Source organism: Pygocentrus nattereri, chromosome 2, assembly GCF_015220715.1.
Source record: "Pygocentrus nattereri isolate fPygNat1 chromosome 2, fPygNat1.pri, whole genome shotgun sequence".
Classification (NCBI taxonomy): Eukaryota; Metazoa; Chordata; class Actinopteri; order Characiformes; family Serrasalmidae; genus Pygocentrus; species Pygocentrus nattereri.
This window is the reverse complement of record NC_051212.1, coordinates 56144717-56257216: the sequence shown is the minus strand read 5'-3', so window position 1 is coordinate 56257216 and position 112500 is coordinate 56144717. Positions and strand designations below refer to the sequence as shown.

Here is a 112500-nt window from a genome sequence, read left to right as displayed (position 1 = left end):
TTTGTGGGTGTTTATCTGAGTGTCTGGGGGTCCGAGGGGTCCGAGTGTCTCTGCATGCTGTCACTGAGCTGTGATTCGTGCTCTCAGTCTCTGCTTCTCTTCCTCTCTGACTGAACGTCTTTAACCTGCTAACTTTCCTCACTCACTTGATCAGAGCATGCAGGAGAACATCTCAGCATCTCCAGATACCACCCTCTGTTCCTCTCTCTTCTCCTGGGCGCGCTGAGGAAGAGCTGGACGGTTTTGTAGTGTTGGTGAAGCAGTTACTGCAGCATGAGCAGTGGTTAAAGACGCTGAGGCGGACGAGGAGGACCGTGCGGTGTTCGTTAGCGCGTGTGCTGGTGTGCATGTGTGACTGTTTGGTTTGGATCACTGCTGCTGGTACATTTGCAGTTCTGAATAGCAGCTCGACCCAAAAAATAATGACTCGTCATGCGTTTATTAATACAGTTTTACAAAGTCACAGTAAATTATTCTTCTTCTGTTTCTGTCCATTTATTTATGTAAGGAGTGTTTGTCATGAATGACTTGTTAGCCCCGCCCGTTCAGCCCACTGCACGTTAGCCCCGCCCGTTCAGCCCACTGCACGTTAGCCCCGCCCGTTCAGCCCACTGCACGTTAGCCCCGCCCGTTCAGCCCACTGCACGTTAGCCCCGCCCGTTCAGCCCACTGCACGTTAGCCCCGCCCGTTCGGCCCACAGCAGGTTAGCCCCGCCCGTTCGGCCCACTGCAGGTTAGCCCCGCCCGTTCGGCCCACAGCAGGTTAGCCCCGCCCGTTCGGCCCACAGCAGGTTAGCCCCGCCCGTTCGGCCTACAGCAGGTTAGCCCCGCCCGTTCGGCCTACAGCAGGTTAGCCCCGCCCGTTCGGCCCACAGCAGGTTAGCCCCGCCCGTTCGGCCCACAGTACGTTAGCCCCGCCCGTTCGGCCCACAGCACGTTAGCCCCGCCCGTTCGGCCTACAGCACGTTAGCCCCGCCCGTTCGGCCCACGGCGGGTTTGGCCCCGCCCGTTCGGCCCACGGCGGGTTTGGCCCCGCCCGTTCGGCCCACGGCGGGTTTGGCCCCGCCCGTTCGGCCCACGGCGGGTTTGGCCCCGCCCGTTCGGCCCACGGCGGGTTTGGCCCCGCCCGTTCGGCCCACGGCGGGTTTGGCCCCGCCCGTTTAACAAAAGTGGTCTGTTAGAGCAGAATAAACGCTGTACTTATTACAGTTCCGGTTGCTCCAAATTTCCAGTACTACGTACATTAGATTGTCAAAGTGCCTGTTTAATGAAATTATGACATTATTAAAAATGCGCTTGCGCTGATTTTCATTCACAGAATTAATGAGCAGGTCTGTCATATTAATGCACTGTTAATGTACTAAATGCATGACTCACCCCATTAATATCCCTACATCTATAACCATGTAAACGCATGCATGTGCTAATCCTCGCTCTCTAGTCCCGCCCAGCGTCCCACCAGAGCACATTTTGCCCCTCCACCACTCCATCGGCCCACCAAAACCACCCCCCCCTCGCTTCAGCTTGGTCTCATCGCCCCAACGGAAACATCCACTCCTGCACTTCAGCTCAGCTTCCGGCTCTGTTGGGCTTTTATTCACACAGCAGATACTTTCAGTGCTGAGATCAACCACAACTCTCCCTCTCTGTCTCCCTCTCTGTCTCCCTCTCTCTCTGTCTCCCTCTCTCTCTGTCTCCCTCTCTCTCTGTCTCCCTCCCTCTCTGTCTCCCTCCCTCTCTGTCTCCCTCCCTCTCTGTCTCCCTCCCTCTCTGTCTCCCTCCCTCTCTGTCTCCCTCCCTCTCTGTCTCCCTCTCTCTCTGTCTCCCTCTCTCTCTGTCTCCCTCTCTCTCTGTCTCCCTCTCTCTCTGTCTCCCTCTCTCTCTGTCTCCCTCCCTCTCTGTCTCCCTCCCTCTCTGTCTCCCTCCCTCTCTGTCTCCCTCCCTCTCTGTCTCCCTCCCTCTCTGTCTCATTCTGGGAGGAAGCTCTGAGGAACGCTGCTTTTTGATCTTCTAATTAATTGTGGTCTCCACGTGATTCTGAGTGCAGTTTAAAACACGACAGCACGGCAGCAGCAGTGGTTAAATAATCTGAACTATTCTTAAAAATGGTGTTTTTTTTATTAGTTATTTTTAGCTATTTTTAATGTATGAACTGTTTTAAAATTAGTGTTAAATAATCGTAGCTCTTCTTACTTGGTGGAAGCTTTTTTTACCCCCTTTTTTGCCCGTTTCTGTCTGTTTCTGTTGGGGCAAAAATTTGCATCTCAAAATTATAAGACCACAAAGCTCTGAGCTCAGCAGTGTTCCTCTGAACTTCCTGAAAGGGTGTGGAGAACGTTCCATCATTGTGTTCCTCTCTTTACCCAGTCAGACCTTTAGAACCTCTGTAGTGAGCACCAGCTCTTACCCAATCATCTGCGCAGATCTGGAGCTGAAATCAGACGGTTTATGATGCTGAACTTTTGATGTGTTTTTGATGAAACAATGCTGTTCCTGCTTTTCCTCAATCATGTGTTACCAGCTTTAATGAGCTGGACGATGATGAGAGAATGGTGACGTTCCAAGATTGATTTAGGAGAGGATGATGAGGTTCTTGGTTCGAGATTGGGAGAGGGTGGAGAGGAGGTACTTGAGTCGCGATTAGGCGAGGATTGTGGGGTTCTGGAGTCGGGATTTAGGAGACGATTGGGAAGAGGTTCTCAGTTTGAGATAAGGAGAGGAGCTTCTCAGTTCAAGATTAGGAGAGGATGAGCAGGAGGTTCTTGAGTTGAGATTAGGAGAGGATTATGACGTTCTTCAGTCGAGGTTAGGAGAGGTTGGGGAGGAGATTCTCGGTTCAAGATTAGGAGAGGATGGGAAGGAGGTTCTCCGGTCAAGATGAGGAGAGGATGGGAAGGAGGTTTTCAGGTTGAGATTAGGAGAGGACGGGAAGGAGGTTCTCTGGTCGAGATTAGGAGAGGATGGGAAGGAGGTTCTCGGGTCGAGATGAGGAGAGGATGGGAAGGAGGTTCTCGGGTCGAGATGAGGAGAGGACGGGAAGGAGGTTCTGTGGTTGTCAGTACCTGTGTGTTTAACAGCCCAACAGATACACTGTGTGTCTATGTGAATGTGGATTACTCTGATGTTCTGATTGCTCTGATGTTGTTTACGGATGTGTAACAGTTATAACGTTCCTCCTTTCTGTTCCCTCCTCCTGTCGTGGGTTCTCCTGTGTATCTTGTAAATGGGTTCCCCGTGTGCGCCGGACTGTAAATGTTCGTTCCAGGTTTGAGGAAGAAGAACCTGTCTCCGGGCGCCGTGGAGACGGAGGTTCGCGGCATCACTGGAGTGGATCTGTTCGGGGCGTCAGACGCTGTGGTCAAACACGTGTTGGAGGTGAGGAGCTCTGTCCGAATATTAAAGGCTCCACCTGAGAGTTTTAATGTGCTCTTACCATGTGCAAAATATTGGGCACCCCAGTCAAATTCCACTTCCATTACAGCCTGCGCTGCGGAAGTTCAGACATTCTTTCACTCGGCACTTAGCGAGAACTCTCTCTTATATCCAGGCTTTAAACGCATGATTTAGGAATTTATTTTCCTTTTTTTTTTTTAATACATGATGAACAATTGAGGTACAGTTGATAAAATGCTGCCGATCTGTTCCTCAGTTCCATATCAACAGCAAGGGCTTGAGCAGTTGTTACTTTAGCCCAGGTGGCGCTGTGTGCCAGTTATTCTCCTGAATAGAGCTTTAGCTTTTTAGCTTTGTTGCGGTTATGAGTCGGCCCGGCGTTGCGGTTATGAGTCGGCCCGGCGTTGCGGTTATGAGTCGGCCCGCTTTAGCAGTTTTGTTAGCAGAGCTGGCTGACTTTATCCATTTTCAGTTAGCTAGCGTTAGCTGTTTTTAGTTAGCCGTGATTGCTAACGTTAGCTATGTTCATTTAGTAGAGTTGGTCAGCGTTAGCGGTGGGTTAACTTTTGTGGGTGGTCAGCGTTGGCGGGCTGTCTCGGGATGGAAAGCTGCGGTGAAGCTGGAAGCTTGTGAGAGAAGCTCTGCTGTAACGTACAGAGTCAGTGAACTGAATGAGTGAATAAAGTTCCTTCCTTCCTCAGGGTCACGATCGAGGGGTTAACTGGGCCGCGTTCCACCCCAGCATGCCCCTCATAGTGTCGGGAGCTGATGACCGGCAGGTGAAGATCTGGAGGATGAACGGTGAGCAGGACTCCTTTAGAACTGATAGGACTTTCAGAACGTGAAAGTGACGAGCAAGAATGTTTAAGTCAAAAATCATCAGGAAGATCAAGAATGATCTAAAACAGTGTCTCGGTCATCAGGCAAGGAATTCATAACCATTTCATGTAGGAACTTCCTATGAGGAGCTTTTAGAGGGGGATGTTTGGTGAACTGTTCTGACTCTAAGTTTCTCTAGAACAGAGCGTTTCACCCCAAACCGCTCTGAGCGACTCTTACGTCTTAACTGTTGAATCATGCAGGGATTTTAGTAACCCCCCTATAGAGGATATGCATTGATGTCACTTTCCTGCTGGAACAGCCCGCGAGTTGTGGCATCACGTGCATACCTTCTATATGTTCCTTAAAGCGTAGTTTTGACTTAACGATGTTTGACCTGTGTGTACTTCACTGACTCTGCTCCTGTTCCTGTGTCCTATGTACACAGAGTCGAAGGCATGGGAGTTGGACACCTGCAGGGGGCACTACAACAACGTTTCTTGTGCCGTCTTCCATCCTCGTCAGGAGCTGATCCTGTCCAACTCCGAGGATAAGAGCATCCGTGTATGGGACATGTCCAAACGCACCGGAGTGCAGACCTTCCGCAGAGACCATGACCGCTTCTGGGTGCTCGGAGCTCACCCCAACCTCAACCTGTTCGCTGCAGGTAAAGCGCACTGCACGCTGTGGGGGAGGGGGCTCACGTTTGGACAGGTGTAAATCATATCTGGCGCAGCTGGTGACAGCAGCCACGTTTACATGCAGTCTGATAATCCGTCAATCCAACTATTGGCTCAATAGGAATTTACATGGACAGTTTGAGGCAATTCCGATTACAGTTTCTATCCAATTGTTCGAGGTGGGTAATCCTGTAAATAATTTGTTAAATAGAAGAATAATATCCGTGTAAACTCCTGAATCCGATTACATTCCCTATCGGAAAGTTTCAGTCCGTTCTGCATGAGCGTCGCGTCACGTGAGAGTTTATACCGTTCAACACGGCGGAGCAGAAACTGGTCTGCAGAGGAGACGAAGTTCATGCTCTGATCTTTAAAAGACGGCGGTGGGACGGACGTCCAGCTTATGCGTCTCAGAGCACGACGTCTTCCTCTCGGCCTTCTTTAATAAGGACGTGTGAAGGACGTTTTCCTGAGTCTGACGTCATTTTAAAGCAGTTAAAAACACAATCACTGCTCACTGCTGCTCATCTCACGCTGACTGGACTCTCTGGACTGGATGCTGGTTGTCATGGTAACGTCTACACTAAGCAGTTCTCCATGCATGCGGGTGCTTTTGATTTGGATTACTTGTAGAGAGCATGTAAACAGATATTTCCATCAGATTGTTGAGTAAAGTGAGACAAACATCTCCGCCTTAATCTAATCCGAATGTAATCAATCAGATTGGCGAAAGTCTTTACATGTAAACACAGCCGGTGTTATGAAAATAACGGAAGCATATCAGTTTTGTCGCCAGCTACTGGATACATTGTGAACCTCGATAAAAATGAATAATAACGGAACCTTCATTTATTCTGGTACTCATTTGGAAATACTAGTACAAACTTGAAATATAAAATAAATATTAAGAAAGCTCTTTAGACGTTCCGTAGTGTCTGGAAACGTAAGACTGTGTGGCCGAGTCTCTCACGGAAAGCACCGGTAGTGACTCTGACTCGCCCGGCAGAGGCTCGAGGCTCGACTCTGACTCGCCCGGCAGAGGCTCGAGGCTCGACTCGGACTCGCCCGGCAGAGGCTCGAGGCTCATCTGGGATCAGGGTCTCTGATTTGGTGTTTTCTCGGTGTTGGCTCTGTTTCTCAGGTCATGACAGCGGGATGCTGGTGTTTAAGCTGGAGCGTGAGCGTCCTGCGTACGCCGTCTACGGGAACATGCTTTACTACGTGAAAGATCGCTTTCTGCGCCAGCTCGACTTCAACAGCAGCAAAGACACCGCCGTCATGCAGCTGCGCAGGTACCAGCCTGGTTCCCTTACTGTATTTAAGCCAGGGTTCCCCAGCCCTGCACCTGGAGCGACACCGTCCTGCACGTTTTAGTGTTTTCTCTGCTCACAGCTCACCTGATCCAGCTCAGCGGCTCATCACTGAGCCGCAGTGTGTTTAGTCGGGGAAAGCCGCGAGATGTGCAGGACTGTGGGCCTCCGGCACTGGTTTAAACAGCTCGGCTGTCTGTTTTAGAGCCGTTTCTCCGACTGATCCGTCTCCTCTGTTCTCTCCACAGCGGCTCCAAGTTCCCCGTGTTCAGCATGTCCTACAACCCTGCGGAGAACGCCGTCCTGCTCTGCACTGTGAGTATTAAAGGCACGCGCTCGGTGTTGATTTATATCCATCCATATTAAAGTCCGACAGCGTGCTAACAGCGCCCCCTTTAGGGTAAGTCTAAATTATAATGGAGAAAGTTGGTTATCTGTGTATTTCACAACATGAACATTAAAATGAGAACATTTTACAGCATCTGATTTTTCCTCACAATGTTTTGATGGGACAGTTTGTCACACTTGTTGATTTATATCGTTTAGAATCATCATTTTTATCTCTACGCTGAAAAATATTCTACTACACTCGCAGCTTTTATAGCACCAGCGCTAAATGCTCACAAAGTTTTGTACCGAGCTTAACAGACTTGCTTGTGTGGTTTAGCAACATTCTGATCAGTGGGGTTTAAGCTTCTGTTGCTTGTTAGCTACATTAACCTCGTAGATCTGGCGCTGAAAACTAAAGAAGCAAGCTTCAGACGTCTTGGCTGATCAGCTGCCTTTGGAGTGATTGAGGGAATTCTTAGTAAATTAAATCTGATTTCCTGAATGATCATTTTAATATTAGCTGCAGTTTGATGTGAATGAGTCCTGTGAGTGTGTGAGTGTGTGTGAGTGTGTGTGTGTGTGTGTGTGTGTGTGTGTGTGAGTGTGTGTGTGTGTGTGTGTGTGTGTGAGTGTGTGAGTGTGTGTGTAATCAGTGTTCTGTCTCCTACAGAGAGCCACTAATCTGGAGAACAGCACGTATGACCTGTACTCCATCCCCCGTGACAGCGACTCTCAGAACCCTGATGGTGAGAACGAAGTCTTCATGCTGTTCTGGGAATCTCTCGGCACCTCACTGCTTGATTCAGAGCGCCGCGATTATTAAACGGTTCTCGATAAATCTCGCTGCATCTCCACTTAAAGACTTCTGTCTTATGTAGATGTTTATGTGTCCTAGATTGTGTTTCCGGTGTCATTTAGTGGTGTTTATTATTCACCGTAGTTGTTGAAGGATTTTCAGTAAAAGGATTAGTTCTCTTTAGAGTTTGAGTTCTCTATAGAACCATTTCATGCTTGGATGGTTCTCTGCATGGTGACATCGTTCTTCAGATTGATGGATATGTGGTTCTATACGACACCAAAAAGGGTTCTGCTGTTGTGATGAAATTATACCTGTTCTAGCAGAACCCTGGGGCAGTCGTGGGCTGGAGATCAGGGAACCGGCCCTGTGACCGGAAGGTCGCCGGTTCGATCCCCAGGGCCGACAGTCCATGACTGAGGTGTCCTTGAGCAAGACACCTAACCCCCAACTGCTCCCCGGGTGCTGTGGATAGGGCTGCCCACCGCTCCGGGCAAGTGTGCTCACTGCCCCCTAGTGTGTGTTCTAGGTGAAATTTCCCCGTTGTGGGACTAATAAGTGTCTCTTAATCTTAATCAGCCCCTCTTCTTCTCCTCCACTGCTTTTAGCTGAAATGATTAATATCCATTTTTATTTATTCTGTTTTCCTGCGTAGCTCCGGAGGGGAAGCGCTCCTCGGGACTGACCGCGGTTTGGGTGGCCAGGAACCGCTTTGCCGTTCTGGACCGCATGCACTCGGTGAGGCTGATTTACTGTGAACCCCCATGCAGACCTTTAGCTTATAGGACTCATAGAAATGTTTAATGTAAACACTCTTGGTGTTAACTCAATATTTGCTCCTCACACACGGATACGGACCCTGAACTGCAGCATTGGCCGGTTTGGAGTTGGTTGCAGTTTTAATGTCACAAATACCGTATATCCCCCTATTCAGGCCACAGCAGTTTAGCCCCAGTTACACAGGTAGGAGAAGGGAGTGTTAGGAGTCTTGCCCAAGGACTCTTATTGGTATAGTGCAGGGTATTAATCCAGGTGGGGACTGAACCCCAGTCTACAGCTGACCGAACTGGACTTTATTTGATATTCAGCTGTCGACTGTTTAAGATGCTGATATTCCTACTCGGCTACTTCAGTAAACAGTAGATGGCGCTGAGTCACATTTTCTCTAACTGGACCTTACGGACTTTAATTAAATGCTTCTGCTAAGTAATGCACCACTGCGCGTGCTCGGAGCTCGTCAATGAGGGGGTCTTTACCCCAATTCACCGTAAATATGATTGGCTCTTTTTTATTGAGGGGTGGGACTTTCTCCAAAATCAGACACCATGTTGAGTGTTATGAGCTTTCCCATCCGTATTTCAGCCACTGACCGTCTTCATCTGTGGAATAAAATTCGAGACAGATTGTAGGATACAGGCTAAGAGTTTGGGTTGAATGGCTTATTTACAGTTCCAGAAATGTTTGTAATCTGAGCTCTTATCTATCTGTGTGTGTGTGTGTGTGTGTGTGTGTGTGTGTGTGTATATATATATATATAAAAAAGCAAGCACTTATTTTGTTGAACATAATCATAATCGGTCACCACCTGCTCTTCTCAGCTGCTGATAAAGAACCTGAAGAACGAGATCGTGAAGAAGGTGCAGGTTCCGAGCTGTGAGGAGATCTTCTACGCTGGAACGGGTTCTCTGTTGCTGCGGGACGCTGATGGAGTCACGCTGTTCGACGTCCAGCAGAAGCGATCGCTCGCCACCGTTAAGATCGCCAAAGTCAAATACGTGGTGTGGAGCGCAGACACCAGCCACGTCGCCCTGCTGGCCAAACACGGTACTGCAGCTACTGCACTGCACTGTGGATGTGTTACATAGAACGGTGGTGTTTTTCTCCCGTATGACTTTCCAGATCTTTATCAACATGCATTACCTATTTATACATCTGAGTAGTGTTTTAAATACAAGCTGAAATAAAGGATAGTCAAAAACAGCCAACTGTACATAAATAATAATGTTATGTCGTATTTAAGGTGGTTTCAGAAAATGTTTAATGTAATGCTTTCGAGTAAAATAATGGAAACTGTTCTGCTGGTTTGTGCTAAGTGAATAGCTAGACTTCTCACCTAGAGAGTAAAAAAACCACACAGCGCCACCTAGTGTACTGAAGTAGCATCTGCTCACAGCTGTAGCCTTTCCTGCTGATGCTGATTGAGAAACGGAATAACGTCAGTTTCCCTCAAATGTGTGTCATCAATATCAAATAAGGTTATATTTTGGTAATAATGTTGCTTTGGCCTATTTCAGCTTTTATAACGGTAATTATGACGGTAATAATTATAATCATGATAATGGCTGTTGATATTTGTCCAACTCGGCTTGTTTGTCCTCCACAGCCATCATGATCTGTAACAGGAAGCTGGAGAGTCTGTGTAACATCCATGAGAACATCCGTGTGAAGAGCGGGGCGTGGGATGAGAGCGGAGTGTTCATCTACACCACCTCCAACCACATCAAATACGCTCTGACCTCTGGGTAAGACGGCCAGCGTCGCTCACACGCCACTGACCACAGCAGCTCTGAGACAGGGTGTTCGATTAAAGGGCTCATGTCATGGAAAACTGAGTTTTCCTTAGTTTTTCTCTTTAAGCTGCAAGTTCAGCCCAATTTTTAGTACATGATGGTGTGTGATGTCACATCCATGAACAAGTTTGCATATGACTACCGATTTAGCCTACAGCCATTTAGCCCTGCCCATTTGTCTATGCAAATTGGGCAGCCAGTCAGGAAAGGGTTCATTTGCATACGTCTTAAAGGCACAGTAACAAAAACAGCAAAGACAATGGTTCTGTATAGAACCATGAACACTCAGAGAACCATTTACATGATTACAGGGTTCTTTGCATCATGAAATGGTTCTTAAGAATGTACAGTCGATGGTTCTGTGTAGAATCTTTTCGTAATGCAGGCAGACTTCAAGAAATAAGTCATGCGAGGAAATCTTGAAGATCTTGGCTGGAGCCTCTTCAGACGGAACAGCCCCGTGAATGAATAGGTTCTCTGTTCCCTCCTGCAGTGATCACGGTATAATCCGCACGCTGGACCTGCCCATCTATGTGACGCGTGTGAGGGGGAACAGCGTGTACTGTCTGGACCGCGAGTGCCGACCCCGCGTCCTCAACATTGACCCCACGGAGTACCGCTTTAAACTGGCCCTCGTCAACCGCAAGTACGAGGAGGTCAGTGACGCCTGCGTCGGTCAAATCCATCCCCTCAAGTCTGGGCTTAAGACGGTTGCTTTAACTGTAATATGGGAAATGTTGGTGTTACCAGTTACATGGATACGTAATAATGTTACATCACCTCATGAACTTTTAGTCTGTTTTAGCATCAGTAAATGCTATAATGTAGTATAAATGCTCTTAACTGCACCGTTGGTGACCTCTCCGTTACCCATAATCCCTCAGGTGCTGCACATGGTGCGTAACGCTAAGCTGGTGGGCCAGTCCATCATCGCGTACCTGCAGAAGAAGGGCTACCCAGAGGTGGCGCTGCACTTCGTGAAGGACGAGAAGACTCGCTTCAGCCTGGCTCTGGAGTGCGGCAACATCGAGGTGAGTCACAGCCAGTCAGTTCACGTAGTGGCCCCCAAAAGTACTTGGACATTTGAGTCACGCTTAAAGCTGTGCTGAGGATTCTCGTTGGTTGTCGGGTTGAACACGAGTTCGGCGACAGCCTCAGACGTTTTCACACGTTGGAAAGAAACTCAAACAAGTTTGAGTTTTTCTTAATATCTACACTAAAAAGATGCTTCTTGCTAAAGACGAAAGGTGTAGATCCGTGGACACTGCGTGATTAGTGTTCTTTGCATCTTGAGAGGGTTCTTCACAGCGGTGGACAGTCTGCTGTGTATTATACTGTGTTTGAAAAGGGTTCTGTGTAGCACCAAAAAGTGTTCTGCTGTTTTTACAATGTCAAGCTTGTCATAATAGAGGAGCCCTTTCTGGTGTTGTATAGAACAGTTTCAGAAACGTTCCGTGTAGAACCGTACACAGTAGGTTCTCCATTGATGTGTAATCAGGCAAAGGTCCATGGTTCTATACAGAAGCATTTTCTTTGCTAAAGAACGCCTCTTGGTTTTTGGGGGGTTTTTTTTTTGGTTTTTTTTTTATAGATTTTGTTTTGTTTTACTTTGTAAATTTGACACTTCTTGTAAACTGTATAACTATATACTCTCTTTCTTTATTAATTTTTTTTTTTACTATTATTAGTACTATTACCCCACCCTGCACCTTCTAGCAGACCCCGGCAGTGTACATGGTTCTGTAATGTTTATTGCAGGTTAATTAAAACTATTGGTGAAAAACATCTGCCAGTGTTTAGAGTGTCAAAACGCTTTTGGGGCTTCTGTATCATGAGTTTAGATCAGTGAGTGCTGTTCAGGTCTGCATATTGATAAAAATTAAAGTGCATTACTGACTGCCCTTTATTAACATTTAATAATAATAATTATAAATATAATTATAATAACTTCAGAAAGTTTTGAAGTCGTGAAGAAGACTTTATTTTGTAGGTAAAACCCGGTAAACAGGCGCAGAAACGTGGAGCTTGTTTTTGTGAGACTGTTTGTTTATTTTTGTGAAATGTGTGTCGTCTTGTGCTGCAGGTGGCGCTGGAAGCTGCGAAGGCCCTGGATGAGCGGAGCTGCTGGGAGCGTCTGGGCGAGGCTGCGCTGCTGCAGGGTCACCACCAGGTGGTGGAGATGTGCTACCAGAGAACCAAGAACTTTGACAAGCTCACCTTCCTGTACCTGATCACTGGGAACCTGGCCAAGCTGAGGAAGATGATGAAGATCGGTGAGTGAAGGGCGGAGCCTCATAGAGCGCTTCCTATAGTGAATTACAGTCCGTCCTAAAGCGCAGTTCTCTTATTCAGTCTGTGTGGGTTAATGAGCGATGTAGCGCCCCCTTTCTGCGGAGGTTAGATTGCAGCTTGCGCCGTCGCCGTGGCTGTGTAAAGCTGATTTTGCGTCTCTGGCTGTCTCAGTTGTGTGAGTTGTAACCCGTGTGCTGTGCTCTGTGTTGTAGCTGAGATCAGGAAGGATATGAGTGGTCACTATCAGGCCGCTCTGTACCTGGGAGACGTCAGTGAGAGAGTGCGCATCCTCAAAAACTGCGGGCAGAGTGAGTAACACGCACTCTACACACTATGTACACACTATGTACACACTACACCAGGGGTCAGACTTGGATTACCTGGGGGCCACTGGATAGGTGGTCGTCTCCAACAGGGGAATCTGTTTAAACGTCCCAAAGCATCTCGTTTTCATATCGCTCATAAAAAGGGTTCTTTAGTAAATGATTCTGTGTAGAACCATGAACGCTGAAAGAACCCTTTGCATGATTAAAGTGTTTTTTGGATTGTGAAAGGGTTCTTCAGATTGATGAATGCGCTAAAGATGGTTCTATGTAGAGTCTTTTTAACGGGTTTCTCTATTGCTACAAACATAGAACTCTCTTCAGAAAGGTTCTGTATAGAACCATTTTCTTTATCAAAGCACCCTTGAAGAACGTTTTGTTTTTTATGTGTATAGTTTTAAGCAGATCTTTAGTCAGTGTTTATTCTTCTGTCACGACGAACCTCAACTACTACTACTAATAATACTATAGGACTTTTATTATGAAAGCATCATCACTCCTGCTGAATGTGAGTGAAGTCACTCTGACTAAGGTGGAGCGGGAAATTCTTCCTTCTCCATGGATCAGTTTGGTAAATGTTTGATCATTGTTCTGTGCTGAATCTCCCACTGAGTCCTGAATGAATCCACAGGGGCAGATTTAAATAACTTTCGCTCTAAATTGGAGTAATAGCTGAGTTAGCTGTTCGCCAGCTTACAGTCCAGTGCCAAAGCATGTCTTGACTGACTGGTGTGTAATGAATTGTGCACTAAGGGAAGAAAAATAGGACAAATAAAGACATAAATAGGACATAAAATAAGACAAAACCAAATCAAGAAATAACTTAAGTGATACTTTATTGATCCCACAACCGGGGAAATTCCACCTCCGCATTTAACCCATCCGTGAAGTGAAACACCACATACACACTAGTGAATACACACACGCACTAGGGGGCAGTGGGCACACTTGCCCAGAGCGGTGGGCAGCCCTATCCACGGCGCCCGGGGAGCAGTTGGGGGTTAGGTGTCTTGCTCAAGGACACCTCAGTCATGGACTGTCGGCACTGGGGATCAAACCAGCAACCTTCCGGTCACAGGGCCAGTTCCCTAACCTCCAGCCCACAACTGCCCCAAAAGCTTTATTGCCCCGAACTCACGACCTTCAGATTATAAACGACCTACTGCCGCTAATGAGGCTATTAAGCAAAACTACGTGCCAACGTAGTGAGAAAAGGTTGCTAAATAAGGTCTGTCAAGATCTCAAGAGCAGAAATGCCCTTAAAACCGTCTTCAGTCAGCACTGTAATGTTTAAAGCAGGACAATTCCAGAAAATGCTCCTCAAAATGAGGCTGAAGTGCTGCTAATATGGCATTTGGCATGATGTTGGTGTTTGTGCTGATGGTGGGTTTGTAACCGCTTGTGTGTTCAGAGTCTCTGGCGTATCTGACCGCTGCCACTCACGGCATGGACGAGGAGGCCGAGGCTCTGAAGGAGACCTTTGACCTGGAGAAGGAGATGGTAAGATCTGATTACCGGTGTGTTTACTTCCACGCACACTCTTAAACACCCAGAACACTGACCGCTCTGCGTATTATGATGTAGATCCCAGAGGTGGACACGAACGCCCAGCTGCTGCAGCCTCCTCCCCCCATCAACCCGCTGGACACTAACTGGCCCCTGCTGACCGTCTCCAAGGGCTTCTTCGAGGGAGCCATCGCGGCCAAGGGTCAGTGTGGAGATTTGCTTTGATGGAGCCTTCTAAGTTAGCTTGTTGCTTAGCGGCCGTCACAACCACCTTCTAATCTTTGATTAACATAAATACGATATAGATACTGGAGCTCGACCCATGTATCAGTTAGCTTTGAGCTCCGCCCCTCAGCCACAGTGTTTACATTCATTAAGACTCTTCATTTATGAAGTGGGATCATTTGAGAACGGACAGTCGGATCATTCAGTAAAGCACTGTTTAAATTTACTGGAGTATAAATTAAAATAACAATATTTTCATCATTTATTAGAGATTTAAAATCGGTAAAGAGCTCAAATCAAAGCCTATACCAATAAACTTATGTTTGATCTAACAGGAAGGGCCGGTCAGATGGCAGCTGATCTGGACATGGACACTCCTGGAGGAGAAGGTTGGGGAGAGGATGCTGAACTTCACCTGGATGATGGTCAGTCTCTCAACGCTCACGCTGCAGATTCCTACCGGATTAAAATCTCTCCACAATTTTTCCCGTCAGACCGTAAAACTACGCGCTGCAGATTCATACTGGATTAGGATTGTGTTTCTGCTGCTGTGTGATAGTAACTCGTCTCTCTTACTGTGCAGATGGTTTTATGGATGCTCAGGAGGGTCTGGGTGATGAAGGCGGTGTGGGGAAGGAAGAGGGAGGAGGCTGGGAGGTGGAGGAGGACCTGGACCTGCCCCCAGAACTGGTACGACAGCTTCATTCACAATTACACTTTTCCACTGTGTTCAGAAGTTTGGAGACACCTGGGTTTTCAGTGTTGTTAATGAGTGTGTTTTCTTTGGAGTTCTGGGAAAACTTAACATATTAAAGATAAATGCAGATTCGTATGGAAATTTGTCGCGTTGCCACCAGGTTGGACGTGTTATTTAATAATATGCATATTGTGCTTTGTGGGCTAATAGGACGTGCCTGCTGGTGCCGGGGGAGGAGCTGAAGGAGAAGGCTTCTTTGTCCCGCCCACTAAAGGTGTTAGCCCCGCCCAGATGTGGTGTAATAACTCCCAGCTGCCTGTTGACCACCTGCTCGCCGGATCCTTCGAGACTTCCATGAGGGTAAAGATCTAACAAACCCATGAGGATAAAGTGATGATGATCGATCAAAGCCAGACCTTTTAATATCCTGGTGTCTTTGTTTGTGTCTCGCTCTCTCTCTTCTTTCTTTCTTTCTTTCTTTCTTTCTTTCTGCCTTTCTGCCTTTCTTTCTTTCTGCCTTTCTGCCTTTCTCCTGCAGTTACTCCATGATCAGGTGGGTGTGGTCCAGTTTGGTCCATATAAGCAGCTGTTCCTGCAGACTTTCTCCCGTGGCAGGACGTGTTACCTGGGGCTGCCGTCGCTGCCCTGCCTGCAGGGTCACCCTCAGAGGAACTGGAAGGACAGCGGGCTGAAGGCCGGTCTGCCCGCGGTGGGCCTGCGCCTCGCTGACCTTATCGCCCGCCTGCAGCAGTGCTACCAGATGACCACAGCTGGACGCTTTGAGGAGGCTGTGGAGCGCTTCAGAGTGATTCTCCTGTCAGTGCCTCTGCTGGTGGTGGACAACAAACAGGAGATCGCAGAGGTCAGTTTTTATACAGTCATTAGTTCATAAGAGTTTAAATATGAAAACAATGTTAATGAGGATTTTTATTGATGAAACATAATTTACTTACTCTAATAATAATATACTCTACAGGGTGTGATAGTGTTCCACTGTATTCAAGTAGAAACATTTTGTTTATTTGATCTGTGTTTGCTGCTCTTCAGGCTCAGCAGTTGATCACTATCTGCAGAGAGTACATAGTGGGTCTCACGATGGAAACAGAGCGGAAGAAGCTGCCCAAAGACACTCTGGAGCAGCAGAAGAGGCTGTGTGAGGTACTGAGTGCCGCAGTGGGAGGCTGTCAGTGTCTGTTCAGTACTTTACTGAGATCTGAGCTGTAAAGATGTGTGCCTGTTGTAGGTGGTTACTTAACACTGTTCTTCTCCGTGTGTCCTGTAGATGGCGGCGTACTTCACCCACTGTAACCTACAGCCTGTGCACATGGTGCTGGTGTTGCGCACGGCGCTCAATCTGTTCTTCAAACTCAAAAACTTTAAAACAGCCGCAGGATTCGCGCGACGCCTCCTCGAGCTCGGACCCAAACCCGAAGTAGCACAGCAGGTGAGAGAGTTACAGTTCAGTCACGCCGGCCGGGACATCTTCTTCATTACACGCATATTTTATACGGATTAATATTTCATAAAACCGTTCAGAATGTTTTTCCCGCTGTGTGAGCTTCCTTTAGCAGCGCTCGTGCAGCATGGAGCCATCATCACCTTTATTAATGACACTTTATTAAAGGTGCAGTGTGTAAGACTTGGTGCCATCTAGTGGTAAGGTTGCAGACTGAACCCACCTGAGTTCCCCACCTCCCTCACCCGTCCCTTTCCAAGCGCGTAGTAGATCCGCCGGTGGCCGTCAGGGTTTCTGCCGTCGTCTGTCCTGATTTTGTTTTACTTCTTCACGTTTTCTCTTCTGTGACGGTGAAGATTCACCCTCTCTCGTTTTTCTTGTGTAAATAATAAGTTTGATCCTCCATTTGTCAAAATTTGGGTCCTCAAGCTTCTCACAACACAACGTGGTCAGCAGCACCGACAGATTCTTCTTCTACACTCTTAAAAAAAAAAAAGATGGTTCTTCATGATTCTTTAGTAACGGAAAAGCTTTTCTATAGAACATTTCAGTATAGCACCCAGAAAGGTTCTTCTATTGTAACAGTGTCAAGGTTGTAACAATAGAACTCTTTTCGGTGCTAAATGGAACCTTTGTCAAACAGCCATGTTGCGTTCACTTTTTTCAAATTTATTTGTTTTTGTTCCTACTTCATGCAGTTGGTCGTCACCCTGGAAACATTGACATGTTCCTTCTCTTCCACAGACGCGTAAGATCTTGGCAGCGTGTGAGAAGACGCTGACCGACGCCCACCAGCTGAACTACGACCCCCATAACCCCTTTGACCTCTGCGCAGCCTCTTTCACCCCCCTGTACCGCGGTCGGCCCGTGGAGAAGTGCCCGCTGTCCGGCGCCTGCTACTGCCCCACCTACAAAGGCCAGGTCTGCAGGGTCACACAGGTCAGTAACCACCAGGAGGGCGGGGCTTATCTTAAGTTTAAGCCTATGAAAGTTGCCCAGCCCATCGTCGCACTTCACCTGCCCCAGATGTAGTCGATCGGATTAGCTTTAGCACTAGCTACAAGGCTAATCTAGCTAAGAAATAAGATTAGCTTGTGTTAGCAAGTAGCATGATGCTAAGTGCTTGCATAAATTATGTGGTGGCAGGACACGATGGCTGCCGGACTGTAGGGAAATATTTCTCCAGCTCTCGCTGCCATAATCCGTGTTCTCCCCCAGATTCATCCCCAGTTCAGCTGTGTGTCCTGTGGTCTGAGGAATTCTGGGAGTTTGAGTTCTTATTCGTAGCTCAGACTCGGTCTGCGTGTTATTCTCTCTCTTTGCCCCGTCATCGTTCAGTTTGTGGTGCTGTCTGTTTATAAATCTGTCACCCCTGAAACCCCCAGGCCTGTTAGACTCTAAGGCTGCAGGGACTCCACTCAGACTGGCTGAGTCACGCTCTTTGGATGTTTAAAGGCTCTTTAGGGCGGGCGGCGGCGTTGTGGAGGAGGAGGAGGAGGGCGGGCGGCGGCGTTGTGGAGGAGGAGGAGGAGGGCGGGTGGAGGAGGAGGAGGGCGGGCGGCGGCGTTGTGGAGGAGGAGGGCGGGCGGCGGCGTTGTGGAGGAGGAGGAGGAGGGCGGGCGGCGGCGTTGTGGGCGATATTAAGTCGTGTAGTGATGCCCAGCTTTAATGTTCTTCTCTGAAATGTTGAAGCCCTTTAAACTTTGTTTTTATCCGTCTCCCAGGTAACAGAGATCGGTAAGGAGGTGATCGGTCTGCGGATCAGCCCCCTGCAGTTCCGCTGAAGAGCCGAGGATCTCCAGCTGCATCACATCGCTTTCCTACACGGAGAACTACAGCTTATAAGCGAAAAGTGAATAGAAATAACCTGGTCTGTGTTTCTGTTATTGTTCTTGTGCTGAATCACTGGCGCCCTGCGCTCCTCTGTGTAATATTCACACAGTGCTTTATATTTCATAGTCTGTCCTGTTTAACTCCTGAAATCCTGAAATAAAGCTCCTGAAATCCTGAAATAAAGCTCCTGAAACGATGTGGACTGGTTCAGTGTTTTATAGTACGGCTGTTTATTTTAAACTCTGAATTACTTAAAATTCTCTCGTTCAGTTCTGAGGCTCAGTCCGTAAACTAATGACACTGTTCGAGTTAACACGACCTCAGACACTCTACTGCACACTTACCGCACTATTACTGTGTTTGTGTTTTACATACTGGGGGGTGTTTATATGGCCTGTGTGGATGTGGCACATTCTTGGTTTATTATTTTTCAGTGTTGATTTTTTCCACTTCTACTCAAACAATTGGACCAGGAACGTTTGTGCACCACTGTGCGCTTATATGTTCATCTGTAGTCCCAGTTTCAGCTCGTAGAGTAAAAGTGCAGATCATCTGGTCTGAAGTTGGAGAATTTATGCCTCCTGTTCTCTTCAGATTTACTAACGTCTTCATCCTTGACCTCAGGTTCACCCCAGAAATTTAAACCGTTAAAGTTATTACCAAACTTCATGTGGCAGGTGGTTCTGTTTCTTTGCGATGAAAATGGTCAGTTATTAATTTGCAGACATTAAACACTGAATGGGATCAGACTGTTAAAGCTGGATTAAGCCGTGTGAAGATATTTTAAAGTGATTTGAGGACCCAAGGCGCTGGATCACTAGGCAGCCTGCAGTCCTCAGTGCGGCCACATGGTGGTGCTGTACAGCAGTGAGTGAGTGATCAGGCCTGCACACACTCAGACTCACATGAGGGCGGTTAGTGATTCTAATCTCACGAGCTCCTGATTTGAGTTTAGTCAATGAGCTGATGATGAGATAATAAACAGCATCCTGTCTGTCTGTCTGTCTGTCTGTCTGTCTGTCTGTCTGTCTGTGAGAATATCTGCACAGTGAGTGTGTTTAACAGTAAAAACACCAGAACTTCAGAATAAATTCTTACATCGTCTCCGTCCAAAGAAAAACAAGTGTCTCCAAAATGAGGAGGGTGAAAACCTCCTTCACTGTCAGTGGAAGTTAATGAAGAGGTTTTATTCGCATTTCTTTCATTCCATCCATCATGAAATGCTCACACAGTGTAGAGGACAGTAGCTGCGCTTCAAATAACAGTAAAAACGGGAGTACTTGTGTTTTAAGGACGGCGATGACCTGTAGGTTTAAAGAACATGGGTTCCTGGCCTTCACGCGGGGTTATTCAGTTCCATCTGATGTGATTTATTAGGAAAGTATTGATTATATAAGGAGGGTGTTTGATGGTAACTGTAAATACTGGACAGTCCATTCTTCCCAAATCCCTTTCTCCTCAGAACCCACACACTTCATACATGTGAAAAAATCTCACAATGTTCACGTGTTTGCAACGGAGTTTTGACATTCCTGGTCGGAACCGAAGGCGGAGCTCTGACGATCACGATTCGCCGTTTCTTCTGGTGTGGGTTCGTTCATTCACGTTCGGCGTTAATTCTTTAGGAAACGATCCAGGGAATCACAGAATTCTCTGCAGTAGAGATTTGGGAAAGCCGGGGTTAAGACAACACACTCACACAAAACGCTCCTAGCGGGTTGTTTGTTTATGTTTATTGTGATGTTAGTGTTTTTATCAGCAAATAACTGTTTACTGCCCAAACAAACAGCATCAATCATTTTCTCAGAGGGACTAAGACTTTTTCACAGCGCTGTATTTACACACTCTTATTAATAAAGGTGCTAGAAAGGGTCGTTTGGCGCACTGCCAACCTCATAATACACACAGCCAATGTCTGTGAAAAAGTCTTGGCGCCCCCGTCTTATTTCAGGCTGTTCGTTTTCTGTGTGTGAATAAGTTAGCACACCCCTGCAGAGACTCGCTGAAATGACATTTTTCTGCAGATTGTAGAGCAACGATTTCTGCTCATTTGCATATTTAGGTAAAAAATAAAGTACAAACTTTTGCACAGGCCACATGTGTTTTTTCCCCAGTTTCCTGTTAAACTCAGGAAATAACCAGTAATTCTGTATTAAAATAAGCAGGTGTCTCTGCAGAGAACAGAACAGGGGGCGTGTCACAAAGCAGGATTTCTCACTTAACCTGATAACTTAAGTCCAAAGTCAAGCCTGTCCAATCAGAAAAGAGCTGAGAGACATTCATGTTGGACACTCTTCGTCTCTGACCTTATCTGGCTAACTGAGATATCCTGCTTGGAGAGACACCCCCGGGGTGTTCAAACTTTTGCACAATCAGAAGCAAGATGTGTTTCGCCGTCTAGAGTAAATGTGTGTGACCCTGTGGGAGATATAAGGCGTATAGTCCGCAGAGTGCTAGCTGGTGGGCTATAGGGGTCCATTGTTAGCTGCATTAGTCTCAGATCTCAAACTGTTCATCAAATCTAGATTATGTATAAATATTTCTCTGTGAAATGTTTGGACTGATCTTTTTGCTTGTGCAGAATGGAGAGTGGGACATGCTGTAGTTCTCAGCGTCGCTGGGGTCCGAGTGGGGGCCCCATCAGCTCCTGAGTGGAGTTCTGAAGGAAGATGTCAGATGAACTTCCTGAGGGGCTTTACGGTGCATCTCGAGTCTCAGGGGAGTTTGTCGCAGCCCTGCTGCCTGCTGGCCACCATCCGACTCACGTCGATGTTGTTTTTGGTGAAAACCTCTTTGCCGTGGTTGATGGTGGACTCCGGCAGGGAGCGGCTGCGGCCCAGGATCCAGGCGAAATCCACATGGAAGAGCCTCAGGACGTCAGTGCAGGAGTAGACCAGCGCGGAGTTGATGTAGTCGGTGGAGATGATCCAGTACGGCGTGTACGGCAGAACTGAAACACAGAGAACAGCGTCAGTACGGCAAGGAAGCTGGAAGACTTGGGGATTTGGATAGTAGACAGTATAAACTCAGTGTAAACTCAGTGTAAACAGTATAAACTCAGTGTAAACTCAGTGTAAACAGTATAAACTCAATGCAAACTCAGTGTAAACAGTATAAACTCAGTGTAAACTCAGTGTAAACAGTATAAACTCAATGCAAACTCAGTGTAAACAGTATAAACTTGGTGTAAACTCAGTGTAAACTCGGTGCAAACTCAGTGTAAACAGTATAAACTCTGTGTAAACTCAGAGTAAACAGTATAAACTCGGTGTAAACTCAGTGTAAACTCGGTGCAAACTCAGTGTAAACAGTATAAACTCTGTGTAAACTCAGAGTAAACAGTATAAACTCGGTGTAAACTCAGTGTAAACTCGGTGCAAACTCAGTGTAAACAGTATAAACTCGGTGTAAACTCAGAGTAAACAGTATAAACTCGGTGTAAACTCAGTGTACACAGTATAAACTTGGTGTAAACTCAGTGTACACAGTATAAACTCAGTGTAAACAGTATAAACTCAGTGTAAACTTGGTGTAAACAGTATAAACTCAGTGTAAACTCGGTGTAAACAGTATAAACTCTGTAAACTCGTAAACTCAGAGTAAACAGTATAAACTCGGTGTAAACTCAGTGTACACAGTATAAACTCAGTGTAAACAGTATAAACTCAGTGTAAACTTGGTGTAAACAGTATAAACTCAGTGTAAACTTGGTGTAAACAGTATAAACTCAGTGTAAACTCAGTGTAAACAGTATAACCTCTGTGTAAACTTGGTGCAAACTCGGTGAAGGAGCGTCTTCTGAGGATGTGAGTGAATGATTTACTACTGTCATCACATCTTCATCAGCATAATAAAGCAATTGCAGAGCCCTTTCTGATGCTATATAGACTGACCGCTGTTTGGACCGACCGCTGTTTGGGCGAACCACTGTGTGGACTGACCGCTGTTTAGATCAGCTGCTGTGTGGACTCACTGCTGTTTGGACCGACCGCCATGTGCGCTGACTGCTGTTTGGACTGAACACTATGTGGACTGAACGCTGTGTTGACTGACTGCTGTTTGGATCGACCACTGTTTGGACTGAACGCTGTGTGGACTGAACACTGTGTAGACTGACTGCTGTTTGGATTGACCGCTGTTTGGACTGAACGCTGTGTGGACTGAACACTGTGTAGACTGACTGCTGTTTGGATTGACCACTGTTTGGACTGAACGCTGTGTGGACTGAACACTGTGTAGACTGACTGCTGTTTGGATTGACCACTGTTTGGACTGAACGCTGTGTGGACTGAACACTGTGTAGACTGACTGCTGTTTGGATTGACCACTGTTTGGACTGAACGCTGTGTAGACTGACTGCTGTTTGGATCGAGCGCTGTTTGGACTGAACGCTGTGTGGACTGAACACTGTGTAGACTGACTGCTGTTTGGATTGACCACTGTTTGGACTGAACGCTGTGTGGACTGAACACTGTGTAGACTGACTGCTGTTTGGATTGACCACTGTTTGGACTGAACGCTGTGTGGACTGAACACTGTGTAGACTGACTGCTGTTTGGATTGACCACTGTTTGGACTGAACGCTGTGTGGACTGAACACTGTGTAGACTGACTGCTGTTTGGATTGACCACTGTTTGGACTGAACGCTGTGTGGACTGAACGCTGTGTAGACTGACTGCTGTTTGGATCGACCGCTGTTTGGACTGAACGCTGTGTGGACTGAACACTGTGTAGACTGACTGCTGTTTGGATCGACCACTGTTTGGACTGAACGCTGTGTGGACTGACCGCTGTGTGGACTGACCGCTGTGTGGACTGAACGCTGTGTAGACTGACTACTGTTTGTATCGACCGCTGTGTAGACTGACCGCTGTGTGGACTGAACGCTGTGTAGACTGACCGCTGTGTAGACTGACCGCTGTGTGGACTGACCGCTGTGTGGACTGAACGCTGTGTGCACTGGCCGCTGCCACTAATCAATAATTTCATTACTGTGAATCAGATTAGCTGCATGTGACGACGGGGTTGAGCACAGAGCTCCTGTGTTCCTGAGGTTCCGTGTGGTTCTCACCGTATGAAAAGCTGATGCCGAGTTTAGCCGGGTTCTTTTTGTCCTCCACCACTGCCGTCCCCTCCATCGTCCTCAGCTCCCCTTTACTGCAGCGATAGAGAGGAAGCAGCTTTAGTCACTCAGACTGATAAAGCAGTGGACACTTTACTGGCTTCCTCAGTTTCAGCTCTGGAGCTGCTGTCTGATCCACTCACACCAGCGCAGCATTATTGCGAATGCTAATTAGCTTCCATTACTTGTTAGCTACATTAGCCTCATAGCTGCACTGTAAAAACTAAAGAAGCCAGACTTGGTCTGATGGTCCACATGGGGGTCAGGGTGAAGGGAAACTGGCTGAATCTGGGTTCTCTCTGTTCTCTAACACTCACAGGATCTCAGAGCTCAGGACGCGAGCGGTTCCATCAAACTGTAAAGTGAAGTTGGTCTCAATGCAGCGTCCTTTCTCAAACTGGGCCGGCAGTTTAGCGATCTCAAACCACCGACCCATAAACTGTAAACACACAGATCACAACGATATACACTTCAGTACATCAACACACAACTTACACTTTAGTTTCACACCAGTTACTGAATAATGCATAAAACATACTGAATCACTCACAGTAGATACTGAATAATTCACAGTAGATACTGAATAATTCACAGTCAATAAGGAATTAATGCAGTTGTGGTTTAAAGGGTTAAAGGCTGTTAAACTGTACCAGTTTGAAGTTGAAGGCCGGTTGGGTGACGGGTTCAGGACAGGGACCCCAGTGGGGCACCTGAGCATTAATCAGGGGCCACAGGAGGGGCAAAATGACCACCAAACACACCTGCATTTTTGCCACACCTGGAACAATCAGATCACCACAACAACAGTCAGTTACAAATTATTATTATTATTATTATTATTAGTAGTAGTAGTAGTAGTAGTAGTATTAGTATTAGTATGATTAAAATCTCACTCATGTTTTCCTTCTAAATTAAATAAACAATTTTTTTTATCTCATTGAGGTTTTTTTCCCTTCTAAAATATACATTTTACAAAAAAAAAAATTTAAAATGATGAAATAAAAAGCAAAAGCATAAGTAAATAAATAAATACAAATAAAAATTAAATACAAATTTCAATATTTCAGCGAAGGTTTCCTACTTAAATTAGAAATAAGTTAAAACTGGCTTTCCCAGTTAAGAAATGTGTCAGATGAATGACGAATAAGGAACTAATAAATACTAAACAAAGAAATTCAGTTTTAATGCCTGGCTTGAATAATTAAATAATGAATGAATAAAATAAAGTATCATTTTTATTCCAAAGCCAAGATAAAAGATATATACAGTATAACTGTACTGATACAGTGATGATGGCAGAGACTGACGTTAAAAGTCTGTTTACCTGCAGTGCCGATGTCTGTAGTCGGAGGGTTCCAGGCTGTGTGAGTCGTTCTCCTCCGGCGGTCAGCAGAACAGCCGGACGTCCTGAACGGGACACTTTGTCTGGACTGAGTTTATTCCTGACCTGATGTTGGAAATTAGACTGATTAAAAGTCACGAGGGGAGGAGAAGATTCCAGACGTCACTGTGCTCTGCTCCTCCGCTCTGCTTCCCACTGCATCACCATAGCAACCACATTAATTAGGTTAGACTGGAATACTGAATTATTATCAACAACACAAGTCTAGAAAAACACCTTAAACAGCATTTAGACTTCAGTGTGAATGGGCGGAGCTAAACTGCTGTAGGCTGAATGGGCGGGGCTAAACTGCTGTAGGCTGAATGGGCGGGGCTAAACTGCTGTAGGCTGAATGGGCTGGGCTAAACTGCTGTAGGCTGAATGGGTGGGGCTAAACTACTGTAGGCTGAATGGGTGGGGCTAAACTGCTGTAGGCTGAATAGGCGGGGCTAAACTGCTGTAGGCTGAATAGGCGGGGCTAAACTGCTGTATGCTGAATGGGCGGGGCTAAACTGCTGTAGGCTGAATAGGCGGGGCTAAGCTGCTGTATGCTGAATGGGCGGGGCTAAACTGCTGAAGGCTGAATGCTCTAATCCTGATCCAGCTCACCTGACGCAGGTAATGAAGGTCTTCAGGGACGTCTGAGTATCAGAGCCAGGTGTGCTCACCTGAGCTGTCAAGGGTGGAGATCTCCAGCTCCAGGACGGAGCAGCTCTGCTCTGAACTGATCCTCAGTGGGTAGACTTTACACTCATGTTCACATGGCAACAAGCAGGAAGTGATGTGGGTGCTGCAGGATCAGATACGGGAGCTGAGAGCTGATGGGCTGGAATCTGTGTCCTGACGCTGTGTGGCCTTTAGAGGGCAGCAGTGAGTAGTGTTTGTTTATTGATGCCATCTTTGAGGAGTTGCAGTGTCAACAGTATCAGCCATTCTGCCCCCTACAGGCTGCACACAGTCAACGCAAAGACAGTCCAGTTATTAATCACAAGTATTAATCTGGTTAATTCTCAGATAAAGTCTCTGATTGTGATGGACCTGCCAGCTGCAGGAGTGTGGTTTGTCCATCCTCGGTCCACTGTGGGCACTGACCACTGCTTTTTTGATTGTGATTGTGTTTATTGTCTTTTTTATTTATTATTTTTAATGAGATTGTGTTTATTGTGATTATACTGATTGTGATTGGTTTTATTGTGATTAGGCTGATTGTGATTGGGTTTATTGTGATTATATTGATTGTAACGCAAACCAATCAGCTTTCAGTAGCAGTAACACTAACCAATCAGCTCTCAGTAGCAGTAACTCTAACCAATCAGCTCTCAGTAGCAGTAACTCTAACCAATCAGCTCTCAGTAGCAGTAACACTAACCAATCAGCTCTCAGTAGCAGTAACACTAACCAATCAGCTCTCAGTAGCAGTAACTCTAACCAATCAGCTCTCAGTAGCAGTAACACTAACCAATCAGCTCTCAGTAGCAGTAACTCTAACCAATCAGCTCTCAGTAGCAGTAACACTAACCAATCAGCTCTCAGTAGCAGTAACACTAACCAATCAGCTCTCAGTAGCAGTAACACTAACCAATCAGCTCTCAGTAGCAGTAACACTAACCAATCAGCTCTCAGCAGCAGTAACGCTAACCAATCAGCTCTCAGTAGCAGTAACACTAACCAATCAGCTCTCAGTAGCAGTAGCACTAACCAATCAGCTCTCAGTAGCAGTAACTCTAACCAATCAGCTCTCAGTAGCAGTAACGCTAACCAATCAGCTCTCAGTAGCAGTAACGCTAACCAATCAGCTCTCAGTAGCAGTAACGCTAACCAATCAGCTCTCAGTAGCAGTAACACTAACCAATCAGCTCTCAGTAGCAGTAACTCTAACCAATCAGCTCTCAGTAGCAGTAACTCTAACCAATCAGCTCTCAGTAGCAGGAACTCTAACCAATCAGCTCTCAGTAGCAGTAACTCTAACCAATCAGCTCTCAGTAGCAGTAACACTAACCAATCAGCTCTCAGTAGCAGTAACTCTAACCAATCAGCTCTCAGTAGCAGTAACACTAACCAATCAGCTCTCAGTAGCAGTAACTCTAACCAATCAGCTCTCAGTAGCAGTAACACTAACCAATCAGCTCTCAGTATCAGTAACTCTAACCAATCAGCTCTCAGTAGCAGTAACGCTAACCAATCAGCTCTCAGTAGCAGTAACACTAACCAATCAGCTCTCAGTAGCAGTAACTCTAACCAATCAGCTCTCAGTAGCAGTAACTCTAACCAATCAGCTCTCAGTAGCAGTAACTCTAACCAATCAGCTCTCAGTAGCAGTAACGCTAACCAATCAGCTCTCAGTAGCAGTAACGCTAACCAATCAGCTCTCAGTAGCAGTAACGCTAACCAATCAGCTCTCAGTAGCAGTAACTCTAACCAATCAGCTCTCAGTAGCAGTAACACTAACCAATCAGCTCTCAGTAGCAGTAACACTAACCAATCAGCTCTCAGTAGCAGTAACACTGACCAATCAGCTCTCAGTAGCAGTAACTCTAACCAACCAGCTCTCAGTAGCAGTAACGCTAACCAATCAGCTCTCAGTAGCAGTAACTCTAACCAATCAGCTCTCAGTAGCAGTAACACTGACCAATCAGCTCTCAGTAGCAGTAACTCTAACCAACCAGCTCTCAGTAGCAGTAACACTAACCAATCAGCTCTCAGTAGCAGTAACACTAACCAATCAGCTCTCAGTAGCAGTAACACTAACCAATCAGCTCTCAGTAGCAGTAACTCTAACCAATCAGCTCTCAGTAGCAGTAACTCTAACCACTCAGCTCTCAGTAGCAGTAACACTAACCAATCAGCTCTCAGTAGCAGTAACACTAACCAATCAGCTCTCAGTAGCAGTAACGCTGACCAATCAGCTCTCAGTAGCAGTAACGCTAACCAATCAGCTCTCAGTAGCAGTAACACTAACCAATCAGCTCTCAGTAGCAGTAACGCTAACCAATCAGCTCTCAGTAGCAGTAACTCTAACCAATCAGCTCTCAGTAGCAGTAACTCTAACCAATCAGCTCTCAGTAGCAGTAACTCTAACCAATCAGCTCTCAGTAGCAGTAACACTAACCAATCAGCTCTCAGTAGCAGTAAATCTAACCAATCAGCTCTCAGTAGCAGTAACACTAACCAATCAGCTCTCAGTAGCAGTAACACTGACCAATCAGCTCTCAGTAGCAGTAACACTAACCAATCAGCTCTCAGTAGCAGTAACGCTAACCAATCAGCTCTCAGTAGCAGTAACTCTAACCAATCAGCTCTCAGTAGCAGTAACGCCGACCAATCAGTCGTAAGCTAGTAGTACCTGTTATACTAATAGTAAAGTTAAGCTGTCGTTACCTGCTTTAGATCAGTGTCTGTGTTACACCACGTTCATCATAATGAAATGATTAAAGGCATTAAATGATCTTTAATGATCTGCTATAAATCAACATAATACGGTCAATCAATGTTACACAATTAAAATAAAATGAAAATGAAAAGATTTAATTAAATCCTTCATTTGCACCAGGTAGTATCAGCTGTGGGCTGTGGGTCCTGCAGGCAGTGTTTATGTTGGTCATCGTTAAATCGGGGGCTTGTGTGTTTGAGACAGATGAGTTTAAGGTTAAACCCGCGGTGATCCCCTCGCCTCAGAGCGCTGGCCACACACACGGCACACGCGCCGCACTCAAATCCCTCTTTAAGGGCTTACAGTGGGGAGACTGATCAACCAGCACCTCCTCACACCTCCTCAGGGTCTGCCCACGGTCAGTCCTGACCGCTTTATTAGCCTCTTCCTCCTTTTTTTGACTGGCTCTGCGTCCGGCGCTGCTGCTGACCGCATGACAGCACTGCAGCATTAATCCTGGACCTAACACTGTACAGGATCAGCACTGGGTTTGAACTCTTAGTCCAGAATAGGCCAGGTTGACCATAATGATCACACAGTAGTGCTGAAGTCCTCTGGTCAGCCAGGGAGGTTCAATTAACTGTTGATCTGAAAGTGCGCTGAACCCGGAATGTTTCAATGCGTCTGTTTTTGGCCAAAGCAAAATTCCCTGGCCATTTATAAACACAGTGATACTAGAAAATGGGGAAAAACAGCTTGATGTATTGTTTATTATATGGTCTACTGTGTAAAGAGTAAATAAAAAACACAAATATCACACGTGAATAAACAGACACAATATTTATCGTGAAAAGAATTGCAGTAAAATGTAATTACGTCAAAAAAATGAAATATAAAACATAAGATAAAATATCTGAGAAATGTTTGATCATGCAGAACAAGAGATGTAAAACACGGTTCTATGAAAGAAAATATGAAAAACATGAGATCACAAAAAAAAACGTGATTAAAAAATGGATCCCATTAAAATGGAGTGGAACGCGTGGTCACGTGAAAACCATTTGTGTGATCACACGCGAATAATGAGCCACAGGAAGCAGCGTTTTGCATGTGACCAGTAACGTGAAGGGAAAATTATCTGAAAGCTGTTTATCTGAACAAAGACGAGGCCAAAATCACAATAAACACAAACACAAAATCTCCAATACTCTGTTTATCTATTCCAGGCGTGTCCAAAGTCCGGCCCCAGGGCCAAACGGGCCCTCAGACAGATTTCCTCGGCCCCTGTCTTCTGTTTTACAGGGTGTTATTAGTGGCCCTCCAGCCAGTGCGCTGCAGTTCCTCCTCTCACCTGATGGGGGCAGCAGTGCTGTAAGATTATGCTGATTAATGTGATCTTCTCCTCTAACGCAGTGATTTCTGAATAAGGTCGCTGTGTTTATTTGATATGTAAACGTCAGGATCTAACAAAGCCACAGATGTAAAGATTTTTAATGTTTGTTGTTCCTCGTAAACAGTTTAATGATTTGCTATCGGTGCTCACTGATCCAAACTGCTCTGATCAATTCAGCAGTAAAGAAGCCTCGTGCATCTTTGACTCAGTGATAGGAAACACAGCAGGAAAGCTCCCCAGACAACAGACGTACACTGCGCCTGATTAAGCCCAAATGTAGCACTGCACCCGGTCCGGATCCGCAAAGCAGAGCTAGCCCAATACCGGAACGGATCTGTTTTATGGATCAGCTCCAAAACAGATTAAAACTGGCCCAGATGAGCAAAGACCAGCGTTACATCTGGCCCTGAATTGGCGCAGGTCTGAATATGATCATCATGTCTGGCCCAAATGGGACAATGGACCCAGTCGAGAAGAGGTTCAAGCTCAAGTTGATATTCTGTGAGCTGATATTTTGAAAACTCAGTGTTTTGAATCATTTGTAAAATAATATTCCAGCCCTTGTAGTTATTGGCATGATACGATCGGGCCCCCATCGAAAGTCCTGATCTAATCAATACTTCCTTAAATTAAATCAGAATTGAATTGAACATGTCGATGTTGTCAGAAGAAAACCTCGTATCTCCTAAACAGGAACTTTACAGGAGAAGGAAAAAACCTACTTTACTTTTAATGGTAGTCAATGGAACCAGAATTTTTTCCAAGTCACTCTGGGTCGTTTATTTTAGTCCATTCATTATGAGACTAGCAGACAATGTAAAGGGCAACCGGCATTTTCACATGACGTCAAAAACTGAAACATGTTGAAAATGGAGATACAAGGTTTTGTTCCGACAGCGGCCACATGCAGCGAGAACTCTGCTCTTCTAACCTACAGATTCATAACATAACTGACCAACAGGCCATTCTGACCACTACAGTCATGCTTTATGAGCAGTTAAAGCCGTGAATCTGATGCACATCTGCAGTTTCTGCCAGCGGTGGATGCTAACTGCCGCTAGCTCGCAGAGCTAAAGTAGCTTGTGCTAGCAATTAGCACATTGCTAACTGCATAAGCCTCTCCTCAAAGCATGTGGAGGTGTTCAGCATCTCTAATGTCGCTGTTGTCAGAAGAAAACCTCGTATCTCCTAAATGGGAACTACAGGAGAGGGAAAAAACTCACTTTACTTTTAACGGAAGTCAGTGGAACCGGAATTTTTTCCAAGTCATTTTGGGCCGTTTATTTTGGTCCATTCGTTCTAAACTGTACATACAATTTAAACAGCAACGGGCATTTTCACATGACGTCAAAAACTGGAAAACGTCAAAAATGGAGGTACGAGGTTTTGTTCCGACAGCGGCCACATGCTTGTTTACGTGGTTTCGGACACTGTATGAATCTTTTGTGAATGATAATTTGGCCCTCAGGTATTTCGCCACAGTACAGTCTGGCCTGTTTGGACAACCCTGATCCAATCAATACTCCGTTAAATGAAATCAGATGGAATTGATCAAACTCGTAAGACTGAGTGAGTTACACATACGTAGCAGAACCGATTCATAGCTAGCAGCCCGTTCTGAGCCCGGCGCCTCTGTTTATTTCGCTGTTCTGATGTTATGTAATGTTTTATGGGCTGAAACAGACTCTTTGTCCTGAAGAACAGCTGTGAACCGTTCTCTCGGCTGCTGAGGACGTCTGCGCCGCAATCACCGATTCTGACAAACGTCTGCGCGTTCCGCTAATGCTGGATGCTAACTGTGTGTTAGCTCGCAGCTGTAAGTCAGTCGGAGCTGTTCGCTTTTTCCAAAGCCACCGTTTTCACGGTTTTCCCTCTGCACCCCAAACGTAATAGACTATTAACTACTGAAACAATTTCTGGTGTCTGAGCTTCACTTCTGTTGTTTTAGCACTGGAGCCATGAGGCTACTAACACGTAGCTTGTGTTAGCGATTAGCATGTTGCTAACTGCGTGCCTCTCCTCAGGGCACGTGCCGCGGTTCAGCATCTCTAACTGACTTGTTTGTGCGGTTTCTGACGCGGTGTGATACGCTTTAATCCACAAACATGGACTGAAGTACGTTAGCGAACATAAAAACAGCAGCAGCGGCCGCCCGCCTGCCTGTTTGTGCGGGAAACTTGTGCACGTTTGATTTCTATCCGTGGAATATGCTTGTGTAGCGGCGCTGTGGTGGCTTAACGCGGTGCTAATCAGTAAAATAGCTGTTTAAACAGCAAAACAGGCCCCAAAACTGACCCCCAGCCTGCTTATCCCTGCAGGGGACGGATGCTCAGCGCCAGCCTGGTCACAAGTGTCTGATTTTGAGGGGAAAACCTCTAAAAAAAACACCCCAAACCCCAAATCCACCTGCCCGTGTCCACACTTACCCCTTAGACTAATTCCCCTTATCCCCTCAGTATTAAAAATATAAGTCTAGGTGGTGCAGATTGGGCAGTAAGCGGGTGGTGAGCGCTAACTGTCAGATTAACCCGTCTGAGCAGATCATCCCGCAGCAGCCGTGTGTTTTAAAAGGGGAACTCCAGGCGCGGAATAGCTGTAATAACTTTAAAAGTGCCTGATCTGAAATTTTAGGGTGAGTTCTTGGCCCAGAAGGAAGCTGGAAAGGCTTGAAGAGTTTAAAAGCGGTGGTTGGGGAAGGGAGTCCGAGCATTTAGGTGTCTTACCCGCGGCCTTAGGGCGCTAACAGGGGATTAGTGAGGTAGATGTTGAAAGAGGTTTATCCTGCATGCTTAGGCAGTGCTCTTAATTACATTTCAGAGCAGCGTCCCGCGCGCAGTTGGACTCAGTATCGCTGATCGTGATGTCAGTGCAGGGAGGGCTTAGGCAGCGAGATAAGGCCAGCTAATGGAGATAAAAGCAATCTGTATTTAAAGGTCTTTTTTAGTTAAGGCAGGTATCTGGCACCGAGCGCACCACAGCTCCTCACACAAGAAGAAGAAGAAGGCCCGAAGAAGGCCCGAAGTCTAGAGCAAGCTGCTTCCAGAGGGGTTCTGCTGGCGTCCGGTCGAGAGCGGACGGGCTTTACTGGTTTTGTTTGTTTGCTGTTTGTGCAGAGGCCTCATCCGTCCGGCTGAGGAGGTCCAGAGAGATCTCGCTGACCTGGCGCTGGACCAGAGGTGAGTGTGTGGTGACCCCTCTGCTTTATCCTTCACTCAGACTCTCTGGAAAACACTGCACTGCTCTCTGCAGTAATCTGCCTCCTCAGATTACACACACACACACACACACACACACACACACATATATATATATATATATATATAAAACTTCATATCCCTAAAACGGGAACTTTACAGGAGAAGGAAGAAATCTACTTTACTTTTAATGGAAGTCAATGGAGCCAGAATTTTTTAAAGGGTCATTTTGGGCCGTTTCTTTGGGCCCATTCCTCATGAAATTTACATACAATGTAAAGGACAACAGGCCTTTTCAGATTATGTCAAAAACTGAAAAACGCTGAAATACATATGGTGATATATAGTAGATACATGTATGATATGATGGTAATGTTCTACAGGTTCCAAACAGTTTGCACACTCAAACAGACGGTTCTTCAGACTGATGAAGAATGTGGTTGTAGAGGTTTTATATAGACGCTTTTTGTAGCACCAAAAGGGGTTCTTCTATAGTCGAGCATGTAACAACAGAAGAACCCTTTTTGGTCCTATATAGAACCCTTTTGAAAAATTGTTGTATAACAAACAATTTCTTTGCCGAAGAACCCTTGAGGAACCATCCTCTTAGGCGTGTAGGACGGGGTGACGTGCTCGATGATGAGCAGAGCTGCAGTGGCGAAAGCTGAACAGCACTGATAATGCACTAGTGATACATGGAATAAAGGTATAAATTATAAATAATACATTTGGTGATCAAATCTTGTTGATGGTGACTGTAAATAGATCATTACAGTTTGCTTGATTGAGTGATTGAAGTGTGATAAGCCATCGGTTTATGTTTTGGTGGATTGTTTTAATTCACCGTACAACAGTTATTAATAAGACTACTGATCCCAAATCTCTGAATAGTTTGTTTATGTATTTATTTATTCTTATTTAGTTTTAAAATTATAATTACATTTGCTTAAAGGTAACAAACCATTTACAGAAAGCACACTCCACATTTTAGCACACAATGATTCTTTATTTTCACACTGGGGGAAAAAATAAAGCATAAAATACAGCCTGTGCAGAAGATCTGGCACATTTTATAATTTATGTAAAAAATTTTTCATTATGACTCAGGAAATAAACAAGAAAAATGTGGACTAAATATATATATATATATATATATCGCTGCTGTCGGAAGAAAACCTTGTATCTCTAAAACGGGAACTTTACAGGAGAAGAAAAAACCTACTCTACTGTCAATGTAAGTCAATGGAACCAGGCGTCTTCCCAACACAGTTTGGCCCATTTGTTTTGATCCATTCATCATGAAATTTACACACAATGTAAAGGGCAACAGGCATTTTCACATTATGTCAAAAACTGAAAAACAGCAAAAATGGAGATATAAGGTTTTCTTCCTACAGCGACGATATATATATTTAATGCTATACATGGATTTGTGACACTTTTGGCTACAACAAGGTTTTTTTTTAAGAATAACAGCTGGTGTGTGATGAAAAATGCATTTTTATTTCTCTAATAAAGGTGATATTTAGTACTTTTTCCTAACCGATAAAAATATTCCTATTATTTATGGATTCTCTTGTGTATTTTTGTATTGTTATTGTCCTGTACTGATGTGTCCCGAAGTAATATTAGATTTTCTACATTTAGTCTTGTTCAGACACCTCGGCTTAGGGGGCATAACTGTAAACAGTCTATGAGATCATAAAGAGCACAGCACACTAATCGCACACGCGACTGAGCTCCACAGAGCTCCGCGTAAACCAGCGAGCTTCTCCGAATCATATAAACCTTCAAAGGTTCAACTCAGGGCTGAATATGATTCAGCTGGATCTGTCATTGTGATGAGCGGTGCGGCGCGTACGGAGGATGATACTCTATTACTGTCTGCTCATAAAGGAGCTCCGTACAGAATGTATACAGTTCTGTACGTTGTTATTCTTCATACATCAAATATTCACAGCTGCAGAAAAGTGACCGTGGCTGAGGAACGTGTGTTTTTACGGCTGTGCTTGAAAGGTTTTCATACTTTATAAAGGTATAATATAAAAAATCATATTTGAGGCAAATCACATACATCTCAATGGCATTTTAGACTCAACTTTATGTATTGATGACTCAATTGCCACTACTTATGATAATAATTATAATAATAATCATCATCATTATCATAATAATAAACATTTTATTTATGTTGCCACTTTAGTACATATACATTGCAGCTTCACTCTCAGAATTGAAGGTACTAGACTGTCTCTGGGTCAGTTCCCCTGTTATCACTGGGGTGGGACCCTCAGGGGTCCATCTCAGTCCCTTCAGTCAGGGAACATAACTGAACCATAATCCACTGAAATGATGTGTTCTAAGCTGGACTGACTCCACACACCCGCCTCGCCTCGCCTCCAGGCTTTTACTCTACTGCTCTGTTTTAAAACATTCGGTTATGAAAAGGAACAAATACCAACTTTTCACCTGGAGAACCTGATTTAAGCTCCACAATCAGACCTTAAACCCACTGCTGGAGCTTTGAGGAACATTTACACTTATTGTACCTTGATGATGAAAAATGTTCCTGCACAGAACCTTCGGTTCTAATGGTTTCACAATGTATTTAAAAGCCCACATCCTGCATTCTCCTTGCATTAAGGTCCACTTATGATGTGCGTGTGCTTTTATGTATCAATTGATAAATTGATCAATTGATGTAATTGAATTTTACACGACTCTCTTTATCCCTTACAAATAAGCAGGCTGTGTATGTTACTGTGCCTTTAAGACTGATGTATGTAAATGGACTCTGTGCTAAACACTCCTTATAACTTCAGAGTGAAGGGGCGGGGCTAAACTGCTCTCAGCAGCCCTCTCTAGATGGATCGATGGGTTTGTTTTTGTGACATCACACGAGCAAAGGTTGGTTTGCAGCTTGATTTTCATATGCAGGCTGTACTGGATACAACTCACCCCTCTATTTCACGCTGTCACCACACGGCAACAATTACTTTATCTCATTTTTACTAAAATGCAGTGACATAAAATCTGTATTTTACTATTTATTTAAGTAATAATTAAAAAGGGTTAGTGTTGTGTAGTGGGTATATAGCGGTCGGTGTAGTGTAGTGGGTATATAGTGGTTGGTTAGTGTAGTGGGTATATAGCGGTCGGTGTAGTGTAGTGGGTATATAGCGGTCGGTGTAGTGTAGTGGGTATATAGTGGTCGGTGTAGTGTAGTGGGTATATAGTGGCCGGTGTAGTGTAGTGGGTATGTAGCGGTCGGTGTAGTGTAGTGGGTATATAGCGGTCGGTGTAGTGTAGTGGGTATATAGTGGTTGGTATAGTGTAGTGGGTATATAACGGTTGGTGTTGTGTAGTGGGTATATAGCGGTCAGTGTAGTGTAGTGGGTATATAGCGGTTGGTGTAGTGTAGTGGGTATATAGTGGTTGGTGTAGTGTAGTGGGTATATAGCGGTTGGTGTAGTGTAGTGGGTATATAGCGGTCGGTGAAGTGTAGAGGGTATATAGTGGTCGGTGTAGTGTAGTGGGTATATAGTGGTCGGTGTAGTGTAGAGGGTATATAGTGGTCGGTGTAGTGTAGTGGGTATATAGCAGTTGGTGTAGTGTAATGGGTATGTAGTGGTTGGTGTAGTGTAGTGGGTATATAGCGGTCGGTGTAGTGTAGTGGGTATACAGCGGTCGGTGTAGTGTAGTGGGTATATAGTGGTCGGGTAGTGTAGTGGGTATACAGCGGCCGGTGTAATGTAGTGGGTATACAGCAGTCGGTGTGGTGTAGTGGGTATATAGCGTTCAGTGTAGTGTAGTGGGTATGTTGTGGTTGGTGTAGTGTAGTGGGTATATAGTGGTTGGTGTAGTGTAGTGGGTATATAGTGGTTGGTATAGTGTAGTGGGTATATAGCGGTTGTGTAGTGTAGTGGGTATATAGCGGTCGGTGTAGTGTAGTGGGTATATAGCGGTCGTGTAGTGTAGTGGGTATATAGCGGTTGGTGTAGTGTAGTGGGTATATAGTAGTTGGTATAGTGTAGTGGGTATATAGCAGTCGGTGTAGTGTAGTGGGTATATAGCGGTCGTGTAGTGTAGTTGGTATATAGTGGTTGGTGTAGTGTAGTGGGTATATAACGGTCGGTGTAGTGTAGTGGGTATATAGCGGTCGGTGTAGTGTAGTGGGTATGTAGCGGTCGGTGTAGTGTAGTGGGTATGTAGTGGTTGGTGTAGTGTAGTGGGTATATAGTGGTTGGTATAGTGTAGTGGGTATATAGCGGTTGGTGTAGTGTAGTGGGTATATAGCGGTCAGTGTAGTGTAGTGGGTATATAGTAGTTGGTGTAGTGCAGTGGGTATGTAGTGGTTGGTGTAGTGTAGTGGGTATATAGCGGTTGGTTGGTGTAGTGGGTAATACCTCCACCTTCTATGCTGTAAACTGGGGTTCAGTGCTCCGCCTGGGTAACTGCCCTACACTATACCAATAAGAGTCTGTGGGCAAGACTCCTAACACCACCTTCACCTCCCTGTGTAAACTGATCAAACTGTAAGTGGCTCTGGATGAGAACATCAGCCGAATGCCATAAATGTAAATGTAAAATGTGGTTAATGCTTTAAGTTTGATTCTATAAAAGCGAGGTGGTTTTCCTGATATGGGCCCTTCAAATCAAACAAGAAAACAGCAGCATGAAACTAAAAGGACGGAATGATTAGTAAGAGTGAACCAGAGTAAACAAAAGCCGTTAATAAGAGAGAAAGTGGTATAAAAATGAAAAATCACATGAATTATAACAGCCACGCACTAAGACGCCTGTGTCAGCGTTGCTGTTAAACTAGCGGCCGGGCGGCTCCAGCACGTGAGCCGGAGTCTGTCATGTGTGTCCATCACCTGAATAAAGAGACGTTCTTATGGGATTATCGCTGTGAGGGAATACAGTGGAGCAGACGATGATTATCATCTTCCCTAATTATGACCTGCTCTGATGTACGGCCCAATGGAAGTCGTCAGCAGTTTTCCTTTAATTCATTCCTTTAATGAGATTAGCAGCAGGCAAATCCTGAGACTTGGATATGGCTTCAGTTCTGGCACTGCCACGCACTGCACTTTCCAATGTGTGCAGATCAGCGTCTGCCTGCAGCACTGCACTGTGGGATACGCTCATTAAAGGGACCATATCGCCAAAAATGGATTTTCCATGAGTTTGACGTAGTATGTAAACATTGCAAAAGTATCCAAGCACTCCACGCACTCCGCAACACATACAGTCCATAGATAAACTGCCCAAACAGCACCTTCTGAATCCACTGTGCATGTGATGTCACAAAAACCAGCACATCTAAATACAGTACAAAGACATATATATATATATGTAGGCCTATTCAGACCTACAGCAGTGTAGCCCCGTCCACTCCCACTGAGGTTGTGAGCGATTCAACCAGGACTGCTTTTTGAACATGGTGCAATACAGAGCGGCCAATCAAAACAGAGCTCATTTACATATCACTCAGCAGTAAAAACAGTTTGGTTAATTAAAGTTAAAGGATAAATGGAGATAGAAAGATGAATTATGACTGTTCACGTCCTACACAAACCTCATATATGGCTACGGGCTCTTTAATACAGCAACTCTAGGCTTGCGTTAAAGGAGAATTCCACCAATTTTTCTGAATTTCTGCATAGTTGAGTGTGTGAGATGTTATCAGAGGTTCAGAGGGTTTGGTGTGAAACGGTTCAGACGTCTTTCCAGTGGTGGTGATGGGAACCAGGCGTCGCCATGACTACAACACAGATATAGACACTTTATTTACCATCCAGAACCACCAGAGAACCTACACGAGTCTTCTGAGTTTATATGGAATGTTGATGATGGAAAACAGTGGAAAATCTGGAATAATGAGTTTTCTTTGGGGACTATTTTGCCGCACAGCGCCCTGCATGTCTCCCTCCACCATGAATGGAGTTGAAGTTCTCTAAACTCTCATAAAACAGCGTCTCAGTCATCAGGCAGTGAATTCAGAACCAGCTCATGTAGGAACTTTCTGTAGGAGCTTTTAGAGGGACGTCTGGTTCCCATCATCACCACTGTGAGGAGCTTTTAGAGGGACGTCTGGTTCCCATCATCACCACTGTGAGGAGCTTTTAGAGGGACATCTGGTTCCCATCACCACCACTGTGAGCGGTTCTGACTCGGTCAGTTTATCTAGAACAGAGAACCCGCTGTGACTGACTCTGTTTAATTGATTGTCTCTTAACCATCAAATTAGGCAAAATTGAAAGAAAAATGGTTAATTTCCCCTTTAATTATGGCAGTAAAGCAGAGTCAGCAAGGTGTCTTCAGGCCGTGCGGTGGACACAGGCCCCCCCCTCCCCTCCATAAAGCTTGTGCGACCCCTGAGGTGTTTTGGGGACATCCCTGAGGCTAATGGAGGCTAATGAGCTTATCGCTCAGGCTGTATTGTGTGCTGTGCTTACAGGCCAGGTTTGCTGAGGGTAAAACGCTAAACTGAGGGATTACCACCAACACATCCCGTTAAAGTGCTGTATAGTCAGGACTTAGCTAATAGGATCCTGGGGGGGCTGGGGGGGCTGGACGTTAACCTGGGGGGTTAGCCGGGATAGCCGGGTTAGCGGACAGCAGGCCGGACGCAAACAGGCAGGTCAGCAGATGCTGCGGGCAGACTGCTGCTGGACTAACAGGAGGATTAAAGCAGCCCAGATTAGACGGGACGAGCTGGAGGAACCTGAGGGGGAACATGCATGCACAATGTGGGGGGCTGTGTGTGTGTGGGGGGGGCTTCTTTCACACTCAGAATGGTGTACAGCACTGGTGGAGTTATCAGAGTGGCACGACCCAGACTGTGAAAAAGTTTGTGCACCCCTGAAAACACAGTATGTCACACCTCCCCCACAGAGAACACCCTCAAACGTGGGGGGTGGACGATATTGCGAAACGATAATATCGTGATGTTTCAAGAAATTTGACGGCACCTCACATTTTTATTGATATTTATATTCATTTGTCTGTTTCTCCTTGTAAAACCTACTATCAAGAACAACGCATACAAACCTTCTTTAGACTTTTATTCAGCTCTAAAAGCGCCGACGACCTCAGAAAAGCATAAAGTGACGTAATTTATCATGATAGTTATAAATGCTCGCAGCCTTCCTCACGCCTGGTATTTATTCTGCTCATTTTAGAGCACAGTTTGATCTTTTGCTGAGTTTAACATGCTGGAGACACATTGTGCACAGGATACACCTTTTTGGGTTTTTAGTGGGAATAGTGTAGTAAAGTGTGCAGTAGTGAGTCTCTGTAGCGTGTAGCTTCAGAAAATCACGCTCAGAAAATCAGCAACAACACCAACTTTCACACACGGCTGTTTATCAGCTCAGCAGAGTGAACATCCAGCCAGCAAGTGTTTACAGTACAAACACTTCAAAATGAGCCTGTGTGTTTAAAAAAGTCCATTTTCCTCCCTTTTATGTAAATAAAAAAGTTTAATGTGGTTTGTGACGTCACAGAAACCAACAATATACTTATAGGTGCCTATTCAGCCTACAGCAGTTTAGCCACGCCCACCTATGCTGATTTCAGCCAGACTGCTTGGTAGAATGAGGCACAGCCAATCAGAGCAGAGCTCATTTACATAATACACATTAAAGGCGCAGCCTGTTTGACTATAAGTGCAAAACAGAGAGTCTCAAAATGAAACTGGAAGCCAAAATGTGACGATTTCTATTTTTCTATTTTCAGGCTGTCGACTGTATTACTGACCGATAAGTGACCAGAGAGCAGCTGCACCAGGTATCAGTAAACCTTCCCTTCAGTGAATACGCTAATCATTTAACTCGATTAAATTTTTCTGTTTTAATTTTGGTTCTAAATTTAGAAACGTAAGGAAGCCAGTTAGCTTTGTTTGCTGTCTCGGTTTCCGGCAGCAGCTTATCGCAGTTTTTCGACTTAGTATGTCAAATGTTTGACTTTTATTTAAGAATAATCATTTTATTACTCGCAGTTTTTATTTATTTAAAAAATGTGACTGATGTCAGAATTTGGAGATAATAACGATATTAAAATCTCCATCATGTGACTTAGTGAGAACAAGTCAATGTGAGTCATTCATTTGAGAAAGTCCAGATTTTGAGATGTCGAGATATAAATTTTAGAAAATGTCAGAATTTTGATAGAATAAGTCAGGATGAAAAGTCACTAAGTCAAAATTTCAAAGTTCTGCTGCCATAAATGAAGAGGAAAAAACAGGTGATTATCTTTTCTCATCTTTTCATCGAAAATGACTGCTTATGCTTAAATAAGCAAATAATCCCGTAATATACTATTAGACTACGTCACTAACACGTAAAGCCTGTTTACAGACTGTGTGAAAGTCCCTCAGAGTCACAGTGATCTGCAGTGACCACTGGTGCACAGTACCTGAGTACCTGAGTAACTGAGTAAATGTAATTGGTTTCTGTACTTTAGTATTTTTGGTGTATCTGTACTGAAGTTTCTCCGTTCTGGGCGTCTTTTTCCTTTCACTCCACTACATTTCAGAGTCTAATATCCGACTTTTTCCTCCTACATTTTGAGAAATCTGTCGTTCCTTTTGGTTTCTGTGTGTATAAAAACGTAACATGTCAAAACGAAAGAAGCGCAAAGCCAGAGCACCAATCAGGGCCCAGCGGTCACTTTGTTTAGAGCTGGTTTTGACCTGTTGGTCATACCGACCCAGTGCAGCACGCGGTTCAACGTCAGCGCAGCAGCGTAAAACTTTGGGAGAGTCTGTTCAACATAAATGATGAACTAACCTAACTTTGTGTAAATAGAGCTCAATATAGAAATATGTCCACATATGCAGTCGAGACTGACGCGGCTTTTTTCTGAATTTCTACAAACACCATTTCATTTTATAGTAAATGAGTTTGGGCTGGTTTATGTTTATGAACAGACGCCTACAGATCAACATAGTAAAGGAGCTCATCTGTGATCCTGAGTTTAAAGCCAGTTTTTATTCAACTTAAACTTGGAACTAAGTTGTAAATAAATCTGAAACTGAAACTTTGCTTGTGTGTAAAAAGTGATTTCAGAGCCACTCGGTTCTCCCTGATGGAAACTGTTTACCTTCAGTGTTTTGTGCTTCTGATCATTTTAATAGACGTCAGCGTCACTAATTAATGACGTTCTATTAAAAGACTGGTTTACCAAGAGAGACGCTGGAGGACTTTCACCTGAAATGAGTTCATGAAGCCAGTCTGGTTATAAAAATGATAACAGGACATCAGAGCCAGAATTACTCTCTTAGTACTTTTACTTTATACTTAAGTACATTTGAAGGGAAATACTTTAGTACTTTTACTCCAGTGGAGGTCTAAAGGGAGGAACTTCTACTTTTACTGGAGGAATATTTTACCCTGGGGGTCTCAAACTCAGTAGAACACTGGTCTGTGTTCTTGTTTAATGAAAGTGAAAATTCAATGTGTACTAAAACGACATATTACACACCTTGCTGTGTGTGTGTGTGTGTGTGTGTGTGTGTGTGTGTGTGTGTGTGTGTGTGTGTGTGTGTGTGTGTGTGTGTGTGTCAGAGGTCAGGCTGTGATGACTCCGCGGGAGCAGCTGAGGAAGATGACGGCTCTGGGGGAGCAGAGCGCTCTGGATGAGAAACACTGGTACCGGCTGGTGAACGGCATGTCGGCTGGAGGTACCGGAACCTTCTGGTCTGATTCTGGAACATAACGGCGCTGTGCAAAAATCTGAGACCCCCTTTATTTATTGAATTTAAGAACGAGCTCGTCATGCAGCGTCAGGACGAAAGCGCGGCTCAGTCGAGTATCAGGGCCTGATTCACTAAAGCTCACGCAGGATCTTAAGACTAAGACTAAGAACTAAGTTCGTAAGAAAACTCTTTTACAAATTTTATTAAAAGTTTAGGAATTTAAAAAAAAGTTAAAGTCGTGGGCTAAAGCGTCTGGTCACATTTCACCTCTATTAATCAGTGGAAATGATCTCTCCACACTTAATTATGACTTTTTTCTGCCTATTTTGATGCCCAGTTAGTGGCTATTTTCCAAATTTAACATATTGAGAAAAAAATGAAACAAAAAATGTCAAATTTGGCAAGTTTTATATTTTTATTTACATTTATATTTAATAAATGCTCATATAAAGCAAATAAATAGAAACTGTGCTCTAATATTGGCAGGGAAAACCACAATTCAGTGTTCACTTAGAAAATCAACACAACGTGGCGTTTAACCCCTCAAACAATCGATTTATCTAAAGACATGAAAGCCAGAGCAGCCCAGCAGACTCGGAGGTATTTATGTGTTCAGTATTAACACTTTAAAATAAGCCTTATTATGACACATTAAAGCAGAGGTGACGTACGACGCTGCGTAAAGAAACACAGACTTAATGCCAAAAGTACTCAGCGGCTCTTTTTAACCTCCTTCTGCAAACCAGAGACGGTAGAACCGTGTAAGAGAACCGTTTTGTGTGTTCTGTGTGCAGAGCTGAGGCAGAGGCAGGAGCTGATGATGAGGAACCAGATGGCGATGACCCCTCAGATCCTGGCTCAGGGGCAGCAGAGGCTGCAGGCCGTTCCCGCTCAGTTTGAGCCGCGGTTCATGGACAGGTTCTCCGTTTACTGTCTTTACAGAACGCCGTGACGTGCTTTGTGTCTGATGTAAACTGACTTTTGTTTCTGGCTCAGAACATCAGCAGAACTGGAAGTCGAATAATGGAATAAAATGATGTTTTGGCTTCACAAACTAAAACAGGAACTTTGGAGCTCCTACTCTAAAGGTTCTGTGTAGAGACATCTGCATGCTTGGTTTCTCTGTGTGGTAAATGGTTCTCAAGCCGTACTTACTGCGAGGACAGGAGAACTGATTGTCATAGTCTGAAGTTTGTCCTGAATTTAGTCCGTGTTTATAGCTGCCAGTGAGTCATACAGTGTCAGAAACCACAGAATCAACACTGCCAGAGATTCTGATCCCCTCCTCACAGTTTGAGGCCTGTGTGTAATGATTTATGAAAGCATGAATTACATTATACATTACACTGTTTCTTTAACGTTTGTGTGTAGAGAGCTGGTGCCTCCTGCTGAGATGGTTTCGTCTGAAGCTCGGCAGATGCATATGGGAGCCCATCTGGGGCCACAGCTGCCCTCACACTCTAATGTCATTCCAGGCAGAGGATATCCTGGAGCAGGTATGTGACCATAAACACAAATACAAAATAAGAGTCATTAGAGATGAACAACTGACTCTAAATGTAGGTATTGTGATACTAGATTACTGAACCTGGTAACGCTCTGCTGAGTTGAACCAGGAGTATTTCTGATTATAGGAAAGTACAGTGGTTGTGCACCAAAGCGTGCTGGACTAAAGCCAGTGCACCAGTACAGTAAAACATCACTATTACTCTAATTCTACATGCAATGTTCTATTTTGAAGCAGGAGGTTACGGGTTTCTTCCCACTGAATCCATGGAAACTGTTGCTAGACGACAAGAACTTATTCACAAACAGAACATCGCCAGGTAAACTTAACTGCACTTTTCAAGCATATGCTGAAAATGTAGAGCAATATATCTAATTTCCATGTTAACACATTATACACTCACTGGCCACTTTATCAGAAACACCTAACTTGTGTTCCTATTAACTGTCCACTTTATTGGAAACACATACTTCGTGTTCACGCTCATTGGCCACTTTATTAGAAACACCTTGTGGTATTAGTCACTGGCCACTTTATTAGACGCACTTACCTGGTGGTTCCTCTAACTGTCTGACATTCGTCCTGTGTTCAGGATGGAGATGAACGCGATCCTCCACCAGAAGGAGCTGGAGAACGCCCACCAGAAAGGCCTGATCGGAATGGAGAACTCCATGGTGTACCAGGGCCTGCCGCCCAACCCCATGGCCTTTAGGGGGCGCCAGCGGCTCCCAGACGGCCATGACGTGTTTGTGCATCGCCCCACGCTAGAAGACCTGCAGGCCAACAGCCTGCTCATGTCCAGCAGCCCATATCCACCAATAGGCACGCTGCAGAGGGAGAGGGGGCGGAGAGCTGGCCGGAGAACCACCAATCACAAGGGGGCAGAGGTCAACACGGCCTGTCCCAAAAGCCAGTCGGAGGAGAAGAGCGTAGAGCAGAGTCCAGGAGGAGCTTCGGGAGAAGAGAAGGAGCCAGACGTCAAAGGTGAACTGACCGGTGAAGCCACCGCTAGCCAGAGGTGAGAAGATTATCCTGAACCTGGACAAACAACTAATAGCACCCACCAACTAAATGCAGTTTTACTCACAATCGGAATTTGATTCTCCATCATTCTGCTTGGCTTGTGTTCCAGCAAAATACAACAGATTTTTCTGAATTACCCCATAATCCAGTGTGTGAGGCGTAATCAGAGAGATCCAGAGGGTTTGGTGTGAACTGGTTTAGACGTCTTTACAGTGGTGGTGATGGGAACCAGGCGTCGCCATGACTACAACACAGATATAGACACTTTATTTACCATCCAGAACCACCAGAGAACCCACACGAGTCTTCTGAGCTTATATGGAATGTTGATGATAGGAATTCTTTTGGGGTCTATTTTGCTTCATAACACCTTGCACATTATGTATCCCTCCGCTATGGATGGAGTTTAAGGCCAAATTCTTCTAAAAACTGGCATAAAACAACCACCCATTTTACACCTGGCCACTTCTTGCGTCTTGAGCTTCAGGCTTATATCTGGATGAGGCCACATAAAAATGTGATGGAAACGCAGCCGAGATGATTTAAATCAGATACAGACCTGATCACTCAGAGCACTTTAGGAGGTGGACTGTGACGCATTGGAGCCACGTTATTGCAGTAAACACATCCATCTCTCCACGACACACTGAACACCCGAAATCCCTCCCAGTACAACCGAAACCCCTGCCCATGCAGTACATCCCGTCTGGTTCCTGTCACCACCATGGTGAACTCGGTATGTTTCTTTAGAACGGACCATTTCACACCAAGCCACACTGAAGAAAATGAAAAACTGGTGGAAATTTTGGTGGAAAAAACTGGTGGAAGAAATCTTTAAATTTAACCAATTCAGAGACGAACACTTCTAAGTTAATTACAGAGTAACTTCTAGAACTGCAGTGGAACTTCTGAGTGCCTGTAGCAGCTTTTAGCATAGGAGCTGAACCAGCGCAGCAGAGCCAAAATAAACCCAGAAAAGATGATCAGGAACGTGATGTTAATGACTAAAATGGACTCTATTCACTGATATACTTGAGTAGAAGTGAAAACACTCACATCAAATATGATGTGAGTACATTTAACTGAGTACATGACACTTTCTGCCTCCAGCAAAGCCCACCAGACTAAGCTGGACCCCGATCTGTCCGCCAGCTCAGCCAGGAAGAGCTACAAAGACGGAGAGCAGGGTCTCCGGAAGCCGTGCATCAGTGGGCCGGAGGTGTGCGCCGAAGGCCCGAACTGTAACTCCAGCAGCGGCGAGAAGGACATTTCCAACCCCTGCTCAGCTTTCCAGGAGAAGTTCCTGTACCCATCTGTCGCCGGGCCGCTCTCAGGCTTCCCGTACATGTTCCCGTTGCCAGGCAACGGACTCCTGCCTCCTGGTGTGCATTCTGTGTTATTTTCATTTATTTATTAGTAGTTTATTGTCTCTTAAAGTGATAGCTCTGTGGACAACACCCTAGCCACATGTGATACCATAGCAACCACCTAGCAACCACTTGGCATCCTATAGCAAGCGTCTAACTCTTAGGAACCGATAGCAACCACTTAGCACCACCCTGACAACCACTTGGGAATCCATACCAACTGGCTAGCATCACCCTATCAACCATGTGGGATAGCATAGCAATTGCCAAGCAAAACCCTAGCAACCAAGGGATAACATAGCAACCACCTAGCAACCACTTGGGATCCCATTGCAACCATCTAACAACACCCTGGCAACTACGTGGGATAACATAGCAACCACCAAGCAACACCCTAGCAACCATGTGGGATACCATAGCAACTGCCTAGCAACACGCTAGCAACCGATTGGGATACATATCAAAGACCTATGAACATTCTTGAAACCACTTTGGATCCCATAGCAACCATTTGGGATACCATGGCAAATGCCAAGCAACACCCTAGCAACCACTTGGGATCCCATAGCAACCACCTAACAACACCCTGGCAAGCCCTTGGGATACCATAGCATCATCAAGGAACACCCTAGCAACCACTTGGGATAGCATAGCGATTGCCAAGCAGCTGCTAAGCTAACACTGATATCTGTTAATGTGGACTGAATTCAGGCTTCATGGAGCTGCTAATGTTTTAGCTCTATTAGCCGCACAGCTCACCAGACTGTCTGTGTCCTTTTAAAGAATAACAGTTTCTCTCAATCTGCCTCAATCAGGACCTCCGAACCTGTTCCTGAACGGTGAGGAGATGTCGTCGCTGGAAGATCTCCGCAAGTGGACGGTGGACGACGTCTACAACTTCATCAACGACATACCGAGCTGCTCTGAATACGCTCAGGTCAGCATCACGACACAGACACACACATTCCTCACTGAACGCTTTCAGCCTGAAACAGGGCTGAGAGCTTCATTCATCGTTTTCACCTTGAAATCTCAGTTTTAATAAAAGTCTTATTTTCAACAGCGTCGATTTTACTAGTGAAATTTTACTGAATAACATGGAGCTTGTGAACTGCTTTCAGATTAATTCGACAGCTGTGACATCACAGCCACGAATTACTGGCACACCATCCCATCCAGCAGGGAACGCCTAGAAGCTCTAATTATGATCTAAGGAAAATCTTTCAATCTAATGTTCAAAGAACGTCTCAAATACGTTCCTATAAGGTTTTGACTAAGATACAACGTTTTAACTGCAGTGTTCAGGATGTTCTGAGGGCCACAGATTAAAATACACGACTTCCCGCTGTAAACGCTGATAGAACCTGTGTGCAATGTTCTCACAATGTTTTTACAACAGAAAACGTCTGGCTGGGGTGTTAAGCTGTCAAAAGCTTCGCCAAAAAAGGGCCTTCATTTAATTAAGTCTAAGACTAAGATTACGATTTTAATGAAGGCCCTAAAGGACATTATAAACACTGAAAACGTCTTAATCAAGCACTTCTGAGTGCAGCTTTAATTCACTTTTTCAAAACCGTCTCCTCCTTTTCTTTGGCTGCTGTTCACTGTAGACGTTTAAGGACCACATGATCGATGGAGAGACGTTACCGCTGCTGACTGAAGACCACCTGCTGGACACTCTCGGACTCAAACTCGGCCCAGCGCTCAAGATACGATCTCAGGTACTCCAGCGTTTACTGACTGTTCACCTGCAGTGACGTCACTGTACAGATCAGAATCAGGTGAACAGCTCCTTCAGCCCAAGCACTGAACTCCCTCCTTTAAAATGGAGCTGACTGTGTGAGTAACCCTGGCAACCACTTGGGATCCCATATAAGTCACCTAGCAACACCCTAGCAACCAAATGTGATATCATAGCATCCGTCTAGATACACCTTAGCAACCAGTTGGGACACCATAGCAACCACCTAGGAACACCCTAGCAACCACAAGGGATGCCATAGCAGCTGCCAAGCAGCACCCTTTATAATGGAGCTGACTGTGTGGGCTTCTAACACTCAGCTTGTTCAGGACCCTGAACTCATTTGCTCACTGAGGCCTCCTGCAGGCTGAACAGGTGGATTTATGGACTTTTTCTGACATCACAGAAACAGCGAATTCAGAACAGATTGTTTTCAACAATAAGAGTACTTTATGCTCAGAAGGAAGGTGCTGGTTACTGATGACTGAAAAATAATATGATATAATATAATATAATCAGAATTTGAGCTGTTGTTGTCATTATTATTTTTATTTATTTTTTTTAATTTCTTTTATTTTTTATAAAACAAGTAAAATTTCATGTTTAGGCACTAACATTTTGTATATTTTAAGAAACATTTGAAGATCAATCTTGCTTATTTAACTTTTATTTAAAATTACATTCAACGCCAACTGTATTAACTTTTCTGCTTTTTAAATATGATATCATGTACCTGCATTTTATTTTTAGTAATGTTTTTATGCTATATTTTCTATTATTAAATTAAACATGCTATTTTATTTTTAAGCACTTAAAACTCTACATACATGCAGCTATATGCTCAAAACTACTCACTGATAAATCAAACAAAGCAGCAAAAATGTTGTTTTATTGGTTGATGATGTATGATCATTATTAGTAGTAGTATTGAAACGGTGTAACTGAGTATTGATTTTATGGTAAAGTAGCCGAATGTTTCTTGCACTAATGTTGTCTTGTTGTTTGTTTGTTTGTTGTTGTTGTGGCTGCAGGTCTCTCGCAGGCTGGGTAATATGCTGTGCATGCTGAACCTGCCGCTGGCGCCTCCCTTACAGCCCCAACCCGAGAAGGCTGTGGATCGATCCTCAGATATCAGCTCTCCGCTCAACTGCCACAGTGTGGAGCTGCTGGGGAGCCCTCGAGACCCCGAGGGTCTCAAACCCACCGAGCCTGGGGCCGATGCCGGGGGTCAGTCACCAACAGCCATGAGCGAGTCCGCCTGAGGGGGGCGCTGGAGCTCATCCTGCTTTCATTAGAGTTAAAGTTGCAAAATGGAAAAATTTGGGCGTACCTCGTTCTGAGGGTCCGCCGCAGATTCTCTCACTGACTTTAAAAGGCCCATGTCCTGCATTTACATCCATCTCCTCGCCTGAAGGCCATCTGTGACATTTGTGTGGATTTATGTACCAAAAAGAGTAGGAATTCAAAAAATGTGAGATACTGGCTCTTTAATTTCAACCCAAAGTCTCTTTGATTTCAGCCCAAAGTCTCTTTGATTTCAGCCCAAAGTCTCTTTAATTTCAGCCCAAACTCTCTTTGATTTCAGCCCAAACTCTCTTTGATTTCAGCCCAAACTCTCTTTGATTTCAGCCCAAAGTCTCTTTGATTTCAGCCCAAAGTCTCTTTGATTTCAGCCCAAACTCTCTTTGATTTCAGCCCAAAGTCTCTTTAATTTCAGCCCAAAGTCTCTTTGATTTCAGCCCAAAGTCTCTTTGATTTCAGCCCAAACTCTCTTTGATTTCAGCCCAAAGTCTCTTTGATTTCAGCCCAAACTCTCTTTGATTTCAGCCCAAAGTCTCTTTAATTTCAACCCAAAGTCTCTTTGATTTCAGCCCAAAGTCTCTTTAATTTCAACCCAAAGTCTCTTTGATTTCAACCCAAAGTCTCTTTGATTTCAGCCCAAAGTCTCTTTAATTTCAACCCAAAGTCTCTTTGATTTCAGCCCAAAGTCTCTTTGATTTCAGCCCAAAGTCTCTTTAATTTTAGCCCAAAGTCTCTTTAATTTCAACCCAAAGTCTCTTTAATTTCAGCCCAAAGTCTCTTTGATTTCAGCCCAAAGTCTCTTTAATTTTAGCCCAAAGTCTCTTTGATTTCAGCCCAAAGTCTCTTTAATTTTAGCCCAAAGTCTCTTTAATTTCAACCCAAAGTCTCTTTGATTTCAGCCCAAAGTCTCTTTAATTTTAGCCCAAAGTCTCTTGGGTTGGGATAGTGTAGTCGTTAACCCCTCTGCCTTCTACACTGTAAACAGGGGTTCAGTCCCCACCTGGGCAGCACCCTACACCTTGGGCAAGACTCCTAACACCACCTTGGCCTACTTGTGTAAAATGATCAAATTGTAACTCGCTCTGGAGAACAGCGTCTGCCAAATACCATAAATGTAAATAAATTTCAGCCCAATGTCTCTTGGATTTCAGCCCAAACTCTAATCTTAACTCAAACCTAATCCTGATTCTGGTACCGAGTGTCACTGTGCTGTTTATCACCAGTGTAAGGATCTGTAGTTGGGCCATCAGAAAAAATGTTCATATTCCTCCAATTATTGCAGAACTAATGATGTAGGTCCATTTTAACAGCATGCTGGATGACAGTCCATGCAGAAAGCTTAATATAATTAGGAAAAGGTTCTAGATTTGCTTCCGCACTCTTAAAAAGATGGTTCTTCAAGGTTTCTTTGGTAAAGTGGTTATCTGTAGAACCAGGAATGCTCAAAGAGCTGTTTGCATGATTAAATGGTTCCCCAGAGTGATGGAGAATGTGTTGTATAGCACCAAAAAGGGTTCTGCTACTGTTACAGTGTCAGGCTTGTAACCCTGTTTGGTGGCATGTAGAACCATTTAATCATACAGATGGTTCTTCAAGGGTGCTTTAGTAAATGGAACGGTTCTATTTAGAACTACGAGCATTTGCATGCTTAAATGGTTCTCTGCTTGGTGAAATTGTTCTTTAGATTGGTGTAGAATATGTTTGTAGTTCTAGACAGCACATAGTAAAAATAGCAGAACTCTTTTTGGTGCTGTATAGATCCATATATAACACATTCTCCATCAGTCTGAAGAACCATTTCACCATGCAGAGAACCACATATGCATGCAAGTGTTCATGGTTTTACATAGAACCGTTGTTTTTACTGAAGAACCCTTGAAGAACCAGCTCAGATTGTAGACGTCTGTAAACATTTGGCTGAATGAACAGGTTTTTCAGGGCAGAGAACATTATTAGAGAACAACGTGTGAGCATGCAGGTTCTAGACATGCAGAACCTCGACTGAGCTGAGAACCCAGCCAGCTGTGCAGGTGTGGAAAAGGAGTTTTAGTAGAATTAAATCCACTAAAGTTCTAATTTAGTCAATCTCGTGTGGATATTTACTGAATATTTTTATATCTACTGTAAATATGTGAAAAAATTAGCTTTTATTTTTCTCCGCAAGCGTTTCTATTGGAAGGTTCTATCACTGTTTTTACGATATTTGTGCATCTTTCCTTTGTTGTTGTTGTTGTTGTTGTTGTTGTTTTCCACAGAAAAATTAAATAAAGAGGTCCAGACGTTGTTTTGGCGTTGTTTTAATTCATGTATTAATGGGAAAGAACCTCAGAGACTTTAGGCCTCATTTTCAGGCCTTTCAATGTCACACAATATACACCAGAGAAAGGAGGGGAAAATAATCATAATAATAAAGCAATCAAATCGCAGTTCTACTCACTAATGAATACAATGTAAATGAAAGCATGTGAAGCAGATTAAGGTGATTAATTCAAACTATCAATGCGCATAAATACAAATATTATAACATAGATAAATAAAACCTACACATCAGAGTCACTTTGCTTCCTCCGGTGCAGAAACTCTTTGACCATAATCTGTTTCCATCTCTCTGCTGTCAGATCAAAACCTCGCACCCCTGAAGCTGCACCGTTACAGGAGGAGGATAAAAACACTCCACCTTTAATGTACGTCAATAGAACCAGACCGGTTTTGTTGTTTTGACTCGTTTTTTTTTGCTTGTTTGTTTTTTTGTTCATTCATCATGAAATTTCCACACAAGAGCCACAGGTCTTTCCAAATAATGTCAAAAACTGAAAATGGGGGAAAAAATAGAGATATTCAGTTGTTTCAACAGCTTAGACATAATAGAATAAAGTAAAACAATAATAAAAAATATCATATATAGGTATCATATATAAATAAACTTCAAAGCGTCATATTTGTATGTATTAATATGCATGATGTAATATATATATATATAAACTAGTAATAAAATTCTCAGAATGTAGAGACCTCCCCAGACCCAGGATTTTTGTTATTATTAGTAGTAGTATCAGTAATAATAACGATAATAATAATAGTAGTAGTACTAGTAGCAGCAGCAGTAATGTTTGCATTAATTATTAGTAATGTTATTATTATTAATAATAATTAATTAATAAACAAAGTAAATAAACACGTATTTATTAGTGTTTCTACATTATTCGGCATTTTAATTTCGATCGTCCAATCAGGCACCAGAGTCTGTCGAGCGCACGTCACGTCGTCCAATCACGGAGCGCGTCGTGACGTCTGCGCTCTACGCGAGATTTGGGGTGGCCTCTCGCGGTCACGTGACCTGCTGAGTTGCGTCATGGCGGAGCGCAGGAGACACAAGAAGCGGATCCAGGTGCGTTAGCGGCCGAATAAACGCCGCGTTCCGGGCAGAGCGCGGCTCGTTTGCGGCCGGACTCCCGGCCGGTTGTGCTGCTCGGGTGCTTGCATGTGTGTTCGGGCGCCGGGCCGCGCAGAGCGCCGCGGAGCTCGTCTGTTTTCAGGCGGCGTCTCTCCGTTAGCTGGAAGGCTAACTAGCGCTCGCGGTTTCTGCGCTCGCGAGTTGGAATTCTGGCCACGTAACAGGCGCTTCACCGCGCGAGCCGCACCGCGAGCGGTAGAATTTTCGCGCTTTCTCTTGGCGGGCTTTGGGAGTTCTAACGCGCGAGCTCACCGCCAAAGCGCGAAGGTTAGCCTGGCGGCTAACGACATTTACCTCAGAAAAAGATTTTCCGAGATTTTTCCCCAATTTATCGTTGATTTCCATGTTCACGTGTTATTTGTCGCTGTTATTGTGCAGCTCTCTGACTCGGACTCGTTAAAAGTCCTCTCAGATTTTGTCGTTAAGTTTTCCCCTCAGTGCATGCGAGTAACGTTAACGGTAAGCCTGTCCCGCTGTTCCCAAGCTAAATCGTGTTTAACGCACACAATAACAAATTATTCCCAAATGATGATTATTCTAAGTCGTCTTTAAGCCTTTGGAGCTTTAATCGTCGATAAAATGCTTCCAGACTGCGCAGCTGTTGGCTAACCGTTATGCAAACATTCCCAACTACAGCTGGGCGATACGGAAAACATGTCTATCACGATACCTTCGCAAAATACCCAACGTTTTTTACGATACGCGTGATATAATTTATCACGGTAACGGTTAAATATCGCCATATAGCCCAGCTCTGTTTTTTGTGTAATGTATTTTGAAGTTCTCTCTTTACAGTAACTGAGCATAATCTCCATTTGCTGTTGTGTATACCTCATAACTCCTAACCTTGTTGCCCGGCTTCACTTCAGATCCTAAAATCTCCTCAAACTGTATTTTGTAGAATTGACACATAATATTATAATATAAAGCTTTAAAAGTTCAGTCTTGGTGGAAAACAGTAAACGCATAACGGTATTCCTAAATGAAATTGGTTTAACACGCGTAATGACATGAATCTTTCACAAATTATGAGTATTCTGTAGTCTTCTAAAACATATACAGTTGTGATTGTAGCTAAAGTAATATAAAGTGTTTAAAGCGCATTTGAAAGAGCTGCTGTTCGTAGTTGAGGGAAGTTGAAGTAAATTGGCCGTAATGATTTGTTTTTACTGCTGCTGTTAACGTTAAGGTGTCTGTTACCGCCCTGCAGGGCCAAAAAATCACACTGCAGTGCTTTGTTAATGATACTGTGTCACGGTTTGGCCCCGTAGCACCGTGTACTCTGTGATGAGAGCGGTCAGAGTTCGCTGTCCGCTCCAGCTGGACGTTAGACATGAAACACACCAACTTGTGACACAACAGGCTGAAATTCAGGGTCACCAGCGCTGAGCAAGCGCTGAGCTACGTGTCTGCGGCCGCTTGGCACTGGCGCAGTTTTCCTCGTCGTGTAATCACTGGGAATTCCAGCTGAGGTGTGGAGTTAGGATAATAAGGTCATAGTGCTTCGGAGTGCTGACTAAATCAAAACAAGCAGTGGACACGTATAAGGAGAGATATCAGCCCCTGGCAGGCCAGCTGGGTGAGCAGTGCCAGTCCGGCTGTTTGGACAGGACACGCGTTTCCCTGTTGTGCAGCGATGCGTTGCTGCGTTTCGGATCAGAGCCGTAACCGTGCCAGTTTGAGCGTCTGGATAGGGCACGTTCCGCTCTCTGAAGCGTGTGTGCTGATGTTTTGTTGTGCAAACCCTCGGGGTGGGTGATACGACAAAATGTGATATCACGATACTTCATGAGCAGCTTTGGTACACCGGTGATTCTTCTGATGTCTAATATTTGTAATATAATAACAGGTAGAGGTCGGCGATACAGCATAAATATTGTGATACGTGAAGACGTTTTCATCATACAGTGATTTTTATTCAGGGGTTCTCACTAATTCTAGTTAAATTGACTAATTTTACTCTGATTATAATGAAACATGCAGTTTGTCAGTGTCTATAAGCGCCGTCTCTATAGCTCGACCTGGTTTGTGATTTTCTTTATTTGTATGTATTCAGTCCTTCTTTACCTTCTTTCAGATCTGAGCTGTACTCAGATCTTCTCCTGGCTCTTCTGAGCAGCCTGTGTGGATGATGAATGGGACTCGGCTGCCTAAAACAGGCCGCAGAGGACGGCTCGAGCCCGGAGTGGAGCGAGTTCAGACCGTTTTTAATAAAGCTGACCAAGCATGGGAATAATTTCAGAGGCTGAGGAGGATGATTGATGGAGAATGTGCTGTAGATGGTTCTTTATAGAACCTGTTTGAAAAGGGCTCTTCTATTTAGAGATGGGTCCAGTCCTATATCAGTATCGGGCCCGATGTTGACGTCACTTCACTCTGCGGATATCGGCGGAACAGGTTAGGGGCAGTTGTGGACTGGAGGTCAGGGAACCAGCTCTGTGACTGGAAGGTCGTCGGTTCGATCCCCTGAGCCGACAGTACGTGGCACCTAACCCCCAACTGCTCCCTGGGCGCTGTGGATAGGGCTGCCCACCGCTCTGGGCAAGTGTACTCACTGCCCCCTAGTGTGTGTGTGTGTGTGGATGTGTTCACTAGTGTATATGTGGTGTTTCACTGCATGGATGGGTTAAGGTGGAACCGCAGAAGTTGAATGAGAACCTGGCGAACGAGAAACCGACGTCAGCCTTGCGATTTTTTTGTGTTTCAGTTTCTCGCTGCAGACTGGAGTGACTATAAACACTAATAAGCCCATTCATCTCCAAATTATCGATGTCCGTCTTAAATCTCTCTCTTTGCCGTTTCATAGCTACTAGCTGGGTGAGACTGTTGTCTGTGTTGCTATGGTGACCAGCCGTCTGCGCTGGTCTTCAGGGTTAAAGGGTGAATCAGCAGTTCTACATTAACTCCAGCGTTTAAGACCATTTACTGTTAAACTGTGTTGAAGGATCAGCAGAGCTTTATTTTACTGTAGAGGAGGATTATTTTATTATTACCTACTGATCTTATTCAGCTGTGGAGCCGCAAGGGGGCAGTAAACGAGCCGTGTGCTTTGTTGGAGACCCCTGCCTTAAATATTACATACACCACCTTTAATGTTTTAACGTAAGGCGCAACTTCAGACTGTTCTGATTTTTCTGTTTAGGAAAGATTTGATTTGAGCCACCACTGAATAATAGAATTAAATCAGGCCTTTTATGAATCATTACACCCGCCTGTCTGCTGACTCCACCTCCTGTTTAAGTCTTTAGATCACGATGTCTGAGGTTATGAAACGTACATTGTCGTGCACTGATACTCTAACAGTGTCTCTCAGCGATGCCTGTACAGCCTCTGTTCTGCACTAGTTCCTCCTGTTGTTTACTGTCACGTTCCCGTCTGTTCCACACTGCCACGGCAGTGAAGCTTGAAGGACTTGAAGGGGAGCTCCACCAACTGTTCAGAAATTCTAAGTGGTTGGTTCAGATGTAATCAGAGCGGATTGATGTGAAACATTCCGTTCTAGATAAACTTACCGAGGCAGATCTGTTCACAGTGGTGGTGATAGGAACCAGACGTCCACCTCCTAAAAGCTCCTCACAGAAAGTTTTACGTTTTGAGAAATGGGTGGAATTAAGATAATCCTTTATTACTCCCACAGTGGGGAGGTTCACAGCGCTGGAGAGGGAGAGCAGGAAACGCAAGAAAAGAAATAACAAGAAGAGACTTAAAGCAATTAAGCTTGTTAATTAATTAACAAGGTTAGCTTGTTATTTCTAACTGTATAAATAATACAACATATATAGACAAAAAATGTAAATATAAGACAGAAGATAAAATCCACCCTTCATTCCAACTCTCCACAAAAAAATAACAAAAACTATTATAAACAATTTGTTTATCTTTATAAAGGTGATGATGGGACTTGGCAAAGCTGGTCTTGGAGACTTTTTAACCTGGCTGTTATTTTACTTACAGGAGGTCAGCGAACCTACCAAGGAGGAGAAGGCGGTGGCCAAGTACCTGCGGTTTAACTGCCCCACCAAGTCCACCAACATGATGGGGCATCGGGTCGACTACTTTGTGGGTGAGTAGTCTGGTTCTGCACCTCTGTTGTTCCAAACGGAATAATCCACCTTATCCTATATTGAAGCGAGGAAAACCGTTCTTCCCACAAGGAAAACTCATTTTATTTTATTGGCGGACTGTGAAGGGCGTCCTGTTTTCATTATTTTATATGCAGCGACTGACGGCCAGCCAATCAGAACACAGGTCCAGAAATCAGTAGTTAAGTCATACCTCTGCTGTCTGAAGAAAACCTCGTATCTCCATTTGTCGTAATTTGAAAATGCCTGTTGTTCTTTACATTACGCGTAAATTTCATGATGATTAGACCAAAAGAAACGGCCCAGAATTACTTAGAAAAAAGCCTGGTTCCATTGACTTACATTAGAAGTGGAGTAGGTTTTTTCCCTTCTCCTGTATAGTCAACATTTAGGAGATACAGGGTTTTGTTCCGACAGCAGCAACAACCTGTGGACCCAACTCAACTGTCTAAAATGAAATAAACTCTTGCGCGAGCTGAAAGAACAGTCAGGCTTTATCAGCGTTCCAGGTCTAAACAGGTACACAGTGAAAAGATACCAACGTCCCTCCAGGACCAGTACAGTACAATACAGTATAATACAGTATAGTACAGTACAATACAGTACACAGTGCAGACGATACAGCCCAGTAAATAAACATAACAGACTAAAGACAGAACGCAGCACAGGCAGCACACGGTACTGAGAGTGTGTGGAGCTGTGCGAAGGAGGATGGAACACACCACGACACTATAACAGACGGCCTGGCATATATGAGCGTTTCAGACGCTGAGGCGGCAGCCAGAGCAGCGGTATACGGTATATACAGTATTTGATTGATACAGTAATTCTAACAGCTGATGGCGGTAGATGGACCTCACGCATAAGGAGATTAAGCCCGACACTCGACTGTTCTTTCTCCTCCTTATTAGGCTTCTGCCCGTTTGAGTAGAGGGTCATTTGATTTCAGTGCTTCTTTGCTTTGATACCGAGTTCACGGACTGTCTGTTATTCAGGGCTTTTCCCCTCTAGCTCTGTAAATGAAAAGCAAGTAAAGAGAAGGTTGTCTTTCGTATCTCACGCCAGCTTGAGCGCCGTTCTTATTTATTTGAACACTTTTATTGACTGAAGTATTTTTCTCTGTGGATCAGCCTCCAAAGCTGTGGACTGTCTCCTCGACTCGAAGTGGGCCAAAGCGAAGAAGGGTGAGGAGGCCTTATTCACCACCAGAGAATCGGTCGTGGATTACTGCAACAGGTGCTTCCTGCAGCTCTGTTTACCACACACACACACACACACACACACACACACATGCCCAGACACACACACACACACGCACATGCCCAGACGCCCAGACACACACACACGCACATGCCCAGACACACACACACGCACATGCCCAGACGCCCAGACACACACACACACACACGCACATGCCCAGACGCCCAGACACACACACACACACACACACACGCACATGCCCAGACGCCCAGACACTCACACACACTCGCTCAACAGCAGCCCAGATCCCTTCCAGAACTGTTTTTCATACAAATTTACAATTTTTCATGCCAACTTGTCACCTTTGGGCATTTTCAATGAAGAATATGCACAAAGAAATTGGTTTACTGGTCATTCAGAGTTAATTTGTTATGTAAGCTGAAAAGAGCAACGTTATTTTGAAGCTGTGGACGGTTTCATTCTTGCAGCGTCAGACGGTGAACAGTGCCTGTTGGACTGCAAACTAGCAGATAGGGCTGAAGGTTTTGGGGAAAAATATCTACTTGCAATTTTTCGGACCAGTATTGTGATTTAAACTGTAATTCTTTTCTATAGTACAAATTGCAGCTTTGGGCTCATGAGCGTTGGTCCCATCATCAGGAGATCCCTGGTGATGCTGTGGACCGGGAGTCGGAGAGAGCTCAATTGGCCTCGCTCTCTCTGGGTGGGCAGGACGGTCAGCGTTCTCCTCAGAGCTCGTTCAGCTGTCTAGTTCGTTAGCAGCAGTTTGAAAAGATGCTGTGAAGCTCCACAGGACTTGGAGGAAGCCTGTGCTTGCCTTCACCTCCTAGAGCTGGTGGTATCGTGTGACTGGGGGAATCAGAACTAGTGGGTGGAACCGGAAACGGCTAAACTGGAGAGAAAATTGGGAGAAAATCCAAAAACAAAAATGCAGCTTTTCTCATTAGAAAATTGGACTTGTTTAAATTGGGATTTTGAAATAAAAACAAACTTTCGGTGCTGCTAGCAGAATAAAATAAAGGTGTTTTATCAGCGTCGTGTGTAACAGCAGGAGTGGTCTGTCTGCTGAAGCCCATTTTGAGCATTGCAAATCGAGTGCTATGGTTTTGAGGTGGTAAAAACATTTAAGTATCTTATTTATTTAGCTTTTGAAAAGGGAATCGCATCAGATGGCAGTGATTTCTAGGCAGGTTCTGCTGCTGAACTCTTATTGCCTTTTTTAACAGCCTCCAGTTGTTAAAAACTGTGACGTGTGGCATTGAAGGTCCCATGAGAGGAGGTGGCAGCAGTATTGAATAGGGTGGCAGGTTTACTGCGTGTCACGCTGTGTGAGATGATGGGGAAGTCTGTACTGGGATGTACATGGTTGCTTGTGTTGTGCTGCAGACAGACTGCATAATGAATACTCTCCCAGCAGCCTACACAGCAGGGAAATGACCACGTTCATCCTGAGTCGTCCATCAGCTCCACCCACTCGTGGTTCTGCTCGGAGTCAGAATTGATCAGAGGCGAGGTCAGAAAATCTCCTACGTCCAGTCAGGTTGCAGCGTTGTCTCTCCATGCTGAGGCATGAAAACTGATGGTTGTAACACGATGCACATTTGCTTATTATGGCATTGGGAAAAATGCAAATGTGACCAAACGCGTGTGCTTATCTCCTCAACCGCCTGTTGGACTCGGCAGCTGGCACCACACTCACACTCTCACACACACACACTCACACACACACACACACACACACACACTCTCTCTCACACACACACAGGCAGTGGACGAAATGGCAGACAGAAGCCAGAGTGAAAAAGTAATGAAACTGAGGGGTCGTCCTCAGTTTACAATAAAATGTGCACACAAAATAGCCACTAAAGGAGGAAACCCGTCAAACATGTTTGCCCAGCGATATGAGGTTCTCACGGCTGTCATACCATTAAAATCTCCACTGCGGCCCTAATGTTCAGCATCTGCTGCTCCTTGAACGGCACAGATCAGAGTTTGTGTCCCGTTTATAGCTTTAATCCCGCCGGTGTAAACGCTTAAACGTTGATGTTAAAATGCGCTGAAATAATTTCTCACGTCCAGGCTACGTCTGCGCTGTCTGTCCGCTGGGTAACCCCTGATGGAACAACTGCAGTCCAGCCAATGTGAACGCTTAACGTGAGCTCAGCAGCTCAGAAACTGAGCCTAAGAATGAATGAACTAAGGAAGGAAGCCAGTTGTCCAGTTCAGGCAAACAGGTAGGTTTAAAAGGCCGAAGCGCCCAGGGTCATTTTAATTAGGAATACTTCAAGTGTTCATGTGATATTTAAACGTTTACTATAAGTGCTTGTATTTTACTGCTGAAGTAAGCAGTGGTCAGTCCAGTTTATAGCAACATTTTAATTAAAAATGCCCTGGTGTTTGAGTATCACACCCCTGATGTAGATCATTTAGAGCGCTTGTGATGGCATTTCTCACTTATTTCAGACTTTTTAGAAACCAGTCAATTGATTAGTGGAGAAAATAATCGGCAGGTTAAACCGTAATGAAACTAATTATTATTATTATTATTCAAAAGAGCTCCACTGTTGTGAGGCTGTGTTTACTGTGATCTTTTCTGAGACTTACTGTACCATGAAAATCTCATACCGTTGCAGTCCTACTTGTCCTGACCTACTTTTTGTGTTATTGATAATTTATTGTTTTTTGACAGACACTATTTAAAGTGTAGCACTGAAAGCACAAACCAATATGAGGGGGGTTGTTATGATAGTATCTGCATCACACCCAGAGACCAGCAGTCAAAGCCACAAACGTTAAGAGGAACATTAAATTACTCTGGCCATTTGCTGCTTCTTAAAACATTCCCTCAAAAAAGCACGAATATAATGTTGTTTCTGATCAGTGAGCAGTGTCACATTAAACATTCTAAGCCCAGCGATTGTAACCGAATGTGTTGGGTTTTTGTTTTTGGTCTCAGCATCATTAGCATGAAAAATGACACTCGTAAATCGCGTCATCTTCGTATCACCGCGTGTCTTCAGCTCGTCACTAAGTGTTTGTTTGGAAACATGTGCTTTCTTCGTTTAGGCTCTTGAAGAAGCAGTTCTTCCACCGAGCTCTGAAAGTGATGAAGAAGAAGCCAGAGAAGGACCTGAAGAAGGAGAAAGAGAAGGAGAAGGCCAGAAGTGACAGCGGCAAAGAGGAGGAGAAAAAGGGAAAGAAAGAGAAGGAGAAGAAGAAGGATTCTGAGGCCTTGGACACGAAGAAAGAAAAGGAAAAGAACGTAAGCCTCGTTTGTTTCTCCTCAAATCACGTTTGTCACATCACACTTACAGGTGTGAAGATGAGTGAAAACCTTAGCTGCGCTGCCCATATGTAGTACTTACACATACAAAAAACAGTTTTATATATATATAATATATTTTTTACTAAATTTTGTACAGAAATATACGTTATGAAATAAAAGCTATATACACAGTTTTACCACTGTCCATATATGCAATTAGTGAGTCTGGGGTAGATAAATATAAATATATATATATAATATTCCAGATTATGCAAGATATGGTTAGATGTCAGTCTATATGAGTAAGTGTAGATTTGCTGGACTGAAGATGCAGTAAGATCAGAGTGAGTCTATTGGTGTGGATGAGGTGTGGATGAGGTGTGGATGAGGTGTGGATGAGGTGTGGATTGTCCATGGAGATCATCATGATGACTCGGGTGCAGTGACAGGCCTATAGGCCGATCGACAGCTGTGAGAGCAGACAGTGGCTTGGGTGGGCAGAGTCCTTTAGAATCCTGCTGGTCTTCTTATACGAGAGAATCGCTGGAGTTCCCATCTCTGACTTCTTCTTTTGTAGGACGACAGCCCCGGATCCCCGAAGAAGAAGAAGGACGTGAAGAAGAAGTTTAAACTGGAACCTCACGAGGACCAGCTGTTTCTGGACGGAAACGAGGTAAAGAGGAGAAGCCGTCAGGGTTGAGTATTGTCCCTTGTTTCTTTTGTGGCTTAGACTTTGAAGTAAACATCACAAAAGCCAGGAAAATGGGCGTATTTTAATGAATGCATTGTAGCGCTGAATATGAAATTATTATAGACATTATTACTGTGTAACAGTCTAAGGGTGGGCTGCACCGACAAGGATTAGGCTTAAACGTGTATTAAATCAGGGTTTATCTGTGAATCATAGGTAAAATTTGTCAGGGTTACGTTTAATCCGTCATTTTAATCCTGCATTAATTTTATACTAACTCTAGATTAAATTTAATCCTGTTGCACCGTTACTGTAAGATCAGATCTTCTTTCAGGGATTTGATTTAAACTTCAAATTTGGGTGTAAAAATGGGTGCCGCACGAAATCTTTCCCTCTTTGAGTAAAACTACATATAAACTTGCTTGTAACGCACTCTGATTGATGATTCCCCCACAAGGGGGCACTATTAGCACTCGTGCCTTTTTGCCTCACTGAAATAGAGTAAACCCACACCAGCAGGATCTCACTGGCACACACTTTATTGTCGCATGACCGACTGAATATACAGCAGGTAAGAACAGTTTTTGGGCAGATACCTACACTCTTAAAAATTATGGTTCTTCTTTGATAAAGAAAACGGTTCTATATAGGTTCTATTGTTACCATGTCAAGCTTGTAATAATAGAAGAACCCTTTTTGGTGCTTTAGAGAACCATTTCCAAAAAGATGCTGTATACTGTAGAACCATATACAATGCATTCTCCATCTGTCTGAAGGACTCTGTCATGATGCAGAGAACCCTTTAATCATGCAAAGAGTTCTTTGTGTGTTCATGGTTCTGTATAGAATCTGTATAGAACCATGTTCTTTAGTAAAGAACCCTTGTGAGAAGCATCTTAAGTGTAGGTAACAGGCTACTCTAATAATAATCTCTGTGATGGACTTTAGCTTGAGATTATTGAGCTAGTCCACAGCTCTGATTAGTCCATGTTCAGAATGAAGTGGTGCAGCACGACTGGATTTAAAATAAACCCAGACTAAGAAATCCTGGATTAGCTCTGAACACTAGTTTAGTCCGTGTTGGTGTGACCCACCCTTACGGTCAGGCTTTTGTGGGCTGAAAATCAGATTGATCACGGTTTGTTTAACCCTTATTCGTGCTCTGATCTCTGTAGGTTTACGTTTGGATTTATGACCCGGTGCATTTCAAAACCTTCGCTATGGGACTGATACTGGGTAGGTGAACACAGGTCCACTCACTCAGGAAGGTGATGGGTTCCATGTTCAGTACATGTTCAGGCTGCACTAGTATCATCATTTGTATTGATCTTTATCCAGTGTAACGTGTGTTAGAATGTTTGTTTTGGGTAATGACTGTACGCTGCCTTGGAGGTGGGCTCAGTTACAGGTGAGCTCAGGTGGAGGTGGGCTCAGTTACAGGTGAGCTCAGGTGGAGGTGGGCTCAGTTACAGGTGAGCTCAGGTGGAGGTGGGCTCACAATCGGCGCAGCCCTTCCCAAAATGTTGGAGATGTGACGCCCCTCCCAAAATGTTGATTATACAATAATTAATATAACCTGAAGTCATTTTTATGGCTCATTTTATGGAAGGTTCCAGAATTTTTGCTGAAGCCGGAGCACAGAGTCGGTAAAAATGACTGATGTGTCGCATCCGGATGGGAATAAAATCACTGAGATACCAATAATTACATCACCTACCTCCTCATGGAAAACTGATCCATCAGAATAGCACATCCTGTCAAGACGTGTCTGTCTCTGTGTGTCTCTGTGTGTCTCTGTGTGTCTCTGTGTGTCTCTGTGTGTCTCTGTGTGTCTCTGTGTGTGTCTCTGTCCGTGTGTCTGTCCGTGTGTCTGTCCGTGTGTCTGTCCGTGTGTCTGTCCGTGTGTCTGTCCGTGTGTCTGTCCGTGTCTGTCCGTGTCTGTCTGTGTCTGTGTCTGTGTCTGTGTGTGTGTGTGTGTGTGTGTGTGTTTGTGGCCATATGTGTGATCATATGTGGTGTGTGTTTCAGTGATTGCGGTGATCGCTGCGACGCTGTTCCCCCTGTGGCCGGCGGAGATGAGGGTGGGCGTGTATTACCTGAGTGTGGCGGCCGGCTGCTTCGTCGCCAGCATCCTGCTTCTCGCCGTCGGTGAGGATGACGCTCTGATCCTCAGCCTGGAGAAGCTGCAGTACAGCCTTAGCCTTCAGCTGCTTTTGTCCACCGTTAATTACGGTGGCGCTTCAGTGTAAAATCCAGCAGCTTCCCCTTTAAGGCTGATTTACACTGCGTGTGTGTGACTGCTGACATGCAGACGGCGTTTTTCAGTTTCACAGCGACGTTTGGCTGCTTCAGTGTGTGACCTGTATCTGTATTAATGATCAACAGATGAATATTTCGTGAGCTTGTTTTGTACCTTATTTCTGCATTGGGGGCAGGAATTGAGTGCATTTTGTTTCTAGAGGGAAGATGTTAAAAGTTCTGTTGCAGAGCTGTTAAAATTCTTTACCGCTTGAAAATATTTAATTTCACTGTTTTATTTCTGCACACTCGTTTACTCGTTAACGTACCTGTTTTTACCGTTCCCTGTCCCGTCCAGCACGCTGCATCCTGTTCCTGATCATCTGGCTGGTGACGGGCGGGCGTCATCACTTCTGGTTCCTGCCGAACCTGACGGCAGACGTGGGCTTCATCGACTCGTTCCGGCCTCTTTACACGCACGAGTATAAGGGCCCTCGCAGCAGCGGCAAGAAGAGCTCCGGCGACAAGGCTGACGGCAAATCTTTGGAAAGCAGCAAAGCGCAGAAATCCGACAGCGAGGATAAATCGGACAGCGAGAAAAAGGAGGAAGAGGAGGAGGACGACGAGGAGGTGGTGAAGGAGACGGAGCGGCAGAATTCGGACACGGAGGACAGCGAGCGGCGGGAGGACGAGGGGTCACAGCACAGCAACGGGAACGACTTCGAGATGATCACCCGCGAGGAGCTGGAGCAGCACACGCAGGACGAGGAGGAGGAGGAGGAGGAAGAGGAGGAGGAGGAAGAGGAGGAGACGAAGTCTTTGACTGTCGAGACGTAAAGCGTCTCCACGCGGACTCGGGTTAACGTCAGGTTTTGGAGAGGCTCCCCATCACTTTCGCGCTCAGACTGAGATCTTCCACTACAAATATACAAACAGGGTCAAAGGTTAGAAATGGAGAGCAGGAACGCCTTCGGTGACGATGCAGATGTTTCCGCCGCTTCTTTTTGTTTTGCTCTCACTGCTCAGTTTTACTTTCAAAGCCCCGTTAAAAGGAAAGATGCTGTTTGCGTAGCGTAGCATCCCGTCTGTCTGTATCTGTGTTGTTTTTCTGGGTCTGCAGAGGTTCTGGAGATGTTCTGAAGCCTCACTGTGGGCGTCTGCTGTTCGGAGAGGATGCAGAAATGCGAAGTGCTTAAGCTGCCACAGTAAAATGTTCTGATAAACCCAGCATGATTCTCTTAGGCTGTCGCCGTCGTTTGAGCTAAATCGGTGCTAGTATTCACTCGAGTTGGACCAACGTTTTCTTCTTCTACCTTCGTTGCTTTTTTGCAGACGCGTGAACGAACAGACGGCGCTCTGGAGCGAGCAGGTGTGTTTTTTTTAGTGTGCATTGTAAGTTTGTGATGTCCGTCTCTCATTTCGAGCTCTCGTGACCGTACAGACGTATAGTATTCAACACTAGTTCGGATCAGTTCGGTTGAAATGTTTAGGAAGCTGGTCTTGACGGTTCAGACGAACGAGGAAACTTCATTAGTGCCAAAATCCTCCACAGTACGTGTTTTATTTCTAGCTGGTTCTCTGAGAGATGCTCTGTCTTGGCTCTAAAATTCAGATGTTTACATGCGGTTTTCTTTCTAGAGCCCCATCTGAATATTCCAAACGGCCGGATGTGGGGTTTAGACTAAGCGCGCTGCGGAGGAGCTTTTCCGTGCGGTCGAGGACGTCTTTAATGCTGAATTGTTCCGTCTGCTCTGCATCTGCGCTTTTTACCTACCGATTAAATTAGCTTTCCGCCAACATCTGAACTGGAGCGCCAAAGTTTGAGCAGTGTGGTGCGATGTGGGACGTTCACTCGCTCCCTAAAGACATTATTTCAGCTCCTGTGTGTCTAAACGGGGCCAAGGTCCAATATCAATAACAATAATTAGAGCGGAGTTCTTTTCTTTTTTACTTTAGTGCTCCTTTTACTCTGAGACGATGTTTAAAGAGATTATTTCTCCATATTGACTATAAATATATCTTGTATCCACGCTGGGAGTTCACGGGTGATGAAACGTGCCCTTTGTTTATTTTGTCTTCTTTTTTCTAAAGGAAACTATTACACTGATGCAGCTTTTCATTTCTCTGGCATATTTCTTACCTACGTAGCGCGCCAGCTGACGCACAGGCGTCTGAAAGATTGCCCGATGGCGGTTTAGTTGTGTTTTTTGCCGCTGGTCCTCAGATCCTGCCCTGTAGGTTCAGGTCTTCTAATCTAATTTCTGTGTTTTCTGTTTCATCACACAAAGCAAACATACGGTCAGTTCGGGCTGAACAATTTGGGGAAAATGTATGATTTCCTGACCAATCCTGCGTTTTAAAGCCAGCTCTTGTTTATGAATCAGTTTCTAGGCCTGTTTTTTTGGGCCCAGAAGACCTGGACGTCTACGTTTTCCGTCAGACTACTGGATTGTTGTGACAGAGCTGGGCGTTCAATGTCTCGATGCTTCGGGGAGGTTTTTACGATATGCCGTGCGTCACAGTGTTGCTTTTTCTTGCAGCTTATAAGTTGGAACAGAGTGAGAACATTTCAACACGAATAGCAAAAACAATTTCTATTCATTTTACACCGCACTGCTAACTAGACCCGCTCGTCAGATTGCAGCTGAGTTTTTTTAAAGTTGCACACTCAGATAAGCGTATTGTGGTGGTGTGGTTGTTGGAGGTGGACGATCTGGTGGAAATGTAATGCGATGCTTTGACATTTTCACGATACAGAAACAAAGCCAGATCTACAGCTTTAAAAACAGGATAAACTGATTTTTATTCAGTATTTGGCTCCAAATCCAGTTAAACGGACTAATTTTACTTTTTATAATAAAAACGTGCAGTGGGTCAGTGTCTACAGCACCAACGATACTGATATATATCGTCATATTGCCCCGCCCTACGCTGCCCAGCGCTTTTTGTGATGTCACATACACAGAACAGGGTTTGGCAGCTTCTGATTGGTCCGCAGCTCTGTGTTCTTAGGTTATTGGTTTAAAACGACGCTGCGTTCTGTAATAAAACCCGATATAAAGGCGAAGAATCGTTCAGCCCGACTGACCCACAGAGGTCAGAGCTTGTCTTGCTGCCGGTCACCTGCTGTAACTGGACGCTCCTGTGGGTGAAGCCGTGTAGGTTAGTCAGTCTGTAGTATTTTCCTCTGAAAACCTGGTCTGTTTGATGTATTCGGCGTATTTTTCTCCTTTTTCTATCGAGCTGCTTTCATCGTTTTCTGTTTCTCCTTATTCGTCGTCTCTTCGGGGCGACGCGATGCCGACGTGCCAGTTTCCGTCGGGAGATCGTCCACAGAAGAAGCTGTTCTCCAGTGTTCGTCAGCCTGTTGTGTAAGAACGTATTAATACATGCGGCGTCGCCTCATTTCTAATCATGAGAAAAAAAACCTGTCCGTCTTTTTTTGTTGTTTTTTTTACCCGTTCATCTCGTCTTCAGCTACTTAGTCGCGTGTATTTGGATGGATATTATCCAGATATCGTGAGAACTGTCCTCTGGAGTATAATTTAAGTGTCAAAGTTTCCCTGTATCCTTTCATTGCAATAAAACATAGAATGCTAATTTACTGTACAGTTTATTGCTGTTTGTCAGACTAAACACATTTTAGAATATTTACAATATTAAACACTAAAAACAACTTCCAGTAGAGAATCACATCAGTGTTTACAGACCACACCCAGCAGGCGCCGCTGCTGACGTTAATGCAGAAAATTAATGATGTCAATTGGGACGATAATATTGATGCTATAGTTTTGCTATACATTATAATCTTATACAGCAGAATTTACACTGAAGGCGAACTTTTACATCTAGTCTGAGTTTGGCCTCTTTTTAAAGAGGATTATTCAGAATTTCTGCATAATTCAGTCGTTAAGATGTAAATAAACTGATCAAATGGTTCATTTACAGTGGAGGTGATGGGAACCAGGGGGCATAACGTCCACGGCGTCAGTCATCAGGCAGTGAATTCAGAACCAGTTCACGTAGGAACTTTCTGTGAGGAGCTTTTAGAGGGACGTCTGGTTCCCATCACCTCCACTGTGAGGAGCTCTGACTTGGTACATTTATCTAGAACAGCGTTTCACACCAAACCGCTCAGAACTGCTCTGTTTACATCTTAACCAGTTAATTGTGGAGGAATTTTAAAGATCAGTGGACTTCCCCTTTGCCATTCTCACTTCACAGCACGTTTGCTTCAGATTTCGGCAGACGAGCCATCCTGCCATGGAGCCGCTCGGCCACAGTGGGGCGCTATTGTACAGGTGTCCTTCAGCAGCTTTAAGCATGTACCTGTTTACTGGCCTGTCTCAGACGCCAAACTCACCATTAAATCCAAAGGAAAAGCTCTTGAACGTCAACTCCAACACATTTTCTGCATGATAAAAAGATAAAGGGTTCCGAGTCATTCAGAGCGGTTTGGGGTGTTCTAGATAAACTGACCGAGTCAGAGCCGTTCCCAGTGGTGGTGATAGGAACCAGACGTCCCTCTAAAAGCTCCTACAGAAAGTTCCTACATGAACTGGTTCTGAATTCACTGCCTGATGACTGAGACGCTGTTTTATGAGAGTTTAGAGAACTTCAACTCCATTCATGGTGGAGGGAGACATGCAGGGCGCTGTGCGGCAAAATAGTCCCCAAAGAAAACTCATTATTCCAGATTTTCCACTGTTTTCCACCATCAGCATTCCATATAAGCTCAGAAGACTCGTGTAGGTTCTCTGGTGGTTCTGGTTCCCATCACCACCACTGTAAAGACGTCTGAACCGTTTCACACCGAACTCTGAATCTCTGATTACACCTCACACACTGAGTTATGGAGGAATTCTGGGAAAATGGGTGGAATTCCCCCGTAAGCGAGAGCAGGAACTGAGTGGGTTCTGGGACGAGCTGCTCTGGCTGGAGCGCCGCACTTGCCTGAGCGGCGAAAGAGGCTGGAGGCTGAAATGGGCTGGAATGTACATAATAATCAATATTCAATCACAATCATTGATTAATATATTAATATCTGCCAGGTTCTGTCTAGGAACAAGTTTCTTGGAAGTCTGTCTTGGTGTTTGTGCTTTAACAGTAATGCAATATTTTGTCACTGTCGTTTAAAAACACCAGCTGTGCCTTACAGTATGTAAATACCGCCCGATGAACAAGCCAATAGAAACGCTCTAAAATGACCGGTTACATTTACATACATTAAAAGAAGGACTGGGTGTCAAATTTAAGATTTAATGGTATTTATTTCAGTATTACTGAAATTTCAGTAGGTGTTCAGCCAATAAGCCATCAGCCAATAAACAAGCCTGTTCCAAAATCCAGGCTGCTGATTGGCTGTGTAAATTACACCGTTACATTATTGTGGGTCGCTGACAAATAAGGGCTCTGAATTCAAAGTTCAGGAGCTATAATTAATATTAATGAGCTTCATTACAACAGTGACAACATATTACAGAGTCAGGTGCGGAGGTTCACGCAGCCCCGTATGTTTTTGTTGATTTTCTAAGCGTGAGGAAGTTCTACAGACACGCAGCACACGCACGCACACGCAGCACACGCACGCACAGCGTGTTTACGAGCCGCGCGTGAGCTTCGCTTTGTTTGTGTTCCACTCCAAGTTTGTGTTCTTCGTAGAAAATCAACAGCTACATGGAATTGGACCAGGGGGCGCTCGGACTCCTGCGTGCTGCCGTAGCGTTTGTGCCCGTTTGTGTCCGTGAGGTCAGTTTTCGGTGTCGGAGGAGTCCGAGCCGTCGGTCAGCCGCGTTTGCTTCTTGCGGACGTTCCAGTGCAGACACTGCGCCAGGCTGTCGAACCAGTCGTACACCAGATCGTGGCAGCAGAGCGACGGTACCGGATAGCAGGAGGTGGTGATTTTAATACTGCACACAGACAGAGAGACGGTCAGACATCAAACACGGCCACACATACGTTTCTGATCCGCATGGTGTCATCATCACCACCATCATCATCACCATCACCACCAACATCATCATCATCATCATCACCACCATCACCACCAACATCATCATCATCATCATCACCACCATCACCACCAACATCATCATCATCATCTCACGGTCCTTATAAATCAGTTTACCGTCCAATCAGATTCTTCTGTCTCTCTCTGTCTGTCTCTCTCTCTGTGAGCATTAGTGAGGTCAGGTGCTGATGTTGGATGGTCAGTTCTGGGTCACTCCAGCTCATCCCAAAGCTATTCGTAGTCCATCTGTTTATTTGTTAGCCCCTTTCACCCTGTTCTTCAGTGGTCAGGACCCCCATGGACCCTCACAGAGCAGGTACTGTTTGGGTGGTGGGTCATTCTCAGCACTGCAGTAACACTGATGTGGTGGTGGTGTGTTAGTGTGTGTTGTGCTGGTCTGAGTGGATCAGACACAGCAGTGCTGCTGGAGTTTTTGAAACACCTCAGTGTCGCTGCTGGACTGAGAACAGTCCACCAACCAAAAATATCCAGCTGACAGCGTCCTGTGGGCAGCATCCTGTGGCCAGCGTCCTGTGACCACTGAAGAAGGTCTAGAGGATGACCAGCACAAACTGTGCAGCAGCAGATGAGCTGTCGTCTCTGACTTTACATCTACAAGGTGGGCTGACGAGGTAGGAGTGTCTAATAGAGTGGACAGTGAGTGGACACAGTGTTTAAAACTCCAGCAGCACTGCTGTGTCTGATCCACTCACACCAGCACCACGTCAGTGTTACTACACAACTATTTTCTTTACTAAAGAACCGTTGAAGAGCCATTGTTTTAAGTGTTAATACGGCCTCTACAGAGAAATGACAATTTTCTGTGAAGGTCAGTTTAAAAAGACTGAGAATTAAAGCCTTTCTAACTTTGTGCTGCAGTTTCACGTCTATTTTACATTTTATTTACTTTCAGGAATGAGAACAAAGGCAGCTGCTCTGTCTGTACTTCAGTCCCTGTTTACAGAGATCAGTGTATAATACAGTCAGAGCCCACAGTCAAGTCTAAAGTGCAGCTCTGATTATCTCCACCTGCTGTCGGAGGGCGGAGCTGTAAATACGGACCGGCGGGGAAACTGATTAAACACAGAACAGCAAACACGGCAGATACTCGGCCCACGGTGCGGAGTCCAACATCAAAGGGAGCGGTACACCAAAATATCAAATTTGCCCAGCTTATTCCCCACCAATCAGCATGGTCCTAACTGCATATCTAATTATTGTCACGCCATGCATATTCATTTAAAAGCTGCACTATGTAAGTTTTGTAGTGAGGAGAAAATGAACAGGCTAAAACCTGGTGGGCGTGTTCTGCTGCTGCAAGTCGCCTGTAAAGCCCAAAATAATCATTTAAAATCAGAGGCGTCGAGTTTTCACACCACGTCGTACGTCTTTATGCATTAACGTCACACAGACTCTAAACGAAGGTCCGGCTCGATGTTTCGGCCTCAAATGACCGCAATCATCATCACACTGAAGATGTGATGGTAGTAGATTCACTCGCGTCCTCAGACGCTCCTTCACCGAGTTTACGCTGAGTTCTCTCTCAGACTCCTCCACTCAGACAGCCCACACTACAGTGTTCTGAGTGCAGTTACTCATTTCCACCAGAGGGGGCTCCAAATGCCTAAATCTTATATAGTGTAGCTTAAGTGCGTGCACATATTAAAGGGCCCGTGTGCTGCTTTTTCTTGTGCTCCATCTTCTCCCCAGATCCACGTGTAACATTACTTTGATTTTCCAAATCCCCAAAATGTACACAGTGCAGCTTTGATGTTGGACTCTGCACCGTGGGCCGTGTTTGCTGTTCTGTGTTTAATCAGTTTCCCTGCCGGGTCCGTATTTACAGCTCCGCCCTCCAACAGCAGGTGGAGATAATCAGAGCTGCACTAATTACACTGTAATCTGTCTCTACGTCTGAAACGCAGAACACGCAGAGCTGGATTATTTGGGCAAAAAATCCTTATAGCTGTAAATTTTCAATAATAATTATCAGCAAGTATTACAGGCATTTCCTGAAGTGCAGTGTTAATCTGAATAGTATCTATTTAATAAATAATATACAAAAAATACTCCACATTAATAAAATGAGAAAAGCACATGCATGTAAAAAGACAATGCTAACTAACTCGGCTAACTGAAAACAGCTGTTGCTAGCTTAGTCTACTAGCTAAAATTAGCTAACCCTAGCTAACTGTGCTAATTTAAAACAGCTAGAAATGCTAACTGAAAATGGCTAACAGCTGTGTTAGCGCTACAGCTAGCACCAATCTGCTAAGTATCCTGCTAGCCTACGACACAACGCCACCCAGTGTCCTGGAGCAGCAACTCTTTACATGCTAACAGTGCTTTATGTAAACATGCATTAACCGGTTCTGATAATTACGGTTATCGTTTGGTCACCTGTCTCCGTGCTGGATTTCCTGCCTCTTCCTGCCGTCGAAGGAGACCCAGGCCGTGTTGCGGGCGTCAGGGGACAGCGTTATCTGGACATAAGGGTGGGGGGGTGGGGATTATAGAGGTTTATATTTAGTAATCCGACTATTGGCTCAATAGGAATAGAATACATCCATGTAAACACCTCATTCGGAATAGTCTAGTCTGAGGTCATTCAGAATACAGTTTCTATCCGACTGAGCGAGGTGGGTAATCCTGTAAATATTCCGTTAAATAGAGGAATAATATCCGCGTAAGCGCCTGTATCCGATTACATTCCCTATCGGAAAGTTTAAGTCCGTTCTGCATGAGCGTCGCGTCACAGTGAGTGTTTATCCCGTTCAACACGGCGGAGCAGAAACTGGTCTGCAGAGGAGACGAAGTTCATGCTCTGGTCTTTAAAAGACGGCGGTGGGACGGACGTCCAGCTTATGCGTCTCAGAGCACGACGTCTTCCTCTCGGCCTTCTTTAATAAGGACGTGTGAAGGACGTTTTCCTGAGTCTGACGTCATTTTAAAGCAGTTAAAAACACAATCACTGCTCACTGCTGCTCATCTCACTCTGACTGGACTCACGTGATGCTGGTTGTCATGGTAACATGTACTGTAAGCGCTACTCCACGCATGAGCGTCATTTTACATCAGATTATTTGTAGTGAGCATGTAAACAGATATTTACATCAGATTGTTGAGTAGAGTGAGAATAAACACCTCCGTCTGAATCTGTAATCTGACTGTTTTCAGATTACAAATTCCAGATTGGCAAAAATCTTTGCGTATAAACAGCCAGTGGCTTGTTATTCTGGCATGTCCCTTCACCTTCAGTAAGAACCATTTTTAACAACTAAAGTGAATGTAATAAAAATATTATCTTGTGAAAAATAGTTTTAAAAAAATCACATTTCTTATTTGCCAGCTGTCTGTTCAGATTCTCTGTTCCACCTTAAACGAAGCAGCATACACTCTGGCACCTGTATAGGCGCCAGCATGTAACTGCTCCACTATTTAAGGTGGAACAGAGAAATTGGAATAAGAAGCCAACTTCAGCCTCGTGGAAGTAATTTGTCTCGTGTGTGCGTCTCGTACCAAAATATTGGGCTCTGAAACTTCTCACAACACAAAATGGTCACCGATTCTACTTCCTTCTACGTCTACAACGCCAACAAATTCAGCATAAAAGTGTAAAAGACGCCCTCTAGTGCCAGAGTTTGGTTTATCTGTTCTGGGCTACTGTAGAAACCTGGCAGCTCCCTGTGTAGATATGAAGGGCTCATTCTCAGATAACAAGAACACAACGATCCACAGCTGATTAGTCACTAATGAACACATGGTTTTGTTACTATAGTCCATTTCTGCTAATAGATCCTCTCTAAATCTCACACACTGCACCTTTAATCTGGCGGGAAATGTGTTTTTTAAATCGGCCCCTCTCCTCACCATCAGCTCCACTCCCGCAGGAACCACGATGGGTCTGAAGGAGAGCGAATGGGGGCAGATGGGGGTCACCATGATAGCTGGGACGTTGGGGTGGATCATGGAGGCTCCAGCTGCTGCTGCGTACGCAGTGCTGCCCGTCGGAGTCGAAACGATCACACCTGTAGAGACGGACGCAAACACAACAGAGACATCAATAAACTGCGCAACAGATCAACAGAGTAGTATATATATATAGTAGTCTAGTATGTTATAGTATAGTAGTAGTATAGTATGTTATAGTATAGTAGTAGTATAGTATGTTATAGTATAGTATGTTATAGTATAGTATCAGTTTAGTATGTTATAGTATAGTAGTAGTATAGTATGTTATAGTATAGTATCAGTGCAGTACGTTATAGTATAGTAGCGGTATAGTACATTATAGTATAGTAGTAGTATAGTATGTTATAGTATAGTACCAGTTTAGTATGTTATAGTATAGTAGTAGTATAGTATGTTATAATATAGTATCAGTATAGTATGTTATAGTATAGTGGTAGTATAGTATGTTATAGTATAGTATGTTATAGTATAGTATCAGTTTAGTATGTTATAGTATAGTAGTAGTATAGTATGTTATAGTATAGTATCAGTGCAGTACGTTATAGTATAGTAGCAGTATAGTACGTTATAGTATAGTAGTAGTATAGTATGTTATAGTATAGTATCAGTTTAGTATGTTATAGTATAGTAGTAGTATAGTATGTTATAATATAGTATCAGTATAGTATGTTATAGTATAGTGGTAGTATAGTATGTTATAGTATAGTAGTAGTATAGTATGTTATAGTATAGTATCAGTATAGTATGTTATAGTATAGTAGCAGTATAGTACGTTATAGTATAGTAGTAGTATAGTATGTTATAGTATAGTAGTAGTATGTTATAGTATAGTATCAGTTTAGTATGTTATAGTATAGTAGTAGTATAGTATGTTATAGTATAGTATCAGTATAGTATGTTATAGTATAGTAGTAGTATAGTATGTTATAGTATAGTAGTAGTATGTTATAGTATAGTATCAGTTTAGTATGTTATAGTATAGTAGTAGTATAGTATGTTATAATATAGTATCAGTATAGTATGTTATAGCATAGTAGTTGTATAGTATGTTATAGTATAGTGGTAGTATAGTATGTTATAGTATAGTAGTAGTATAGTATGTTATAGTATAGTATCAGTATAGTATGTTATAGTATAGTAGCAGTATAGTATGTTATAGTATAGTATCAGTATAGTATGTTATAGTATAGTAGTAGTATAGTATGTTATAGTATAGTAGTAGTATGTTATAGTATAGTATCAGTTTAGTATGTTATAGTATAGTAGTAGTATAGTATGTTATAATATAGTATCAGTATAGTATGTTATAGCATAGTAGTTGTATAGTATGTTATAGTATAGTGGTAGTATAGTATGTTATAGTATAGTAGTAGTATAGTATGTTATAGTATAGTATCAGTATAGTATGTTATAGTATAGTAGCAGTATAGTACGTTATAGTATAGTAGTAGTATAGTACGTTATAGTATAGTAGTAGTATAGTATGTTATAGTATAGTAGTAGTATGTTATAGTATAGTATCAGTTTAGTATGTTATAGTATAGTAGTAGTATAGTATGTTATAATATAGTATCAGTATAGTATGTTATAGCATAGTAGTTGTATAGTATGTTATAGTATAGTATCAGTATAGTATGTTATAGTATAGTAGCAGTATAGTATGTTATAATATAGTAACAGTACAGTATGTTATAGTATAGTAGCAGTATAGTACGTTATAGTATAGTAGTAGTATAGTATGTTATAGTATAGTAACAGTACAGTACGTTATAGTATAGTAGCAGTATAGTATGTTATAGTATAGTAGCAGTATAGCATTTTATAGTATAGTAGCAGTACAGTATGTTATAGTATAGTAGTAGTATATCATAGTATAGTAGTAGTATAGTATGTTATAGTATAGTAGCAGTATAGTATGTTATAGTATAGTAGTAGTATATCATAGTATGGTAGTAGTATAGTATGTTATAGTATAGTAACAGTACAGTACGTTATAGTATAGTAGCAGTTTAGTATGTTATAGTATAGTAACAGTACAGTACGTTATAGTATAGTATGTTATAGTATAGTATGTTATAGTATAGTAGTAGTACAGTATGTTATAGTACAGTATGTTATAGTATAGTAGTAGTATAGTATATCATAGTATAGTAGTAGTGTAGTATGTTATAGTATAGTAGCAGTACAGTACGTTATAGTACAGTATGTTATAGTATAGTAGTAGTACAGTATGTTATAGTACAGTATGTTATAGTATAGTAGTAGTATAGTATGTTATAGTATAGTAGCAGTACAGTATGTTACAGTATAGTATAGTAGTAGTCTGTTCGATTCTAAGGAATAGAGAGGTTGGAGAACAATAGTGTTTATATGAATTAGGACCATGTCTTGGTACGTAAAACTACACGAATGTTATAAATGGGCCTCAAGGAGAACCTGCATGCGCAGGAGTTGCACAGGTGGCGCTCTACACTGTTACATGTCGTCCTCATGCCCTCCCAGCGCTGCTGATATTGGGTTAATAAAGAGTGGAGAAAAGCCGAGACGCATTCACAGAAAGGCGTCACGGGTCATGAGAACAGGTGAGATTCCAGCAGGTCTGTGAGCTCGAGCGTCTGGAACGGGAATCGCTCCTTCATCCCTGTTTGAGCAGCTTTATTTACTTCTACTGTTACAGGGAGGACAGAGAGGACAGAGAGGTTTGACGTAACCTGGTTAACGTCAGCTGTTATCGTAGTGCTGTTAGCATGTATTTATGCAGTTATTCACTCTACACTCTGCCTCGGAGGCACAGGATGATGCATAATGCCTCGTTTAGGCAGGAGCACTGCTGCCGTCATAATAAAAGTCCTGTATAATTCTATATTTACTTTACTTACTACCCATTAGCATTACTATTATTATAGAAAATAACAACAAATTATTATTAATAGTAACAGCAGCAGTACAATTATATACAAAAGTTTGTCAAATTCCATGATGTTGATTTTCTGAGTGTGTGTCTTCTACAGAGAACAACTTAAATATGACATTTCTCTGATAATTATTTTAGCACAGTTTTTATTTAGTTTAATGTATTGGAAAAAAAAAAAACTTACACAGGCCACATTTTGTGTCTTACTTATTCCCAATATGTTATTTAGGTAAATAAACAGTAATTGTGCATTGAAACGTGCAGAGGTGTGTCTGTAAAGGACGTGTTAACTTATTCTGTGCATGTGTGAATTTTCTGAGTGCGAATTTGACTGGGGTGCACAAACTTTTGACTGTGTATCGACTCCCAACTTTAGGCCTGTAGACGTCTCCACACTCACCATCTCCCTGGACGGAGGTGATGAGGCGGCCGTCCAGGTACAGGTCAACATTCGACAGGTAAGAGGAGGGGCCTCTGTCCACCACCACCTCATTCAGCACCTGTACACGCACATGCACACAAACACGCACACACACACACACAGTTTCACTAATGTTAACAATCCCCTTCTACTTTAACACCCATACACACACACACACACACACACAGTTTCACTCACTCATAAACACACACACACACACACACACAGTTTCACTAATGTTAACAATCCCCTCTACTTTAACACTCATACACACACACACACACACACACAGTTTCACTCACTCATAAACACACACACACACACACACACACAGTTTCACTCACTCATAAACACACACACACACACACACACAGTTTCACTCACTCATAAACACACACACACACAGTTTCACTAATGCTAACAGTCCCCTCTACTTTAACACTCATACACACACACACACACACACACAGTTTCACTCACTCAAACACACACACACACACAGTTTCACTAATGCTAACAGTCCCCTCTACTTTAACACTCATACACACACACACACACACACACACACACAGTTTCACTCACTCATAAACACACACACACACACACACACACACACAGTTTCACTAATGCTAACAGTCCCCTCTACTTTAACACTCGTACACACACACACACACACACACACAGTTTCACTCACTCATAAACACACACACACACACACACACAGTTTCACTAATGCCAACAGTCCCCTCTACTTTAACACTCATACACACACACACACACACACACACACACACACACAGTTTCACTAATGCTAACAGTCCCCTCTACTTTAACACTCATACACACACACACACACACACACACACACACACACAGTTTCACTCACTCATAAACACACACACACACACACACACACAGTTTCACTAATGCTAACAGTCCCCTCTACTTTAACACTCATACACACACACACACACACACACAGTTTCACTCACTCATATACACACACACACAGTTTCACTAATGTTAACAATCCCCTTCTACTTTAACACTCACACACACACACACACACACACACACAGTTTCACTAATGTTAACAATCCCCTTCTACTTTAACACTCATACACACACAGTCCCACTCACTCATAAACACACACACATACAGTCTCACTCATACACACACACACACACACACACACACACACAGTCTCACTCATACACACACACACACACACATACAGTCTCACTCATACACACACACACACACACACACAGTCTCACTCATACACACACACACACACACACACAGTCTCACTCATACACACACACACACACACACACACATACAGTCTCACTCATACAGTCTCATACACACACACACACATACAGTCTCACTCATACACACGCAAATACACACAGTCTCACTCATACACACACACACACACACACACACACACACACACACATATGCATGCATGCACTCATGCATACACATACTCACAAAGCGTGACTGAGTGACAGTGAGTGAGAGACTGAGGGAGTGAGTGATTGTGACTGAGGGAGTGAGAGACTGAGGGAGTGGGAGACTGAGGGAGTGAGTGAGGGAGTGATTATTACTGTATAATATTATTGTATAATATCATTAGTAGTAGTATTGCTATTCTAATTGTATTATTAACAACAGTAATAATAATTATAACAATAATAACAGTAGTAGTACTTGCAGAAATACCTGCAGCAGTATTATTAAGGCTGGTTAATAACCTGAGCAGACACTGTTCAGGTTGACGCGCTGAACTGAACTGCAGACACTGTTGTGTCCAGAGGCCCAAGCAGGTTATCATTATAATGAAAATGTAAATGGGGTTTCTAAGGAAGTTGTTATCGACAGCTCGCTCTCTCAAAACGTTTCCATGAAATATGAAAACAGCGTATCTGCAGTCGGCTTTACACAAACACACTGCGCACCAGCTGGACCGCCTGCTGCTGCAAGTGATGGGAAACGGAAAACAGGCCGATTGATTTATCAATAAACGTTAGAATTTAAAAGATCTGTTACATGTTATACACAGACTGAGATCCTCTACATCAGCTCGGCACACGCTGCACGCGCTCGCTGCTGTGGACCAGGCGATGGAGTAACGACGAAATGAAAGGAGCACAGAAACTCGCTGATAAAGGGGACGTTACTACATACTGACTTAGGCTGTCCATCACTATTTTATTAGCGCCCATTTTTTAATGGATCAATTTATAACACTGTGCATTAAAACATCTGCAGACATCATTTGGCCAAAACCACTCTGAGCAACTTTAAAAGAAGCCTCTGCCTGGAAAGCCGTTTCTCTGAAATGTGTGCAGAGCAACAACAAAGAGCTTTTATCTGCTTTGTAAACATGAACCACACCGAGTGTTTGTTCATGAGCTTTAGAGACATAATAGACTGTAAATTAAATAGCTCACGCCTTCCCACTGATTTCTGCACATTTTTGAGAAATGACTTGCAACATATCTGCAATAAAATCATCTTAAATCTAGTAAACATGTCTAATCCGCTGTTCCGGGACACATGAAGCCCCGACTGCCCCAACATCTGCAGACTGGAGCTGACCGGCTCTGACTCGGCCTGGCTGAGAATCGGGGCTGAAGGCGTGTGGCGTAGCTGCTTTACCTGCAGCTGCAGCGTGATTTTGCCCGCCTCTGTGCCGATGTGGTTCGGAGGCCCGGTTCCGTTTTCCTCGGGTTTGAAGAGCTGCTCACTTCTCTGGAACAAACCCTTCACCACCTTCACCTTCAGACGACTGCGCAGGACGATGGCTGCGTTGCCTGGGAAACGCACAGTCACATGCAGGCAGATACAACATCGATGAAACCCTGCAGACACTCTGAATAACACATAGTACATACTGAAAAATTCCCATAAGCTATTATAGCTCATGGTAAACACTGCATAATTCATAGTAGTTACTGTAGTTCATGGTAAATACTGAATAATTGCGGATGCACTGATATGGGAATTCTGGGCTATTACCAATAACGGGTATATATACACACACACACACACACACACACACACATACACACACACCTTGGACATGCCTAACTGTCTTCTGTAAAGGCCACTGCACACTGGATGCGCCGCAACGTCAAAACATTCAAAACTATTGTTTTAAATGGAGGTAAGTACTTTAAACCGTGTTGAAACCGTGTTTAAAGTGTCCTCACAATGCTTATCATAATACTTGTTGTTATGACTAAAAGGCATTGAATCCCTCAAGTGCAGCCACGCCCAGTGTTCTTCGTTCACTACAGTACATTAAGGCTCTTTGGCTTTAGGTCCAGCTCTGGTACATTAAACATTAATCGTTATTTACACACAGTAACAGCCGAAATCATGACTGCAATTCGTAGCATCCAGTCGGAAATCGGCATTTAACCATAACTACATCAAATTAAAGCCACACTTGAGCCACACTGAGGCCACAGAAAGCCTCAGCAGATCACGAGGCTTTAAAGTGGCAGAGAGAAGCAGCCAGTCTTTCAGATACACAGAGATGCTAAGGGTAAAGGCAGTAAACTGACGCTGAGCGTGATGAGGCGATGAACACCTTCATTTCACTCAGTTCACACAAGCAGAGAGTAAAACTGAACTGAAACCCGGCGTTTATCGGCTCACCAGCACCAGCACGTCACCGCTGCACCATTTAAGGTGGAACGGGAAAGAAGCTGGAGAATAAGAACAACCTCAGCCTCACGGTTTTAACGCTGGTCTTTTTACAGGAGGGTTAAGCTCTGAAAACATCGTACCTGGGGGTTCGTGTGCAGAGCCGCCTGCCTCAGCAGTGCTTGTGTGCACAGGGCTGTAGCGTGTAGCCTAAATGCTAACATGCTCTTAATCATACAATAAACATTTCATCAAACATCAGTTTGAAACACTGACCGAATCTGAGCGTCGGCGCGATGTCAATGACGTCTAACCAGGCAAATACTGACCGATACGATACAATTACGATATCATAGTGCATCCCTGTGAATAACTCGTCACGGATACTGAATAATTCATAGTAGTAACTTTAACAGCTACTGAATGATGTGCAGAGGACAATGAATAACTCATAGCAGATACTACATAATTAACAATACTGAGTCATTCACAGCTCAGAGTACCTTCAAACACTTTGTCCACCTCCGTCTTATAGGACTCGAATTTGAAGGGAGTGAGGAAGCCGAGGGAGCCCAGGTGGAAGGCCATAACAGGAGGGACGCTGCCCTGTGGACACAAACACTCCAGCTCACATCTACACCTGCTTTAACTGATCCCATCAAACCGAACCTAAAGACACATTTCACAAAAACTTTCTGACCGTTCTTCCAGAAGCACATTTGTGAGGTCAGATGCTGATGTTGGACGAGAAGGCCTGGCTCACAGTCTCCACTCTAATTCATCCCAAAGGTGTTCTATGGGGTTGAGGTCAGGACTCTGTGCAGGCCAGTCAAGTTCTTCCACACCAAACTGGCTCATCCGTGTCTTTATGGACCTGCTTTGTGCACTGGTGGCCAGTCATGTTGGAGCAGGAAGGGGCCGTCCCCAAACTGTTCCCACAAAGTTGGGAGCATGAAATTGTCCAAAATCTCTTGGTGCTGAAGCTTTAAGAGTTCCTTTCACTGGAACTAAGGGGCCGAGCCCAACTCCTGAAACACACCCCCACACCATGATCCCCCCTCCACCAAACTTTACACTCAGCACAATGCAGTCAGACAAGTACCGTCTCCTGGCAACCGCCAAACCCAGACTCGTCCATCAGATTTCCAGACGGAGAAGCGTGATTGGTCACTCCAGAGAACTCGTCTCCACTGCTCTAGAGTCCAGTGGCGGCGCTTTACACCACTGCATTCCACGCTTTGCATTGCGCTTGATGATGTAAGGCTTGGATGCAGCTGCTCGGCCATGGAAACCCATTCCATGAAGCTCTCTATGCTGTTCTTGAGCTGATCTGAAGGCCACATGAAGTTTGGAGGTCTGTAGTGATTGACTCTGCAGAAAGTCGGTGACCTCTGCGCACTATGCCCCTCAGCATCCGCTGACCGCTCTGCCATTTTACGTGGCCGACCACTTCGTGGCTGAGTTGCTGTCGTTCCCAATCCCTTCCACTGTGTTATAATCCCACTGACAGTGGACTGTGGAATATTTAGTAGTGAGGAAATTTCACGACTGGACTTGCTGCACAGGTGGCGTCCGATCACGGTACCACGCTGGAATTCTCTGAGCTCCTGAGAGCTTTAATTGAATAATTGTGACTCACCTGGAAAAGCGAGGAAGCGTAGAGCAGCGTTCCGTCTCCACCCAGACAGATGATCAGATCTATACAGTCTGATATGTCATCAAACCCTGCAAGGCAAAGCACAGATTCAAATCATTACAATAACTGTGTAATGAGTAAAATACAGATTTACACTGTAATATTTTACGTTTTCTAAGCCGCACCCTCTATATCACAGCTAAAGGAAGCCGAGTGGATACAGAACCTTCTCTGAAGGTGCACAGCTGCTTCCGGATGCTGGAGAACGTTTCGTCTGCTGTGAGCGCGACGTCGTCCACCACCTTCTTCTCCACAAACACCATCAGGCGCTTCTCCTGCGGTCAGTCAGAAACATGGAGAGAGGCTGATTGGCTGTGAGGATTTACTGAGCTCAGAACTGTTCAGAACACAGGACCACGGTCCAATTCACACAGAGAGCACAGCTGACGAACGACAGACCGCTGGGCAAATGACCCGAATTACATCGGTCAATCAAAAACAGGAGGCACTGTGAACAGGGAGCCCTGCAAATCAGCCCTTTTCACAGCCATGATACTCAACTTCAGTCTGACTTGGAGGCCCTCAGTTTAACCCTGAACTGTAAGTTTTTAAAATGAAACAGGAAAATCTTGATATAATTACCCCACCTTAAAAAAGAGTAACAGAGTCTAGAATGGAGTTTATTTCCTCCTGACTCACAGATCTCTAAACCGATCTCTGACTCAGAGTAAGAGAGGTAGTTTATTTCCTCCTGACTCATAAACGGATTATGGAATCGAATCCTGAGGTTTCAAGCTTTCTAGCGGTGTATTACATCACCAGAAGATTTAAGGCATAAAATGCAATCCCAGCAGGCATTTCCTTCTGTTGGGATCTCACTTACAGCTGGCTGTGGCATCACTGGGGTTCAAACTCTTTAAAATATCTCTTGATAATGTGGTGAACGCGCAGAATTATTCAGGGGTTTTCTTGGATTTCTGTGTCCATGAATGTTTAACACACTGTTTTCGTTAACTTAAATTTAAGAGTCAAACATTCTAGAACTTCCGGAGAGACAGAATAAACCGTGAGCAGGTCGGCTGGATCATTTATGAGGAACCTGCTGGATTCCTGAAAGCTGAGCAGAGCTATGAGAGAAAACCCGCAGGAGGAGATGAGACTTCATTTGCCTCTATTTATGCTCACAACCAAATTGAGCTGGACGGAGGTCCAAAACCACCTCCACCCCACCCCAGACTGGACTCACAGCAGACCATGATCTCACAGCTTCTCGGGTCACTGCAGGTAACACTGAAAGGCTGGCTTTACAATGCAGGGCTGCACGATTACGGCCAAAATCATAATCACGATTATTTCACCTCGTTTCTACGCTCACTGTCCACTCTGTCAGCTCCACTGACCACACTGCTGTGTCTGATCCACTCAGACCAGCACAACACACACTAACACACCACCACCACGTCAGTGTCACTGCATTGCTGATAATGATCCACCACCCAAACAGTACCTGCTCTGTGAGGGTCCATGGGGGTCCTGACCACTGAAGAACAGGGTAACAGAGTATCAGAGAAACAGATGGACTACAGTCTGTAACTGTAGAACTACAGAGTGGAACTGAACGGTCAGTGGAGCTGATAGAGTGGACAGTGAGTGTTGATACGAGGAGGTGGTCAGTTTTTACTGCCACTGTTGCCGCTGGCGACGCTCATGGGGGCTCAGACTCAGATCTCTCTGTAAAGCTGCTGTGTGCCAACACCTGTTGTGAAAGCGCTGTTTAAATAAACTCTGACTCGAGGAAGCCGGAGGGGCGCAGTCATCTCGCCCACAGACTGCTTTGCATAAGCATTTGCCTGACCGAGCCGGGCGGCTCCGAGGGCTCAGGGAACGAGATCCTGTAATAAAGCCTCCAGGTGTGCTGATGTTTGCTGAGTCAGAGCTAATAATGCGCGGAGACCTCGTTAGTGAGCTCTAATATACCTGATCGTGTGGTTTCTCACAATCTCATCTACGAACGTGGACTGAAGAACGTGAGCACAGATAAACAAGGTCACCTTGAAGGCTGAACTGTATTTCTCTCTGTTTACTCCTCTGTGCACCGTGTGCCTCCTACAGCGCCCCCACAGGCTCAGTGTGCCTCCTACAGCGCCCCCACAGGCTCAGTGTGTTCACTGCTGTCACTGCCACACTTTAGCTACTGTAACGTACATACAGTGAGATAAGGTGCTAAGGTGTTGCTAGGCTGTTGCCATGTTCTCCCAAGTGGCTGATAGGCCTTGGACTGGTTATCCCAGGTGGTTGCTAAGGTGTTGCTATGCTGTAGCTGTGAAATCCCAGATGGTTGGTGAGGTGTTGCTATGCTGTTGCCATGTTATTCCAGGTGGTTGCTAAGATGCTGCTAGGCTGTTGCTATGGAATCCCAGGAGGTTGCTAAGATCTTGCCAGACCACCATGTTATCCTAGGTGGTTGCTAATTGCTAAGGTGTTGCTAGGCTGTTGCCATGTTATCCCAGCTGGTTACTAAGGTGTCGCTAGGCAACTGCTATGAAATCCAGGTGGTTGGTAAGATGTTGGTATGCTGTTGCTATGTTATTCCAGGTGGTTGCTTAGGTGTTGCTAGGCAACTGCAATGAAATCCAGGTGGTTGGTAAGATGTTGCTATGCTGTTGCTATGTTATTCCAGGTGGTTGCTAAGATGCTGCTAGGCTGTTGCTATGGAATCCCAGGAGGTTGCTAAGATGTTGCTAGACCACCGTGTTATCTTAGCTAATTGCTAAGGTGTTGCTAGGCTGATGCCATGTTATCCCAGGTGGTTGCTAAGGTGTAACTAGGCAACTGCAATGAAATCCAGGTGGTTGCTAAGGTGTAACCAAGTTATCCCAGGTTGTTGCTAAGTGCCTGGTAGGCCACTGGCATATTATCCCAGGTGGTTGCTAAGGTATCGCTGTATGAGTATGATCAGTCTTTTATCTGGTGCTGCGTTTCAGTGCTGTATGGTGTTTCTATGGCTGCTCTGTAGGTGTTCTTCATCTCCTACCTCCACCAGAAACCTGCACAGCTCCTTAAAGGGCTCCAGCAGACCCTCGTCTCTGACCTTCCGGATCACCAGCACGTTCAGTGGAGGTTTGCTCCACGTTAGCCGCTGGCTGGCCGGGTCCTGGATGTGCCTGGAGTTAAAATATAGACTCAATCAACAACTGCATTCAATACGAAATCACTCTGGACATCACAACCCTTACTGCTGCTCTATGATCTTTACAGAAGCTCTTAATCAGCTCTGAACTCCAGTTTAGCACCTCAGGCCTTGTTCAGACTGCCAGCCCAAATCTGACCCATGTCATATCCAGACTGATTTTTAATAGTCTGGACAGAAAAATAACACACAACATCTGGTTTTTACTCATTTTTGTACATTAGGAGATGGTTTGAAATGCGACTCCAGATTCTACAGATGTGTCCCAAAATGACTTTTAGGTGAAAGAAATCTTTAAACAGATGATTCCTCCAGGGTTCTTTAGTAAAGACCGTGGTTCTATACAAACCATGACCACCCAAAGAACCACTGGCTTGCTTAAATCTTCAGGGTGACCTGGTTCTTCATATTGATGGAGAGTGTGTTATATACGTGGTTCAGTATAGAATCTTTTCAAAAACAGGTCAATATAGCACTAAAATGGGTTCTCCACCAGTCTGTAGAACCAGTTCACACAGTGTGAGCTCTGCACTGATTGGCTGTGTCTCGGTCCTTATGATTCGGTGTGGGTGAGCGGGGCTAAACTGCTGTAGACATCACAAAGAACTCAAAACAGGCTGTGTTTGTAGCTAGAACTTCATTTACTTATCCACCTCAAACTCTGCCTATGTGTACAGCCACTGAAGCTGCTGAACACTGTCGTTTTATTGGCTCCCTACCGAAACATCTGCATGAATTAGGGTGTGCTTCATGTAAATGATATGTAAATGAGGTGCTGTTTGGCTGGCGCTTGATTTCACGCACTGACTCCGATTCAGCGCTCAAATCTCCACTCATTTCTACGGTGTACGTAAGTTTGAAGGATCAGACACTGAGTAGTTTATCGGTCATTAGAGGCGGCCAAATCGAAATTATTCTTTTGACACAACTCTGATTAACAAGGGCCACTGGGTGGTCAATAATAATGACTTATTTACATGCTAAAGAGAAGCTGTGTAAAAATTAATCACGACTGTTTTCGATAAAAGCACAGAAACGTCATAAACAGACAGGAGAAAACAAAATACGAATAAACGGAATATTCCATAACAATCCTGGCCCACGATACTCACATGACCGAGGTCGGGTTGGGGAGGACGCAGGCTTTGGGTCCGAAGTGAGTGGTGGGATATGGTCCATGAAGAAAATGAGCTCGTCTGGAATAATAAAGATATTGAACACTTATCAGATCTTTATTGATGGACAGCAGAACTTTCACGCTATGAGGCTCTGGTCTGCACTGGAAATAAGGTGCTTGTCCAAATCTGTCAACCTGGAGCTTCGTCAGTTATCGGGTACATGAAACGCAAAAATCAATCTGAAGCAAAATTTAACTGCATTGATTTCTGAACGTTCTCCGTCTAGCCGGTTTTTCTGTTTTCCTCATCTCTCTGTTTGGAGTCTCTGAAAATCCTCCGATTGTAGCCCCAACACTTCACCCCACCCCTCTATCTCAACCAGAACCGGGACACCCACCCCTAGATCTGAACAAGCAAAACAGAAGGGATAGGGCTGAGTGGTGGGGACGAGGGGTGGAACAGGACTGGGCCCACATTAAAAATATATACATATTTATTTAACTAAACCCCGTTAAACTGGACTAATTATTCTCTTTTTGTGCTCAGACGTGCAGCTGAGAAGTACTGACTATACACACACACACACACACACACACACACACACGATGATAATGATACTCAGAAACGGTTACTGTGATATAAAAATCCTAATCCCTCTGAGTTTGGACGCTTACACCTCCAGCGAGTGACCGTATGCAGTAAAGGAGACAAACAGCCTGTAAATGCGGCGATTTCCTTCACCTGCATCGATCCAGTCTTTTAGACGAGCTCTCGCTCGTCTCCTCCAACGCCGCAGGCCACTCTGAAGCCTCAAGCTCTTCATCTCGCTGGTCACTTCCTGCCCGCTCCTGCGCGCTCGGACCGTTTGATTGTCGGTGGGATTTCTTCCCCTCTCTCCGTCTCCTCGGAGATTTCCCACGCCTGGGCGGCCGGTTAGCCCCGCCTCTCTCCTCCACACCCTCCATCCTGAAGAGTGACAAAGCCGACAGGAGCAACAGAGTTTATTACGCTGTTAAACGCATTTCACACTCCTTCCCCACGAAGCCCCACTCACAGCATTCGGCGGTTTTATGAACCAAGCACAGCCGGAACGATCCGTTCTGACGCTGACGGTCCCGAGGGGAATAAAACTACAAATTCACTCAAAACGGCTTCGTTTATCTGACACGTCGAGACCCTGTTCTTCAGTGGTCAGGACCCCCATGGACCCTCACAGAGCAGGTACTGTTTGGGGGGTGGGTCATTCTCAGCACTGCAGTAACACTGACGTGGTGGTGGTGTGTTAGTGTGTGTTGTGCTGGTCTGAGTGGATCAGATACAGCGGTGCTGCCGGAGTTTTTAAACACTGTGTCCACTCACTGTCCACTCTATTAGACACTCCTACCTTGTCGGTCCACCTTGTAGATGTAAAGTCAGAGACGACAGCTCATCTGCTGCTGCACAGTTTGTGTTGGTCATCCTCTAGTCCTTCATCAGTGGTCACAGGACACTGCCCACAGGACGCTGCTGGCTGGATATTTTTGGTTCTCAGTCCAGCAGCGACACTGAGCTGTTTAAGAACTCCAGCAGCTCTGCTGTGTCTGATCCACTCAGACCAGCACAACACACACTATCACACCACCACCACGTCAGTGTTACTGCAGTGCTGAGAATGACCCACCACCCAAACAGTACCTGCTCTGTGAGGGTCCATGGGGGTCCTGACCACTGAAGAACAGGGTAACAGAGTATCAGAGAAACAGATGGACTACAGTCTGTAACTGTAGAACTACAGAGTGCAGCTATACGGTCAGTGGACCTAATGAAGTGGTCAGTGAGTTTATATCAGTGAATACTGTAATCTAATTTCCTCAGTTCCATTTTACTCATTAACATTTAACTGTTTGTTCCCAAAACTGTGTTTAGATTCATTCTGCTGTGTCGGTTCAGAGGCTTTTAGACCGGTTCGCTCTGTTTTCTCTCATAATAATAAAATCATATCAATATAATTCAGTCTTTTCCACCTGCTGCTGCTTCAATATCAGCCCATATAACAAACCAACGAGGTTACCGTACTTGTCAATAACACAATTATTAATAATAATAATACTTAAATTTATATAGTTATCAGTAATAACAACTACCCTTAGCCACTTTTAGCAGCTAATGCTAACCTGCCCATTCAGCTCAATGGTGTATTAGCTAGCTATGCTAAGCTACATGGCTAGCCGCTGCAGTTTCCGCGGGTTTAAGGCTCGGCAGCGGGACAGTCCGCTGAGATAAAGCGCGTTATTATTAATTATTAATTAAATATAAACTAATATGTGGACTAAAGTCACGGGTCGTTATCAAACATGATCATTACGACCTGATTTACCAGCTTACCGTTAGCAGGACAGAGACGACGAAACGAGGCTGTTATTTTCTTTTCCCACCTGTTTTCCGGATAGTCCCGCCCTCCTACGGCTGCGATTGGCTAACCTCATCCCGCCGCTGGCGCGATGATTGGATAGTAGGTAAAAGTCACAAGCAGTCCACCAATGGGCGCGTACCAGGCATCAAACTTAGGTGTTCACTATTAAAAAACTCGCTGATTATTTTAAAACCGCCGTTTCCCATAATTTATGATGATGCGCATTAACCACGATACCGAGAAACTCAGCAACGGTCCACTTTTAAAAAGGGGAACACCGCTGATTTTCAAAATTCCTGCATAATTAAGTGGTCAAGATGTAATCAGAGCGGTTCAGAGCGGAGGAACCAGACGTCCCCCTCTAAAAGCTCCTCACAGTGGTGGTGATGGGAACCAGACGTCCCTCTAAAAGCTCCTCACAGAAAGTTCCTACATGAACTGGTTCTGAATTCACTGCCTGATGACTGAGACGCTGTTTTATGAGAGTTTAGAGAACTTCAACTCCATTCATGGTGGAGGGAGACATGCAGGGCGCTGTGCGGCAAAATAGTCCCCAAAGAAAACTCATTATTCCAGATTTTTCCAGAAGTTTTCCATCATTAACATTCCATATGAGCTCAGAAGACTCATGTAGGTTCTCTGGAGGTTCTGGATGGTAAATAAAGTGTCTATATCTGTGTTGTAGTCATGGCGACGCCTGGTTCCCATCACCACCACTGTAAAGACGTCTGAACTGTTTCACACCAAACCCTCTGATTACACCTCACACATTGAGTTATGGAGGGAATTTGTAAAAATGGGTGGATTTTCCCTTTAACCATCAAAGGTTGAAATGCACACTGCAGTCAGTTTGTAAAGGAGTCATATTTAAGGTGGAATGTTTTAAGATAATTTTGAGTCAGTCTATAAAGTTTATACAGTCTGTCTTTACCAGTAAAACAGCAGACAGTTATTAAAGCTGCACTATGTAAGTTTTGTAGTGAGGAGAATATGAACAGGCTAAAACCTGTTTTAATCAGTTTTTCTTTACAGGAGAAGGAAAAAACCTAATCTAATTTCAGCGCAAGTCAATGGAACCAGACGTCTTTCCAAGCAATTATTGGCCCTTTCTTTTGGTCGGTTCCTCATGAAATTTACACACAATGGAAAGGACAACAGGCATTTTCAAATGAGGTCAGAAACAGAGAAACAGATTTTTTCTTCCGACAACAGCGATATACACACTCGTCATCTACAGGACTCACACTTGTGAGAATCAAGACTTCAAAGCTCTTTCTGGTTTCTTTTAAAGTGAAGGTTTATGAAGGTTAGTCCAGACAGGGTCGCGGGATAGAGACCCATGACGTCTCAGTTAATGTCTTCACCGCTGTGTTTTATTTTGCCTCAGTATTTAAATTTGCCTCAGACTAACACACCCAGTTCACACACACGTCTGTGTGTTGCAGCTGTGGAGCACGACTGCAGTCGTCTTAAAGAGCCGGGGAACCTACATCTGTTCTTGCAGGTAAACAGTGAACATGCAAAGTTCACCCTCTGAATAACCCGTTAAAAGGCCAGCGTCCACCGACAGGCCCAAAGTGTTATTACACGCGTCTATAAGCTAAGAACAGCTCAGCCAGTTTGCACTGACGTCCCTGTAGTTACTGAACAATAAGCCTCAGTATGTAAACAGCCTGAGATTTTCAGGGGATGATGTTCCACTGACCACTCAATGACCAATACGTTTCACCACATTTCTCTCCTCTCCATGTAAACTGGGTGGTCCTAATTTTGGGTAGTGCTTCCGTAAGCATTCCCCTGACCAATCACAGGGCTGCGTCTCTGGCCCCGCCCACACAGAACAGTTTCAGAGTCAAGAAGCTTGGCGAGCTGAAGCTAACCCAGCTAGCCCACCTGTCTGTCGGCCTTTCACTCGTCCATTCCTTCATCACCCTTCATCTGTCCGTCCGTCCGTCCGTGACTTTAATCGTCAAGTTAGCGTCACATAAAAGCTGGACAATGATTTCAGTTCTCTAAGAGGGGGCGGAGCTAGTAGTGCTGGACAGAGAGCCATCAATCAAGCTGCTGATTAGCCACGCCCACACAGCTCTGAGATCCAATCAGCTTTTTTTAAGTTGTGCTTTATAATTTTTACATCTTATAGTTTAAATTATATTAAAATGATATAAATTAATATCATACAAACATTTTAAATATTTTACTCTATATTTACTATATAATCTCAAATAACTGGAATCGGTTGATTATGTAACAACTGATCTATGCAGTGCTGACTGTGCTGACCGTGTCCACTGCAGTCAGAAAGGAGTTGATCACGATAACAAACACAGATCATTATATCGCATAACATTCATTCATTCATTCATTCATTCATTCATTCATTCATTCATTCCTCTGCCAGACCAGTCGGACGCCTCATCTCACATAACTGGCTCAGGATGGGCTGTCTGTCCATCATCTCTGAGCTCCTGCCGGAAAAACAGGTTGGGACACGTGCGGGAGAACACGGCGCCTACAGCACAGCACACTCAGTCCGGGGGTCCGGCTCTGGCGCTGTTCCCTCTGAGGTTCTTTCATTTAAAAGAGCATCAAGTTTATTATGTAGTTCTACAAGGTCTCAGTCTGAACCTCCTCCAGCTGGACGGACGACATCAACACCACAGTCAGACTCATCCCAGACTGGACTGAGCGTGTCGGGCGTCGCTGCTCTCACGGCTCCGAACTCAGAACGGTTCCTGCTCAGGGGTCTCAGCTCCTCTCAGACTGAAGGAGCCAGTCAGAAACTCTGTGACCCCGCCTTGGTTCCTCGGCGCCTCACGGCTGTAAAAATATGGAGCTTTGAAATTGGAGGAATCTTTTTGAACCCGTCTGCATGTTTCACATTTTATGAAAACTGAGGAATATTTGGTTCTCCTTTACACGGCGAGCAGCTTGAGAGTTCTCCAGTGGAAGTTCTGACCCCCTCCTCACTGCTGCTGCTCCTGTGGCTGAAGGTGTTACTTGACTGGATCGTGGTTCTGGTCTAAAGACAAGGTAAACATGAACAAAGAGAGCGTGTGTTGTAGAAAAGAGAACCAGTAATGAAGAAATGTGTGGTTAGCACTGGAACATCACACGCTGCTGGTACATCACTTCTTCCCACAGGACTTCTAAGAGCTTTCATTTCCTGAGAACAAGGTGTGTCCAGGAGCACCGGTCAGCGCCGGGGCCAGCAGTTTATGCGGTGTGGAAGAAAGTGCTCAGACTGGAAGCTCCTATTCAAAGGAATCCACATTAAAATAAAAAACAGGCTGGGCCAGTTCAGACACCTACACCACTCAGGCCTGACCTCCCCTGTTTGGGGCGTGTCTGTACACGGCCAGCGCTCCTTTCATCACAGAGCAGCTTACGAGTTCCTCAGAGCTGCCTGGACACCTTCCAATGGAGGTTTCGATCCCTGCCCTGCTGCTGCTGCTGTGGCTGAAGGCGCTGCTCAACTGGCTGGTGGTTCTCACCCAATGGCCCCACATGGTGAGGACCTTCTCCGGGTTCCTGTGCATTTCTCTGGCTTTGGTGGACACCTTCTTGGACGTGGTGGTCACTCAGGTCTTTTTCATGGAGAACTTTTCCATCTTTGGTTTGCACTTCACCAGATACCACATCTGCCTTCTGGTCCAGGCTGCTGGATTCATCTATGGCGTTCTGCACTGGCCTGCATTCCTTCTCATAGGGGTTGACAGCTACTTCACAGAGTCCACCACAGAGGTCCCCTGGCCTCGAAAACTCACACACACCTGCGGATCGCTCTTGCTCTGGGTTCTCGCCACATTCTATGTCTTCTGGAGACCCGATTCCAGCCCGATAATGGAGGACGAGCACCAATGCAAACTGACCAGCAGGTCTCAGAGCAGCCAGGTGGCCACAGTGGTGCTCCTAGCACTGGCCGCCGTTCTTGTCTGCACATCCGTTCTTCAGGAAAAGGGGAGAAGGTTCCAGAGCCAAGCCAATCTGAGATGCTCGGTTTCTGCCTTCCTCAGCACCTGGAGCCCCTTCCTGGTGCTGCTGGCTTTCCTGCTGGGCTCCCAGGTGGAGATTCCAGCCTATCTGGACATGAACGTGCCCTGGCTGTGCCTCCTGCACAGCTTCCACATCACGCTGACTCTGAGGAGCTGCTCATGTCTGTTGTGCTCGCCGAAAATGCAGAAACGGTGGGTTTCTGTCTGTGGACGCAGTGCTTGATGTGATGTACAGGACAGAATGAAGGAAACGCTGAAGCAAAGGACTTTAAGGTGATGAACTGGGCGGAAGCTACGTGAGGTAGGAATATGAGGGAAAACGTGCAACTGGAAATGTTTATTGAGATTGTGTGAGGAGCACTGGAGCCTTCAGAACTGAAGCGGAACCTCTTAGAACGTCCAGCATCTCTCAGTATAGAAACTATGAGGCAGAGGTCGGTTTCTGGTTGGAACTGTCCGTTCCACCTTAAACGAGGCTCCAGAAAGTAACAGCTGCGTCATTTTAGGTGGAACTTAAAGGTCCAACCAGAAGCTGGCGAATGAGAAAGCTTGGGCAGCAGAATGCAAAGGGAGGCCAAAATAAAAGAAACACTTAAAAAAGGAATTAAAAGGGCCCATATATAAAAATTTTTTTGCACTTTATTCCTCCGGTCTTGTGATCCACTTCAAAGTTCTAACATTTGTGCTGCTTTTACTCACCAAAAATATTCACAATTCATTTTTACACGACTACCTCAAACCTGTTTACTTATAAAAGGGAGAAAAGCTCAGCTTTCCACCATATGGCCCCTTTAATAGCCACATTATCTTCAAACCCCACGCTGTCAGGCAGAAATATGAGGAAAAAGCAGTTTAGATCCAACCTTCAGACAAAAACACCAGACATTGCTGCGTTGCACTGACTTGATTTGAAAGGAAATTAAACCAAAGAATTGAAAGTATTGCACGGTTAAGATGTAAATATAGTCACAGTGGTGGTGATAGGAACCAGACATCCCCCTCTAAAAGCTCCTCACAGTGGTGGTGATGGGAACCAGAGGTCCCCCTCTAAAAGCTCCTCACAGTGGTGGTGATGGGAACCAGACGTCCCTCTAAAAGCTCCTCACAGTGGTGGTGATGCGAACCAGAGGTCCCCCTCTAAAAGCTCCTCACAGTGGTGGTGATGGGAACCAGACGTCCCCCTCTAAAAGCTCCTCACAGTGGTGGTGATGGGAACCAGACGTCCCCCTCTAAAAGCTCCTCACAGTGGTGGTGATGGGAACCAGACGTCCCTCTAAAAGCTCCTCACAGTGGTGGTGATGGGAACCAGACGTCCCTCTAAAAGCTCCTCACAGTGGTGGTGATAGGAACCAGACGTCCCCCTCTAAAAGCTCCTCACAGTGGTGGTGAAGGGAACCAGACATCCCCCTCTAAAAGCTCCTCACAGTGGTGGTGATGGGAACCAGACGTCCCCCTCTAAAAGCTCCTCACAGTGGTGGTGATAGGAACCAGACGTCCCCCTCTAAAAGCTCCTCACAGTGGTGGTGATGGGAACCAGAGGTCCCCCTCTAAAAGCTCCTCACAGTGGTGGTGATGGGAACCAGACGTCCCTCTAAAAGCTCCTCACAGTGGTGGTGATGGGAACCAGACGTCCCCCTCTAAAAGCTCCTCACAGTGGTGGTGATGGGAACCAGACGTCCCCCTCTAAAAGCTCCTCACAGTGGTGGTGATGGGAACCAGACGTCCCCCTCTAAAAGCTCCTCACAGTGGTGGTGATGGGAACCAGACGTCCCTCTAAAAGCTCCTCACAGTGGTGGTGATGGGAACCAGACGTCCCTCTAAAAGCTCCTCACAGTGGTGGTGATAGGAACCAGACGTCCCCCTCTAAAAGCTCCTCACAGTGGTGGTGAAGGGAACCAGACATCCCCCTCTAAAAGCTCCTCACAGTGGTGGTGATGGGAACCAGACGTCCCCCTCTAAAAGCTCCTCACAGTGGTGGTGATAGGAACCAGACGTCCCCCTCTAAAAGCTCCTCACAGTGGTGGTGATGGGAACCAGAGGTCCCCCTCTAAAAGCTCCTCACAGTGGTGGTGATGGGAACCAGACGTCCCTCTAAAAGCTCCTCACAGTGGTGGTGATGGGAACCAGAGGTCCCCCTCTAAAAGCTCCTCACAGTGGTGGTGATGGGAACCAGACGTCCCTCTAAAAGCTCCTCACAGTGGTGGTGATGGGAACCAGACGTCCCTCTAAAAGCTCCTACAGAAAGTTCCTACATGAGCTGGTTCTGAATTCACTGCCTGAGGACTGAGACGCTGTTTTATGGTGGTTTTCTTTGGGGACTATTTTGCCGCACAGCGCCCTGCATGTCTCCCTCCACCATGAATGGAGTTGAAGTTCTCTAAACTCTCATAAAACAGCTCTGACTCGGTAAGATTATCTAGAACAGAGAACCGCTCTGATTACGTCTTAACCACTTAATTATGCATAAAATTTTGGGAAACGGGTGGAGTTCCCCTTTAGAGTTAGTAAACTGCCTGGAGGTTTTATGTTTCAGGAAAGACTCAGTTTTAATCTCGAATGTCTGCGGCTCATTCAGAGTGAGGTGTGTGCTAGACGATGTTACATGATCCAACCGGGAATCATGGGGAAGGACTCAGTTTTCCAAACTCTCCTGTTTCCTTGAATCTGCCTGGAGTTTTACTGTCACTCATCTGAAAAAGACGAGGAAGAGAAAGGACCTGTGCGGAAAGCTGGACCTGGCAGAGAGGAATTTATGCTGGATTAATAAAGTCACTGTACATAATCACTGCGCCAACTTCATTTAATGACCTATTTATTAAAATGACTGATTCAAATCCTGTGAGACGCAGTGTTTCTTGTCTAATCCGGAGTTTCTGAGGTCAGTCTGGTTCAGATCAGTTAGTCTGGGTCAGTCGTACAGACTGCAGGAGTCTTTTAGCCTCTTATTCTCGTTTGTCCGTCTGAATCTTCGTGACCAAATCATAAGGCAGATTATTCAGTAACTGCATTAAATAAATGAACATTTTGATTTTAGTTGTTTATTTTTTGGTAAAAGCTCCTCAAATGAACAGAACGTGTGTTTAATGATCTACACACATCACTACACACTCACAATTTACTGCTGAGAGCCAAACACCTCAGACGCTCTTTAGTACGGAAAATGGTTCTGTAAAGATGGACCCTTTGCATCACTAAATGGTTCTAAATGGATGGAGAACGTGATGTAGATGTAGCACCGAGAAAAGGTTCTGCTATAGTTATGATGTCAAGCTTGTAACCATAGAAAAACAGAACCATATAGAACACATTCTCCACCAATCTGAAGAATGTTTTCATAGTGCAAAGAAGCAGAACTAGCACCCCCTGCTGGACCCAGGAGGCTTTATGGTCAGGTGATGAGTGAGTGAGCGAGTGAGTCAGTGAGTGAGCGAGTGACTGAGCGAGTGAATGACAGAGAGATTTAAGGTCTGATTGTGGAGCTTAAATCAGGTTCTCCAGGTGAAAAGTCAGTTTTTGTTCCTTTTCATAACCGAATGTTTTAAAACAGAGCAGTAGAGTAAAAGCCTGGAGGCGAGGCGAGGCGAGGCGGGGCGTGTGGAGTCAGTACAGCTTTATTTTTGAGAGTGAAGAGTGTGGGAATGAGACAACTTAGTAAGGCATGGTAACAAGATAAGTTGTGGTCATGATTATTTATCTCGCTCCCATAAGTTTGGTTTTTATTATAATTAAGTTGTGGCCACACATAATTTGTATTTATACTAGATGTCTATACTATACTGGATGGGGTCTCATAGAATAGTGCATTACAACCATCTCCAGGGATTTTATACACACACAGCTCAAAAATAGAGGGAACGCTCAAATAACGCATCCTAGATCTGAATGAATGAAATATTCTCATTGAAGACTTTGTTCTGTACAAAGTTGAATTGGACTAAAGCATCCGCCAACTCCTGGACAGTCTGTGGTGCAATGTGGCGTTGGTGGATGGAGCGAGACATGATGTCCCAGATGTGCTCAATCAGATTCAGGTCTGGGGAACGGGCGGGCCAGTCCATAGCTTCAATGCCTTCATCTTGCAGGAACTGCTGACACACTCCAGCCACATGAGGTCTAGCATTGTCCTGCATTAGGAGGAACCCAGGGCCAACCGCACCAGCGTATGGTCTCACAAGGGGTCTGAGGATCTCATCTCGGTACCTAATGGCAGTCAGGCTACCTCTGGCGAGCACATGGAGGGCTGAGCGGCCCTCCAAAGAAATGCCACCCCACACCATTACTGACCCACTGCCAAACCGGTCATGCTGAAGGATGTTGCAGGCAGCAGATCGCTCTCCACAGCGTCTCCAGACTCTGTCACGTCTGTCACATGTGCTCAGTGTGAACCTGCTTTCATCTGTGAAGATCACAGGGCGCCAGTGGCAAATTTGCCAATCCTGGTGTTCTCTGGCAAATGCCAAGCGTCCTGCACGGTGTTGGGCTGTGAGCACAACCCCCATCTGTGGACGTCGGGCCCTCATACCATCCTCATGGAGTCGGTTTCTAACCGTTTGTGCAGACACATGCACATTTGTGGCCTGCTGGAGGTCATTCTGCAGGGCTCTGGCAGCTCCTCCTGTTCCTCCTTGCACAAAGGTGGAGGTAGCGGTCCTGCTACTGGGTTGTTGCCCTCCTTCGGCCTCCTCCACGTCTCCTGGTGTACTGGCCTGTCTCCTGGTAGCGCCTCCAGCCTCTGGACACTACGCTGACAGACACAGCAAACCTTCTTGCCACAGCTCGCATTGATGTGCCATCCTGGATGAGCTGCACTACCTGAGTCACTTATGTGGGTTGTAGAGTCCGTCTCCTGCTACCACGAGTGTGAAAGACCACCAACATTCAAAAGTGACCAAAACATCAGCCAGAAAGCAGAAAGGCACTGAGAAGTGGTCTGTGGTCCCACCTGCAGAACCACTCCTTTATTGAGTGTGTCTTGCTAATCGCCAGTAATTTCCACCTGTTGTCTGTTCCATTTGCACAACAGCTGTGAAACTGATGGTCAGTGTTGCTTCCTAAGTGGACAGTTTGATTTCACAGAAGTTTGATTGTCTTGGAGTTACATTGTGTTGTTTAAGGGTTCCCTTTATTTTTTTGAGCAGTGTGTATATATTTCTCTGGCTTTGGTGGACACCTTCTTGGACGTGGTGGTCACGTAGGGATTCCTAGGCCGCTGCCCAATTTTGCTGCCTGCAAAGCCCCCAACAGGAGAACTTGTAGAGAGGAGAATTCCCACTCTTCCCACTCATTTTTTCCCCATACATTTTTAATGTAAAGTAATTTATTCATTTCCTGAACAGCATAAAACATTTTAACACCACTGTTATATTTTTAAGAGCTTTTAAACTCGGCCTCATGACGTCATCGAGCGCGAACAGCCAATCAGCTGCTGCGCTCGTCCATCTATTAGCTGGAGAAAAGCGTGTGGGGCGGCACAACCGAGGTCTTCAGCTCCTAACGCAACCTGAGGAACGACAACTGCATCTCAGCGGCTTCTGGGAGCCAAATGCACGGATAAACAGCAAAGCATCTGCTGTCAGAGCAAAACCTCGTATCTCCAACACAGTAACTTCACAGGAGAAGGAGAAACATACTTTACTTTTAAGTCAATGGAACCAGAATTTTTTCCAATAATTCTGGGCTGTTTATTTTGGTCCATCCATCATGAAATTTACACACAGTGTGTTTTCAAATCATGTCAGACTGAAAACAGACAAGAATTTGGACACGAGGTTCTGCAGGGATGTTTGTGAATATGCTCGCTGCTATTCTCGCTCTGTGTGTATCTGGAGCTGCTCGTTTACTCCATCCTGCTACGGAGAGACGCTGGAGACACCTGGAGGATGCAGGTCCAGAGGACAGCGGTAAACTCTCGGTCCATTTTAAGGTGGACTGTGCTCAGTTCTGATTTGAATTCAGCACTTCTCACTGTGAGGCGACAGCGCCACCCTCTGGGCCAGTGTGCAGATACAGATGTGTCAAATTAACACACCTGTATGGATTATTACATGAACACTACTGAACACCTGCCTCACATCAAACACACAGACACGACTCTGAACGTGACGTGACATCAATACGGTACAGTATTATAAGCCAAACGTCTTCCTCGAGTCTTGGACGTCCTTGAGGATGTTCTTCACGTACGTCTGCTGGATCCGCACTAACGCCTATATGTAGTGAACATGCTGCCGGAGTGATTTTCACCAGAATGTCCAGACGTGCGTTCTGGGGATGATGAAATCTGCACTCGTCCTCCTGAAAGCCACCTCAGCTCTCCATTCCTCTGCGGGGGGTCCTTGTTCTTATCATGATGCTTGGCCATCACGATAAAGGGTAGTCATTAGAGTGGGGGGCTCAGTCCTGGTCACTGAGATCCACCTCCCTGAGGAGATCAGCTCCAACCCCGACACATCACACCTGATCCAGGTAATGAAGGCCTGGTGTGCTGGAGCTGAATTCTCCAGGGTGGGAGATCTTGAGGACCAGGCCTCTTGAGTCCCCCTGCATTAGACACTGCGAAAACGTTGAGGCCCTTAACCTTCGTGCATCATGGACTTTGTCCGAAACACCTGGAGCCCAGAACTGCACCAGTGATTGAAAATTTCTGCCTAATTAATGGAGGTGAACGGAGTCGTTCCGAGTGGTTCTTATAGTCTCTATGACCAACCATTTCACATCAATTCTGACAGGCTGGTGGACTTCCCCTTTGAGCATTAGAATAAGCATTACTGGAACCGTAGACTCGCACCCTCGCTCAGTAGACCCTCGCTCAGCGCACCCTCGCTCAGTAGACCCTCGCTCAGCGCACCCTCGCTCAGTAGACCCTCGCTCAGCGCACCCTCGCTCAGTAGACCCTCGCTCAGTAGACCCTCGCTCAGCGCACCCTCGCTCAGCGCACCCTCGCTCAGTAGACCCTCGCTCAGCGCACCCTCGCTCAGTAGACCCTCGCTCAGCGCACCCTCGCTCAGTAGACCCTCGCTCAGCGCACCCTCGCTCAGTAGACCCTCGCTCAGCGCACCCTCGCTCAGTGTATCCTCGCTCAGTAGACCCTCGCTCAGTAGACCCTCGCTCAGTGTATCCTCGCTCAGTAGACCCTCGCTCAACTGTTCCGAAATTAAATGAAATCATTTTTGACCGATTTTGAAATAATGTCTTCATAACTCTTACATTTTACATATTTGTCTCAAAATTGTTAGCGTGTAAAAATGTTGACCTATTATATCAAAATAAACAGTGATTTCTCAAAACAATCATTTTGTTCTTAGACATGTTTTAAACTCCATTCATGGTGGAGGGAGACATGCAGGGCGCTGTGCGGCAAAATAGTCCCCAAAGAAAACTCATTATTCCAGATTTTCCACTGTTTTCCATCATCAACATTCCATATAAGCCCAGAAGACTCGTGTAGGTTCTCTGGTGGTTCTGGATGGTAAATAAAGTGTCTAAATCTGGGGTTGTAGTCATGGCGACGCCTGGTTCCCATCACCACCACTGTAAAGACGTCTGGACCAGGGAGTTCTGGAGAAAACATTCAGACACTGTGAACGAGACCCAGAGAGGAATAAGGAGTCACGGAGGCAGCGGCTCTGACACTACAGAACTTTACTTGAATTGAATCCAAGCTGGATGTCTATACAAGGCATATGTACAAAGTCTGAAACGGAGAGCAAAAATCCAAAGGAGGAACAGAAAACTACGTACAAGTGAGGTATCGGCTAAAAGCACGTCCGTCCGTGTTTACACTTGCAGGAACAGCTGTACAAAACATATCACAACGTGAGGTAGGAGAACGGCGTCTCGGTTCCATGCGCTCCCGCCACTCTCGGCGTTTACCAACAGCCGTAAACAGTAAACAGCCCGAGTGAGCTCCACCCGCTCCGGATCACAGGATGGGGGGAGGTTCTCAGTGACATGGCGATTAATAAAAACAATATTGAGCCAATGAGCTGTCGCGTTTCACTCCATATAAAAGCTTCTCTTGTCTTTAATATATCCGTCTTCTTAAACGGCGCTAAACGCGGCGCGTGACAGCTGAACTATCATTTTATGTTCTTTTCTTTTTAACAAAAGCACTTCGTTTCCAAAAAAAGGGTCTTTAATATTAGAACTCTAGGGTAATAGTGACTCTACTAATCATAACCATAAGCCTATACATCTCATCGCTCACTTACTCAGCATCAGTGAACACCTTTCATACACAAACAAGGAAAAAAAAGAAGAAGTGTCCTCTGCTTCCAGAGGCGAGGGGTGCTAATCAGGCAGGATCCCCCTACAGCGCCCCCGTGTGTACAAAAAATTCAACTTACAACAACTTGTTATAGCTTCAGTACAAATCAAACTCTGGAAAGCTTCAGAAATGCATTTCAATACCTCAAAAAAAGTTAAAAACACCATAAGAGTGACGGTTCGAGAGGTAAACGTGGCCCACAGGAGCCCAACACTGATTCCAGAAGCTTTAGCTCACTCGCAGCTCGGCTCCACCAGCCAGGCCACTTTACGGGCATCTCTGTGTTTTTCTTTTCCAAAAGTGAAATAAATCCTCCAAAAACAGGCGTTTCATCACCAGACACCTCAGAATGCCCACAAATGACCTACAGAGGCTCCGCCCACATCCTCTACTCTCTCATAGCTGCTGTTCTGCAGCTTTAAAGAACCCCGGGATCAGAACAGAACCCTGGGATCAGAACCCCGGGATCAGAACCCCCTTCACCCTGATGAGAAACTGCAGCTGTAAATCTGTTTAGATCTGCATCGTAATGAGCTTCCAGCTAAAAACGTTGGTTCCTCTAGGGTTCTCTATATAGAACAGAGCTAATTGCATGCTTAAGCGGTTCTCTGCATGATGACTCTAAATGTAGGTATTGTGATATAAACCGAGTCCGTTCTACAGTTTCTCATTAGACTGAATGAATAACCGACTCTAAATGTAGGTATTGTGATATAAACCGAGTCCGTTCTACAGTTTCTCATTAGACTGAATGAATAACCGACTCTAAATGTAGGTATTGTGATATAAACCGAGTCCGTTCTACAGTTTCTCATTAGACTGAATGAATAACCGGCTCTAAATGTAGGTATTGTGATATAAACCGAGTCCGTTCTACAGTTTCTCATTAGACTGAATGAATAACCGGCTCTAAATGTAGGTATTGTGATATAAACCGAGTCCGTTCTACAGTTTCTCATTAGACTGAATGAATAACCGGCTCTAAATGTAGGTATTGTGATATAAACCGAGTCCGTTCTACAGTTTCTCATTAGGCTGAATGAATAACCGGCTCTAAATGTAGGTATTGTGATATAAACCGAGTCCGTTCTACAGTTTCTCATTAGGCTGAATGAATAACCGGCTCTAAATGTAGGTATTGTGATATAAACCGAGTCCGTTCTACAGTTTCTCATTAGGCTGAATGAATAACCGACTCTAAATGTAGGTATTGTGATATAAACCGAGTCCGTTCTACAGTTTCTCATTAGGCTGAATGAATAACCGACTCTAAATGTAGGTATTGTGATATAAACCGAGTCTGTTCTACAGTTTCTCATTAGACTGAATGAATAACCGGCTCTAAATGTAGGTATTGTGATATAAACCGAGTCTGTTCTACAGTTTCTCATTAGACCGAATGAATAACCGACTCTAAATGTAGGTATTGTGATATAAACCGAGTCCGTTCTACAGTTTCTCATTAGACTGAATGAATAACCGGCTCTAAATGTAGGTATTGTGATATAAACCGAGTCCGTTCTACAGTTTCTCATTAGACTGAATGAATAACCGGCTCTAAATGTAGGTATTGTGATATAAACCGAGTCCGTTCTACAGTTTCTCATTAGACTGAATGAATAACCGGCTCTAAATGTAGGTATTGTGATATAAACCGAGTCCGTTCTACAGTTTCTCATTAGACTGAATGAATAACCGGCTCTAAATGTAGGTATTGTGATATAAACCGAGTCCGTTCTACAGTTTCTCATTAGACTGAATGAATAACCGACTCTAAATGTAGGTATTGTGATATAAACCGAGTCCGTTCTACAGTTTCTCATTAGACTGAATGAATAACCGGCTCTAAATGTAGGTATTGTGATATAAACCGAGTCCGTTCTACAGTTTCTCATTAGACTGAATGAATAACCGGCTCTAAATGTAGGTATTGTGATATAAACCGAGTCCGTTCTACAGTTTCTCATTAGACTGAATGAATAACCGGCTCTAAATGTAGGTATTGTGATATAAACCGAGTCCGTTCTACAGTTTCTCATTAGACTGAATGAATAACCGGCTCTAAATGTAGGTATTGTGATATAAACCGAGTCCGTTCTACAGTTTCTCATTAGGCTGAATGAATAACCGACTCTAAATGTAGGTATTGTGATATAAACCGAGTCCGTTCTACAGTTTCTCATTAGACTGAATGAATAACCGGCTCTAAATGTAGGTATTGTGATATAAACCGAGTCCGTTCTACAGTTTCTCATTAGGCTGAATGAATAACCGGCTCTAAATGTAGGTATTGTGATATAAACCGAGTCCGTTCTACAGTTTCTCATTAGGCTGAATGAATAACCGGCTCTAAATGTAGGTATTGTGATATAAACCGAGTCCGTTCTACAGTTTCTCATTAGGCTGAATGAATAACCGGCTCTAAATGTAGGTATTGTGATATAAACCGAGTCCGTTCTACAGTTTCTCATTAGGCTGAATGAATAACCGGCTCTAAATGTAGGTATTGTGATATAAACCGAGTCCGTTCTACAGTTTCTCATTAGGCTGAATGAATAACCGACTCTAAATGTAGGTATTGTGATATAAACCGAGTCCGTTCTACAGTTTCTCATTAGGCTGAATGAATAACCGACTCTAAATGTAGGTATTGTGATATAAACCGAGTCCGTTCTACAGTTTCTCATTAGACTGAATGAATAACCGACTCTAAATGTAGGTATTGTGATATAAACCGAGTCCGTTCTACAGTTTCTCATTAGACTGAATGAATAACCGACTCTAAATGTAGGTATTGTGATATAAACCGAGTCCGTTCTACAGTTTCTCATTAGACTGAATGAATAACCGACTCTAAATGTAGGTATTGTGATATAAACCGAGTCCGTTCTACAGTTTCTCATTAGACTGAATGAATAACCGGCTCTAAATGTAGGTATTGTGATATAAACCGAGTCCGTTCTACAGTTTCTCATTAGGCTGAATGAATAACCGACTCTAAATGTAGGTATTGTGATATAAACCGAGTCCGTTCTACAGTTTCTCATTAGGCTGAATGAATAACCGACTCTAAATGTAGGTATTGTGATATAAACCGAGTCCGTTCTACAGTTTCTCATTAGGCTGAATGAATAACCGGCTCTAAATGTAGGTATTGTGATATAAACCGAGTCCGTTCTACAGTTTCTCATTAGTCTGAATGAATAACCGACTCTAAATGTAGGTATTGTGATATAAACCGAGTCCGTTCTACAGTTTCTCATTAGGCTGAATGAATAACCGGCTCTAAATGTAGGTATTGTGATATAAACCGAGTCCGTTCTACAGTTTCTCATTAGGCTGAATGAATAACCGACTCTAAATGTAGGTATTGTGATATAAACCGAGTCCGTTCTACAGTTTCTCATTAGACTGAATGAATAACCGACTCTAAATGTAGGTATTGTGATATAAACCGAGTCCGTTCTACAGTTTCTCATTAGGCTGAATGAATAACCGACTCTAAATGTAGGTATTGTGATATAAACCGAGTCCGTTCTACAGTTTCTCATTAGGCTGAATGAATAACCGACTCTAAATGTAGGTATTGTGATATAAACCGAGTCCGTTCTACAGTTTCTCATTAGGCTGAATGAATAACCGGCTCTAAATGTAGGTATTGTGATATAAACCGAGTCCGTTCTACAGTTTCTCATTAGGCTGAATGAATAACCGACTCTAAATGTAGGTATTGTGATATAAACCGAGTCCGTTCTACAGTTTCTCATTAGGCTGAATGAATAACCGGCTCTAAATGTAGGTATTGTGATATAAACCGAGTCCGTTCTACAGTTTCTCATTAGGCTGAATGAATAACCGACTCTAAATGTAGGTATTGTGATATAAACCGAGTCCGTTCTACAGTTTCTCATTAGGCTGAATGAATAACCGACTCTAAATGTAGGTATTGTGATATAAACCGAGTCCGTTCTACAGTTTCTCATTAGACTGAATGAATAACCGGCTCTAAATGTAGGTATTGTGATATAAACCGAGTCCGTTCTACAGTTTCTCATTAGACTGAATGAATAACCGACTCTAAATGTAGGTATTGTGATATAAACCGAGTCCGTTCTACAGTTTCTCATTAGGCTGAATGAATAACCGGCTCTAAATGTAGGTATTGTGATATAAACCGAGTCCGTTCTACAGTTTCTCATTAGACTGAATGAATAACCGGCTCTAAATGTAGGTATTGTGATATAAACCGAGTCCGTTCTACAGTTTCTCATTAGGCTGAATGAATAACCGGCTCTAAATGTAGGTATTGTGATATAAACCGAGTCCGTTCTACAGTTTCTCATTAGGCTGAATGAATAACCGGCTCTAAATGTAGGTATTGTGATATAAACCGAGTCCGTTCTACAGTTTCTCATTAGGCTGAATGAATAACCGACTCTAAATGTAGGTATTGTGATATAAACCGAGTCCGTTCTACAGTTTCTCATTAGGCTGAATGAATAACCGGCTCTAAATGTAGGTATTGTGATATAGTCTGAGTGGGCAGAGCCTGAACAGAGCCAGCCTTTCCGCTCTTTAGAGCGACTCTCAGTTTGTCAACAGCTTAAAAATCTTTTCATAGAGCAAAACAGCTTCGCCAACAACATCCATGTGTTCCTCGTTCTTTCGTACAAAAACATTAACGTTCGGTCGTTATGGTAACACGGTGAACATACATCAGACACGAACAGCCCCAATAATCCTTGGGGCAATCACTAAATAATAATAATTGTAATAATAATAATAATAATAATAATAATAAACAGCTGTAATGATCATTTTTTCACTCTTCTCTTCTCACACCATCATGCATCTCACACCTCATAAAAAAAGCCCCAGTGAGCTTCACTCCTCCGGGGACTGATATAATCTTTTTAAAGGTTCTTTATAATCACATATTATTAATATATTAAAGACTACTGTAGTATGTACAAAGTGTATAAATCTATCAGTTAATACATTAAATAAATTTCCAAGATTTCTTGTTTTCTTTTTTAGGGAGGGGGATAAACAAACGCATTTACAGAATGGTGGATTAAACTTTCTCTTCTTTTTTTATTTGACTCTTTTTTTAATGTGTTTGTCAGCTTATTAACACCCCCAGACTTAGAGAGCGCGTATCTGTGTGTGTATATAGTTTGTTCTGATAAACACCCTCCGGCCTGCAGAACCCAGCCTGGAGAACCGCAGCGTTCTCAGTGGGAGCTGGCGGTGAATGAAGCGAACGAGAAGAAGCTCCAGACGCTGCTGTAACTCGTCTGGCACCAACGTGCTAAAAACCCCTCCGCCCTGCAGATATCACGGCTCCTCTGAAGCACTTACCGGAGCCTGACACCAGGGGGCGCCGCGTTCACGAAAGCGATCCAAAAGGGAGGAAACGAACAGGATAAAACTGCTGAGATCTGCAGAACGTCCTTAAAAATAGAGCTCAGACAGACTGTAAATATAGTCTATGTATTAATGCTCTTGTTAATATAAGATGCAGATATATAGATTGCTATAATATAATTATCTCTTATAATAACTCATCGTTTCAGAATGCCCCCCCACCCCATTTTAAGAACATTCGTAAACACAGCTTAAGTTCACAAATATCTTCTTTCCTCTTTTAATTATCATCATGAATGTTTAATTATCAATAAAATATAATATCCTGTCTCTTATGATTACAGCAGCAGATACATGTTAAGCAAGTTGTAGCTTCTCAAGTTCATTTTGACACTAAACCGGGAAAACTCCAAGTGATGGTACACTCTCGGAAAAGATGGTTCTCCAAGGGTTCTTCGGTGAAGACAATGGTCCATGGACACTCAAAGAACTTAAATGGTTCTCTGCATGGTAAAATGTTTCCTCAGGTTGATGGAGAATCTATCTATGAGGTTCTAAATGGAAACTTTTTGAAAATGTAGCACCAAAAATTGATCTGCTATTGGTACAATACCAAGTCTGTGACGTATTCATGAAAACATTTTCAACACCATCAAGCTGAAGGACCATTAAGGCGTGCAAGTGGTTCTTTGAGCGTTCACGGTTCTATACAGAACCATCGTCTTTACCCTTGAAGAACCACCTCATTCTAAGAGTGTAGAGTAAAAAAAACAAGCATAAAATTTGGAAATGTGGCCCCTGTGGAACGAGTGAGGCGATCACGCACTACGTTTAGCACTGTTCTGTTTCTTAGGACGCTTTCGTGAATCCGGCTCCAGAGCCCCCGGCCCCCCGGGCCCCCTCCCTCTCTGGTGCTCTCTTATTCTGGGCTGTTTGTGATCAGACCCGGTTCTGTTCGGCGTGCGCTGCTCACTCTCACAATATATACCTGTTACGCTGCAAACAGAGCGAGAAAATACATCACTCCACATTTCTGTTCACTGAAGAGGCTGAATACTGATGTGTGTCCTTGTGTGTCCAGCAGGGGGCAAACAAGCGCACGTGTGCAACTCCACAGCGAACGAAAACATCCAGGAAACGTCTAATCACCAGCAGACAGCAGGCGCCGGGCAGAGAGAGAGGGGGGAAGAAGGGAGGGAGTAAAAGGGAAAGGAGGGAGGAGGAGGAGGATTATCGTCTGAGGCCAGCAGGGCCTCTCTCAGAGGGGCCCCTCCATCCTCCCGCCTTTCACCTCCACGAAGAAGCACAATGGCTGCAATGTTCTGGACGAAGTTCTCGTCGTGGCCTTTTCGGACCCGTTTTTCTCAACCATTTCATTTTTCTCGTATTAAAGTTGAAAATCCTAGTTTTCCGCTGTGGCTGGTGAGTGTTTTAGGGGTCATTTTGGCTCCTTTGGGGCTCTTAATCAGTTTATTCTGTTTCCCAACTGCCCCACGGTTTCTTCAGTCCAGTCCAGGAGCGAAAACAGAAAGAAAAAACAAAAGTTCTTCTTCTCCTCTTCTCTAATAAGCAGCCTATTAGCAAAACTATAAATTAAAACACGTACAAAGGTTTTAAATACTGTCTAAGAATGGGCAACGACACAACACAACATAAAATATCTGTTTAAAGTGATGTTAAATTATAAAAGAGATATTAAAGTCTTTTAAACGTAAAAAATGAACACGCAAGCCCGTCCTTGCTGTCCGGAGGGGCTGATTCTGCTTGCGTCTGGGACTCTGTGATGGGGGAGGTGACGGGGATGGGTGTGTGTGTGGGGGTGTGTTCCGTGTATGACGTGTGTGTGTGTTTAGCTGGCCATGGTCTCCTGCACCATGGAGGACAGCGTGGAGCTGGTCTTGCTGGTGGTCCGGATGATCTGCTGCTGCAGCTGAGTGATCATGAGCTCCAGCTTCTCTCGCGCCTCGCGCTCCCGTCGCAACTCGTCCTGCAGCTCCTGACGCTCGGCCTCGGCGCGCTCCAGACGACACCGCAGCTCGCACAGCTGAGAAAGTGACACAGAAACAGAGACGGTTTACCAATCCTCCTCCAGAACATCCACCTGCATCTAACAAGCCCCCTTTCTGCTCACGCTACTGCATCTGATCCACCAATCAAAAGGAAGGCTGATGATGGAAAACAGTGGAAAATCTGGAATAATGAGTTTTCTTTGGGGACTATTTTGCCGCACAGCGCCCTGCATGTCTCCCTCCACCATGAATGGAGTTGAAGTTCTCTAAACTCTCATAAAACAGCGTCTCAGTCATCAGGCAGTGAATTCAGAACCAGTTCATGTAGGAACTTTCTGTAGGAGCTTTTAGAGGGACGTCTGGTTCCCATCACCACCACTGGGAACGGTTCTGACTCGGTGAGTTTATCTAGAACACAGCGTTTCACACCAAACTGCTCAGAACTAAAGCTTTAAGGTTCCCCAGACTCACTGGCACTGGAAGAAATCCAACCAAAACAAGGATAACGCCTCTAAAAAGAGTTCAGAGAAAGAATTCCTAAATGCTATTTTAAACAACAACCAAAGAAAAGTGGGGCAGGGAAGCTCTCCAAGATAGACAGAGGAGACTAAACGCACAGAGATAAAGCTCTGTAATCTGAACTGGTCTGCAGAAGGAGCTATCTGTGGCTCTGTATCTCTACGCCCACACCCCCTGAACTCAAACACGTCAGCCTGCCGAAGATGATCCGGCTCCAGCTAAGGCCGACGGACGATAGCATCAGCTTCGCCTCTCATCTGCGCCGAACATCTGCATGAATGACTGAGCATCTCATGCTTTATGTTAGCATGTTATCGGAGGACCTTCAGACGTTTGCGTCCCGGTCTGTGTCCGTTCTAGGGGCTGCAGGACTTCAGATGGTTTAGAGTCAGTTATGTGATGCCACGAGTCGACACCGACTAAGCGCTGATGACGTCATCAGTAAAACCCCTCCTGCTTTGCAGGAAGCGACTGTATAAATCCGACTTTAAAAACCTGTCTCAAAGCCGAACTCCACAGAGACTCCATAGAGCGTTTCGGTGATTGCTTGATTCCTCGGTCACTTCCTAACTGTGTTGGTAGTTAATCTAACCTGTAAAGCCTTCAGTCCAGCCGCTGGAGCCCTAACCAATGGGAGAGCAGCTCAGCTGCACCTGCTTAGGCACTGCACAGAAAATACGGACATCATTTTCTGTTGGGCATCTCAAGATTTGAAACCTTTGTTTCCTTCCACTAAAAGTGAAATAAGAGCATTAATAATGTTACTTCACTAAAAATCACCGTATGTAAGTATGTAGTGGACAAAAGGAGGTTCATGTAGGGGCTGCATGACTTCAGATGTTTTAAAAAGTCTATTTTAAAATGTCTAATAAAGCCAAAATCTACAGAATGGAGTGTGACGTGCTCTTTCCAATGAGCCCTCGATCACGTTCCAAGTCCCCAGGGAATCAGAGAGACAAACCCCGGAATCTTGCAATCGTGTATCCGACTTCGGCGCACCCTCGGCGGCCTGGCCGAGACACTTGCCTGCGGCAGAGGCCCGGAGAGCCAGAGAAATTTAGCGCCGTAACTTGGTGAAAATGAGAGTAAATGACTTCACATTGAACAAGATTACAGGGCCTTACACCTCCTCTCCAACCACAACTGGAAAAACCGCAGATAATGACGTTCGAGGTCTGTTCTTTGAAGCTTTGTAGATCGGCGGAGAGATGTTAGAATGAAGAAAAGTCCACAGGTCAGCAGAGCGTGACGTGCTCCTTTCTAACGAGCCTTGGATCTCTTTGCTAGCCTTCAGTAAACCAGAGATGTGGATCTTGAATTCAGGCCATGTTGTTAGCGGCATAATGACATCAAGATTAAAGCATCACTGCCAAGTCTGTGGAACCTCAAGCTCATTCATTATAATATTACACATTTTCTCGTTGGGAATACGATATTCAAATGCTGCTCGTGTAAAAATTCGGACACTCATAGTGAAAACGGTGCCCGTCAGTAGTGAAAGACCCTGCTAACTGCACTGGCGCTGAGACGGAGGCTACCCCCCCTCCGTTTAACACGCTGACTCTCAGCGCCGAACACCGAGGACCGACTCGAGTCGGCGGTCTGTGTGCGGATGTACCTGCGCGGTGTACTGCTGCTCCTGCTCTTTAGGTTTACAGGTGCAGCCCTGCTGTCGGAGCTGCTCCAGTCTGCGCTCCAGCTCCCTCTGCTCCTGACGCACCTCCCCCAGCTTCTGAGCATGCTCAGTGTGAACGGCCTCCAGCTCACTCTGCAGCTCGCTGTGCTCAACCGACAGCTGCCTCAGCTGGGCTGCCTCGCCACCTCGCACCACCTCCAACTCCTACATACAGAGAGAGAGAGAGAGAGAGAGAGAGGGAGAGAGCGAGAGAGAGCGAGAGAGAGCGAGAGCGAGAGAGAGCGAGAGAGAGCGAGAGAGAGCGAGAGAGAGCGAGAGAGAGCGAGAGAGAGCGAGAGCGAGAGAGAGAGAGAGCGCGAGAGCGAGAGAGAGAGAGAGAGAGAGAGAGAGAGAGAGAGAGAGAGAGAGAGCGAGAGAGCGCGAGAGCGAGAGAGCGAGAGAGAGGTGGGGGTTTACTCAACATGCTATTGTTACATCAGTGATGTTGTGGGAATATCAGAATTATATCATCAGACAGAAGCTTAGATTTGGCCTATATTTCAAAATATAATGATCTATTTATTGAACTCTAGAAGAGCAGAACGTTCCGGCATGTTACTGCGTTTGCAGCCCAACAGGAAAAAAAAAAAAAAGTTACATTTCTCTGTAAGTCTTTTTCTCAATGTATACATTTCATGACTGCTTATGTATCAGCATCAGAAGACACGTGCATGAATAATGAGCTATCCAGAATCCCCACATTCCCACAGGTGTCCACTAACTAAGACAGGTGAGGTGCAGGTGAGGAGAGGCAGGATGTGTAGGTGTGTGAAGTGGGGCAGGTTCGTCAGGTGAAGTGAGGTAGATGAGGTATGAGGTGTGAGTGGTGAGATGAGGTGAACCGTGACAGGTGAGGTGGTTTAGTGTGTTTGCAGCAGCCGTAGATGCGGTGTGGTACATAAGGTAAAATACAGGAGAAGTGGGAGAGATTTGGTGGTTGTGGTGAGGTAGATGAGGTATGGGGTGCAGCAGGTGAGATGAGGTGTGGTAGGTGAGGTGCGAGGTGTGACGGGTGAAGGTAAGTGTGGTAGGCGAGATGAGGTGAGGTCTAGTAGGAGGAATCTGGCGAG

The 112500-nt window shown here is 44.7% G+C and overlaps 7 protein-coding genes across 11 annotated transcripts in view; 4 read left to right on the top strand and 3 right to left on the bottom strand.

The window, feature by feature from the left end:
- The window catches only part of copa (COPI coat complex subunit alpha), a 23987-nt gene extending 5561 nt beyond the window's left edge, over positions 1–18426 (top strand). The window contains exons 7-29 of the mRNA XM_017725481.2: positions 3266–3375; positions 4095–4194; positions 4661–4879; positions 6034–6184; positions 6451–6517; positions 7203–7278; positions 7984–8066; positions 8927–9152; positions 9712–9850; positions 10392–10554; positions 10783–10929; positions 11982–12171; positions 12403–12498; positions 13925–14013; positions 14098–14221; positions 14580–14669; positions 14828–14934; positions 15152–15301; positions 15480–15803; positions 15989–16099; positions 16224–16385; positions 17142–17336; positions 18122–18426. Of these exons, the coding sequence (XP_017580970.1) occupies positions 3266–3375; positions 4095–4194; positions 4661–4879; positions 6034–6184; positions 6451–6517; positions 7203–7278; positions 7984–8066; positions 8927–9152; positions 9712–9850; positions 10392–10554; positions 10783–10929; positions 11982–12171; positions 12403–12498; positions 13925–14013; positions 14098–14221; positions 14580–14669; positions 14828–14934; positions 15152–15301; positions 15480–15803; positions 15989–16099; positions 16224–16385; positions 17142–17336; positions 18122–18181 (3179 nt within the window). The 3' untranslated portion in view covers positions 18182–18426. The remainder of the gene's footprint in view (positions 1–3265; positions 3376–4094; positions 4195–4660; positions 4880–6033; positions 6185–6450; positions 6518–7202; positions 7279–7983; positions 8067–8926; positions 9153–9711; positions 9851–10391; positions 10555–10782; positions 10930–11981; positions 12172–12402; positions 12499–13924; positions 14014–14097; positions 14222–14579; positions 14670–14827; positions 14935–15151; positions 15302–15479; positions 15804–15988; positions 16100–16223; positions 16386–17141; positions 17337–18121) is intronic.
- A 1515-nt stretch (positions 18427–19941) lies between these two features.
- apoda.1 (apolipoprotein Da, duplicate 1) lies at positions 19942–24800 on the bottom strand. Its single transcript, XM_017725464.2, has 5 exons — positions 24678–24800; positions 24004–24131; positions 23671–23792; positions 23303–23388; positions 19942–21180 (listed from the first exon to the last, which is right to left on the bottom strand). The coding sequence occupies exons 2-5, from the start codon at positions 24118–24120 to the stop codon at positions 20945–20947; spliced, it is 561 nt and encodes a 186-aa protein (XP_017580953.1). The 5' UTR covers positions 24121–24131; positions 24678–24800; the 3' UTR covers positions 19942–20944.
- A 7543-nt stretch (positions 24801–32343) lies between these two features.
- On the top strand, positions 32344–51127 carry samd7 (sterile alpha motif domain containing 7). 3 transcript variants are annotated; one of them, XM_017725468.2, is made up of 11 exons: positions 32344–32673; positions 40435–40485; positions 42264–42379; positions 43189–43312; positions 43766–43890; positions 44139–44220; positions 44494–44919; positions 46035–46306; positions 47107–47228; positions 47902–48012; positions 49064–51127. In XM_017725468.2, exons 3-11 carry the CDS (start codon positions 42277–42279, stop codon positions 49292–49294), a joined length of 1596 nt encoding a protein of 531 aa, XP_017580957.1. In that variant the 5' UTR covers positions 32344–32673; positions 40435–40485; positions 42264–42276; the 3' UTR covers positions 49295–51127. The 3 variants fall into 3 exon arrangements, with proteins under 3 accessions (XP_017580957.1, XP_017580954.1, XP_017580955.1); XM_017725465.2 differs by having other exon boundaries at positions 44136–44220; XM_017725466.2 differs by lacking the exon at positions 32344–32673 and adding an exon at positions 33368–33397 and having other exon boundaries at positions 44136–44220.
- Positions 51128–52638: 1511 nt separating this feature from the next.
- sec62 (SEC62 homolog, preprotein translocation factor) lies at positions 52639–67885 on the top strand. Its single transcript, XM_017725482.2, has 8 exons — positions 52639–52722; positions 56743–56851; positions 58001–58106; positions 61158–61353; positions 61934–62029; positions 63223–63283; positions 64076–64195; positions 64644–67885. The coding sequence occupies exons 1-8, from the start codon at positions 52687–52689 to the stop codon at positions 65120–65122; spliced, it is 1203 nt and encodes a 400-aa protein (XP_017580971.1). The 5' UTR covers positions 52639–52686; the 3' UTR covers positions 65123–67885.
- Positions 67886–69535: 1650 nt separating this feature from the next.
- Positions 69536–89632, bottom strand: nadkb (NAD kinase b). Of its 2 annotated transcripts, none has more exons than XM_017725493.1 (12): positions 89572–89632; positions 87949–88173; positions 87202–87285; positions 85934–86063; positions 83126–83234; positions 82903–82988; positions 81767–81869; positions 80271–80425; positions 77528–77681; positions 74166–74323; positions 72696–72778; positions 69536–70194 (listed from the first exon to the last, which is right to left on the bottom strand). In XM_017725493.1, the coding sequence occupies exons 2-12, from the start codon at positions 88170–88172 to the stop codon at positions 70035–70037; spliced, it is 1446 nt and encodes a 481-aa protein (XP_017580982.1). In that variant the 5' UTR covers position 88173; positions 89572–89632; the 3' UTR covers positions 69536–70034. The 2 variants fall into 2 exon arrangements, with proteins under 2 accessions (XP_017580982.1, XP_017580983.1); XM_017725494.1 differs by having other exon boundaries at positions 77582–77681.
- Positions 89633–93007: 3375 nt separating this feature from the next.
- On the top strand, positions 93008–94600 carry gpr160 (G protein-coupled receptor 160). Its single transcript, XM_017725469.2, has one exon. The coding sequence runs from the start codon at positions 93020–93022 to the stop codon at positions 93815–93817; it is 798 nt and encodes a 265-aa protein (XP_017580958.1). The 5' UTR covers positions 93008–93019; the 3' UTR covers positions 93818–94600.
- A 12330-nt stretch (positions 94601–106930) lies between these two features.
- skila (SKI-like proto-oncogene a) overlaps positions 106931–112500 on the bottom strand; it is a 40700-nt gene continuing 35130 nt past the window's right edge. For both annotated transcript variants that reach the window (XM_017725483.2, XM_017725484.2), the window contains exons 8-9: positions 111374–111595; positions 106931–109271 (exon numbers count right to left, since the gene is read on the bottom strand). In XM_017725483.2, coding sequence (XP_017580972.1) covers positions 109077–109271; positions 111374–111595 — 417 coding nt within the window. In that variant the 3' untranslated portion in view covers positions 106931–109076. The remainder of the gene's footprint in view (positions 109272–111373; positions 111596–112500) is intronic.

Coding starts and splice junctions, on each gene's coding strand:
- apoda.1 (XM_017725464.2), bottom strand. CDS start 24,120: ATGCAGGTGTGTTTGGTGGTCATTTTGCCCCTCCTGTGGCCCCTGATT. Junction 23,389..23,670: donor GTCCTGAGCTCTGAGATCCT/GTGAGTGTTAGA, acceptor CTATCGCTGCAG/TAAAGGGGAGCTGAGGACGA. Junction 21,181..23,302: donor CGGCATCAGCTTTTCATACG/GTGAGAACCACA, acceptor TCTGTGTTTCAG/TTCTGCCGTACACGCCGTAC.
- samd7 (XM_017725465.2), top strand. CDS start 42,277: ATGACTCCGCGGGAGCAGCTGAGGAAGATGACGGCTCTGGGGGAGCAG. Junction 44,221..44,493: donor CACAAACAGAACATCGCCAG/GTAAACTTAACT, acceptor TCCTGTGTTCAG/GATGGAGATGAACGCGATCC. Junction 48,013..49,063: donor CGCTCAAGATACGATCTCAG/GTACTCCAGCGT, acceptor TTGTGGCTGCAG/GTCTCTCGCAGGCTGGGTAA.
- sec62 (XM_017725482.2), top strand. CDS start 52,687: ATGGCGGAGCGCAGGAGACACAAGAAGCGGATCCAG. Junction 61,354..61,933: donor AGAAAGAAAAGGAAAAGAAC/GTAAGCCTCGTT, acceptor CTTCTTTTGTAG/GACGACAGCCCCGGATCCCC. Junction 63,284..64,075: donor CGCTATGGGACTGATACTGG/GTAGGTGAACAC, acceptor TGTGTGTTTCAG/TGATTGCGGTGATCGCTGCG.
- nadkb (XM_017725493.1), bottom strand. CDS start 88,172: ATGGAGGGTGTGGAGGAGAGAGGCGGGGCTAACCGGCCGCCCAGGCGT. Junction 87,286..87,948: donor AAAAGACTGGATCGATGCAG/GTGAAGGAAATC, acceptor TTATTATTCCAG/ACGAGCTCATTTTCTTCATG. Junction 82,989..83,125: donor GCTGTGCACCTTCAGAGAAG/GTTCTGTATCCA, acceptor TTTGCCTTGCAG/GGTTTGATGACATATCAGAC.
- gpr160 (XM_017725469.2), top strand. CDS start 93,020: ATGGAGGTTTCGATCCCTGCCCTGCTGCTGCTGCTGTGGCTGAAGGCG.